We start from the raw sequence: 143830 nt of genomic DNA on the forward strand, positions 1-143830 counted from the left end.
ATTTCTACACATTTTAATCTTACTAGAAAAAGAATGTCAGGAATAATAGAATAATTTTATTTTTAATGTTGAACTTTTACTTTTAATGATGATCATAAGAATCCGCCTTAGATTCTGAATCGTCGTTCAGACTCTCCGGCAAAGATGTAAACATCTCGTATGGAATGCATAACAGTTCACCATTGCCGTAGTCATCGATCCAGAATATCATCAAGCTACAATACGGATCTTTGATGCGATTTCAGCGTAAGCACGAGAAAATCTCGAATACCTGTTAGTTACCACAAACTTTATCGACTTACGAGAAGTTTTCGCCGTGGAACGGCAGCATAAAAGTGAGGCATCATCGTGCAAGGAACTTTAATAAAACCGAGCTTCCTCGCCTCGAGTTCTCTCTCTCTCTCTCTCTCTCTCTCTCTCTCTCTCTCTCTCTCTCTTTCTCTCTTGCTTTCTCTCACACGTTCTTTCTCTCTCTATCTCTCTATCTCACATTCTGGCGGTCTCCCACTCTATTCCACCGACCCACCTCTTTCTACCCCCTCCTCACCGTCTATGACACAAAAAGGATGAGTTTCGCGATATCACAGTGCAATTATCTCCGAGGAAATGAGCTTTGCATAGGCACCAGGAACGTGTGCAATACCGGCGAACTTATATATGAAAGAGGTCGCGCAGGCTAAAGCCTCGTATTTATACGTTCCACGAGGTAAAACGACGTCTTAGGGCCGTTCAAGCATTTATGGTGCACGTTCCAGTTTTGAAAAGGACGCGGGAATGCTCGGGTAAATCGCCCGGCTCTGGCCATGATTTTAAAATCCCCGGGAAATTAGTTGACAGACACGGTCGGCCGGCTGAAAAACCCTGGCGAAAAATCTCTTCGTTAGATTTAATAGGGATGCGACCTTCGTCCACGTCCCCCTTGATGGGCCGTGCATTTTTCATGGTATTTATGCGACGCCTGCGGGATCAACCCCGATCGACGAACGATTCCGAAAAAAAAACGGGATCGAATCGCGGGAATCGCACGTCCGGCTGAGCAACTTGTAAAATGGAAATTGAACGACTGGCACGGTGCTAAGCTCTTTTAGATTGTTACTGATATATAGACTGTGCGATTGTTTATGCAAAGGGTATATTTATAGGAAAGAAACGTGTTTATGGAACTTGAACAGTGATTTAAATCTTGTTCGTCGTTAGAAAATTACCAAAATGTAATATCTTCTTTGAGTATTTAAGCATATTGCAATTTTTTTGCGTACGTTTGTCTTATTTTTGCATATGTTGTATATATTCGATTAATTTTTACATTCTGCCACGTTGGGGAACGTAATTGGAGATGGCAATGTTTTATACAAGTCACGTGTATGATATCGAAGAAATAACATTTATATTACTTATATTTATAATACTTTCATGTTCTTTTCTTTTTGAATAATTAATGCTTTACTAACCAGTAGTCCGCCAATCAATTGTCATGGCAGCGAATAATTTGTTACCTATTATTGACATAAAAGTGTTAGATTGCGTTATCGAAATAAAATAATTAAAATGAAATAAATAAAATAATTAAAATGAGAATAAAATATAATAAAGAAAATAAAGAAAATAAATACTGTTTAATATTAATATTAAAATAATAGTAGATTTAATTATTCCATAATAACAAATAACGAATAATGTAGGAACGAAGGAAGCACTTACACAAAGTTTGATTTGTCATTTCTATAAACAAAAGAATATCATTTCTATTCTATAAACATAATTATTTCTATACCAGTTAATCAAGTTTTAATTTATATCTAGGGTATTAAAACTTTTACAGAAGAATATTTAATGTACAGTAAGTTCTCCGGAATTGTCTCTCAGCTTGGACACAAAAATGGACAATTTGGAAAAAGAACATAATTATTCCATTATATATTACTCCATTTTTGTTTCCAAGCTGACGAACAATTTGAAAAAATGTACTGTACAATAAAGCAACACAAAAGATTTTCAAATATAAAAATCTTACTGACGATATAACTTTTATATTAATAGTAGCAAGTACACTAACAGTAGTAGCAATAGTAAATAGTAGTAAATAGTGCAAACTATAAAACAATTTGGATATAGTTTTCATATTTTTTTTATATATGTTTATTTAATTTTCCTGAATATATACTTACTGTAGTTGCGCATATATTTCGTATATTTCGATAAATAAATTTTGCATAAACAATCGTCTATTGATAATAAGATCTATGGGATAAATGTAGTGTTTTTATAAATTATTTTAATAATTAAGTGATACTTGGATAATAAATCCCCCCATCGAAACATCGAATAAAACATATAATTAACACTGAAACGAGCTAACGGGATTGTTTTATGACGCTGAAAAGTCTATATTTATTTAGACCATTCGTCATTTGTATTACAACGCACGCTTTGATTACGAAACCTAACCATCATCTTCCGTGAAAGTCTTTATAATTTCAAGAATTTTAGAACGACCATTTTGAGTGGCACGATAGATATAGTGTTAACTATATTAATTTAATTAAAGAACAATTATTAGATTGTTCCAAAAGTAATCTTGTTTTTTAATCTATTAAAAGAAATTCATATTTTATAGTCCATTTTTAAAAAAGTTACACCATTTCAAAGGATGTCCACATATACATGATATAATGTAACTAAAGGTAAAACCGAATAGTGGCTAATTCTACATTAAAAAATAAGTCGGAGAAAAAGAATCCTATTTTCTTGTTTAACCTCCTAGTAGTATTGACTGTTTTAACATCACTTGTTATAACGTGACGTCAAATTAACTTCGTCTCAATAGTAAATAAACATAACTTAATATATAGACGTCTTATAGCAGAACTTATAAATATAATCATAAATAAATAATAAATAACTTGACTCCAAATTGACTCCATACCAATAGAGATACCATTAGCGATACAGATTGAATTTCCGCCAAACCACCATGAATTGATACGACGTCGAATTAACCTCGTCACAGCTATTGATACAGAGTTAATTTGACTTCAATTCGCCATTATTGATACCGAGTCAATTTGCTGTCAAGTAACTACTATTACAGTAATACGGAATTTCGCATTAGAAGTCAATTTGACGTACGTCACCGCATGGATTGTAATATGACGAGAAGTAGAATTGGTACGCTATAGTCAGACGAACCACTTCATTCCTATTCTATAGTATGTATTGGGTTGGGGAATAAGTTCGTAGCATTTTTACATTTTCTCTTATTATGCAACGATTTGTTGCTGTTTGACAAAGTGTCTCATATCCATTCGATAGAACTGTTTCTGCTCTACAAAACTGTGCTAATCATGTTTTTTTAGTCATTTAATTTTTGATTATTGTCGAGGTTGTAGCGGCACACGATCGGCGACCGTAATAACAATTCAAGCAGTCCGCTGGCAGATGCCAAGATTTTGGCGAAAAAAACATTCCTCAACGTTTGCTAGTACAGAAATTACTTTATCATTTTGTCAACGTAAGTCTTCTCGAAAACAAAGCCTCCACTTTTATGTCCGACTTATTTTTTATATGGAATCGGCGCCTATCCGATTGTACCACTAGTTAGATAACAACCTTGTCCCCCAATGTAAGCATCGCACGGTGTGTGTCGCGCGTTGTCGTCGTCGTCGTCGTCGCAGATTCAACATTGACGCACACGGTTCTCGGACTCGAGTGTCGCGGCGGATTACTCCCAGGCGTCCTGCGCTGGACAAATAAAAAAAAAACAGTTTTTGATAGCGATTAAGCGGGGTGGAGCGATACAGTGGCGGGCGAGGAGGGTTAAAAGTGGCGGTGAGCGAGGGCGGAGAACGCAGAAACGCAGCTAGTCGGAGGAGGTCGGGTCTCCGTGTACAGGTCTAGGGGGGATGTTTGCTGCGCCTGTATGTATTCCGGGCTGCAGTAAGAGCCTGTTGGCGTACGTACACGGTCGGGCAGCGTAGGAACCGTGAAATGTGTACGTGTTGCCCCATACAAACGAGAGCCAACGGAGCCAAGCAGCTATCCATCAGGGTGCTTTTGTCGCCCTAATGAGACCCTGAATTATTCAGCTTACGGAACACCCCTCTCGCTCTCTCTCTCTCCCCCTTTCTCTCACTCTTCCTCTCCGAACGACCCCCCACACACCCACCACCACTCCCCGGGGAACCTGGTTGCACTCGTTGGAAAACTTAAGAGTCGGTCGGCCATTCCGGTGCGTAGGTTGACACCGCGTTCCCGATTGCCGATTTCGCGAAGCTCGCGCGAAACTTCATGCAACCAGCCGACGATCACATAGGTGGAGAAGGAAACGACTCGCAGTGGTATGGACAGTTTATTTCGTAAGTGATGTGAGACCATTTTGTTTAAATAAGATGTCACATAATTTGCCATTAATTCAGTGTAAACTTTTTATTTAGAAAAAGTTAATATTTAATATCTTGAAAAATGCCAATGCTTTGTTTAATTTAAAATTGGCCAGCGAAGGAAATTGCGTAGCGATTGAGTTTAAAAGTGGGATAAGTTCAATTTCCACAGATATAAGTGACGGGAATTGCGAGAGAAGAATTTCTTATACACCGCACAGGATTATTATGATGTTGTAAAACAATATAGAAAAAATTTATTCATTTCGACAAATGACAATTTCATTTTGACAAAAAATCTGCAAAACACACTTTAAAAACATGTAAAAGATACTAACGGAGGAGAGGTAAACTGGTTACAAATATGTTGGATGAGGTTTTGCAAAAGTGCACCTATACTATATTATATAAAATACCGATGAAGGACATAGAATTTAGAACCTTTCTCACTTACATGTCGGCGAAGACCGTCAAAATTTAAAAGAATCGCTTCGGCGCATTTGTATATCGATACCAGACTTATTACATACGAAGTATATAAGGATATTGCTCCTTATATACATATATAATTGGCTTAGATATCTTCTGTGCATCAGGAATATTTCAAAACATTGCCACATAAAGAGCATAAATAAATAATAGCAATATCTTATGTTAAGTTCGACAATGCATAAATATACTTGTCCTTCAAAATAAAGAATACTACTATACTAATACTACAATGCAATTGGCTAACTATGAAAGTGATGTAAGTCCATTTACAGCCCGTAAATATATATTATTTTAGTTAAATTCGTCTAAAATAAATTTATATAATTAAATTACACATTGATAAATGAATAGAAACATTGCCAGATTTAACATAATTAATTTATATTATTGAATTGAGTAATATACTAATCTTTAAATTCTTTCTCTCATTGATAATTACATAATATAAACTTTTATCATATTATATAAAAAAGTCGAAATCACGGCGAAAAAACGGCTTCGCGAAGAAAACCGCAAACGAAGGTAAGTCGATGATCTCGCGACATCCGGTAATGTCGGTAAGGACGGCAACTTCCAGATTTAAAGTTCCCAGATGATAAAACTAGATCAGGTCTGATTAAAAAATAGATTTTTCAACTAGTTTGCATCTTCTCGTATAATATAGAATTCGTCAAATAGACTATCCTTAGAATAATATAATAGTTTCATATGGAAAAAGCATTTCTAAATACATTTAATTACGAAATATTCACATGTAATTACTATTTCAAAACGAGTTTATTTGCCGTTTTGTATTATATCGGAAGATTCAAATATTTATAGTGAACTTACTATTTCAAAAATCTATTTTTCCCCAGCCTTGAACTGGGCGGCCGAGCGACCCCCCTCTCCTTTTTCCGCATACTGGTACACCCCCCACCTCCCACCCCCTCCCCCGCCGTCACAGAGCCAGTTCCCGTTTATATTCTCTACCGAAGTGAATACCTTTGAGTGTCCTCTGAAATTCTAGAAAGAAGCGAAATCTGAAAAGGCCAAAATTAAACGGCTAGGCTAAACAAGTTGCTTGAATATTGTTGACTTAGCGTTCATGTTGAAGGCATGCGCAATCCGCACCAGTTATCTTCTTCAGAGCCGTGCTATTTTGGAAATCCGGTTGGACGTGGCGTCTGCAATCTCTCTTTTTAAATATTGTTAATTTCATCTTTTCTTCATTTTATTCCTTGTGCAATTACCAATGATAATATTCGCGTTTAACTCTTTGGTCTATAATATCGTGTCAGACACGTTATGAAGATTTTTAACATAATTTATTAAATATGTATGTTATTCGCTTCTCTTAAATCGAAATTAAATTTTACCTAGCTACTATTAATGTTTAAACGTTGAAATAAAAGTTGCCATGTAATAAATATAAATTTTCTGTCTGGTGTAGGAATTTATTACTAACAAACAAATGCTAATCGACGTAGATGTGAAATAAGTTGAAGTACAAGGGGTTAATACAATTCCATTTTGATATTATTGAATTATTAATTTTATAGATATTATTAGTTTAATACGCGATGAATAACTCGTTCACAACAGGTATCTTCATAAACAGGAGGTGAAATTATAAACAAACTGTTCATGCAAAGCTGCATATGAGAACCATGATTATCCTAATCTCTCATGTTGCAATATCCTAAAAATAAGCCAAGTAAATCAGATTATCAGTACAAGCAGTATTAAGAGTAACTGTTTTGTTATCCAAATTATCAGAAAATCGAGATTCAATTGCATTTTTTATTTCAAGCAGTTGTTGCACATACAATTAAAGCGCTAGAATACATCCGACTTTCAAATAGTGAAAGTGTTCAATAAAAACTGTGCTTAATAAGACAATGTTTTTTAACGAAACGTGTTGCTTGTAGCTTTAATATTAAAAGATACTTAAATAAAATTTTGTTATTCATACTGGTCATCACAAGGACGCCGAATATATCCGGCACTCGTACCCAAAAGTGTTAACCTCTTCAGGGATTCTACCACGTATATGAACGTTTAGTTTTCCTAAAATTATGATTATTCTAAGTGTAAAGAAAATGAGAATCAGTTGAAAAATTATTCGCTACAGAAATCCTCAGCAATGCCGAAAAAACCTCATCGAATTAAATGAAACGGATGATAAATAAAAGGAGAACAATTAAATAAATTGTTCCCTACAATAAAAATTCATCTCTGATGAGGTTAAATAGTTCCACCGTGCCGCTTGGATTCATGAATGGTACACATGTAACACATTCCTTTTTCAAAGAAAACCAAAACTTTCGCTCGCAACATTTGATGAATCTGTAGCGACACGTTGAAGCTTGCCAATAAAAGGGAACACATTTATGACATTCATTGATGGTATTACCAACTGCTTTACGTAAGGACGAAATATAAATCTGTGCGCATGCAGCTATTGCAAGGTTATGTTAATAATGTAATATAATTACAAGGTGGGTCTAAAAATGTCCCATCATGCACTATCGTACATCAAAAAGGTGGGACATTTTTATCCCCACCGTGCCCCAAAGAGTTAAAGGTGTACGAACACTATTGTCGATCACTGTACGTATCAGTCACTTTATATAAAATAAGCGCTTAGCTCTTCTGCACATAGAAACCACGAAGAGAATTCTCGCCAATGACGATTAATGTTAATGCGACTATGAACTATCAAAAAGAAGACATTTCCTAACTGACCGACTTCTCCGTATTCCACAGAAAAAAAGAAAGTAAGCCGTGAAAGTATACAAACCTCCTTCGTTTTTCAAACGGAGCATAGAAAAAGCGGGGGGAGGAGGAGGAGGAAGGATGACCAGAGGAAGGTGTTGGTGTTCGGTGACAAAAGCTGCAGCCGGCATAAACTCGGAGCCGGGAACGACAACCGTTTTGCAAGCCGCAACGAACGATCCAGGCCGGCAGCAGTCCCGCTAAATAATCATAACTCAGAGAGACATTTGTAACGCCAGCCTCTCGCTCGTATTTATCGCTGTTGTTGGACGGTTTGTTGCAGCAATAACGGTAATGGGCCGGGCCCGCCTGGCCACTCCACCCCCTCGTGCCACACCGGCGACCCTCGAATCCGCCGCCACCGGCGGCTACCCCTTGCCGAGCGATTTATCCTCGGGTAATTAGCACGGGTAATAATTAATGCCGCCGCGCATTGTGCTAATTATCACCGGAGAACCTTTTAAGAAATGAAAGAACATTCGAAATAAAACAAAGAGGACCGACCGTAGGAGCGGCGGACGAGCAAAGGGCCGACGCAGCGACGAGCAGAGTTTCGCGGAGATAAATAGCTTGATGGAAAGATATTTACAAACCCGGGAGCCGGACTGCGGAGGTAATAGGTAATAATGCGATAGGCACGGGGGCGCGATAAACTTCTATGGGCGCGTAGGCGATCGTAATTGAACATTCGTGTTCTTTGAATTGACGTGATTTCTGCAAGGGCGACGATCTCCAGCAAGAAAGTTCGAAAATCAATTGAACCTCTTTGCACACGAACAACCTTTTTAAGCTTGATTGACGTTTTTAATCATTTCCTTACCTGAAGGTAACCATTTCTGTTTTTTGTATGACCTTGACGTTTTATCCTATTTCCAGATTTTGATAACAGAAGAATCAAATTCTATTTCGAGATGCAAGAAACGAATTTAGAAGATTTTGTATGAAATCTCTGTCACGAGTTTGATTTACTACATATAGTGCAGAAGTATAGTATAATAACTATATTGGGATGTATAATAATCTATACAGTATGTCCCAAAAACAGTATGGAAATGAAGGATACCTGTGATTATTTCAAGCAATTTTTTTATTTACAAAAATTTACTTCAAGGCTTCGTTAACGAGTTATTAACGAGAAACGTTGACCAATGAGCGATGAGTATCGTTGATATGAGACGACTGAGCCAATTAGCGAAACTAGGTTTAGTTCGCTCGTTGGCTCGACCGCCTCTCGCCCGCGAAGATCGCTTGTCATTGGTTGATGTTATTCGTTAGTAACTCGTTAACGGTGCCTCCGAGAACATTTTTGTAAAGAAGACAGCTGCTTGAAATGATCTCAGGTATCTCCCATTACTGGATTGCTAAACATTTGTGGGACACCCTGTATAGTGCGTAGTATAGTATATGTATTGTACAGTATGCCCTATTTAAGTTGAGATTGTAAAAATCTCGTAAACACGTGATTTAAAATAACAAACTGACACCTGTCTTTTAGCATTTCGCGTGGGTTGTCAAATGGCATTACTAATTTTTTATCGTAAACCTATATTTTTTATTTCGAAATCATATTTTGCGCAAGAAAATGCCCAACCTTTGTTTGAAACTTGTTTCTGTAATATGACGTTCCTAAATGACATAATATATCTTCTTCAAAAGAACATACCGTTGTTACATCAATGGAGAAACAAAATTGTCGTTGACATAAACGTGAAAAATCAGTTAAATATCTTAAAAGATATTGAAAAAAAAACATAAAAATTAGTATTGTCTAATAACATTTTTTCTTTCTTACAATGGATCGTTCTTATAGTTGACGAAGGAAACTATTTTTAATTTTAATTTTTGTAAAATGTATGTAAGTGAGAATTCGCATAAAAACGGTAACATGCTAGATATAAATTATAGTTTATTACAATAGAAGTTTTAATCATTAGAATATTATAATTATATTAATAATACATCAAATTTTATTAATTTAGTATAATAATAATCTTTGAGATAGCAAAAGTTGTATGTTTATAAATATTATTGATTGGAGCGTCTAAAAAATTCTACATTCAGTTATTTGTTATGTAAAATATAGAATAGTCATCGTATTTTATTATAGAATATTCACCATTTTTTTCATCGAAAAACAATTATGTTTTTGAACTTTCAATCTATCATGTTGCCTTATCATTCAAACTCATCTAGCTCTACATTTTATAATAAAATTGTAAATGAACTCTACGTAATATTATGAAAAATATTGAAGAAAAATTTTCGGAAACTAATAGTTACAGATTTTTGGCACAATGAATAAATCTTACACGAATGGATAGATAAAATGCACAATTTTAATGCTTATCACTATTAAACACGATTGTATATTTTTATATACTATTCAGTTTTAGATAATTTTCAATAGTTAACAACTATTTTCCCTTACAAGACTAACATATCATTGCGTCGACATCTAGCCACTTTGCGCAGAACTATAAAAGCAAACTGCATGATCGTGAAATGATAATTTACCGACTTCTTAGCATGAACACATCTGCCATCTACAGATCTCATATTAAATTAATTAAATGACGACGCTCATCGCTAGATAAATTAGTATTTTATTATTTACTAATAGTAATCAATTTAAAATACAATGAAAATGTAAAAGTATCGAAATTATCACAGCACTTTTACCATCGATAATTATGTCAATCATTTAAATATTTCCAAATAATAAATACCATAGTTTTCAATGTAAAACATATACGTAGAAGTCAATGAAAATCGCATTGATAAGATAAAAAACAACTGTTTCAGTAATTATTATTCAAGTATTGGTCTAGAAACGTAATGGTTATGGTGGATATGGTTGTTTTAGCGTGACCAACGAATGGGTCTTCTTCCCTAATGACGAAATCGGGTATTATTTATCGGATGCGGCTGCTCCAAAAAAAAAGAAGGAAAAACAGAAACGCGGAAAAAGCATGGTGGAGAAGAAATTCGGTGAGGTCAGCTACAGAGCATAGGTCAAATCACATGATAAAGGGGCTTTCACGGTCGCTTCGTGATAGAATTTACGATGCTCGACGGACTCCTTTGACATACTTTGTTTGCCTAGACTGCGATCAGTGCATTTCTTGCCTTCGGCGAACAACGTGCATTACGTGTTCGGGTTTCAGTGACGTTTCGAACCTCTTCTGTGACTCCAATTCCGCGAAATTCAACTCTTACCGTAGTGCTTCGACTTTCTTTTCCTTCCGCAAGCCAGGAGAACTCTGTGTCATTGTTAAAACTTCGTTACCACAGGAGAATGCATTTGTTACTCTAATTTCAGGTAAAACGCTCCAAAATGCTTACATCTTATTTTTAAGCTTTTTGTCATTTTGTCTACCACTCGTCTAGACGAAAACATTTGGAAAATTTGTGTTACAATAGCAGCTTGCAATAATAATCCCACTGAATTAATATCTATAATAGTAATTGTTTCAATACGATGCTATTCGGTGAAATGTTACTGATTCATAAAAAGTTGATATATAAAATTAAAAGAGTATTTTCTTCGTAATCTTCTGAGTTGGACGAACGAGTTCCTTGGAGAAAGATTTAATTTAATTTGACTTGAAATGAAAATAAGAAATAACTGTTTGAAATAATTCATTTCGAGTCGTTGTTTTTAATGCTGTCGTTTGAAAGTAAGAATAACATCGATACATTTGAAAACAATGGTTACCTCAAATTAAGAATAATTTTGATATTTTTTATTTCGTATATTGTTTTAAATTAATAAATCATTTTTTTTTTGAGCTCATCCAATATTGTCACGAAAGAAAATGATCATTCGACCGGTGCGAAAGATGAAAAGGGGGTGTTGTTCTTCAACAAAATGTTTTTTACTTTTGGATAATCATTTAACAATATTTCAAAAGAGGTCACAAGCGTGGAAATAATTACGCAATGAATTAACACGTTATTGGAAATATAATAATATTCCAAATAATGTAATTATTTTATACTTTTATAGTTTTTGAAAGCGGTATTACAAAAGTATACATCCTTCTTTTAAGATAAAATAAATTTCTTAATCTTTTGCACTCGGATATCTTATCAAGATAACATATCTGCTGCAGGTTATAGTAAAAAATTATTAATACTTAAAATCTATTTAAATAGAGCAATTATTTATTATTTTATATTTGTCTAAATTTATTTAGTATTAAGCTTAAAAGTTAGAGGAACCAGTTTACTAAACAATATCTAAACAAAATTTTGCAAAAAATTGGAATTGATTGTAGTGGAAAAGAATATTAAAAAATAATATTTTTTCAACTTTTTAATCTAAATTTCTGACGAGAATTAAAACAGATTGTCTTATACATATGTCTCGTACATATGAAATCGACTAACACAAATACGAGTATAAGATTTCGTTTATTAAATATTTATTTATCATATAATCTAATGATGTGGGAGAAGTGAAAGTCAAATGACCAGTTACATGTGTGAAATTAATGTAAAAGTGTTCATATAATAATTTATATAATTTATACACGACGTTAATAACAATTCAACAGTTCAACTCATTTAGTTTTTTCTTTAATCTACAAAATTACTCAGCCTGAAACTTCACTCAGCCAGAAATTCGTCAACGATACTGCGTATTTCGTTGACATTTATTGTAGCGCATACATCGGAATATTTAAGAACAAATTTTCATATTGCATGATGTAACAAAATAAACGTTCTTTCAGTTAGAGCACAAAATAATTAGGAAAATATATCACAGTTACCGATCAAGTGTAACTCATGTTTTTAAAAGTTAAAATCAAACGAATACCGTTATTAATACCTTTTCATTACAATGGTTTTAAAATGATCTACGGAACAGAAAATAAAGCATACATAATCATTTGAAACAAAATCTGGACAAATATAATTTCTAGTTTTCATTCCTTTGTATCTGGACGACACTTTCGTCGAAGTTTAAGGACATGATGAATCAGAATCTTGTCACTTGGAATTATCAGTTACTGTTATTATCAACGTTTGGTTAACCGAAAGGTAACGGTTGCTGATTGATTGAAATCTAACGGTTAGCGGTTTCAGTATAATTCATGACTCCATTTCGGACCCCGTCCTTGAAATTAATCGAAAAAGGAAACATAAATTTCCCATTAATGATGTAGAGTTGTCAGAACCAAATACAATATTACTCGAAATTGTGAATCGTTTAACACAATACGACAACGTTTTGTTAACATATGATTGATTGTTTATAGATTTTACGAAGCAAATAAAAATAATTCTGCAAACATTATATAAAAAAGAATTTATTCGTATGAGTAACGTTTGGACAATACACATCGGTAAAAAATATAATGGTAGTTAATAAAAAAAATAATAGGAATCTAATAAAAAGGTAGAAAAATATTAAGATATTTGCAATAATTTCAAGTTCTTTCAAATAGACAAACAATCATAAAATGACGATTCACTAATTTTTTAATCTACGATCGTTAATGTAATTCGTTAATAAATTGTTAACGATGCCTTGGAGAAAATTTTTGTAAAGGAAAAAGCTGCTCGAAATGATTTTAGGTATCTCTCATTTCTGGATTTTAGACATTTTTGTGACACCCTGTATACTGCGTACTACAATATATTGTCCACTATATAAATAAATATAATAAATATAAAATTTATGAGTTATCTATTCAATATATGCGTTACTTGCAGAAAATATTACAATAACACTCGTCAAAAATCGGAATAAATGTCTTATTGTTACTTTCATAAATTAATATAAAACAAATGCTTTTAAAGCTCGGTGGTGTAAAAAGTGCATACTCAATAACGTCACATACTGGCATAATACACAGCAGGTATAAATTATTGTAAATTGTAACAAATCATTTTTCATAAGCTGTAACGAGTCAATAACTCACAATTAGTAACGCGCCACATTATCTGCAAAACAGATAGAGAACGGGTTTGTAAAATAGAAAATTACGTAAGCAGTACATACTTCGCGTGTATATATTTTTATTACGCGTCGAATCCCGCGTAAAAGATGCAACTCTTGAACCACTGCCAGAAACGCACGTCGGTTTATAAGACGCTTTTCAATGCAGAATAAAATTTGCAATAGTTTAGGATAACCGCGAATATGAAACAATATTGAGTCCTTATTCAATATCATTATTAAGATAATAATATAAACTTTATTATAACAATTTAACAAAACAAACATAACTCCACGCGTTATAATAAAAACTAAACTGTAGATATTGGTGTAAAATAAAAATGGCTTTCATTGATTTAAAAAACTAGAAACCATATTTCCCTTTTGTCTTAAATAATTTAAATTAACTCAGTGTAATATATCCATTTTATTTTTTATTTATATTTATTTTTTTTTGTAGTATCATTCTCATGGCAGCCAGAAGAATAAACTCATACCGCTAGCAAAAGTGTACTATAAAATTAAATAAATAAATAGTTTTCCATAATCGGTATAATATCATCGCCTTCGTAGTTCAGAAATACATGTAATTTACACTCGTTATACCTCCCACTCCACAGTACGGAAGTTCCGGGGCGTCACGTGATCTACCCCTGCTCATTCGATTTTAAATCCAGCTTATTCTTCTAACTACCACGATCATATTCACTAATTTTCAGTCCGAATTAATGCTTTTGTAGATCGTATTCACTTTATGCTACATCAGTGTCATATATAAACAATTTAATTCCTTCCTATGAACACAACATAATCTACATTATTGCTAGGTTTGGATACTAGATTTAAGCTATGGGGAATGGGGATAGGTGCCATGATGCTATTATAGCCACTGTCGCGTCCCGTGCATAATTTTAATTAAAATTAAAAAGGAACATTATTGTTTGTAAACATTTCAGGTTAGATTTTTATTAGATTAAATACAGACAGTTTTTGAATAGGTTATAGTAATTTATACTTATTAAATTTATAATTAAACTATAATAGATAATATTAAGCAGTACTTATACTTCCGATGATTCGCATCTTACATGGCTGTTTGTATAAACAGGTTACAGGTTATGCTCTTTTTAAGTGATAGGTTCATACTTTTTTATTAACCTCTCTTAACGCGCTTATATAATAGTTTACAAAAATATAATATTATTCGCGGTCTTTGTCAATTTTTCGTTCCTTATTGCTAGATTCCAGTCTTATTTTCTTTTATATCATGTTGTGGTTACAATATATTTTGTTGTATGTATAGTATAGCTGTAGATATAGCTTCAAAATAGTTTTTCTAAAACAAATCAAATCATTTATATGACATCACAATGAATTCGGTTTATAAGCTATGTTAGTACGATATGTGTGCAATTTCGATACTGTGTTGAACTGCTTTAACATTTGACATTAATGAATATACGAAAAGGTTTAATTTTTAGAAAGCAAATTTAATTAATCGTAAAATAAAAGTACAAAATATTATATTTAGGTAATATCTAGATTAAGAATATTGAAATAATTATTGTTGAAAATTTATGTTCCTAACACTATTTTGATTCTTTTTGCAATTTTTTTAAACAATACGTACGTCAATTGTCAATACACGACTCTATTGTCAAGCATCTAAGGCTTGAATTTTAAGTCTAATTGACCTAATCGAATGACCATCTTAGCCATTTTGTATAATTATGTTTTTACATGTACATTTCGCATCATGTTACAGCGAATTATCTATGGACCTGGAGGATTGTATAACTGTGTGTGGGTGTTTAAGCGAGCGCGGCGATGAGGAAAATTTCGGCCATATTGTGGGAAGCATCTAGTACTGCCATCTGTTGTCAAATTGTAGAATAATTGTTTGTTAACGTAGAAAAATGGTAAAACTACAAAACGCAAACGAGCATAATAGCGTCACTAAGCGTTCTTGCACCAAACATAGTTACAACGCAATTACAATCACAATTTGACGACAGATAAAGCTCTATTTATTCTTATCGATATGGCTGACATATTGACCTCTGCCTTCGCGTTCGCTTCGCATCCCGTGTTTAAATGTCCAATTTCTGCACAATCCTTTAGACTCATGGAACTTATCTTTTATGTCTCATCTTTTGTTTACTGAGCTTTTTAATTTTTTAAAATGTTATCTTATTATCTAATTATTAATATTATCTATTTATTCAATCTCTCCAATCCTTGTAAACAGAGCTAAAACTGTGCAATGTGAACTATAGAACAGTACAAATTAATAAGCCATTCATATTTTAAGCAGGAAACATATAGTAAAAAATTGTTTGGGGTGACGACCACCGCAATATATTTCAAGATCATTGAAATCAGTGTTGAGGATCACATTCCGAATTACCTATATTTACATAATTCTATTTTCTATTATCTCTAATATAAAATTATACAAATATACTATTTTGTTAAGTTGTTTTTTAAATACACAGGTTATCTCAACTAAAGGAGTTCACCCACACTGCTTATAAAGCTAAAGTAATCTTGACATTTTTACCGATACTTAAACAAAAACCAAACAGTAACCTATATTTGTATATTTCTATACTCTATCGATTCTAATATAGAAAATTGTATACAGTTTTCGCTTAAATATCGTTAAAAATATAAAAGTTACTTCGTGTCTATAATTATTCGAAACGCCGCATCCGCGATTAAACATGCAATGGAATTCACAGAATTGAGAGGTCACTGTTGCACAAAAATTACGTGTTTACATTCGGTTAATCGTGAACAGCAGTTATCGAGAAGGGGTCGTTGTTACGATTAATTTATCACGCTGTATACGTAGTGGCAAAAAGATCACAAGCATTTTTACAACCGAACGCGCCGGTCTTTAGTCTGTGCATGTGCATTCCAAACTGCGAACGCCGCAAACACAATTACCGTGTTCGTTGGATGGAAAGCAATTAGTAGAACGTTAACCAGCAGTTTCATAAATTACAAATAATTCACGACAACGCGCAACGACCAAACGATTAACTCTCCTGCAACCAGAGGGTTATCATGCTTCTGAAAATTTTATGCATGATTTTCGCTCGGAACATGCGTGTAATGGCAATTTGGCTACGGATCAAAATGATCCCACTGTTTGCTCCGAATTAACGTGCTTTAATTAGCGTATTCCTAATCTTTAACCTTACATTAATTTGCAACTGGCGGATCTTTGCGCAAAATAAAAATTGTCAGCACTAATTGTAAGAAACAGTAACCAGTTGGAGGTTCTTTCCTTTTTCTAATAATTTTAACATGTTGAGAATGATGTATCGATATTTTAGGTTCCTTGAAAATATATAAAATCCGCAGTTTACTAATTATTTACCGATCTCCGTCGCTGTGCATCTATTAATTGTTTTAATACGTTTTCGTATGGTTACGATATTTTGCGAATAATATCTTCGTGTTTCTGAGTTATAACGTTAAAATGATGTAACTCATCAATCAGCTGTTCTTTATTAGTAATTATATACACATTTTTGGTATAATTATCTACCAAATTTTTACTAAGGTATAACAGTTATATTATACTAATCAGATTAGAAGTATTGGAAATAATATTTTATATAACGTTAACACAAATCTCACGAAGAACATTTTCACATACATAGATTAACAATCTCGATCGCCTCCTATTTCTTATTTATCATTTCAATTGTTCACTAAATTTACTGTTACTTCTGGCAGATTGTTCAATTATTCTGACTAAAAATAACTCCACAAAAGCCAGAAACAAAGCAACAATATCCCAAAATTCACGGAATGTCTTCACAGTTGGGCATTTCACTGATTCTATTTTACTATAACCGCACGAGAGCTGTAATCTAATGATCATTATCATTTTGATAGTCACTGTCCAGAGCACCAAACGATAGAGTACGAGAAAACCAGAGATTTCTGTAAAGAGTTCCACGTCCCCGTTCTACAAATCTACGTCTGTAAACGCAGGCTAGGAACCTGCTAACGCATTGATTACGGTACTCGACTCTATTGGCGGTTTTGCGCACGACGCCCACTTGCTCTCATTTTTGCTTCATTGTTATTCATACTCGTACTTACGCGAAACCTGTATTTGCTTCCTCGCAGTAATACCACTGCTTGTGAACAAATACAAAATCATCGAAATAACCAGGAAAGTACTTGCTGTTTACAATGCGAAAAATTCAAACTATACTTTCTTTTTATAAAATTCTAGTCTCTTTCATCATGAAAGGCTCAATAAGTGATACAGTCAAGCGAAAATTAGTTTTACATAATTTTGAGAGACTTTATACTATGAAAATAAAATAAAAATACAGCTTACATATTGTATTTTAAAACAATGTACTTACAATTAATAAGATTATTTATATTATTAATACTATAAGACTATTTATATTATTTTTTATAATCTCACATTAATTTGTTTGTATTATGTGAACATCGTTCAGATGATGTTTCGTTACTAACTTACGTTAGTCGATCAAATATCGTTAATTAAACATACTTTTCATAATGTTATAAAACAAAAATAAAAGATAACGTTACAGAATATGTTCGCAATAATGTCCACTAATTAATAGACAGGATCTTTCGTTTCGAAAATGAAAAATTTCTCGATGATAACATTAGGCACTAATGAATTTGTATCGAGAATTTGCATAAAGATGCACAGTCTATTAATTATTATAACACATAGTTGGTATGCTGTTCACGCTTCTTAATTATATGTATGAAAGTAATTTCACGTTTCCTATCATTAACTTTTTTAAATAACTCCGTACCATAATAAACTTCCTGAAATGTTATACCGTAAACTACTTCGTTAATGTTTCCCTTAGCTAGTACTAACCTATAATTGGAGCGCTCTTAGGACTGTTCTTCCTGAATTGTTTGCTTTTTCACTATTAACCCAATTCTACGCTATTGACGACAAGTCAATCAATTTACTGCAGTAGGATTACTATAATAGGTTAATAACGATCAGTATTTCAATAACTAACACACATTATTAACAACAAATATTATTCTTATGTCTGCCAATATTCTTTATTTCAAAAAGCCATTCTAAATGCATTCAGACATAATCAAGTGTTATTAATATTATTTAAAAAGAAAAAACAAAAGTTATATATTTCAGAGATCGGTAGTATTGGGGCTGAGCATATAATAATTAATTGTTTAAATAATACCTAAGTATATCATCTCATTTTGCTCAATATTACCTTGAAATAGTTGTTTATTAATTTATTAGATGATCCAAATACTTTCTTCAAACTGAATCGAGGGTGTAGGAACAGATTATGATGGTTGCAACATATAATTTTGTAACAGCCTGTACATAGTGTAAAGACAATAGATTTTTAGTGTCTAGATGAATAGAGGTAATAATAAAAACGATTTGACTAGTAATGCGTTTTAAATTGCATACATTAACCTATGGTTCAAGAACAATCAGGGTCACCTTAGGTTAATTACGAAGGAAAATCATTTTTGACCTGGAAGCGATCGTAAAATTTAATGTCTTCTTTGGTGAATGAATCTTCAATTATATTGTTTGTTTTATGTTGATTGAATAATTTATCTGTGAGTACAATTACCAATTGGTAATGTTCTATTCTACAATTATTTAGTATGTAATCGTTACGTACTTGTTTCTTTTGGCATTAGGTTGTTCCTTGTGAATATGTTTTTATTCATTGTCGAAAATATTACCAAATTATAAAATAAACATCCGATATGTATTATTTTACAAAAATGTTATAAAAGGTTTAACATAACCTTGATCTGCAATGACTTTCTGCGTTCTTGAATAAGTCAATAGACGAAATTTAAAAAATTTTGTCAGAAACATGAATATTAAAGCAGTTCATTATGTCATTTGCATTATCGACTAATAATACTATATCTACCAATGACATTCTATTTCACAGCTGTTGGTATTTAACTAAAGTAGTCCATGTAACTAATTTCTCAAGAGCAATACAAGGAAATATTGAAGTAATCGAAAGTTTGCTTCACTTTTCTTTCTCATAAAGGAAACAATTTTTTCAAAACACATTTGTTGAGATCTCAAGGTCATTAATACTTTTTTTAAAGCTAAATAGTATGTTTATATTATTGTCACTTGATAAACAATATCAGGACGAGTCCAACAACCTATAGTACCATGATCTACATGCAAACTCGAACAGAAAATATTGATAATAATATATGTGATGCATAAAAAAGAAAGAAAATTCATTTCAGCAGATGCTCAGAACGATGTTCAATAAATTCTATAAGTTGCTGTTAACGATGCACGACCTGCTATCAAATTCTTCTTATAATTTTGTAAATGTAGTGAAACGAATAACACGTAATTATTTTTTATATCCAAAAACTAGCATCTAACCTTAAATTACACTTCAAATGATTTCAGAGTTGTCCTTCAAAACGTACAAATGGGTAAAAATACTTTAATTGTCATTTAATGTTCTAAAAATGCACTTATCGATTTTTCAGGCATTTCTGTCTTGTTGCTCGAACATTTATGGAAGTCATTATACTACCATTAATGTGTAAACAACTTTTAAAACACAATAACTTTTTTAAAACTACACTAAAATATTACATTTTTTTACATGATAGAGGAACTATTTTACTAGGCCACAACTAGAATGCTTTCTTAAAATTTTGTTATTGTTTAAAATGAAAAAAGAAATAAGAAATTCATGGTTGAAACAAAGTCCCAAATATAACAAATCTACTCTATACTTTTTTAAGTTTTTTCATAAAAAATCACCTGGTTCCCGCTTGTACATCCCTTTCAGGGACACCATGTACAACATGCGTTTTGTACAACGTAAATCGCATTAATAATAAATTTATACGAAAATCTTAAGCAAGCATTTCTTTCGATTTTTAACCAATCATACTACTTAGACTCGACAGAAATGCTGCAGCATCGATTGAAAAATATTTACCACATCTTAACGCGTGAAAAATGTAATACTTCTCTCTAGATCCTACACGTTGATAGGTAAACATAATAAAGAAAATATAAATCATCAATTTGTACGTAATACGTTTTTAATCCAAAGTCACAGATATTGGGAGATTCGCTCTAGTCACCACTATACTTTTTATTGCATTTCACCATCGAAACATTAAAAGCAAAGAACGTTCTCCGAATAAAAGAAGCCGTCGAACGATCCGATACGAGGACTCGTACTTATCGTGCAACCCGATACGAAGCTACGGAGATCACTTTATTCACTGGATACTCACACGACCACAGAAGTTAATAAAGTTATCCCAATTAGCGGATCAAAGCTGTCCCGGTAGCTACGATCTAACCTCGACTAAAACAACGCTCGTAGGAGCGCGGCCCACTTCCTATCGCTAACGATCATGCAGGCCAGCACAGCTTCGAGTCTCGCGCGAAAAAAAAAAGAGCAAACTCGATGCGGCCGGAAGCCCGTTCGCCGTCCGTCGGCTTCGCGGAGGTGTCACTACGGGTACGATACACTGGCCCGGGAGGAGTCGACGTCTCCAGCAGTCAGCCTCTAGCAAGAATGCGGCAGGGATCACGGAAAAAGCCAGTGAACCAGACACCGTGGCGAGCTCGTCTCGTTTTAGAACGAACCGCGCACGCGGTGGAACACGGCGTATAGCGCGAAGACCGAGACCGAGATACTTGCTGCGCTGCGCGTTCAGTCCCTTCCAGCTCTCGGAACAGGTTTCATGGTAGGGGGCGAGTACAGTACCGGACAAACGTATTCGGACATATTTTAGAACAAAATAATCTTTTGCAAACTTGACCGAACTACTTGAATTTGTTTTGTCATGTCAAAAGGTTTAGTTTACTGAGAAATACCTTTCATAAATTTTTGTATTTCTAGGAATAATAAGGAAAAAGAAAACTTGTATTTTTCAACCCTTCGCACTTGAGAGGTGGCTCTAAAGTCGCCGCTAAGGATTGTTTCAGTATGTATCGAAATCATTTTTGGATTAACAAAATTGTTTATATTTCAGAAGCTGTCGAAAGTGTTGCATGTGTCAGAAGATTCGATGTCTTCTGCATAAAATTATAAATCATAGAAAATGGAAATAATATGGTTCAAGAAAGCTTGGATTTAAAAAGTTTCCGAGAGCAAAGGATTAACTTTTTTATTTGAACCTGGAATGAAAATTGAAGAAATACGCTTCGTACTGCCATTGAAATATTTAAAAACAACTGCAGATTTCTAACAGTTATTGGTCGAAAATATCAAAAATCTGGAGAAAACTGCGATTTTCGCGATCATTAATTGTTTGTTAATACTCCATCAATTTGGCGATTTTTATTTAATATACAACAGTAATCTTGTTTATTAGTTTAGTATTAGTAATTTTATTAATACTAGTTTAGTATTTAATTTATCAGTAATAATTTTATTGATTAGTAATAACTATGATTCAGTGATAATTTTATAATAATTCATTTATGAGTTTAGTAATAATTGAAACATCGGGGCAATTTATGTTATTTTTTACATTTGTATATATTATATTACGCCGCTTAAGAAAATATTAATTAAGTCGTTGACAAAAGGGTGGTGGTGGAGTTATGATTTTGACTGAATTTGGATACCACGGAGAAACGAAAGTGAAATTTATTAATTGAAAAATTAATAGCAGAAAGTATATAGGATTTCATTAAGGACCAAATAAGTTTTCATGCCACAAAAATTGCTGACAATAACTTCATATTCCAGAATGAAAACGCGTCTATTTATATGGCGAAAATGGTAAAAATGTTTTTTGTAATTTATAAATTTTCAATTATTGATTCGCTAACGAGATATGCAGATCTCAACACGTGTAATAAAAAATTGTTGGGTCTTTCAAGAGCTGATTTTATCAACGGTCGATAATTTGAAACTCTAATGACTTAAAAAATGCATCTGGTAAGAATGATACAAAATGAGTCAAAAGAGGTTTAAACACTGAAAATTTTACCAAGGCCAATAACTGACGTCATAAAAGATAAAAGCGGTTAATAAAAACTACTACTAATAAAAACTGGTAAATTTATGTTGTAAATTTAATTTTATCCACGTATGTTTCATCATTTTTTCTTACCAATTGTATTCAATTTTTTAAGTTATTCCAGATAAAATGAATGTTACCATTTTTATTTTTCCAACCATAACTTATCAACAAACATGACATTTAATAAACTCATTAACATTATAAAGAATGTTTCAAGATTGAACCTACAAGCTATAGATAAAAATGGACCATGAAATAAACTCTCCTTTAGAAGTATGCTATCAAATTCTTCCTTCAAGAGATATTTATTGTTAAAATTGCAGGATTTAATAATGTATTCTGTAAAAATAATTAAACTGATTTAGTAAAAAAATTAAATTAATCATGTATATTACTGAAGATAATTGTTGTATTTATTATTAAAAATAACTGTAACTATTACATATGTCGATCAAAATCACTTCATTTTCTATAGATTTATCAGCATTTAACTACAAAAATTGTAATTGAAGAAGTTTCATAATTAAACAAATTCTCCGTTTCATTAAATATCCTTGTTAAATAACATCTTATCAAAAATGTTTCATACATAGGTTTATTGGTTTTTCAAATCGCGTAATTTTCGTTTCTAATATTTTTCTAGAAAATAAGTTATTTTCGAGATATTTAGACTCAAAACGTGCATATGAACATGCTGTGTATGTTATCTATAAGGTTAAATACAAACTTAAAATCAAAATATCTAGAAACGAAATCTCATTTCGCAAAAACCTGTGAGGTTGTTTTAATAGTAGGTAAGTGCTATAACTTTGTATATTGTAACTATAACCTAAACTCGTTTCAAACGCGATTTGTACGATCGTAAGTTCCCTTGTAAATTTTACAACCTCCGTAACAAATATCTCTTTATAAAAATATTTGCAAGTATTCTCCCGAAGTCAAATTTGTCAGTTTTATAATCCTAAATTCATATCTAAAGTTTTTCGATTTAATTCTGAAACACATTTTAACTATAAGTCTAAAATAATTTTTCTTACTTGTAGTATTTTCATTTTATATGACAAAGTGTATTTTGTACATATGAAATTGATTCTTGTGACTCATACCAACAGTTTCACTATTAACAATGTTTCAAATCTAAACTTTGTTACTATACAAATCATTTTGGAACGTGATGAAATAATTTTAGTGGTGTCTTAGGGTCACCATTCGAGTGCAAAGGGTTAAATGAAAATTGTCAAATTAATAGCCTGTCTTATCTCCTCGCCCTCAATTATAAGTAAGTTACCAAAATTTAGGAAACGAATTTTTTAAATTTTTATTACAGATTCAAAGACAAGAAAGTTAGCAAACCTGCATTTTGTATTTCTCTTTCCAATCCAAGTAATAATAAAATAGAAAATAGGAAGCCATTTTAGTCGTTGCCTGGAAGACTACTCCCGCTATCATCTAGAAAAAAAATTCAAGTCTTTTGTTTCAGTTTTGACGGAGTTGTAGCGTTCTAAAGGGTGTCGGAATACATTTGTCCGGTACTGTACGTCGTCCCCGTGTTATCGGCGGCCTGAATGGGAAGGGAGGAGAGGATCGACGCGAGTTGGAGGAAGGGAGGGATAGTAGAGATGGTAGCGGGATTCGATAGCGCAGGCCTGCCCCGTCTAATTACTCGTATTTACTCGCAGAAGGAGAAGAGGACGCGGCACGGAGCGACGTAAAACACGAAGAGTCCAGGGTAGTAGACACGAGGAAGGTCGTCCGAGAGGAACGAGCGAAAGATGGTCTGTCCGGAAAGGCCGGTCACGGCGCTCACCGTCTCCCTCGTCTACCTTCTGGCACTCTTCGGTGAGTTACTTACTTAGCTGTCCGTTGTTAGTCCTAACAACACACACACTCTCTCTCTCTCTGTTGGCCCGTCCGCCGCTTTGCTTTCTGTTCCTGTCCCTATCCCCCGTGCCATCCTGCCGACACACCATCCCCGCTACTTTCGAATCACATCGCGAAACTCATTCATTAAAAACGTATCAATCTGGTGGGGGTCGCTGCGTACGGTACCGCTCAGAGTTCACCATCGTTTGGATCGTTTCAAACAAAGATTTAGCTAAAATAATTATCGCTATGAATTTCTTGTAGTCGAATATCTTATTCGAGTAATTCTCGTAAATTATTCTATTTTTTTATTTTATAATTTGAAAAATTCGCAAAATTCTTTATTTCTATAATTCAAAGAATACGATTTCTGAATAATTTTTTATTTTATAATTGGAGAAATTTCGTATCGGAGCGTTTCGAAACAATAATGTGGCAGAAATAAGTTGTTAAATTATAAAGAAATGTTTTATCATTTTTATTCAAATCAGTTCATTTTTATACGTGTTCCTATACGAACATTGTTCCTATACGAATAAATTCATTCTTATTCGAATGAATTATCATTTGAATAAAATTTCATTCCGATAATAGATCCCATAAATGTGTCACATTGTGTCAACAGATCATTAATTTGCTACGATCTAATAGTACTAATATGGATTACTTCATGAAACAAGAATTTTTAGCAAAGTTGTAGAAGTTATCACAATTATTAGTAGTTTTATGAAGCCCTTCGTGTGGAACACGCGAGTCCAAAGGGTTAACAGAATGTTGCAACTACGAAGTCACAAATCAGATGGTAGAAGCAAACCTGTTAACCCTCATAAGCGCTTCGAATGTGTATTATAAAATACGCTATGGTTATTAGTTAATGTTCGTTCAGACCCACTTTACACCTCACTTCGATAAATGGTTTCCCTCGCAATCTTATACTTTATATAAACGGCTTGAATTACAACAAAGTATATGCAGAGGCATACGTACAGTATTTGAAACAGGTTTTAGTAATTTTGAAAGGATATGAATATTGCAGAGTCTTTTATACATACTTAATTTTTGAAACAAATTGGAAAAAAGTACGTGTATATATACATTTATACATTCATTATATACATGGGGGATGTAGCTTTATATTTCATTTAATTACAACACTTAACTGAAAACAAAACGTAACTTAATCACTTAGCTCTTTTGAAAAAGAAATATTTCTCAAGGTATGATTGTCATAAAAAAGTGACAACATTTAAAAGCAGTTAAATGACGACACGGCTGATTAAGTCGCCATTTGCACGAATGATTAGGGAGTTGCCAGAATGATAAGCATTAATGACTCGATCCTCAACCAATGGAAATAAAAATAAAATGTAAAAGACTGTTCAAAACGTTCCACTTACGTAGTTAAGCAATTTTCGGGACACACATTTACTCAGAAAAAAAATAACATTTTCCATTTACATGCAACTGACAATGTGGAACGTCTTTTTTATATTGTTTTATATTGCAATATTCAAGCATATATCATCACTTGTTGACACGTGAACTAATCTGTTACAAACATTTGGACGACGAGATTGTTTACGAAAATCCAAAAATTAATGTTTCCACATATACCTCTCGAATGTACCAATTTTGTTTATCATCTGTAAAATTCAGAAGATAAAAATGATGTGACATAACTTTGACATATTGCCATTTTATTCAACGTTTTCATTTCATCTGATATTTTTAGCTGAATCTTCTTTCGAAATCGAATCGATTAAAAAATTCAGTTAACATTTTTGCTGACATAATTGATTGTTTTATCCAAATCTTGACATAATTGATTGTTTTTTCCAAATCTACAAAGACGTAGAATGCTTTTAGAATTAATCATCAGCTTAAGATATCGACGAAAGAAAATTGGTTGCTAGACAAATTTGTTCCTCAATTGAAGATCAATTTACGCGGAATAAATGTTTCCGAAGTTAATTTTCAGAATTTGTAGCATCAAATATTCGTTTTCTAAGAATCCTGTACCTTTCCTGACTTCGCAAAGAAAAACTTGCCGCTCGCAGCTCCACTTGCTTATTCATGATGTCCGCTTTCTTCCTTTTTGGCTTGTATCAATGTCACAGCTGCCCTCGTTACCATTCTTCTTCTGTAACCAATCGTGACCGTATTTGTTAGCCGAGATTATAGTCTGCGGAAACAATTATTTGCCGGTGTTTCTGTGTTTGTATTGTATGTGAAAACGTAATCGCGTATAGTATACCCCTGGCAAGAGGTATTTGATGAAACCAGTTCAGATTAAACAGCTTTCGTTAATAGAACTATTCGTATCCTTGATGTAGAAAATGCTTCGGTTAATGATATAATTAATTGCAATGATAAAACTCGTTATACTTTGTGAGTTACGAAAAACAGGACACTTTAATTTCTCTGTCGGTGTAAAGACCGAAAGGAAAGTTGTAAAAGTGAAATGAAATCATTCAAAGAAATCAGTGCAATGTTGACAAATTGTTTATTTTACATTTTTTTTTTAATTATTTCAAGATAGTACTATTATTATTAAAAAAGATAGTACTATTATTATTAAAAAAGATAGTACTATTTATTATTAAAAAAGATAGTACTATTTATTTTGAATCTCATTATGGGATAGCTAGTTCAGTGACCTATGACACCATGACGTTCGAATGACTTGAAATCAAGAAATTCGTAACTCACCCTATATAAAAATGATTATTACTAAATTGTGTATGTTTATTCTTTTATAAGTAGACTACGGATTTTATGCATAGATGATACAAGTGACAAAAGTTGTTCACAAGTGATAAACAAAATCATTTGAAAAATTTGACGATTTTATTATTGTATTATATTACTATGAACTCATTAAAATAGTTAAGAAAAAGAAATAAGTGTCTATATAATATCTGCATGTTTTAATTAATGAAGACAATTTTTATTTTTTATAAAAAACCGCAGTTTATTTATACAATACAAAATGAGAAGACATATTGGATTGTGGAAGGTTTTAGCGACTTTCAAACGTTACAAAGCATTGTTAGATCATCTTTATCATCGTCTTCATTGTTTGAAATATTAACACTAAAACTTTCTAATATATTAATGTATTAAAATATTATAATTATTAATTACATGATTCTAAAATGAAATGATTCTGATTGAATATTTTCTGCTAAGAAAAATAGCTTTTGTAATGATTAGACAGGATCCTTATGCAAAATAAAAATTGTGTGCACCATTTACAAGTTGCATAGACGCTTCTTCTCTTTATTCTTGATTTTATTATCCTTTTATCTTTACACGAATGCATAGAATCTGTAATCTAGTAATAACCTAAATAACACGTAAGAAATATTAAGCATTGTTATGAATTATAATTTCATTGTTTTCTTGCAGGTTCCTACTGTCAAATGGCACCAGGTAATTTTTTTAAAGCTTTATAAAACCGTACAAATATTGAAAAGCGTGTAGAAAGAGATTAGGTCGGGTTTTGTAAAATTGACCTCACTCTATCAAGAATGTTCACCATGATTGTCGCTCCATAAAATAACATAGAGAAACACGACAAGAATCCAAGCCAGTTTGACGACATAACTGATCCGAAGCAACCGGCAGGAATTAGATATTTATGATTGAGCGTCACTGTATACAGTGTCGATATCTATCGTGCAAAAAAGATCGAAATTACTTGTTAATCGAGTGGAGACACTGATATTAATTATTAATTATTAACTCTTTTAGTGCCGACAAAAGGAGTCTCGTGTACCTGAGTGAAATATATCAAATCTTTTGATAAATAATAATGTGGCAAAGTTTCGGATAGGAATTATAAAAATATTGCAAAACCTGATAATTAGAAAATTCAAAACGGAACAAATATTATGAAATCAACTCGTTATTAAACTATGCAAACGAACTTTTTCTTTCCTTAATATTTTCATATTAATTACTATATTCTTTTGTCTATAAGCTTGAAAAAACTTTTTTAGTCGCATCTATGTGATCCGAACGCCATTACTGTAGGTTTTTTTAACAAACATCCAATTAAATAGTAGAATATAAGACAATAGTTAAAGTCGATAAACAAGAATACAGGATAAAAAACAAAAATTTTTAAATAATTTTCATTCGAATAAAAATTCTCGTGAACGGTGCACATCTAAAATGTGACAAAATAATTATAATAACGAAAACAATAATAACAAAAGAAACAATAATAATGAAAGTAAAACAATATTTTCACACAAAAGATCAATCTGTATAAAGTTGAAAAAGAAAGTTGTCTTAGTTTCATAGAGTTAAACACCATCAAAGATACGTGACTTTCCAGCATGACATGTGCGATGTACATGATTCGCTGTCGCTTTGTATCTTCACAGAATTGATACCCTGAATTATTTGTAGTTAAGCAAAGATATTATCTCGAAAGGCGGACCGGAAATAAATGATTACGCGCACGGACAAGTTTCTTATTCTATGGGCCCAGCGTACGTAGGGTCAATCCCTGGGAGTTACAATTAAAATAGTTGTTCTCTTTGAAGGGAACAGACCTGGGTCAATTTTATTTGATATAAAAATAAAAGATAAATATATGAAGTAATTCATTTGGAACCATTTTTTTTTTTTAATAGTATTTTACGTCGTATTTTTTTTTAAATAGTATTTCAAGTACAAAAAACGAAGTAATCCTCGAAATAATATGCAACAAAATGATTTTATTTTAAGAAACTCTTACGTAAAGTTTGCTTTCAGCAAAATTTTTTCTTTAAAATGACAAAGAATTGATAATTTCCAAGGAAAATGTCACAATTATCTAATACTTACTTCAAATAATTATGAAATATAACACGTTATTTAAAATGATATTTCAATATTACTTCAAAAAGATTTTATATAAAATAATATTGCAGGAAATGCTAATTCGAAAGCGATCATTGTTAATAATTAAAAGAAATAAAATAACGTGTTGTTCGAAATAATATTTCGGAAGTGATTATAATTATAAGATAAAAATAATCATAAGACGTGGGAATAATTATAAGATAAGATAGCATGTTATTCGAAATAATATTTCAAACAATATTATCTGAAATGTGATCGGATCTGAACGAGGGCATATTATTTCCTAGCTGCGGAATGCGCCGGCATTTTCATATTATTTTGTTTAATTGCTGGGGAGTATCCCGTTTCCCGTATCTCCGTCGTGTAACAGGGACTGGGCGAATTAACGGTGTCTGTCGTTGGATCGTGTAGGTGTGCGTAAACGCATGCGTACGTGTACGCAAAAGGATGCCGGCACGCATGTATCTCGTAGTCTCTTTTAGAAGACCGATCCAGACTACGATGATTCCATGGGCACGTATGTGTGTTCACGCTTGCACATAGGGTGCTACGAAAGTACGAGGTCAAAATATGGTAGCAATATTCGGAACTAAAGATGTGCAGATTTTATTTAAAATAGGATAACAAATGATCATTCCGGAGAATTAATTGTAGCAGAAATATAGCAAATTATTTGGTCCTTCGATGTTAGAATTCTCGATTATCCAAATATGTTTCACACGTGACCAGCTTAATCTATGTCAACTTATAAGCAAAATGTGTAAATCTATAAAAACTAAGTATTGCTATTAAGTTTAACTTAGATAAGCTTAGTAACTTGGATAAGCTTAGATCAAAGTTCTATCTTATTTCAAATACTTTATTATCTTTATTTCACTTTTACAAATAAGAAATTGATTCAATTTTTTGTTGACTTGAAACGAACAATTTTCAAGTAAAACTCCGAACGACGCTGATCAGACGTAATGCGAAGTAATCGTGTATTAATTTATTTGAACGTACGAATAATTCTTACATATATATTACACTATTTTCAGAAATTATTCCATATTATTTGGTTATTTTGAACATGTATTTAGGTTGACTTTTTTTTTTATTTTTCATGCGATCAAATACTTTATCAAATAAATTTTCCTAAATATTTTAACTCCATATCATGACTATCGTAACCAAAAAAAGCAAGCTAAATTTCAAACCAAAAAAGTGATAGTATATTCGCACAGTGCAGAGGAGGACGGGGGAGGCGGTCAATATTCATCCAAAATGACATTGAATAAAATTTCTCTCAGTATTACTTTGCCGTATATTTTTTCCATTTTTTTTCGTCAGACAATTTCGAGACACCCTGTATATATAACCGTGTGAACGTACGTTAGATCGCGGGCATACGCACGTATATCTGCTGACATAAGTACTTACCTACTCGCCCAAGTCCGCAATTCCGTGCTGGTCTGGTTTTTTTTTTTTGCAAACTGTTCGTTTTCTTGCGGTAGCATCGCGACTTAAGAAAGTAAGATCAACGCGAACCGTGAAATTGATTTGACACGTCGAACACGTGTTAATTTTCCGATTTAAAAAGCGGTCTCACCACGCTGGCCATAATTAAATTTACAGTTCGAGCTTAATGTCAACAAGAAGAACTCGTCACGTAAAAGTCAATTGGTCTATAGGATTATTCCCAGTCGGGATGTTGAAAAATATGATTTGTAGCTACATACTTCTTTCTCGACAGGTTGTAGAACATCTTCTTCACATTTTGTAGACAATATTCATCTTTTCCTACTCTAATGTGATGCTTAATTCCTTCGTAACTTCTTGGGCTGCTTAACGCATGCTACATTTTTCAATAATTTGAAAATAATTGAAATTCTGATTATTCGTAATTATTATTGTGCGCGGAAAACGCGAACAGTGATATTAAATATTAAATATTAAAAAATACGTTTTTAGAATCACTTAACCGTGTCATAAATTTCTGTCTATGTCTTACTGAATTTTTTATAAAAGTACAGGATGGCCTAGAATGAATTAGCACTCGAATATTTGCTGTATTTTCTAAAATATGAAGAAACTTTGTTGACAATACTATTTCAGTATATACTTATATAATATTCAATATAATACGACGGTAATTATATTTTATAGCTGACGAAATTTCAGAGATTTCAAGGTCATCTTCAACTTTCAAATAAAATTACACGTTTTTTAAACATTTGTTGATGCTGTTAAATATTTTCTATAAAACAGTATTTTTTGAACATGGAAATTCACATAAACGAATTAGATTACCAGAGATACTATTAATAAGAGATGAAGATTAAATGTCATCACTATTTTATAAAACAAACTTTTTGAACGGCACCAGCGCGCATTAATTAACGAGAAAGATTTAATGAAATGGAAGAACACAGATTACTTTTTATAATTAATTTATTGTAGCAAACCGTTAAATATTTAACACCTGCCTGAAATAATAAAATAGAATAGTATTATTAATAGACATTAATAATTCATACTCCGCTAATATGTTCTTAGGATTCACTGAGTAATACTTATTATAATACAATGAAATTTTTATACGGTCGATGAAGAGGTCATTTACCTTAACTAAAGGCGCGTTTCCACTGCGATGGCATTTGCAGATCGGCCCTGCACGTCGCACCGTGATAGCTTCCGTTTCGACTAGGGTCGACGCTGAACAGCGCGAAAAGTCAAACAGCAATAATTCTCAACCAACCTGTCGCCTTCGTCGCTCCTCCCCTTTCCACAAGACGGCTCTGCATCGTCTATGTACCGTACAGTTTAGGCAAATTTTATTTGAAATAAAAATACAAAGTATTGTAATAATTTGAAATAATTTATTCGACTCCGTTATTTTCAGTGTCATTATTTGAAAATAAAGGCGATAAAGATAAAGAAAAACTAAAACGATTTCAAAAAATAAATTATTTCGTTATTTCTTTGTTACAAATTGAACAGAAGAAATAATCCAGAAAATAATATTGAACAAAAATATTTTGTTTTATGAAATCTTCGCAATAATTTACTTAAAGGAAAGAGGTTATATCCAGCTATTAAGTTTAACTTTATAATTATTTCAAATGATCCTGAAATAATATAACATGTTATTTAAATTGATATTTTAAACGATGTCATTTCTAATGTGGTCAGATATGAATACCCACATTTGTCTTCGTAAGTAGAGATGAGTAATTGTAGACAGTATTGATCTATCCACAGTAAGCAATATTTTCGAGAAGCCTTTAGTTCCTCTTATTTATTTTACAAAATTATAGCCCACAGCTGTATGCCAGAAGTCGCAGGCTTTTTATCGTGTCCTTCATTTCCGCACAGTGTTTACTTTGTGCAAAATTCAAGATTATCTAAACTTTTTTTTATAAAACTGTACTTATGTGTGTTTGTTTTTTATCAATTACTAGATCATCGCATGAGGTAGTAACGTTTTTATAAGAAAGTTTAGGATATATTAATAATAAGGTGTGAGATAGGTGACACATACATCCCGCACAGCAGCGTAGCGCGTCTACCGGGTGAAAATTATAATTTTTAACTACAATCCCGACGAAAACGCCACTGTCTGATCATAGTTTAGAAATATAACATTCACGCAGTAGACACTACTACTATGCGTCGCCTACTCCCGCGCTTTGCGTCGTCTTCCCCCACTCCTTGTGTAACTTATTTTCGTGTGTACACTGCAGAGAACTTAGCAGAAGTTTTTCCTCTACTCCTGGCACGGTTTCCTTTGATATTTACCGACATCAAATGGAAAACGAGTCGTTGTAGCGCCCGGCTTCTCAAACGGGATTATACTCTTCTTAAACAATAGATACTAAACATTGAACACTTCAAACTTGTTTATGTTTACTTACTTCCCTTCTCGATTGACCTATGCCAACGCAATCGAAACACGAATTTTCTCAGGATTGACTTAGTCGATCAGCGAAGCCACGCGGCAGTGCCGATTAAAATCTGACGCAATGGAAATGCGTCTTTAACTCGGCGGAAGGTACACCCCGTATTATAGCACTGGCAATATTAAAAACCGTTGCTTTATATTCAGGTGCAATCTTTTAAAATGTGAATAAAATATAAGGTATATCTTAGAATCTTTATTACATAATAAAATACGTAAAGCCGCGCGGCAGTGCCTATTAGTAAAATGCGACACGGTGGAAACGCGCCTTTAACTAAGCAGAAAATGCACTCCATATTGTAGCACAGGTTTTAGAAATATTAAAAACCGTTGCTTTATATTCAGGTGCAATCTTTTAAAATGTGAATAAAATATGAGGTATATCTTAAAATCTGTATTAAATCTCTTTAAAAAATCGTAACAGAACCGCAAACAGTTTTCTTCGTTTTACTTGGTTATTTCTAAGGTAAATTTTACCCAGTAGCAGCACCTACCGAGTTAAGTGCATTCCGGATGTAAACGATTAAAATATAAGGCGACTCGTTTTCTTTTCTTTCATCGAATAGTATTCATATTTACTACAAATAATAATATAATAATAATATGATGTCTAATAGTCATCGATCAATGTGCAATTATTTGTAGATATTAATGCAGTAAATAAAGAAATTAGTGGAGTACAATAAAAAAATCGGTACAATTTGAGAATTAAAATTAATTCCGTTGCTTTCTTTTCTTTTCAATAAAAGCCTTACAAATTGTTCTTTTTTTAGTTCTGCTAAAAAGGATATGTACACTACGTTCCTTTGAGAAGTTATTAAACAGTTTGCAATAACCTTGGGTAATAAACGCAACCTGTGTAAACAGATTAGATAAACATTATTCGTTTGCTACTACTTGGCTATTTCCGTGCCAGTTTTCTAACGTTTTCATTGGTCAATAAAAAGAAGGGACGAAGGAGGTGAAAAAAATTGGTACGATTATTTTAATGTCCTCCTTAAACCAACTTATTTTAGCTCAAAGAATTTCCAATCGAACAACGAAATATATTAAGCTGATTAAATGAGGCAATATTAAACTATAAAATTTTTTTGGATAGTTTTTAACTGTTTTTGTTTTTTTTTTGTCATTTCCTGTATCATTAATACATCGCAATAATTTCTAATACATTATAATTGTTTACAATACTTTTTAATAATTTCACAGTTTTCATGATCTTTACGTCGTATTCGATTATTTTCACTTTTTTTTACATGTTTTTTCATAATAATATTTGTCTTTCAATGCTTAAAATCGTTCCCGATATATTAAAGTACCATGAATAGATAAATAGGTATGTTTTAAATTAATTGAATAATACAAATAATGTTTAGAATTTTTTATTAATAAATCTTATTTCTTTCTACATAATTAATTTTTCTAAGTAAACTTCGGGGCTCGAAAATTGTTATAATATAGATTGTAATTCTTGAAACAGTTATGTAGAACTTTTATTCTGAATAATTGTTATGGAGTACCTAAAAGTCGGACTGTATCAATTTCAGATAAGGTTCTTGTATAAAGGTAATATACATAGTATATGCATTGTGCACATTACATTATACATAACCGCTATTCTTTAGATTCTCTATAGATTTTGAAACGGTTTCTAATCTACAATAATTAAATACAATTTTTCAATGCCCTTTGATGTCGACTGATATAATTCAATGTTTAGGTTCTACGTAACAGTTATTCAGAATAAAAGTCAATGCTAACCGTTTCCAGTAAAACGGCTACATTCCGAATTAAAACAGTTATTTTCGAAACATTTTCAAGGCCCGATTAGAATACTATATTACAATACGTTACTAAACACATTTTAAACACGTTACTAGGAAAAGAATTTTGGCCAGCAAAATCGGACACATAATCAACTGTATACAATATACGTATATTGTATACAGTCATCTTTGTATATTGTATTGTATACAATATACGTTCCTCAAAAGATACCGGAACAGTTCCGTTACTAGTACTACCTCTTTGCAGTCGGCACCATTTTGATTCGAAATCCAAAATTGTGTTTCTGAGATATAGTACTTCCATTTAATATGAACTGCTGCATTTTATACATATGAAATTGAATTTCCTAGCTCATGCAACAGATTTTTAAAAATAAACAAATTTGGTAATGTTGAAATTATTCTAATAGGTAATATAACAATATCTAATGGCGCCATAGAGACGTCATTCAATTGCAATAATTTAATATTATAACTACTGAGCCTTAAATGCAACTAATGTACATTCGCTTATAACAATCACAAGGTTATAATATACATATAATGCATAGTTAATTAACACGTTCATCGCTCAGCGTGAATCGACCGAATTACTTACTGAGCCCAAATCTGACAATCGGAACGTGTAGGATAATGTCATAATTTACATATTAAATGTAAATTAATGTATACTAAATATAAAAGTTTATGAATTTTTAATATTTCTATTTTATATATGTTATATTTGCCAGTGCTTATTCCATTAAATTCCTGTGCTATAAATGAGATTCTCATAAATTAAATGAATAAGATAAATAGAATAAATAAAATCCTATTTAATTTGAACAAGAAGAGCGTCACCTATGTATGAATGATAAAAATATCAAAAGTCATTTTTAGTGTTTTAATAGTTTCCGTTGTTAATACATTATATACCATTTCGATCAAGAATGTTCTTACACAGATCTAGCAGACAGCATATCAATTTTCCTACACCGATACAAAAAGTTTCGGACATACAAAGTCAACGCATTAATTTTAACAACAATAGAAAACCGACTGTTTCTTGAAGGGTAAGAATTGAGATAAATGAGTATAAACTGGAAAAATTGTCACTAGTTCATCACAAACAGACTTTTTATGGAAACTACTGACTGATATACACGATGGATAGAAAATCTGTATCCGGATGTGTGAGCATCTAGACGTTGACTGTTTCGTTTTGATGCCTACTGGAGCAGGCAAATCTTTATGTTATCAATAACCAGCACTTTTAGTATCTGGCGTAACAATTGTAGTTTCTCCATTAAAAAGTCTCAAGTGAGAAACGAAATAAGTAACATCTGTTTATACCCATTTATCCCAGTTCTAACCCTTCAAGAAACACCTACTGTGCCGAACTTTCTCGATCCACTATACAACTTGACCCGACCGATATGGGGGAGGTCAAACCGGCCGGCGAAAAAAAAAGATCTCTGGCACCCAATCACTGCACGATCGAGCAACCTATGGCCAGACAGGCGTATCGCACGCAATCGCGTTGGGAACACAGCAGCGACCGACGTGTCCGTGGACGCACCAACACACGGGAACCACGGTATCCTGCGTGTCTCATCGGTTTAGATGGGGGATTCCGTGGTAACAATGTTTGTCAGTCGACGCGTGACTCTCGCCGGGTCGCATTCCAAAATTGCTGTTGGTATCGCGCGCGCGCGTGCGCACGTTGTCTACGTAGACCGGTATCGTAGCTAGAAGTTAGTCAATCAGTTAATCGGTGATCGAGGTGCTCCGTGTCGTCATTTCATCTTCCGGCCCATTTCCGATTTGGATTTATAATTTTGCGGTTTTCGTCGATCCTCCGAGACCTCGCGGCGTGGCCATGCACTGGAGACTGTTCGTTGTTCTAGCAGCCATGGCCGGGGCTGCCAGGGCCTGGGACGTGGTGAGCGGTCTCAAGTACAAGCTGACGACGACCTTGCTCTTCAACGAAGCTGCCCCACCGAAGACCAGCGGGGACGTCGGCTTACGATTGACCGGCGAGCTGAACGTGACCGCCGTTTGGCAACAGCCCACCGATCACGATACCTTCTTGCTCAGGATACAGGTAGGAGAACATTTCTTGCTAGACTTTCTTTATGCAGGCGCGAGTCATTGTTGTGATCGCGCCGAGCCGGTTGCGATAGAGTACGTGGAACCGAGGAGGTTCTTGCGGACAGAGATAGGCATCGTTTAAGTAGATGTTCAGTGGAATGATTGTTTAAATAAAACGTTCTTTGTTATTTGGATGTTTAAATGAAAGACAAAAGAAGTTACTTATTATTTATATTGATCTGAACGAATTATATAAAATAGTAATATTTTTATCTCATTTATAATATAAGATATAATTTAAATTGATGATATTATAATATCATATTAATTGTTTATTATTTATTGTATGAAAATAATGTTCTCTAATCGGTCTAAGTCCTCATTTCCAAAATTAATGCATAAAATATCTATTGACTTAAATAAATCAATTGATAATTTACTACAAAAGAGTATCTCTTTGAAACATCGCTAATTGCAAATACAAATACAAATAGTTATCCAATTGCAAATATAATTTAGTGTAAAGTTGGATTGGTACCAGTAGACAAATCAAAAATATTTTTATGTCAAGATCATCCTCTTGTACAATTTAAAAAATTCTCCATGTTTTTACTTATACGATAAGTGATCAAACAATTATAATCATTTGAGTAAATTGGTGATTTTATATTAATGTAATTCATTTTTTAATTATTAAATTCTCTTAAAGTAAATGTAAACTGGAAGAATGTCTATATATAATATGAAATAATATGTACTTACACATGGTATATTTAATACTATAGTAATAATATATAATATTAATAAATATAATAATATATAATTAATATATAATGCTATATACATATAATATACATAATATTGTAGTTATCAATCAATTCCAACTTACATCTCAACCTATATCTCAGTGACGCATGAACGTCAATTATCGAATGTAAATATTAGTTCATTGCTACGCATATAATATCATGTAATATTCTGTATTTCACTTAGTCACTACCGAACACTCTGTACCTTGCTTATTAGTCATTCTAGACTTTGACATTTCACCCTAACCCCTAAATTATTATCTATTTTTCATCTACCTACACGTCATTCCCGAAAAATTTAAGCATTCTTCCAGTGATCTGATTAAATGATTACTTAAACAAAAAAGATAGTTTGTCGTTTGGAAGTCTAAATAAAAGACAGAAATAATTACTTATTATTTATAAAGATCAAAATAAATTATTTCGAATAATTAAATTCATTTTTTATTTATAAATCCAATATCAATTGTTACTTGTTAATTATTATTTAATTGCTTATTATTTTTTATTTATTCGTCGCAACGCGTCGAGCACACGTCATAGTAAGGCTATAGTGATGTTCAGTTACTTATGTATACTTTATACTTTTATATAGAATAACGAACGATTTTTCACGTTAAATGCCTTAGTATCTTTATGAAGTGAATGACGAGCTATATCAACTAGTATAATTAATGAATATAGTATCTTTAAAAAAAGTAGTTGACGTTATTGTTAGATTATGCATCCATAAAACTATTAAGTTTAAATTTAACAATTAACAAAAATGATTAACAATTAAAAATAAGACGATCCTAATTGGCTCTTGTGTTTAACGTTAGTGGCAAACTTAGAAAGATAGTTTCATTAGACATAATTATACTATAGTACGATTGTCTAAACTATCTATCAACTCATCGCATAAATTGAAGCTAGTTCTGTTGATTAAATCGTGTATATGGCAACATAAGATTAGATACGAAGTCTATTTATTTGATGCAACACACGATAAATATTTCATTTAAAATTAATAAAATAGCATTTTCTAATTTAAAATATTCCGTTCGGATTACGATTTCACTCTGGTATCTGCGAAACAGCGTTTGATTTGCTTCTACTTAGGAAGGAAAGGTTATCAGTTCAGCACAGAGAATCGCGTATATACATTCTCAGTGTTTATCGCATCTTCTTTGATAATTGGGTAATTTATAGTAACAGAATTGTGCATGGAATTTTAAATAAACTGTGAAAGAAGCAGCAGATTCTACGAAATTATTGCAAAGAAATTTAATCGCTAATTTCATCTGTAATATGAAATTCTTCCTCTAATAATTACAACATTAAACTATTATAGACGTCTATAAAGTATTATTATAGTCATCCATAATGTTATAGTTAATGTGTTATAAGGTATTCCTATGGATATCCTTATGGTATCATTATGTGTATCTTATACACACAGGTATGAAAAACAGAATTTATCCAGTTAACTGCTTTTGGCGAGTATGCTCGTCATAAAGAAATGACAACATTTTATGTTATGACGAGTGTACTCGTTACAAACAGCCAATTGTTTAAGCTAAGTGAAGAAATACAATTTAATAATAAAATTATAAAATGAAATATTAATTGGATTGCAACTTAATTCTATGTTATAACAACCACTTGTATGCTTTTCAAAGAAAGATTGCAATAGTTAACTGGTTACAAATTAACTTGATGTCATGAAAAACTAAATTTCATTACTGTTTGAAATTCAAAGTATTCTCGGTTGCCAATCGTAATAAGAATAAAAACTGTATTTCAGTAAAACTGAAATTATTTTTTGCGAACCCCATAAATGGAAAACCTAAACACCATTTTTTTGTTTTCTGCACTTCTTTCATATTTCTTAAAAGATTTCTATTCTATTGTAAGATTTTTCTAGTGATTAAACATACGTTTCAAGGAAAAGGAGCCAAATGAATTTGACATATTAATCGAAGTAAAATATAAGTGTGTGAGTTAGTCAATATGCTTTGATCATAAGTTATACTAAGTCAGTGAGCCTCGTTTATACTCCTCGCCTAACAAGAAGGCCTTTGTGTTTGCTTTTCCCCTCTTATTAAGTGCTCCACTGTCTCAACTATCGGTTACCGTTGAAAAGTAGCAATCTTCATCTGCATTCTTGGCTAATTGCTTCCATAATTGCGGCAGTGGGTCAGCTAATAAGAGGGAGAATGTAAACACAAAAGTGCCTTCTTGTCGTGCGGGTGCTATACTGTGCCCTACATATAATTAATGCGTTATAAATAGCGTAATATGAACTACAGGCGGCCCTCGACTTTCGCATATTCTACTTTCGCACAATTCATTATTTCTCACATGTTAAAACATTCAACTTTGTAAGCCTTTGAGGTCGAGCAGACTATATAGAAATTGAATGCCCCCTTTCAGGAGACATCAGACTTAAGCCATTACATTACAATATTATTCCTATTGGAATATTACGTATTACCCACAATACGATATTTGTGCATGGACAAAAACAAATCAATGTTCTTAGAAGCGATGGAAATTAAGATAGGAAAATATACACCTCGTATAAGTGCTTGGCCTTGTGAGGCACAAGCATAACAGTTTCGAATTACGAGGGGACCCGAGTTTTCTTTTCGGGGTTCCGGAAAGGCCACGGTCAGTCGTGGAAAAACATCTGCATAGAAAAGAGCTTCCTCACGCACCGTAAAATAAAGTTTCTTTTATTTAAAACTACACATTAGTTTAAATGTATTTAAACACCCATTTCCAATAGTTCCGATCAAGAGGTTAATACTTAGATAATTAAAAATATGAATGAAGCCTTCATGCATCTAGGCAAATTTTTAACTATTATGGAAGAATGCGATTCCAATGCAGAACGTATTTCTCAAGTATGTAGGTCAATAAAAAAAAGAACACTGCATATTATAAAAATCTTTATCACGAAAAGAAAAAAAAGGAGGTACTCTGCTGACACTTTACAATTTTATAAAGAAAACACTCGAAAGCTAAATAAATAAATACTTTAGATCACCGTTTTTGGTGCATATTTTTTTATATCCCTCTACTTTCGAACATTCGCACACACTTTCAGGAACCAATTGTGTGCGAAAGTCGAGGGCCCATTGTATACCGAATGCTATTGTCGAAATACCCTAACAATTCTTGTACGATCTGTTAAATAGGGTGTTCATACTGACATTGGCAAACATTTTTCTTAAATTAGAAGAAATGAAAAATTAAAGCTTATACTGGTTTCTCTTTTAGTAATAGAATGATGTCTCCATATTTTTTTCATTCGCATTGTTTCTTTCTAAAATTTTCCAAATAGAATGCTATTTATTTTTGTATATTAAATAAAAGCATGTGCCAGAAATAATTCGTTCGTACTTTCACAGATCGACTTTCAATCGCACTAATTTTTACCATTTTTCCGCAGCTTCTGTCGCCGCAGTTATGGATCAAGTCTCGCAGAGCACCAGAACCGGAAGGCTTCGTCGAGCACTCGTCGAGGGTGGACACCGTCGGCGACAAGCCAGTGTTGCTCTTATGGCGACACGGCGAGATAAAGTCGATCTACATGGACCCATCAGAAACCGTTTCTTCAGCGAATTTGAAACGTGGCCTGGCCAGTTTCTTTCAATATAGAGTTTTCGACGGCGACGTCCAAGAGCGAGACGCTTCCGGCCTCTGCAACGCTACTTACCACTCCCTGGGTCCGAAGACAATCATGAAAGAGAAGACCTTCTGCGAGCAGACTACTCTTCCAATGAGGAAGCGCCATCCAAATCCGCTGTTCGACGTGAAGGTCGTCAGCGAGCACAGAACGAATTACGAGCTGTCGCATTATCTTCTGCCGAACATGGTCCACGTCAAGGAGAGCCATAAAATGACACTGCCAGCGAGACCGGAAGTCGGTACCATTGTTACGTCGGAAGGAATCCTTGAAGAGATCACCGGGGTTTTGACCCCGAACCGCGTCCAAGCCAATACCGTGAAGGAAGCTATCATTGCTTTAAACCCAGGATTCGTGCAGACTAGCATAGAACTTCAAGTGGAGCCGGCCACGTGCCCCAGCGGCGGATGTCAAACGGTTAGTTTGAAACAGGTTTTAATATTGTAGTACAGTCTCTACAACTTTCATAATGTTTGGTCTGCTTAGTGACAGTTATGGTCGTGGTGTCGTCTTTTCTTCATAGCTGACACACACAATTTTAATTCCATCGAATGATACTTATGGTAGAGATACAGTATTCTCTCCATATCTGTTACAATTGTGACAATTATGATAGAGAATAGTATTTTCTCCATAACCATTATGGAACCATGATCCTCTTCGTAACCATTAACTGAAACTATATACAAGCATTTATGTATTTGTGATTGATTCATTTATTTGGTTCAATATCTTATGTTCAATTATTTGTTACTATATTTGAGTCTAATACTCGAAACAAAGATTTATTAAGGTAATACAAAACACTACATTTCATATATTAGTCGTAAAATGGATAGAATAAGTATTTGAAATAATCTATTACTTTTAATATTTATGTATTATCTTCTTTCAGTGAAATATGATCTGCTCTTTAATATCAAGACATGCACCGAAGTTCTCGAATAAAATCTATTAAAGAAATGCCGGCATAAAGTTGACAAAGATTTCACATTTCTCTTGGAAAATAGAGAATATTTGGCCACTAAGGGCATGGAAAAATTTTGTTCGTTAATTTAATTATAAATTACAAATTTCAACGCTAAAAGCTAGCACATATAGCCAGTCGTTATTTACTTTTGTTCGCGTAAGGTTAAATTAATACGCAGCAAAGTGAACAATCTGGGGGTATAATTATAGACTTCCTGGTTTTTGTAGCTTCATATGTTATTATTTTGTCGCGATAAAGAAATATATCTGTGAAGGCCATCCCTGAAACGAGTTACATAATGTGCTGAAAGAAATTGTATAGTCACTCGCGAAAATATTCGAACACCTTTCAAAACGGACTAACTTTTGAAAAATTAAAGAACCAGTTGCATAGATAATGTCTAAACAAATTCTCCAATTATAAAATAAGTAATTTCATGATTTTTAACCGTTCCTATTAAATAGCACCGTCAACCAAGTTTTTCATTCTAATAAAACAATTTAAAATCATCAGTTTTCTATCTTTCTTGTCGCTGCAAGCAAGTGCAATTTTTGCAGACATGTGTTTAAATATTGTCTAAAATATGGCGAAAAAGTGGATTGATTTCGCAATGTAAAGGGAGCTCTGGGACCATCTGTATAATCGCATGGCACTTCTGATACTAGATAAATAACCTTGAAATTCCATTTTCAGCTCGAGCAAGCCCTCGACGAACACCGCAACGCCCTTGAGAACACCGCTCTGGGCACCGGGAAGTCCGCCGTAGCGTTCAACAAGCTGCTGCCCCTAGTCAAATCCGCGTCGTCGGAAGAGTTGTTGAAGATACTGAAGAGTCCGCGATACCGTCACCTGAAGACGCAGCTATTGGACGTGATCGGGTCCGTCTCGACGATGCCGGCGCACCAGGCCGCGATGAAGGCCTTGAGACAGGACGAAGTGGGCGACGACACCGAAAGATACCTGTGGGCGTTGTCTCTGTCGCCGACGCCGGACGCGGACGTCGCGAAGGACGTGTTGAGACGATCCGAGGAGACGATGCAGAACGACAAGGTGTCCGAGACGTTAGCTTTAACCGCGGCAGCGATGGCTCGTCACCTGGGTACGTCGAGCGCGGTCGAGAGGGCTAGAGTCAGCTTGGAGATCGGTTTGGAGAGTTGCACCGGCGAAGAGTGCAAACTGAAGTTCCTAAGGGCTCTCAGGAATCTGAGAAGCAAGGCTTCCATTCCGACTTTGCTGAAGTTCGCAACCGGCGACGATAGAGCCATCAGCGTGGCAGCTTGGAGGGCGTTGTCTGCCCTACCGAAGGACTCCATAACGGAGGAAGCGAAGATTGCAGCCAGAAGAGTCTTCTACCAAATCGGTGGTCCCAGGAGAGACAGCAGCGCTAGAACCATCGCGTTAGATATCATTCTCGAGAACAATCCTTCGAAGGACACCATCAGGGGTTTGGTGGAATACTTAGCCGGCTCTGACTCAGCCTACGAGATCCGGAAATACTTGAGCCAACGTTTAGAGCAGGTCTCTAAGAAGGATGCTGTATTAGCTACGAACTTGAACGAAATAATGAATGAGTATGGGAGGAGCGTGGTTAATTATAACGTTCTGGCTCAACGTGGTTTGAGCACCGCGTTTACCAGACGCTTTTTGACGTCGGCGGATAGCAACGGGTCGCTGGTAACTATTCAAGAAATCAGCTCAGGGATATTGAAAAGGGGAACAGTCGACGTGGTGTTGGAAGTGGACGAGCATAAGGAAGCTTTGTTCTCTCTGGGACTCTTCGCCGGCGGCCTCGGAGGCTTCGTATCGACCTCGGGCCAAGAAGACGTTCAGGACGACGAACCAGCCACCGCTGGCATGGAGATTGACTTCATGGGCGTGGGCATCAGACCTTTCATCTTCTTCTCTGGTCAAGGAGAATTGATGGGTCACGTTTGGTCCGGCACTGCTTCCGAGCGGACCCCGGCGTTCCAGGCTCTGTCTTCAGTTCACAGCTACAGCGAGCACGTCCCGTTGACCTCCGGCATGGTCGCAGAAATCGACGTTCAGGGTGCGGTGAGCTTCGACCTAGCCGGTCAGATTCAACTGAGTCTGTGGTCTAGGAATGCTCAATCGATGGTCGACTTGAAGGCTGGCGTCGTTATCCAAGGCGGCAGCAAAGTACGGACAAACTTTGTGCAAAGCATGGCTGAATTTTCCATGACGATGGAGCCGAAACTGGAGCTGGCCACGGACGTGGACTTCTCTGGACCGGTGTCCCTCTGCATGAGGCTAAGCCAACCGTCGAACCTTGTTAAATACCAGGTGTACAAGGTGGAAAGAATAGCAGGCAGCAGGCACAAGCTGAGGAAAACCAGGAGGATGAAGCTTCACAATTCCGGCAGGTCTTATCAATTGAATAGCAAGAACAACGAGATGTGCTCGAAGGTGATAGACTCTCAGTGATCGTTGCGGTGGAACTTGACTAGTGTTTAAAAAGTTTACTATGACAATTTTAATCGAATGCGTTAGCTCTTGTCGTCCTCGCGTAGTGCGCGACGTGTTCGACGTGGCATCGCGTGCCTCACGATGGACCTGTGTTGTATACACATTGGTGGAATATATTTTTATATTGTAAGCAATTAATACCGAATTGGTGTTCCGATGATGCAAGTCGCTTGAAGTCATTCCAGTTAGCAGTAGGTCTGTTTACAATCGTGGACAGAGTTTAGTGGACAAGAAATAAAAATAGGAGTCAATCATGTTTCTTCAAATTAATGTTACTATTACACTGATGATATTACTGTTTGATATATACATATTATGTAAAACTTAAGAATGTAACAGTAATGTTAATTTTATGAAACTTCATTGGTATCTATTTTGCCACCTGTTCACTTCATTTTGTCGTCATCTGTATTTTTGACCACGATTACTCTGATATCAATCCTGATGCATTTTTATATAGTAATTTATACTCTATACGAGACTTTTTGATACCTTGGAAAATATACAACGACGAAGATTATGTTGCACGTCAAATGAAAAATTATATGACGTATGAACGATTTTTGGTCGAAAGAATTTTATGAAGTCAATCCAACATTTTTATACTGTAAATTTTTATTACATTGTTAAGCGTCAAAATGTTTATAAAAAGCTGTTGTCATTGTTCCAACTGTCAGAATTCCAATATTCTTAAAATAAGTGCTCGAGTAATAGTTTAAACAATTGCATTCCGTATAGGGGAGAGTAAGGAGGATCGAAACATTGTCGAACGAAAGATCCTGTAGACGAAACTAATTAAAATTTTAATAATCTCTTTGTACATTTATAGTCAATATGATATACTTGAACGTAAACGAATATATCCCTTTGCACTCCATCGGCGACTTTGAGACGACTAAAAATGATCATACTGTTATTTTAACACGCTTAGTGCCGACCAAAAGAGTCACGTGTACCTAAGTAAAATATATCAAATCTATTTGATATAGTTTAGTAAAATTTTGTCGAGGTTATGTTAAAGTAGGATATATCGTTGTTCGGCACTAAAATGATTAAATAACTTTCGCATTAGTATGGTGGTTCTGAATTGTTTAAGTTTCCGAATTCAAATCGTATCGAGAACGAAGGGTTAAATTTGTTTAATTAAAATGAACAACATGTAAGAAGAATGTGATTTTTTGCGAAACATAAATTGTCCCAGACTTTCACCATATATGGGAATATCGATACGTGATGATGATGGGTGTCGTGAGATGTAAAAATAAAGTTTGTTTTGCATAAATCTCGCAATTAAATAGTTCTGCTCCTTGGTTTACACCAATGCGTTTTGTATAGCGCAATCTTCTTTTAACATGTCCCTTCTTCAACATGTAGTTTCCTTTTTGTACAGTATTTACCGCAATTCCTCAAGTTTATATAAAAAAGCTACATCTTTAACAATTATCCTTAAATTGATAACAGCAGAAGTTGATATTATATATCTACGTGATATGAGACAATGAGAATTCCATACAAAACAATCAATACACAACAATACAAATTTTAAAGAAGTCAAACACCATAATACCCAAACTCGGATAACAGAATTTCAGTTCAACGAACATCGTTAAAACAATTTTGACGATCTTTTGTTGATAAGGTAGAAAATAGAAACTTACGTCAAACCTCCTTATACAGAGTGTTCCATATAAAACGGACTATTCAATTATCTTCGTTAACAGTAACGTTACGACAGAAGTTCTTGAAACCTGAAATCTTGTTGAAAGATTGTAACAATAAAATTCTAATTGCAAATATCTAAAAAAACTATTAAACGTCTGACCCTATAATACTATATTAGGAGGACCGGAAAATAATATCTTTTTTTTTACAATAAATTCAAACAGATGGATTTTTAACAAGTTTTTATTTTTACGTGTCATATTAATATAATATTTATTAACATGCCATTCATTGTCTAACATTGTTGATATTCCTGGCCGATAGGAATCGCAAAGATCAAAATTACCCGATTTGAACCTAGAAAACCACCTGTGGCATTTGCGAACATCTAATGCATTTAGATAAACATTGCAAATGTTATTGGTAGCAACTGTTGCGTTACTCCCCTTGCGAAACTCAGAAAGCATACAAAAAAGTACATGCAATGAATTAGAAAAAAGTATCTGAGATTGGATTATTTATATTAAAACAAGTCACTCTAACCATGAAGTCTCATCCGCGCGACGTGAAGTACACAATGAGCTGACAAATGACAAACGAATATCGACATACGCAGAAACAACATTACTTTCCAGTCTCCCTAATACTAGATTTACAATCAGAAGAGCGCAATCTATTTTACAAAGTCTCAACAAAATCGGTGACCCTAAGATCTTGTGCTCCGCTTGTTACACTGTACGAAAGTACAGTAAAAATACTGTACGTCCAGGATAACGGTGCCCTCGGCAGCCCCGAGAAGTTGGGACAGTTATCTCTAGATCACTGCATTCAGCTCAGTACACCACAACAGTTTTCAGTCCCTAGTTTACCGGCAACCGCACTCGGCGACGACCATGTCCTCGTATCCGTACTGATAAGTCAACGTCCCACTGGCATCTAGGTAGAGGAGACTGGTGGGTGCCAGTCTAGTTGGTACGCAGCAAGCCCTGCCGACAGGCTTGTTAGCACCTTCGGCGGCTTGGAGAGCACCGTGCACCAGGGTCTGGACGATCGCATGCTTCGTGGGGTTCAGATGGTCCCCGAACGGATAGAAACACTTACCGGCGCATTGATACGCTTCGTAGCCCGGCGGGGCAACGACCCACTCGTCGTACGCGATCAGCGCGAAGTCCACGTACAAAGAGCGACGCCTGCAGGAGTTCCTGCGTCGTCTCCGGGGACCCTCTTCCTCTTCCTGCTGTTCCTCTTGGATGGACCGACGCGACCTCCTCTTCTTGATTTTGCTATAGCTCAGCAACAAGATGGGCCCGTTTCCGCAGGGCTGGTAACCGACCTTGCCGTAGACGCGAAGTTTGATCGTGCTGCCGTCCCCGACAGCTACGGCGGATGTCACGTTGAACGCCCTCCAGTTGTCCTCGTGTCGCGACTTGCAGCTCTCCGACGCGTTCATCCGGTCCAGACGCACTCGCAGGATCGTACCAGCGGGGCTCAGCAATTCGGCGACGTCTAAGGTCTCTTCGGGCCCAACCACGGGCACCGTGAACATCAAAACCCTCGCTCCATCAATCGTTGGACCTGTTGGCAATTGGTGACTTTAGGGAAAATCCCGCTATTCCAGTACAAGGATGCAATCTGTCCCACAAGATCGTGACAAAGTCTCCGGTATTATACCCGCACACCACAGTTTCAATAATAGTTTCTAGGTTACGAATCAACAATATTTGTTTAATTCAGACATCTTAGAAGTTAATTGTGACGATCGGCAGTCAAAGTTTCTACGTAAAAGGGTTTCAGAAACAGCGAATAACTTCGTTGTCTTGTATGATTTTTATTTTCAAGAAATTGAAAAGGCAAGTTGAAGTTTATCTTTATACTCTCTTAGGAAGATTAAAACTTTTATTTAGTAATTACTTGTAAGAAACATTCTCCAACTATAATTATTTATTAGCGCCTCGGGGTGGCATCCACCCTTCAAGGAAGAACTTGGCTTATGAGGCTGAAATGATAGTGATTTTTAAGAATTTTTTCTCGACATGTATAAGTTCAACATTACTAAATATTTGGAGGGATTTTATTGAACATTTTGACGGTGCAAGAAAGTTTTTGTATTAAAAATAAAGTTACTTAACATCGGTAAAACTGCTCCGTTAGAATTGTTAGTTTAATGTAGCAGACTCAATTTTTGTCTGAATCATGAAAACAAAGATTTTTCTTATTGTAAGAAGTGAAAACTTGAAAAAATATAGATTTTGAGAAATATTTACGATTTTTAAGGTAGAAGATCGACTAAGTTATGGAAAAAAACTTGTATCCATTAAAATTAACTAACTTATGGTCGATAAAATTGAAAATTTTAACTTCATGAACCAGGTGGCCACTTTAACCCCTTGCCGTACCATTTTCTTCATAGTTACAATGGTAAGTACCTTTTTGGTTATAATAATTTCTTAGGAGAAAAAGAAAATTTATATTTATTGTGTGTCTACATTTACTAGAGTGATCAAATATTGATTGCAAGAGAACATAATTTTAATCCGATTTAAAAGGAAGGTATAACAGTCATACTTAACAGGATATTAATATAAATCTCCGTCACAAGTCTGACTCGTTAATCCCTTGCCGTACTGTGACGAGTCTGACTCGTGATTATGATTTCTACCAATAACCTATTAAGTATAAATATTATTTCATCTTTTTAAGTCGAAATAAAATTCTGTCTTTTTGCCACTAATATTTAAGCGCTGAAGTAATTTCAAACACACTGGAAATATTAATTTTATTTCTGTTCTAAGAAATTATTCCAATCGAAAATTATTTAATCATTGTAACTGCGAAGATAAAAGTACTGCAAGGGGTTAAGAGCCTACCGTAAATAATGACTGACCTGTCACATGTACTGGCTGCAGAGCTCTGACTATGTCCACGTCCGATCTTCGATGGTATAGTTCCAGCATGTACTTGGATACCGCGCCCCGATACCTTCTATGGATCCTATCGCTGGTTCTTCGGCTCGTCCTATTGTAGAATCGATGGACCACGGATGGTGACGATGCTGGGATAGACAGATCGAACTGTATCGACGCTTTCGCGTGCACGGTAGACGTTTGCCAGGAGAGCGAGCTCGTCCTCCACAAACCGTACATGCAGAACGATCCAAAGACAAACAGCAAGAAATACTGTGAGGAGCTCATCGCGCGGCACGCTGACTGCGACGATCGACGGGTGGATTCTGGTTGTTCGGATGAGTAGAAAATCGCATGATTTTCACCCGATGTCGATCAGATTCCGCATCGAACTGCAAACGAATCCTTGGCTGAGTGGCCGAGGCTGAAGGACTGCGTTTAAATAGCCGCCAATCGAGAGCAACGATCGGATGTTGGCCCTGGAATGTCCTTATCGTCGACAGACCACCACTCGACTTCCAGCTACCCCATTTTTCTTTCGTTCAACATTTTGTTTCTGTTCATTGTATTTTTCTCTCTGTAAGTTACGTGTACGCGTGTTACTGTACAGGGTACATGTGACAGTCAAAGTGGCCCAAAACTAACCTTACGCAAGTTTCGTTATACAGGGTGTACCTTATCTAACAGTGTTGGAGAAAATTTTAGTCAGATGGTATAAAAAAGCAAAGATTAACATATACAAGTTACTATTGAATCAAAATTTATCTGAATCAATTTTTGTAATAGGAAAGGTTACTTATTATTCGTTATAAATTGTTCTATCTATTTATTCAAATAACTTTTGCTTGTATAATACTTGATTCGTTTGTGTCATTCGAACAGAGAATGTGAAATTATTTAATTAATAACGTCGACTGTTTTCCTGTTTATGAAATTTTATAAGAATATATTTATACGAATATATTCATAATCAGTTCAATTTCAACTGCTTGTGGATTTATGAAACTGTCGATACCTTCTCCGCATCTGTAAAAAGATTCAACAAAGTTTCGGATTCAACGTTTGGAAGTAAAAATACGTTCGAAATAAATCGATGAACTATGAAAAAAAAACACTCTTTGTACCATCAGTTTCATTCAGAACGATTATCTTCCGTAGGAATTCTTATTAAAAAAAAGTCGTATTCGAATAAATTTGTATGCAGATAAATAACTATTCCGTTGAATATTTATTCAATAGTGTTTAACAATATATTGTTCGTTAATCTTTATCTCATATCCGTAAACTGAATAACATTTTACCAGACTCTGATAGGCACATAAACGACTGCAGTGCCAACTCGAGCAAAAATCAATTTTTCGTGCTGAAATTTTTACCGCAGTTCGCGTAGATTATATTGAAGAAAATTGGACGCAGATGTTTCAATATAATTTTTCTTCGAACGAATTTATTCACTATAAGAAAAACTTAGCTGGAAAAATCATTTGCCCAGAATTCGAACCAGCGTAAAAAATGCTCCAAAAATGCGGGCTTTTGAATTTTATATGGAAAGCTACCGATAAATGAATTTCTTATAACTAAAGTATATTATCATTTATTTTGTTAATGCTTCTCGCTTTTCAGCGCGTGATTTTGTAAATAAGACTGAAGAATTGAAACAACGCAGTTTGTGTACTGCCTTATTATTGCGTCAATTTGACGTATTCGTAGAGACAGGTATACCACATAGAAACTTTCGAAATTCGCAGGCGTAGAGGAAAATCAATTGTGACAAATATTTATCTCGCTAAATATATAATTGTAAGTGTGTGTAACAAGAAATAAATCTAACCGATTTCCAAATTTTTCTATGTGAAATTGAAAATGCGTCAAAATGACGCGGTTCGTAAACCTAGTGTTAAACGTTCTATCTGCCTATATTCGCGAACATCCGCAGTCCGGTGACGATCTAACCGAGACAGCTGGTATGATCGATGAATCGCGGAGAGATAGGATCACGAGTTGGAGAAGCATGCGTGCCGAAAGGCCTGGCTGCACTTTCACTGCTCGGTCGTTTTCGATCACGCCTGCGTGTCTGCGGCCAAGGGAAAGCACCGGGGTGGCTAGCAAGGGTCGTTGCAGTGGGCGACATCGATTCGGTGGCTTACGTCACGGCTCTGCACGGCGCCAGTAAAAAGCCGCAGCGCGTGCTACCGGTACCGTCCTCGTCATGCCGCGGATCTGACCCTAGTTCCTCGCTGGCACGGGCCGGCCACGACGATTTTTTTTCCGTTTCGAACAAGTGCTGGAACCCATCAGTCAAGCCCGGGAAGGTGTTCGCTAGGAACGGGAGTGAAAATTAGTTTAACAGTAAGTACCTGAGACGCGCCACGGTATGCAGACGCCACGGCTCGGGGTTTCACGTGCGCTTTAATTTGATAGAACGCGCCGCGGTGCTCGGCAGTCTGACGCATGATTCGCGCAGGCCGCTTTTCTCGCACTAACGGGTTTTCTCCGTCGACGAGACATTCGCTTTTCATTTTATTCTCGCCCCTGGCTTTCATCGCTACCCAATGTCGCGATCAGTTTCGCGAAATCAGGGATAACAGCTCCGTGATTTTAATCGATTTGCGAATGGAGTAGACCGACGACGATCGTAACACAAGGGCTGTTATAACGCGTTAAACATATGAAAATGTATGACAGATGTTATTACGCGTTCAGATGTGCGGTTACTTTTAAGAGTATTCGGATGCTAGTATAACTTCAACTTCTACGTTGTATATTTAAATGAATATACATTGAAAGATAAGATTCCTTTACGGTATATTAACCCTTACAGGGCCATTAGGATGTTAAGAGTAAAATCAGTATGTAACTGTATATTTTAGTTTCTTATAGACGTTAACATTAACCTTAACATACATAAAAGTTTGGTTGGAATTTTATGGGAAATATTTTTCTCAATATACTATAAAGGTAACAAAACTATAATTAAGTTAGGCATTTGTTTTCATTTGTTCATATATACTTTAATGTTACGCAAAATTATACCTGTCGAATAACGTAAAATATGTGAGAAAACAAAGTAACATATTGTTACACGACGACACAGTAACAGAATACAACCCGCGTATGATTTATCATTGGCGCCAATCGGTTCGGCAGACCTTCTTTTTAACGTTTCCCTTCACATAATTGCGTTCGGGATACATTCTATTTTGGTATGCTGCATAAAAAATACAGATCAGATTATAATTAACTACAACAATCATAAATTTTAAAACAGAGAAGAATGTCTTCTTTAACCGTGAAAGAGCTAAAATAGAATATATAAATGTCAAAATACAACAAACTTTTGATTTACTACAAAACGTTACCTGTATAATTGAAAAGATATAAACCAGCATTGAATTAGACGCCACTAAGCATTCGAATAATTTATAAATATAAGTTTAAAGGTTATAGAAATAAATTGTTTTACAATTACTATTACCAGTTTTATACCTTTACTGTTCCACAGTATCTTTTGAGAATTCTGAAATTATTTAAATTATTATTTATTTGCAATCGATGTCGTTCTATATTCCTATAAGAACACGATTTTATGATTTGTTTATAATATGTATTTTTGTTTCTTACAACTTGTATGACCGACTTTACTTTATGGGGATGAACTCTATAAGATACTTGTAAATATAATTTGTTATCTTAATTTGTTCATGTATCTACAGAAATTTTTAGAATTTGGTTGTATTTTTGTTTGATTTTTCTCGCATTACATCAATATTAGCATCTAAACTGACCAAAAATATATTCTATTGTAAATATATATAGAATGTAACTATAAACATTTGAACAAGACATTTTGAACACACTTACCCATCATATTTAGGTATATACAAAATATACATCTACATAAAGAAGAAAATAACTTTTTGGTATCGGAAAGCTAACCATCCTTGCTGCTTTAAAATTGCGATAATTCTTCCTCGTTTTAAATCTCTAACTTCATATATCCGAAGGAAATACTGATAATTACTTTGCACTAATAAGCACGTTATAAATAACAATTTATAATTAAAGTTCGAAAGTACGTTCGGGAACAATTGTAACGCTAATAATCGGGGTCGATTGTAAAACATTTCTACGTTTGATTTCCTTCATCCTATAATTTAAATAAATACCCACACTTATTAAGTTAACTAATAAATTTAAACTTTCTATGATTTGATACCGTAATGATACTTCTGAAATGCCTTGTACGAAAATTAGAAAAACGAATATAAAGGAACCGTGGTTATAAAAGCATACCAAGATGGCTAGGAACTTTATAGCACAAGCAAAAATGGAAATTGGATCCCGTATTTCATTAATAACTTGGATATTCCTTGATGAATAAAAGTAACTGAGTAATCTCAAATAAGTAGATAATTATAGTATATAATTATTATATTTAATAACATAATTTAATAATATAATATATTATTGTAGTATATTTACTATAGTATAATTATAGTATACAATAATAGTAATTTATGTATAATCGTATTCTAAAATCAGAGTGTTACAATCGTTCTCCGCCTCCCGTTCGTTGACTACAGCACTCTACGGGCTTCTTTTCCTTGTCTTTGTCCACGTTGAATTACTATCTGTTATCAAGAGATTGCGTATTTTATCCGTTTACTATAAAAACGAGTAATTAGAGTTTAACACAGCGAAAAGCTTACGAGGCTTCCAGCATTTAAGGTTACAAAGCTCACAGTATGAAATAAGTGAAGTTTATTTGCAAAAAAATAAATATGTTTTTTACAAAGCTGAATATCATCTACAGATGGTTCAATTTAGAGTGCGAATACTGCAATTAGTATCATTGTGCATATTATTAAGTATGATTTAACTTAACATTTTATCAACCGATCATTCGTAAACATTTTTATATTTCCATAACATTAGTATTAGGTAATATTTATTTTTTCTATTTTATTTATTTTATTTTATTTATCTTACTCACCGCGAAAGTTATCTAATATTTCAAAGATTATATAATAATACCTCAATAATAGATAGAAAATTATTGAAAAAAACGATTTATAGACCACCGCTTGGTAAAGTATTTATTAATAATAGACTTTTGGAAAGTTATAAAATCGTCGTCGATAGATAATGTGTTAAGACAATTGTTGATTAAACAAATGAAATTTGGAAGATATTATAAGTGAAAAAACTAAATGACATCTGTAAGATATTTATACGTGTATGATTTATGCTGTATAAATTGTAATGTGGAAAAGGTATGATAGACGTTGCATTTTTTTCGTATAATACGAGATATGCTCATCCACTCGGAGGTGCTTATTCATTGGACATATTACTCAACATGCCCGTGTCAGCCTGCGGTGGTGTTGTATTGTTTAGCTTTACCAGATGACATGACTATTTTCTCAATGTGAAGGATATACAGTTATATTTAATCTTTCATGCTCCAAATTAATATTTTTGTATATCATACTCATCTTTCTGTTAGTATAATTAACCGTTTTGCAAATAAAATTCACTTATTTATAATTATTTCTAATAAAATCCATTTTAAGTTTATACGTTGAGTTATATATACATAAGCTATGTATAATATAGGTTATAAGGTTATAGGTTATAACGTTATATATGTATATTTCTGTAAATAACATTTCGATATTAAATTTACAAATTCATATTCTATTTAAAAGATAAATAAAATATGACAATTTCGATCTGCGGAGGGGGTTACTTTTATTTTATCTTATGTTGTCTTTATCGTCTTCTACGTTATTTTATTTGCTACGTTGAACAACATTTCTGGAAGTTTAAACCTGGTTCACATTGAAAATTATATCATTAAATCTGAAACATGTACGTATAATAATGTTTATATATTTGGTGCATGCAAAGTTAGTGTGACCTCGTTACAGTTTTATTACAAGCTTGCGTGTTTGTACTACCGCTTGAATATTTTGTTACCAGATGCAATTGTAACATTTTAGGTGGCTTTGATTTTTTAATTAAGCCTTCCCAAAAACTATGACACAACAATTGTTTCACATAAAGAGTTTATGTTTATACCTATTCGAACAATAGGAATTACCAAAGTTATTATTAGACTGCGGATTTCTTGCATTTATGACAAAAATATGTAGTTAATATTTGAAATTGTAAGACAATGAACTTAATAATATTGTGACATTGTTTTCGATTTATTAAGATTACTAAAAGAAACAATTTACTTTTATTCATTTTATATTTCTTGCAACCATATTGGAAAATGTTTATTTTGCATAAAGATTCGTAGTCTATTTATCACAAATAAATCAATTGATTATTTGAAAAGAATACGAATGATCTTATTATATTTCGCCACAGTTTTTCGTTTTTAGTACAAGAGTTTACGTATTTAATCTTTCATCATGCTGCCATATCGATTATTCACGAAATGATGTCAATCCAATGCCAAGGGACAAATTAAATTGGTGAAATGAAGGACGGATTCCATGTCAATGAATTCTCTTGAGATTATTATTTAAGAGAGAATGATTAAGCTTCTCCTGAATATAGCACAGTCATTGAAGATCCCGTTAATTGGCCCACGGTAGCTGAAATGCTGAGACTAGAATTTTGTTCATCCCTTTCCACTCAACTTCGAGGGCCTAAACAAATTAAAATGTTTACTTTCAAGCTCGGACTTACATTTTGACTTTTGATTTTTTCTAGATTTTTGACTCCCTAAACTGTGACATTTAATAACAATATGATACGTGCAAGAAAGCAACGGGTCAACGGCAAACCCATTGCCATTAAATACGCATACTTATTTTATCATAAAAATATGGAAAATTAGTTAACTTTAACATTCTGGCATCACAACATTTGCAATATCAAAATTTATAAAAAAAATGAAACACCATTAAGCATAATCTAAGTTCAGATAAAAAAGTTAGAATACACGAATTTATTTTTTGTTGTCATTCCAAGTAATGGAAAAATTAAAAAAAGGCATTTCGGATATTGTTTAGTAGATTGATCTCTCTATGATTTCAAAATGAAATTCAAGTCATTTAATCCAGTTTTAAAAGGGTTATACCGTATTAAATGAAGTCCATATTTATTGGTCCCCGTCTCTGCTTCGCAAGATACACTCATCTTCTCATTGAGCTAGTTCATAGTAACGCTTTGTTTGAAAGAGTCTAGAAGAAATGTAGCACATAACTGCCTCGTATAATATAGTCCGCGTATACTTTGATCATCTCGTCGAAAGGTGGATAAAGCGTGAAACTCTAAAGCTATTTTTAAAATTAGACCGCAGGCAAGAAAGATTTCCCGATATCACTCAACAGAAACAGTAATTACAACTTGCCTTGTCTCTGTTCGAAATGAATGACCACAAGAATAATAAACAAAAAATAAACATTAACATTCAGACCAATATAAATCAAATATAATTTTTCTTTATTGTATATATAAATATGAGAACATTCGTAAATTGCGTCAAATGTTTCTATATTTTTACTTATTATTATATTTTGTATTTATTTATATTATACTTGCTTGTCATCGATAATCTTATTTCTTATTTGCAATAAGTATTCGATATCGAATCTCTGTTCATATAGACAAATTAAATTTATTCAATTTGATTGAATTTTTTAAGGATCGCAGTTCAGTATAAAAATATAATTAATCTCTTGAACAAATATTGTTTTCTTAATATTTTTACTAAATAACGATTTCTTTTATTATTTCTCCTCTCTTTTTGAATTTGGTAATTATCAGGTTTTACAAAATTCTTGCCATTTCATACCATTTCAAACATGACTCTTTAAGTTGGCATTAAAAGGGTTAAAGCCCAATAAGGTTCAAATAATTCAACTTCATCTTTGCGTGTGACACTTTGCGAATTCGTATCTGTCAAACTGAATACTGAAGTACGATAACTTAATTAAATAACAGTAGTTCCAACGGGCTTCGTTAAAATTGATGTTTCATCGATTTACCTTCCCGTTCGTATCTCGATTTGCATCTAGGATGCAATAACTATATCAATGTAATAATAGATACAGAATATACATATTTCATTACAATTGCTTACAATGATAATGCATAATGTAATGGGATAAATAACCATTTCCTTGAAGTGGATGTCCTTTTGCATTTTTTACATTGGTATAGATTTATCACTATGACTTCTCTGCTTTTTATACCCGACGTAATGCAATATGATTTATGTGTTTTATTGGTATTGTTATTATTATCATTATTATTACATTATTATGTTGCTTTATTGTAGCACGGAATTATTGTACTGCCATTTGTGCTTTCTTTATCTGAACATCTTCAATTTACATATGTCAACTTTTATTTAAAAACTACTTATAATGTATGTCATGTTGATGTTATTTCTTTACAGTAATGTTAATATCGTTTTCATTTTTAGTTTAAAGAGAACCTTAAACAAATATGTATTTAAAAAATTAAAAACATACGATTGTTTTGGTAGCTTTATTGTTATTACTCAAAGAACGCAATAAATGTTTCCAGGGTTGTATGAATTTGGTAATAACAAGGCTAAGTAATGAAAAGGAACACTGTTTAAATAGAAATGTGTAAAATAGAAATCAGCATTTTAAAGTTACCGGAATTTTTTAAAAATCTATTGTGCGACAAAAAATTCCGAATTTTGTGCTCCATGAGGTGGGAGATTCAATGACTCTTTTCAAAATTTTTCATTGAGTAGAACAGAAGAAATAGAGAATAATCTGTTGATCCGATTTCATCCTTTAACTATATTTGTGGCGAAGGTAAGTACTTAAAAATTGACTGAGACATGACCATTTCAGTTTGTTCATTTCAACTGACTCTTTTGTTGTTCAATCCTGTGATTATATGTTTCGTAATAATATGTTTATATGTTTGGTAAATTGATTAAGTATGCATTAAAACTCTGAAATTTTTTAAATTCAATCTATTTGTATTTAATACTATACATATAATTTTATCCCCAATCTAAAATTATATTTTCATTAATTTAATATATTAAATTGATGTGTCCTTATTTTCAAAGCAAGTAAATACAAATATATAGATATACAGATACAATCTTCTCTGTACCCCGTAAATTATACATTAATGTATTCACTACACCTTCCCCCATTACCTTTACGTTTCAACTAACCACATGTCTCTTTCGGAAATATAGTTAATGTAAAATGTTAGTGTAAATATAACAGTACTAATCATAATGATGATAATAATATCAGTAACAATAATAACAAAAATAAAAATAATAATAACAATAATAATTATAAAAATAACAACAATGATGATAATAATTATTATAATTATAAAAAACTGCTCGTATGAAGTGTTTCAGTCGCAGTTCGAAGACTACTTGCCTTACCTAAGCGGCGCTGCAGGTGTTCTCGTGGTGACCGGAATTGCGGCTTACTTCGCATCCAGACCAAAACCAGAGAAACCGCTGTGGCCTCTCGATGCTCAGTCCATGTTACTTCCGGTGAGCGAACACCCTAACTCTTGCAGCGTTAATTATGGCTTTAGCGTTTATCGAGCTTCATAAGAAAATATGTGAATCCGATGTACAAGTTACCTCGTAAGAATAACGCATTCTTTTAGACACATAATTTAGATAAAAGTCGTGAAATACGGAATAATGTATTCTGTTCCTCATACCATTCATACAAATCGATCACAATGGACGATTTTTATAGGCGATAAAATTTACAGTTCAGTGTACAACATTTTTAGTAATATTACTTGATACTGCAAGAAATAGAAATTAAGTAAATGCAAATAAAATTGCTATAAAAATAAATAAAACAAATAACATATACATTATACTAATTTTACGTTTACTAGATATAGCTAAATATATAAAATATGTGCAAATATTATATAAGTAGACAGCGGACATTATGCAATTATTATAAAAATTGGTAAGAGAAATTATATGATAATAAAAATATTGTAAGTATTTAAGAACACTGTTAGGTTATATTCAATTAATTAAAGCTATTAGAGACTTAATACATTTTTATTTAGCTCCAATTTTATATAATACCTAAACAAAATGTTTATTTTGCATAAAGATATCCGTTGCCTAGTTATAAGGAACAAACATTTATACATATAACTAGAGATGTTATTACAATTTACATCTATGTAATTCATTATATGTATAAATGAATTAATTTATTATACTAATATATTATTAATTAATTATATATATATATATCATAATCGGATTTTTTAAAAATGTAATAAGCGTGCAATGGTTGTACAAAGATTGCAATGGATTTTCAAGCTCTTACAAAATAAATAATTGTAAATAGTTATAAATAATCGTCAATATTCAAGTAATTTCAAAAAGTGGAAAGTGCCTCAAACATGCTACTAGCACCTAAATGTAACTCTCAAAAATTTTTTTTTTTAACATGAGAAAATATTTTTTCTTCTATGAATTAAATTCTTTTGTTGTAATATTACATTCGAAACGACTTTAAATGGAAAATAGATGTTTACAATAGCCACGTATATTCGCGTATCAAACTCCGAGTACGCTCAACACGAACCAACCCTTCAAGTCACCTATTTCCCTTTCACTCGCCATTTTTATGGCTTCAGTCGCTTTTGCATCGTCCCATATATTTCCCTGACACTTTAGCGTATCGAAAGAGGAAACTTAAAATTTTGAAATAATATATTTATAATGATGATCTTTTTACGTGACGAGTATATCGCGAATATATTCGTCACATGCAAAAATGAAAGAGACCAGTCAGTTTTTGTAAAAGTATAACATTTCTGTAAAAGTATAGCAAAATCGCTTCGACTTCAAACCGCGCCACATCTTGTGACGTCAGCTGAAATGTGGAAAGATAAAAGCTTGTTTAAACAACTTCAAACATATCTTTTCGCATTCGAAAATAGGATTCGCATACCTACCCCGTCCATTTGTTCTAAAGTGCAGCGTATAAAAACAAATTGTCAATCCGTTTAATCCTCGGACACACTGTCAAACAACCTCGTGTACTGATTCTGGTAGCCTCAAGGTTATTTATACATTTTATTTAGTCACGCGGGAGGTACCTCAAGAGTAGTCGTTTCCGTACCTTGGCAAAATTTGAAAAAGCGTCAAATTCGCATCAATTTATTTGTTTTAAGATTTGATTAGAATATAAATGCATTTTATTAATTGTATTATGGCGCATTCAGCTTAAGATATCGTTGATTCTGCTGATATAACTTGGGATTTCGTTGAAAACAACTATTTCATGTTATAAAACAGATGATTCGGATGATTTTCTTTCATTCTAACTCTAAGCATGAAATTAATACAAATAAGTTTAAATATTGAAATATACGTAGTATGAAAATAAGCTTATTAGATATCTAATAATAGGAGAAATTATTTCTGTACAAAATCATTAAATTCTTAAATTATTTATGTCTTTCCTATGTCAAGGCTCGGATTTACCCAGCACGCAATAGTGGTCGCCTTTTTCAGCTCGGATCACCTCAAGAAGGCGTGCCCTCGATTTAGGCGTAGCCCTCGCGATTTGAATGTTGCGTGCTGGTTAATTCCGAACCCTGACCTAAATCATAAAGGAACTACGAATCTTCATGCAATATTATATTTTCACACCTCATCTTTTAATCATTTAGTTCACAGATAATTTCCTTTTTGTGATTATAAAATCAAAACAAGTAAAACTAAACCAAAAGTATTAAATTTTTATAACATGAATGATTCCTTGTATATTACAATAGAGAGTACATTTTTTAAATTTTCGTTATGATCTTGGATAAAAAAATTGAGAAAACGTCACATTAAAATTTTCTTATCAATTCAGCCAATTGCGAGTTACGTTTTTGTATTATTTGTTGCCCAGCAAACTAATTGATCTGACAACTGAATAACTATTTTCGGTCATTTGGTCCTATTTCAAAGTCGTTATTCTATTTGGGCAGTTGTCAACAGACTTTCTGCAAGCGACTATACGCTGCATTCAGAATCAGAAACGCTTCGATTTCCACTACTCTGCCGATGATGCTGTATGCGCGTTTGCTTCTTGTTTTTGTTTACAATGCGATGACAGGAACCAAACAAACGCACGTGCTGTGAACATACGAATCGTCGACTATACGATGCTTCCCTCTCTGTCCGTAAAAAGATTAGTTACGTAACAATGATTAATCTACCCAGGAGCAACAAATTTGCTGATGCAACATTCAAAAACAATTTATAAATCGTAAAACTAAATCTGGAAGAAATGAATAAGTAAATTACGAGAAAAATAATTTGTATTCCATCATTTCGATACGAATCTATTTAAATAAATATTTATTCCGATAAATGGTTACATAGATAAATTTTTAGCCAAAATTATTTTTTATGAATTATTATGTAAATCAATTGTTTTTCTTTATTTATTTTCTGTCAAATAAAGTTGTGCCAAGCTCTTTGTTTTACCACGAAACCTACCGAGTTATAAAAACGACTAACAAAAATTGCCATACAATCGCAAGATAAAATTCATCGAAATTGTTCAGAATTTTTATAGTAGCGTGTACCCGAATAAGAATATATATTCGACAATCCTCGGAACGTTAAAATAGCAACAATTTATTCCCAAAACAACGGCATTCCAACTATCCCTGAAACCATTAAAAATCGGCCTTGGCTCGCGCAAAGATCTACGCTCAAGATCCCAAGAACGTCCGGCGACTTGTTCTCACACAATCGATCGCTCCGAAGCGTGTCCCAAGTAACATCAAGCAAACAACGATCGAAGGTAACACTTTCTGTGTTAATCGACCGCGTAACGACTGTTTCCATTCATCGCGTGGCAGACATAACGAGCTCGATCGTGCGTGTCCCGGCCGATGTCAAAGTCCGATGTTGATCGATTTTTTTCGCGACTGGCGATCGTCCAACGAGTTCGGTAGCTGCCGAGGACGACGCTCGCACCACCAGAGCTCGGTCCACTATATTTAAATATAGTCGAAGATCGTCGTAGAGGATGGACGAGAGCAGCTAGTCTTATGCGTGAGCTACTGATAGCAGCCGCTCCTCTCGGTGGAGCAGCAGCAGCAGCAGCAGAGCAGCGTTAGCAAGCGGTGGCAGTACCATTAGTAGCACTTCTGACAGGCAAAGTAATTCGGAGGCGAATAGAAGTGAGCCTCCGCGGGCGTGCGGGCCCCGTCTCGTTCGAAGTGATCGTGTTCCCGTGTTCGGTATCGTTCAGGTGATCGGATCAGTCGGTCCGTGGACCGGTCGACCCGAGATTATGTCGTCGAGTTGCTTCGCCCCGGAACCCATTCGACCACCGATCGACCTCAGCGAGCAGTCTGATACAGTCAAGGTGCGGAGTGTGTGCATGGTTCGCCGTTGACCATCCGAGCGAGCTCGGTCCCTAGAAGCGAGCTAACCGTCCCGCGTCATCATCGACGACGTTATCATACCCTATCGGCGGTGCCGAGCGTCGTGGTTCCGGTGATCGCGAGCGTTAAGGGGTGCACACCGACATCGTAGCATTCTGACGAAATCCACGAACCGCTCGGTGGGTTCGCTGGGAGGTGTGTGGGTGGCTAGACTAGTTGCACAAGCGACTTGGCATCGGCGAAGAGATTGAAACGTCGTCGTTGATAGGAGCAGCTGGGAAACCAGGAAGCGATCGGTTCCCTTTTCTACCCCGAGGACGGTCCCTCGGGACAACTCCGATCCCCTAAGCGTCCACCATCCCGCTCCACGCGCTCGCTATACTTAGACCCTGCACTTGGCATTCCGTTACGTAACCGGCGGAGGAAAACCGAGTGGATCTCACGTGTGATAAACGTTTTGCAGGGCACCGACCTAATCAGAGTGTCGAGGTTCTACAAGGACAGCAAGGAGGGGAAGTTCGTCAGCTACATTCACGACGACACGAGGACCCTGTACGATGCCTTCCGCAGGGGCGCCAAAGAGTCCAGTAAGTCCGAGCTGGTGTCGCTTTATGGCCGCGGAATAGCGCGCCCGCGTTTTAAATAAACGAGCAGAGCCTCGGGACCGACCGCGTAATGGACCGTTTGGCAAGTGGCTGCTCTGCTACGGTCGCGTTCGCATGACAAACACGCGACGCGAACGCTGTCGACTAATAAGACCGAGGATCCTCTCGCTAACGCCTGCCGCCGCGTCCCGTCACGCGGCGGGCCAGGAATCCGGTTCTCGTGGCGATCATTATTTCAGCGTTACGGTAGTGCACGGTGACATTTACAGTAGCGCTCGTAAATTTCGGACGATAAATTCTCATTTTGGTAGTACGCGTATCGTGTAACTATTACTTATTTATTTGGATCTTGCTACTACCTTTTGGGTCGACACTCGCGCGACGAGTCGAAAAGATCGGTTTTTGTCTCCTTGTATAAATTAATGCTTTCGCGTTGCACGAATGTTGTGTAAAACGTCCTCGAGTAGTTCTTTTTCTGACAGAAACCACGATACTTTCAAGCCATTTTTCTCGAAACTACATTGCTCGAATTTCTCAACAATAATTAACCGATTGAGTTAGGTCCTTCATAATAATTATTATTTGAACTATGTTTATTGCATAATTAATCCATTAACTGCCAAATTTTTTTGGATTTTTTGACGGGAAAAATTATGTATATGCAGAGAAAATCGTTCCTCTAAATCAAAATAAAATTGAATTCTTCCGTCATCAAAGTCTAGAAACGGAAGTAAACAAAGACGAAATAAGAGTAAAAAATGATCTGGTCCTATTACAAAAAGTATCAAGAGCAAATAAGTGCTAATAAACGCAGCGTGAAAGGAATTGTATGCAAGTGTTCAGAATATTTTATTTCTTTAAAACGTTCCGAATGGGTATTCTGGCAGGTTGCATGAATAAAAACTAATAGGATTACATATGTTTTTATTGTATGAATCATTTTATATATTCTAAATTACATACTTATGTGTGACATTTAAGTATAATGTAGAAAACAAAGCAAAAATAACATGCTCCAAATATGATGATTTTGTTGTGTTCAACTTAGAGATGATTTCTAAAGTTCGCTTGCTGAAAAGAAACGGAACACAAAATATACATTGTCTACTATAAACAATATTCACTGATATGTGGAAAATGACATTAAACTGTCATTAAACGCACAAAATCCTCAAATGGGAATCGTGGCAGTTCATGGGTTAAGTTCGAGATTTATTTCGTTCAAAGCCGCGTATTTCCGACAATTTTGCATCTTTTGAGGAAAAGTTTCGTTCATGGAACGGATGATACTATTAAGAAGAGAATATCCTTTGATTTTTCATTCTAAATTAAGGGAAAACAATTTTAGACTGCACAGCATCGACGGGGAGGTTTATAAGGAATAACACGCTCTATTTCATTAAAAGTTGATAAAATGCAACAAAAAAAAATATTTTCGATCTTAAAATGATAAAGAACATATTGTGCAAAGTTGCGATAAATTTCATCGAGGTCTTATGTTAAAAAAAAATTAATCTCTTCTCTAATTAGTCATTTCGGTGACATAACGAGACAGTTTTTGTGTTTTGAATTTCGGAGTCTAAAATTGTTTTTATTTAGTTTCTGTTTTTTGCAGTAGATTTAGCAAATTTCATTGTTCATAAAGATTCGCAATCTACTGTTTAGAAAGAAATTGAATTTTGTGCTGATCTAGGAGAAACGAATAGTATCTACACAGGGTGTCCCAAAAATCACTCGTAATCAAGAAATAATAAGGCCATTTGAAATAACTTTATTCTTTACAATAATTTCCTCTGGGGCATCGTTTACGAGTTATTAACGAAAAACACTGGCCAGTGAAAGTCGAGCTCGGCTGGCGCGAAGCGGTCGAGCCAAAGAGCGCACGAAGCTCAGTTGCGTCGCGCTAGCTGATCTCGCCTTTCATTGGCCACTGTTTCTCGTCAATAACTCGTAAACAAAGCTGCGGATTGCATTTTCGCCAAGGGAAAAGTTGCTTTAAATGTCCACAGGAACCTCTCATTTCCCGAATGCAAGAAACTTTTAGGACATCCTGTATTTAGAAACTTACATGTATAGTAGTGATCACAAGACGATGAAACCTAAATTTCAGTTTTACAAATATTGTATAACTGTTGTTTACTTATTTAGATTGCTTCGAGTTGAGATTTATCTACTTAAACGATGATCTTTTTCACAGTTATGTTGATTAGTATTTTTTTTGTTCGTAACAATGAACCTACCGAGGTGGTAAAAATAATCAAGTTCACATTATTCGCTTTAAAATTGTTGAAATTGTAAGAGGTTTTTCACAGGAAATGCTGCAATAATATCATTTAAGTATAAATTAAAATAAAATTAGGAGAAGTATAAATAAATACAGTATTGTAATTCTTATCAAGCAACGTCAATTTTATAGTATTAATGCTCGGTAGGTTTAATGTTAATAATTTCTTCAATAGAACGAGACAATTTTTCTTTCTTTTATATCTGAATTTACTCGTGTCAATTTCGAAGAGATGAATGAAATCCATATTTAGAAGTTTATGTAGATATAGTAACAATCAGAGACTTGAGAGACGATGAACTATAATTTTGAGCTATACGCGTGTTGTATATTACTTATTTATTTAAATTTAAGTTTATTTATTAAAACTTTAAACCAGATCTTTTACTTAACAAATACAGGATTATTACATATATAGTTCTTGCGCGACAAGAAGGCACCTTTGTGTTTACATTCCCCCACTTACTGCGCTCTTTGCCGCAGCTATGCGTCGTTATTGGTCGACGATGATCTCCGTCACCGTTTTTAGCTAATAGCAGATAAACAGCAACACCGATAGCAGATAAGAGGGGGAATGTAAACACAAAGATGTCTTCTCGTCGCGTGGGAACTATACGTGTGTTTGATATTATTCATTATTATTTAGATGGTTTCATTTTAAAATTTGCAGGAGTTATCTTTGCTTTCTTAATTTTAAATACAAGAATCTGAAATTGAAGCAAGACATAGTTATCTTTATGTTTATGATCTTCTGGCTTTTATGAATGGCGGACAACGATTTACAATAATATGTTTAATTTGGAACATCTACGAATTCCTTTATTATTTTAGGATACCGATATAAAAAGGTACATGATAATATGCCTTTAATTAATTTAGCATCAAACATACTGTTAAGATCAATTTCCCCTTTTTTTTATAGAAAATGTTTGAATAGATTTGTTGATCCAAGCATACGGTGGAATAAAAATAGCTAAATTTCTAAAAAAATCCAATTCCATCGTTCTGATAGAATAACAGATCACTACACTGTGGATTATTATGGAAGATAAAAAATGTCTGCATGAATTACAAGACATAGAGACTAAATAGCAAGTTCATTCTCCCGTTTATCATTTCCATAAATTAAAAGTGATAGATTTAAACGATAATATAATATAGCATTAAAAACTGCATTTTTTAAATTTCAAACTAGGCTAAGACAGAATAGTTTAAAAAATATTACTTCCTAATTTGTTTATCACTGTCACGAATAGCAATTTCTGGAAATAATTTTTAGGCTATTGTCTAGTAAATTGAACCCTCTAACACCGCATAAAAATTTAAATCGCTTCATTTAATTATAAAAAAGTTATTTTGTTTTGAATAATGCACAAATACTTTTTACACTGACTGTATGCAATCCGTGACTTTGTTTACAAGGTATTGACGAAAAACACTGACGAATGGATGGCGAGCCACCTCGCAGCAGCTGATCTTGTCTCTCATTGGACAACGTTTTCTGTTAATAACTCGTAAACAAAGCCGCAAATTGCGTTTCCTTTAAGGATAACGTTATATACTAAAATTGCATCTTGTCGTTTTTTACAAAGGTGACTATCACGTGGTTCACATAAATTAAGTAACACAAATCTCTTTCCGGCAAGAATATGATACTGATAATAAAGAATAAAACACAGCAGGCAAGAAATCTGATTTATAATTATAGACTTGAAGTAACTTTTACATTGTTTCAATGTAAAAATTGTTCATTGTTATACAATTTTACAAATTTTTAAATTGTCAAATTTAAAGAAAATACTAAAAATATTGATATTAATTATATCTGTGTAAAATTATTTAACAGAGATGAAAAATTGCGGTTGGCTCCTACGTTTTGCAATCGATGCAGACAATTTGTATTTCGCGTTAAGATCGGCGTTCTAGTTATTGTTGTATATCTGCGTCCAGTAACTCAGTGGTAAATGAACTTCTGTACATGCGAGAACAGCCGTAATTTCCTTTAAATCCTTTAAACTATCTATACGCCGATTCAGAAATTCGCGCGTACTTTTCGCGGCGACGACGTTGTTGGTCCGCGCGACGCGGTTTTTATTTTTAACCGTACAGGATACCCACGCTCGGACACTGCGACGCGAGACACCTGTCGTCCCCAGGGACGGTAACAGTTCTAAGCGTTCGATGTGCTGCATTCGAACCTCTCGCCACAATTTTTTATTTGAATCCGTTCGACGACGGAAAATAGAACCGAACACGCAGAGCCCAAAAAACTCCGCTTCGGAATTAAATCCTACTTCTTTCATTCCGTTAGTGATAAAAACATGAAACAAAGGGCATTTTTATTGTTTTAAATAGACTACGGATTTTTGTGCAGAATAACATTTTCTGTATCATTTGCAATAAATAGAAACTAAATAAAAATTCCATTCTTTTCTTAATAATTTTATTAGATTGATAAAATGTAATGATATTTTCAAATTCATTCAACGTCGCTCCTATATTACATTAGAATTATTCATTTTTGACGTAAATTCGAAAATCTGCAATACAGTTATGAATATACCACGATTTCCGTCACTAACATTAAATTATTGTCCATCACCCGAGCTTAGAAAATAGCTTATTTAGAATAAAAGTAAGGTTAACACTGGATAATACTCGAGAACGCCTGTCGTCCATAAAACTGTACATTTGCGGTAAAATTATAGTAAATTAACAAAAAGATGTGAAAAGGGTATATGTGTAATTAAAAAAGAAAAGAGTTTACACGTAATCTAAATGCAACGTAATATATATTTAATATATATCATAATAATTAATATTATTTAATATAAATATATATATTTACTGTTATCCATTATCTATATGTAAATTGTCTACACTAGAAACAATAATTACCAAATATTAATACATTATATATATTGATCAATTAAAGTGCTCGTTTCCACCCTTACTGGCATAATAATCTACAAGCTTCATAATCATAGTAAAATATATGATCGACCCTTCTGTTTGTAACGATTTGGTCGACCATACTAAATTGTTCCTTTGTAAGTAAGCAATAACTTTCATTACGAAGCTATACATTACGGGCTATACATTTTGGTAAAAATTGTCTTCGTTTGTATGTCGTAAATGCATGAAATTCGCAGCCTAATACTATGCAATCGAATGCAACGCGGTGTTGCCAGATCTCTCCAAGCTCCTGCATCATCTGTTTGGAAAGAAAGAACATAATCAAAACGAGCATTTATGAAGGGTCGCGACTCCGAGTTCCAGGTTCAAAGAGTAGAAACGGATTTTGAAATATTAACAGTTTGGGGAGCGGTTGCTTTTATGCAGAACGCGGCGTGGTGCTGCATCCGCAACGTAGCAACGCTGCAGATTTCCAAGCCATGAATAAATAAAACTTTAGGCGACGTAACGTAGCATATTAGGTCATAATCCGTCAGTCTCATTTTTTGGCGCTAACTTTAGGCGTAGAATAACAATGCGTTGTGCAATAATCAAATTGCGGGTCTTCGTGCAAATTCTCATTTTCATTCATTTCAAAAACTTAAAAGCTTTGCACCCAAAATTCATCCCTTTGCAGATCGTAGTCTCTATTTTGCATTCCATATGAATATTTTCGTAGATCATACGCCCCTTTTTGCAAATAAAATTCACCCTTTTGCTAGTCTTCATCACTTTCCTGCAAATAAACTTCACACTTTTGCAGGTCTTGTTCACTTCCCTGCAAATAAAATTCGCTCATTTGTAAATTAAATTCGCTTATTTGCAGATTAAATTCGTTTATTTACAGATTAAATTCGCTTATTTGTAGATTAAATTCGTTAATTTGCAAATTAAATTCACTCATTCGTAATAAGTTTCATAATAAAGATTTCACTCATTTTTGCTATGAAAGAGTTGATTTTGAATAAAAAAAAAGGGCGAATTTAATTTGTGAAACGATGAATTTAATTTGCCAAAGAGTTAATTTAACCCTTTTAGTGCCGAACAACGATATATTATTGCTGGCTACACTTGAGGAAATATTGTTTTCTTAATAATTTTACTAAATAACAATTAGACTGCATATTTTTTCTCCCTTTTTGAATTTGATAATTGTCAGGTTTTAATCTAAGAGAGTTAATTTTAAAAATGTCGAACACGATTTACAAAATGATCCATTTTAAGCGCAAAAAGACAAACAAGATCTACAAAAAAGTTAATTTTTAGTGTAAAACTTGCATTAAATAATGCAAATGATTTTCATCTGTATATGCGTTTTCTTGCATTTCACAAAGTTGCATGTTTCCGAGTAAACCTTTCTTTATAATGAACATCTTTCGTTTGAAACATAATTTTTTGAAACGTTGAGATGAAAGTTAAATGGCTCAATCTGTATACATTCTATTTTTATTGGCTAGCAGATTTCGCTTCCTTTAATAATATCTAACTAAAACTAATATTTACTTTAAGTCATCGACGCGTCGATGATATTTTTCAATGACGTTCTCCTATTTATTAATATTTCTAGTAGGAATATTTTGATCATTACCGTGGCCGTGAAAGAACATACTTTGCGTTAAGAAAATATGATAAAATAATTACATTGTCCGATCGCTTGAGAATAGAGGCTGACGCATATAAATTTAGAAAACGTTGTCACGGTGTCCATTTTCGGCAGTAGGGGGAAGTGGCCAATCTCTCTCTCTCTCTCTCTCTCTCTCTCTCTCTCTCTCTCTCTCTCCCTCTCGTACCAGAATCTTAAATCGTGTTCTATTTAACCCATTTACATCACATAGAAAAGTGGAAAATTCGTTTTGAACACCAAATGTTTTGTTTGACTCTATTTAAATGAAAATGCTTCAAAATATGAAAAATAAAAATAATATTGATTAAATAAAGAATTTTAAAGAATTTCTATGTCATTGCAGATTAACAATAATAAAAGAAATGGAATCTAATTATTTTGCAAGAGCATGATAAGACTTGAAATGGTCAATGCATATTGTCACATGGCAATTATCTCATTGGTAAAATGTATTTTTTCTTTTTCTCTGCTAAACAAACTATACAACGTTTGCGAACTTTCTTCGATGAAGTCGTTTCGATAAGGGTTGGAAGCTATTGACTGGTAAATCTTCGTGGTAATAATGAACATGGTGTAAATGTTCTCTTCTTTCGTGGCGTCTTTATTTTTGGTATTCACTGCCCAAAAGTTCACTGCTGTCGGAAACAGAACCGTTCATTTTTTCTATTTGTTCGTGTTGTTTTACCCTGAAACTATTTTCGATCATCACTTCTCATTGACTGCGCGCACATATGCGCTCTGGTGACAGCGGTCAGACAAAATGCATGCATATTATTTATGATGCAAATGGTTTAAAATTCGTTCCCTTAAAAGCTCGGACAATCATAATAGTTGTTAACATTTTACGATACGCAAGAACGAGTTTCAGTGCTGTCCCTGTCAATTTCTATAAAATAGATAAGACTAATGTAAAATTTTAGAAACGTTAAATACGCATTATCTATTTTACTGATTAGGAAAATTCTAAAAGTATGTTACAATTTATCTTGAGATTAGATAACCGCGTTTTTCAATGCAACCAGCAAATTGCCTAAATCGTATTTTTATGAAGTTTTCTAAATCGTACTGGTATTGGTCAATAAAGAAGACTGGTTTTGCAATTTATGTGAACAAATTCGTCTCAAGAATATGATACAATGTTTGAAATTCTCGATTTAGATATACGAAGAATGTGTAAGCGTATTAAAAAAAGACCAAACTGTATTATCATCCTCAATGCATTTAATCTTTGATAAGTATTAATTTCTTGAATAAATAAAAATATAAATTAAATTGAAATTATTCTATAAATGCGCATATTCCACTTTTCACCATCAACAGTAATTGTTTTGAATACGTTTTCTAAGCCGTGTAATTAAGTATTATAACAGTTATAACTTATTTATAAAAATTAAAATTCAAGGTAATAATATGACTTTTTACACGTTTATAAAGATTAAACGCGTTTAAATAACACGTTATTGTCTTACTTTAAACAATAACTTTTATAAATACGATTACCAGTTTTACATGTTTTTTTTTAAATTTGTTTAAGTAATACGATTATGGCGACTCTCTCCTAACTTACTCGAAACTGATTAATAGAAAATAGTTGAATTGGCAAGAATAGGCTATAACACTAGGCCAGAGAGAAAGCGAAAGCGATAGAGAGAGAGAAAGAGAGAGAGAGAATTGTAGTTGCGGTAAATAGCAGTAAAGCACGATAATAAACTCGTAGTAAGTATTAGGTTCACGCCGTATATCCAACGTTATAGTATATTCAACGCCGATTTTCTGCTAAATGAACACACGCGTGATAAAGTTTCATTTGCGTGCATATCTCTTGTCTATTTATGTTTAGACTTTATGTTCACTGGAACTCGTTACATAGATACAGTAACTGTCATTACGTGTAACAAATGCTACAGCATACAACTACGTTCTTCCTTTAAATGTTATGTTCTATAAACTTTTACTATTCTTGTACAATCGATCTATAAACGGCAACATTCCCTCGCTTATATTGTCGAAAATAAATTTCAGGGTGAATCTTACGTCGAATTGTTTTATCATTAAAAATATGCATTCTAGAATCAAAGTAACTTTTCCTTTTTTTGTGATATTTAAAATTGAAAAAACAGCATATTTGAATATTCTTTCATTAAAAAATAATAGAAAATGGAGACATAGTTTTCTTTTTGGATTTTGTTTAAGTATAAATGAAAATATTCAAGTACTGTAGGTGGTTTCCTTTAACTGAAACACCCTGTATGTATGAAAAAAATATTTAACAGAATATTATATTTGTATATTTCTATATTAAAAATAATAGAAAATAGAAATATACAAATAGGGTTTTTTGTTAAGTTTTCGTTTAAATATTAGTAACAATGTAAAACTTACCTTGAGTCTGTGATTATGCAAATTATGCACACTACTTTAGTTCAATACATTATTTATAATGATATGAATAATTATATTGCGAAAAGTCTTAGCTTCAAATTGTAATACCACTGTCTCGTATAAAATATTTCACATAATCAATAACAATAATAAAGCAATTACAAACATTACAAATAAATAGAATGCGTAAACAACACAAACAATGACATAGGCAACTTAAATATCATTCCTATTTATTCTACGACGTATCAATTATTGTTTGACATTAAATTTTCTTGCTAATCGAAAAATTTCAGTAATTTTGCAATGTAAGTGACCGGACACTTCTCGTAAATGCGAACGAAGTATGTCTAATTACAGAGTTACGGAAAAATTCATTTGAAACGTGCATTTTAAAAACAATCATCCTAAACCTAATCATAAAAATTGTACTCCGCTGCGGCTTAAAAAGTTATTCGATTATCTGTTACATTAATTAGAAACCCGGCAGATATTTCTACATATTCCATCTGATTCCTGACGTAATAAAAGCGTTATATCATACCGAAGCGATGCGACAGATCAATCAGCGTCGTTTGAAGATGAAGATCACAACCCTCGGGGGCTCGGCATGGCCACATTAATAAAGTTCAATCCTCGAGACCGCATAAAATTAGACCACCCAAATCCACGGACGCGTCTATTCAAAACAGCATAAATTACGATTTCAAACAAACTGTCACTTAAAGGCAACGAATGATTAACATTTCCGAAGAAGATGTTACTTAGCCGGTCGACGCGCGGCCGCAGCCTTTAATCATCAAACGATTACGCCCGTCGCGATCATAAATATCATATATTCCGGCGATTGCTCGCATCGCGTCCTCCTGCCGCGTTTCGAAGACCACCAGTGTTGGGGATCCGTTGCCGTTACGCGTCGGTCGATTTCCCGTGTCATCCACGACCGCGAGTTGGCAGATCCCGCGGTTCTCGACAATTAACATTCCTGGACACCCGCGAATCGCGGTCCGCGGACGCGTATTCTCCCCTCGAACCGTCCAAAAATCATTGGCTACGCTACCACGATCCAGGTATAGTCAGGATATTATTTTAACCGGGATTCGTCGAAATCAAGTTCGATCGGCCGCGGCATCGCATTGAGGCATTACTGGTTGACGTTTATTGCAATTGGAAGCCAACGTGGCACTTGCCAGTCAAATTCGGGTCACAAAAATCAATATTATTGCAGCATTTTGATTAATATTCAATATATTATCTTATAATATTACATAAAGATGTAATAATAATAATAACAATAATAATGATATATAAAATCAATAAAATTTGCCTGCATCGATTGCAAGACTTAGCTGTCTAGTATACAATTTCTCTCGCTTATACATATAATTTCAATAAACAGAAATTCATACGTAAACATTCTGAGTTTCTTTTCATCTTCACGCTATTTTATGTTTACCCATTTGTGCCACTAATACAAAAATTCTACATTCTAGTTATTATATATTTTATATTATATTTTATATAATTGATATTAAAGTGTTATTAATATTATTATTATATATATAAATATTAGAATAGAAAGAGAGAGCCTTATTAAGGCAAAGCAACAATTAACGCAATTGTGAACAGAAATCGTAGTACAACGAATGAAATATACGTAGATAATTTGAAATTAATTTCTTCTTATTTCTAGTATTCTGGTTCTATTATAAAGATTGTTAAGGCAAAACATTAATCAACGCAATTATAAACAGAAATCGCAATGCAAGGAATGCAATATACATAGATAATATTAAATTTATTTCTTCCTAATTCTAACTAAATATGCTTGAGAGGTTTATGCATAATCTAATCTAACTTTGAATATGAAACATATAAAGTTCGATAACCTTATATATAGTAGAATGTATAGTCTTTAAAAATTAGTCTTTAAAATTAATATAGTAGAATGTATAGTCTTCACGCGACAAGAAGACATCGTTGTATTTACATTTGCTCCTCTTACTAGTTTTGGCAGTGGAGCAATTAATTGGGTGGGGGTTGCTGTGAACACCAAGGTGCCATCTTGTCACGTGAGGAGTATAGGACGTACAACCTCATCTTTTGGTTATAAAACGCAGAAAATATAACAAATACAGATAAAGTGAACAGTTAAATTTATAATTTCGAATATAAAATGTATAAAATATGATAACCATAGATAAACTAAATATAGGATATAGGAAAATCTGCTACTTAATCTAAGTATGGATATAATATATATAAAATATAATAAACAAAGGATCGAAAAACTAAATTGCAATTATAAAAATAAAAATTAGAACATCTTTTATGTTATTGTGAAAAGTAGTTTGTAACCGGTTCAGATTAATTATTTCTCCTACAACTTTAATCTGATAAATAATTATGAAGAATTAAAATATTTAAATAATCGTGCTTCTTAAAATGCTTTAAGAATGGTTATTTAATAAACAAAGTCGCATTTGATTAAAATGATTCAATAATTGTTTAATACCGCTTAAAATAAATAATTATGGAGAACTAAAATCTAAAAGCAGAGAAATTTAAGTTTCATTCCACATAATGTATAATAAAACAGTCTTCCTTTATGTATACAACAGTAGTGAAAGTGTTAAAAGCTCGTTTGGCTTTTCTAGACACAAGTAATTATATCCTCGACTGTGTTGTTTCGCTAAATGGATTATCCAAAGCGGGACTTGCCCGTAAAGCTAAGAGCATTAACCGACATACATATACTTGCGTAAAACATGTCGATATTGTTGGTGACATGAACAAGTCGTTGGTCGTAAAACAAAAAGTGTATTCGAAATTTTTATTATGCATTTTTAGGTAGCTGCTTATAAATATTTTAATAACATCATGCAATTTCTGGTTTTATTACAAATTATCAATAGAGTTATGTTTTTTCAATATAAAATAATCTTAAGTTGGAATTGCTTATTTATTGATACCATACCTGAAGGGTCAGGAACATCCCAGAGTCAACTTTACTTACTTGAAGCAAACTTGACTTTGCTTACTTGAACTTACTTACTTTACAAAACCATAATGAAGCCAGGATCTATGAACATAGAATAGAGAAATGCGTGCAAAATAAACATTTTTTAATCAGGCCTTAAATAAATATGTATCATTCTCGCGCGATAATAAGGCACTTTTGTTTTTACATCCCCTCTGCTACTAGCTAAGGCAGTGGAGGAACTAGGACTAGTGTAGGATATACTAATGTGGGACTTACTAGTGTAGGACATGCGTACTTTCTACTGATCTTTTTGTATTTTTTGTGTATTTAAAAAATATTTGTTCAACATACAAAACATAAAAAAGTTATTACTTTACTTTGGCCCCCAATTCAAGTGTTGAAAAATCCTATTTTTTAATTCACAGCTACTCTGAAACTATAATTAGAGTAAGGCAGAAAGTTCGCATAATCTATTTAACATTTAATGATCCATACACAAGGGTCGCGTTTTATTATAAATTTACAGAAAAATCATTTTTACGCTCTTGTTCTATTTTGGGGGAAGTAGAAAGTAACGCAATTATGCCGGAAAACAAACAAAAGACCCAATTGGTCACCCCATAGCAATTAACTCCACTACCCTGTTACGCGGACCGTGGTTTTTTCTACCCCATCGAAATAAAGCTGATAATGTAATTGTTATTTTCATTGTGTAGACAATGGGCCTTGCCTTGGCTGGCGGGACGGCCTCAGCAAACCGTACCAGTGGATGCACTACAACGAAACTCTGCTTCGAGCGAAGAATTTCGGTTCGGGACTGGTGTCTCACGGTCTTGCGCCCGGCTCTCACACCCTCGTAGGCCTCTACAGCCAAAACTGCCCCGAGTGGATTCTCACCGAGCAAGCGTGTTACACGTACTCCCTCGTGATCGTTCCTCTCTACGACACGCTGGGTCCAGACGCATGTGCCTTCATCATCAACCAAGCCGAGATCAACCTAGTGGTCTGCGAGAACGATAAAAAGTGCAATTTGCTACTTGACAAAGCGCCAAGGTATGTCCGTTTTCATCTTATCCGAGGAAGTTCCTTTAGTACCGGACGTTGAATCTATTTTCGAAAATTGAAAGGCCATCAAGCTGTCAGAACAAAGTCAAGGAAGACGCAAGGACATATCTTTGGAGCAAAGTGGACAATAATTCGTTTTCCAAATTAAGTTTGTCCTTTTGCAAGTCATAGTCACTTATTTTGTAATTAAATTCGCAAGTCGTATTGATCTATTTTGTAACTGAATTCATCCCCTCGTAGGTCATATTCACCATCATCCTGCTGACGATCATGTACATTTTTGCTCGAAACTAATTCAGTGTTTTGCAAGCTGTGTTCATTTTATGGCAAATCATATTCAGCCTTCTGTCATGGTTATGATCACCTTTTGCAAATCTAATTGATTTTGTAACTACCTCGAGACTGAAATAGCGTAAATATAATTTCAATTACTTCTCGCTAATTGTTCGGAAGATTACTGTAAAAGAGTGTTGTTGATATATAATAAATGATAAGGGATCGCTGATGGATCAGATGGTTGCGAGGAAAACATCCAGGCAGTAGCCAGCTAGCAGCGAACGTAAAAAGTAGTCGCTAAATTAGGCTCCACATGATCCAGGAATTATGTGACCTTGCTCATCAGACAAGGCTCACTTTAATATATTCATTATCTGCAATGATGACCGGTTAAATACTTTTTTCAGAACTTGACTCTCTGCATTACTTAATTTGTGAGTATTTTATTACGATAGTTTAAGAAAACAAAGTTGAAAGACTTGATACGCGAAAGCGTGATTATAAATTGCAAAAGGATGAATTTGGTGTGTAAAAGAGTGAATTGAATTCGAAAAAATCAACATCATTTGCAAAAGAAAGAATTTGTCATGCAGATACATTTATTATTTCGATTGAAAGGAAACGCAACGAATCGTATCAGTATAAGGAAGACTTTAATTGTCCGATACTAGGGAACTCTGCCTAATCAATACTTAAGATACTTATTGCTTCATAAACAATAGATTCGCCAACAAAAATTAATGTCAGTGTCCTGTACTATGAGTACATTCCTCATACCTATTCATATTGCTCGAAAGCAATAATAGCAGTAGTACTTTTGATTATAGAAAAACAAACGACTAAAGTAGTATTATATAAATACACATACATAAATTGTGGATATCTATACATTTGTTGTATTTGCATGTTTGTTCCTAAATACAAATGTAGACATCTAAAATACAAGAAAAAGAGCTTATTAACAAACATTGATGAGAGTTCCATTCTATTTCCATCATGAGATATTTTCTAATAAACAAAATTGAATTTGGTCACCATCTTGAGTCTTATTAGACAATATATAAGAATTGGTTTTTTTCACGAAAGCTATGTTTTAACAATTTTTTATTACTGATGGCACCATTAAATGTTGGAACTATGAATTTAAGGGAAATTAGGAAATTTAGGATATAATTTTAAATCCATAGTTCAAAAATTTTGTTATAACATATTTTACATTCATTTCATGGCTTGTAAACATTTTTGAAACGTTTCTAGTTGATTTAATGTTTATCCATCGTATCCATCGTATGGATTTATAACAAAAATTATGAAATAAACTGTAGTGAAAAAGTTAAAAATTGAAACGGACGAAATTCTAACATTTTTTATTGTTTAACAATGCGAGTATATTACCATTGTAGTGGTAAACTTTTAATATTTAATTGTGTAAATTTGCACAAGCGATCGCAGTCTACAGAATAATAATAACCTCAGAACGAAGATCAGCAGAGTTTTAATTCTGTAACGATTGGTGTATTGCGACACCTTAATAAAGATTTAGTCATTGCATTTTCCACAATTTATTAATATCATAAATAAATAACCTGGTAGTGTATTGCATTAAATTCGTATTCTATCACTTTGACAAATCTTTAACCTAAATGATAGCAATTTTATCTTAAATAATGAAACGTTAATGTATTTAAGATGAATACATTACTTATTAAAAATAATAATAATAATAATAATGGCTTTTACAATTACAATATAATATAACAAACTCCAGTGTAGCTTTAATTTCTCTAACACATTAGAGTAATTTTATTATTCTTTGTTGTCATTAACAATCCTCGACAAGATAAAATTTATATTTATCTAATCCACTAAATATTGATAACAAAATATTGTATTTTTAAAAATATTCTTTAATTATTACACTATTTTTAATGTCGCCACAAATCCATAGTCCACAGTCAAGTAATGAAGAATACTGTGAATTTTACTTATTCATGGCAGAAATAATTAACCATAACAACAAAAGTATTAAAAAAATTAATAACAACATTGTACCATCATCAACTTATCAAAATGATTTCAAACACTGTTTTATTAGCTTTTGGTTTTTGCAATAAAAGGAAAATATTTTTATTCTTCGTAAAGCTTCGCAGTTTAACAAGAATTAATTGAAGATTGAATAAAAGTTTATTCCCCAAGGTCACACGATTCCTACATCGCGATAAAATCGCATAACAAAGTATTCTAAATCGACATTGTCTCGAACGGGTGGAAGTCATTGTAAATAAGAATCCTAATCATCTGGTATCGTGATTTCTGGTATGTCGGTGTGGCAATGTGCCACGAACGCGTGCGTATGTATACGCCTAACCGTATGCATGTATGTACTACGTCACGTATACAACTTACAAATCTCACGTGGTATTCGAGTCAAATTTAAATACTCCCGTGCAATGTCCTGAAGCGTTTCAACCAAAATAACTTGACTTTTTATTGTGAACGTAACGTAGACGGCGCGCAATGTCTGATCAAATTGTGAACAAAACGACGTATACCGGCAATAACATTGTCGTTCGATGGATCAACAAAATTGAAGTACTAAAATCATCGGCTAAACTTAACGCGCGCGCATACGCTCGAAGGAATCTAGAAATTATATTTAACCTTTAACTGGTACTATGATCTTTACAAAAGTGGCCAGCATACCTGGGTCATGGCAGACCCCATATATCATATCGGCATATCGGATAAGGTATATAGTAATTTAGGAGTTATACATAGTTATTTGTGATACTCATTTGACACAGCAGGTGTATTTAACATATATCTTAATTTCTTTTATTAAAAATCTTCTTTATAATTTAGCTGCGGATAAATTTTGATATTTATATTTATGCATTATACAGTGACTTGAAGAATATAAAGTATTAGTTGTAATAATTTTGTCTCATGTATCCGAAAATTCGATGAATAATTTCCTAGATCAAATAATTACTATAATAATTATATAGTATTATAATTATTACGTGATAATTAGTAGTATATATTAATAATATAATATAGCAAATATAGAAAATATAACTATATTATTCCCGATTGCAAGTGAACAACTCTATAACAGATTCGAATTTTTTTACTTATATATACAGTATTGCAAAAACCGTTGTACAATAACCAGTCAACTGTTTTGACGAGTATACCATCATAACACAAAACGTCATGTCATTTTTTCATGACGAGTATACTCGTCCAAAACAGCTGACTGGTTAAGAAGAATAACACAATTTGATGTTCTTTATTAAATTCTATATTTTATATAAATGTTGTATTTAAACAAAATACGAAAAAAATCTTTATCCAAGTATGTATTTTCATACGTCATTATACTATATTTATCATTATATTATCACGTCATTATATATTTATAAAAGATAGAATTAGAGAAAGTTCTTCACGAATTAAAAGATTGCTAATTGTAAAAATAAGATTAGAACGCTAAAAGACGTTGTTAATTTATACATTTTCGTCTATTTTTGAAATATGCACAAACCGTAAATGCATAAAGATTTACGGTCCAATAGTTACAGTAGCTCGCACAGCTTTCGAAGAGATGACATCAGCTAACTGGTTAAGAATTAAACGCGACGAAGAATTTGGAGAATCAAAGAGACAACTAAGTACGTGTAATGATCCGCGTTGCATGTTCCCCGTCGGAATCTGTATCGTGCATAACGTTTTATGTTCGCAATGCTTGTTAAACGGGTTTAACATGTCGAAACATTAATCTCCTCGTGATTTTCACTACACTGTCGTTGAGCGACGTCGTCGAATTTATTTCTCTAGAACTTAAAAATAAATAATCCGTCAGACGACGGATAAAAATAAGCTGTCTATATTTATGCGTCGGGCGAATTTGTACGTTAACCCGTTCCGGTGTTTGTATATCGCCGAATGTTGACGTGAGCTTACAAAAATTTCTACGTCACTTCGTTCCTTCAACGATTTTCCTAAAAAGACGATTTCATATATTTTACACGTCTTCTAGGCGAAATGAAATTTTATATTGAATATTTGAATATGTGAAGGTGTACATTTTTCAAATTCTAAACTGACTGAAAGATAACACAATATTTATTGTTACAAGTCAATGCGGATATGTATTTTATCGAATAAAACTAAATGACGTCAGCTGTGGTTCGATTACAAACAATTAATACATCTTTTTTACAAAGAGACTATTATAAACATTTTCTACACCTTCAGATTGTTGGAGATTTGATAAAAAAGATTTTTGATTTGGACTTTTTATTTAGATAAAAAAGATTCAGGTAAAAGAGTTAAACGACCCAACCTGTATAGTATATAGAATTTATAACTTATTATTTATTTTCTAAAATAAAATATCATATAATTTGTGATTAATTTAGTGTAAACTTTTTATTTATAACTAGTTAATATTAAATATCTTAAAAAATACCAATACTTTGTTCAATGTCCATAGACATAGGTAGCGTAGAACACGAAACAATATAGAAAACGTAATAAATTTACTTTACACGAAATGAAATGAAATGAAAGAATTTCGTTTGAACAAAAAATCTACAAAACACAATTCGAAAACGGGAAAGAAAAAATACTAACGTAGAAAAGGTTAATTGGTTGAAAATATGTTGTATAAAAGGGATTTTGTATAAAACACCGATGGAGGACAGAATTTAAGACGTTAGATTTATCACCTATATCATCACATACTTTTCATAGCTCCCGCGCACTATGAATATTTCAAAACACTGTCATTTAAAGAACATAAATATATAAATATAATTAACGTTCAAAATAAAAAAATACTATACCTATTTAATTTCTTGTTATTACTTATAAAGAAAGTTGGATTGAAAAAAAATATATTTCATTTTTCATAATTAAAATTAAATGATTTTGACAATTATGACTAATTATGAAAACGTTGTAAGTCCCTTTACAGCCCATAAATATATCTTGTTAAATTCGCCCAAAAGGAATTTATATAATCAAACCACACATTGATAAATTAGTAGAAACATTGCCAGACTTGACATAATTCATTTATATCTTTGAATTGACTGATATGCTACCTATAATTTCCTGGGGACGACAGAGAATGGACTTGCAGCGCTTTCAAAATAAACGGTGTCCAATTGTTACACAACGATTTCTATCATACTGATCACAACGGTTATGGTTCTCGCTTCTAATCGCTCGAACAATCAATTAGCATAGGGTAACGAAATCCGACATTTGACGTGCCACGACCAAACAGTATTTCTTGATCGAAACACTCGACAACATTGGCATTAGAAAATTGGAACGACCTCATGGTACACGGACAGACCGCGACCGAACAACGATGCAAATGCTTCTTTGATTCATTATAATCTCTGTCCTCTGTATCAGATGCCTGAGGAAACTGGTAGTGATAAAAGAAGCACGTCAAGCGACGAACCAGAGGGCGAAGAACCGCGGCATCGAGCTGCTGAGGTTCGAGGACGTAGAGAGATTAGGCGCGCAAAAGAACCACATCGAGGTGCCGCCGAACGTGAACGATATCTGCACGATATGCTACACTTCCGGCACCACCGGAAACCCTAAAGGAGTGATGCTGACGCACCAGAACGTGATGGCCGGTGTATGCGCGGTCCTGCTGCAGCTGGGCGAGCACAAGCCCTCGAACAAGGACACGATGATCAGCTTCTTGCCTCTGGCACACATGTTGGAACGGTGCTGCGAAAACGGCATGTACATGGTGGGCGGGTCCGTGGGCTTTTACAGCGGTGACATCAAAACATTAGCCGAAGATATGAAAGCCTTGAGGCCTACCGTCATGCCAGCGGTCCCGAGGCTCTTGAATCGAATGTACGACAAGGTGAGTGCGACTCTTGCGACATCCAACAGCCTTCCCGAACCGCTTTGCTGCCCTCCCTCGCTCTCTGTCACCGAACTGTCCGACCACCTGGTGTGCGAATATTCTCGCAGGGGTATCGGACTACTTCCTCTAGCCACGGTCGCTAGAGAAATAAACACGGTCCGATGCTGTTAGGCTGGTTACCGAATTTCCGTGAGGAATTTTTAAGCAGAATACAAATTTTGTTGTTAATACAAATTCGTCCGGTAATTATTTGTACGATCATTCACAATCTCGGGCATTTTTTCACATTATCTGTAGAAATGATATTGATGAAAACAATACAAAGAAAAACTATTTCTTTTGGAGACATTTTGATTTTACGTAATATTCAATGACACGTAGCATTTTTGTGTTCAGGATGAACAGGATAATGATATAATTGCAATAATTTATATTTTGCGACATTTTATTTTAAAAAATTAAAATGCTCCAAGAACAGATTATATGACTCATTTTGTATAGTTAACTTGAAAACAGTTTATTAGCTTGTTCGAAAAGATCATTTCACATTTCAGAGTTGGTTTCATTGAATTCGTATAAAAGATTTGCAGCAAATTTCCCGGAGAACCTGACATATTCTAATAAACTAAAGTTTATTCAAAATGCAAATAGTTAAAATATCATCCATTCACAATTGTTACTTCCTACTTTAAATTTCATTCTTTAAATTACTTGAATTTCTATGATTTATTGAGGTTCATTTTATATACAACTATTATCTACGATACAATTACCTATTATATATAATACAATTTTATCTACGATTGACACATAACGATTTTAATTTGTATAAAGATTCGCAAACTATATATTACTAATACACTGCGGATTTTATACATTTATGAAGAAAATGGTAATTAAATCCTGGTAATTTGCATAGATGAATAGAGAAATAATTTACATAGAAATACATTAGATAATTTACAATAAATATATTTATGAATCTAAAAATACTATTACCTTGTTTTTAACCCAATATAATAGTTAAAGAAAGAAAGAAATGTCTACGTAGCCTTTGTAACTTGTAAATAATGCAGATAATTTTTATTTTGCATAAAAATCTGCAACGTAATTATTAGATCGTACTGTAAAGGTTTCCTGAGCTCGTTAGAAATAATTTGTCTTCAGCACAAATGCATTCCGCGACTTTGTTTACGAGTTATTAATGAAAAACAATGACCAATCGAGATCAGCTGACGCGAAGCGGCCGAGCCAATAAGCAGAACTAGGCTTCGTCTTCTTATTGGCTCAGCCGCCTTACGCCAGTCGAATATATATATAAACGTTGACCAATGAGAGGTAAATTCGACTGGCGTAAGGCGGCTGAGCCAATAAGAAGACGAAGAAAAGAAAATGTAAGAAATGTAAAGAAAATGGTACAGTAAGTGGTTAAAATGTTTACGTGTTTCATGAAAGTTAAAATTGATAAACAAAATTGCAAACGATCCTAAGCAACAGTTGTATGTTTATAAAAAATGTTTCAGTAGTAAAAGAAACCCTTCCGAAGAAAAAACTGTATGCCTCTCATAAAGATCCTTATTCTAATTATAGTAAACCCTTAATCTCTTCCTGACCAATGTTATTAGTATCATTCTATTCAGTCGATTTTCATGTATAGTTCAGTACGTGGAGTTCAGCCAATTACTCCACACGATCAGATTAAAAACAGGAGAAATATTTCGATAATATGAATAATTCAGTTGGAATCTCACATATAACGCACTGGCAATACGTTTTGCGAAAAGTCTTAGCTTGAAATTGTAAAACCATTGTCCCGTATAAAATAGTAATAAAATAATAGTAATACAACACTAATAAAACAATTTCGAACATTACAAATAAACAGATAATTTAGTTTCATTATACGTATATATCACAAAATAAGACATGGACAGCTTAGACATTATTACTCCTAATTATTCTCCGATGAATCAGTTATTATTTGACATTAAATTTTCTTGCTGATTGAAAAATAAATTTCAGTCATTTGGCAACATAAGTGGACCGGTCGCTTACCGTAAATACGAACGAAGTATGTATAATTACAAAGTTACGGAAAAAATTCGTTTGAAACGATTCATTGAATGTTAGATTTCGCAAAAATCCGACCGTCGTACATTGTGAATTTTCTGTCGAAGGCGTCGCCGAGCAGCGAGATATTTTTGCGCTCGTACGACGTGACAAAGTGCAAGGTTAGAGGGTGTTAAGTAATTTACGGCGAGCAATCTATTATGAATTGAATTTCTTGAAAATCGGCGAAACGTCCGAACGCGTCGTTACGCTTCGTTTGTCAAAATTAATTTGATGGACCCTCTGCTGTCACGGATGACGCTGTTGACGGACAGCTGCATTAGCCAAATCAACAGATTTGTATACATAGGGTGCATTCAGAAACGTTTGCGAGTCTTCAGAACGTGTTCCTGAGGTTCTCCTGCGCCCGCAGATGCAGGAAATTTTTGTGTTTATACAGAATTATTATACACAATTATTATATATATTACATATTATACTATGTGTTATTTTATATACTATGTAATAGTATACTATGTGCATATTATAGTATGTACTACTTTACATTATTCTATGTACTATACATATACTATACTATGTTTTATAACATATATTATTCTACATACTACTAATTATACTATACTTATGCGACATATATTTATTGAACTATTATATTCTTAAATAATTAATTCAACCGTATTATTATACTACTTAAAGATATATAATTTTGCTAATTTGAAAATATTGTTATTATGAAATACTATAGCGTCTAGATTCTAGATAAAATATCAAAGTCTGTCAAACATGTCATTCAATAGTGCCATTAAGTAATTATCATTAAAAAGCATTATTATTATATAATATACTAAAATCATCATTCTTGAACAACCATCTAGATTTTAGATATTCTAAAATCTTCTAATAGTCTTGAAACTAAATAATTCTATAGTGTTATTACCATTATTATTATTATTATTATTATTATTATTATTATTATTATTGGTATAATGTATGTTGTCCAAAATTCAGTACTGTTATTATTACTATTATTATGATTATTCTATTCTTTAGAATCATAATTTTTAAATGATCTGCCAGGAAGATAAGTGGTTTTTAATTGTTGAATTAATCGATAAAACAGAGTTTTTATAATACATTTTTAAGAAATAATTCTGGCAGTGCATGAGTTGCGAGTTTATGCATCAAAGGAGGTCTATAAATGAAATCAGTAGAATGCAATGTGGTGTCTGGCAATCGTTAATTGGGGATGCAGAACAAACACGACGAAACAGGTGGATGCGGAATGCCTGCCGTCGTAACCCTGAAATCTCGAATGAATGGAATGCATTGTGTGTATAGAGCTAATCCAAGCATCAAATTTATCACATTAACATGCGTACTTACATACGTCTGTATTCCCTTTATTTTCTTCCTGCACGTAATAAATTAGACTAATGAAGATCGCATGCTACAGAAACGATCGAAAAGTAATATTAAATCTATTACAATTAAACACACACATTGAATATAGTTCGCGTGATGTAATTGTTGAAATTATTTTAAAATAATATTGCATAAATATGATAATAAGATGAGTATTAATCGAATTTCGAGAAGTAATAAAACAAGCACAACAGAAATCACAAAAAATAATATGAATTTATTAGCAATTAAATGATAATCTATAGAATTTGTCTGATCACAATTCGTATGAAAAAATTATTCAAATTATTTAAGAAGAATAGTTATAGACAAGATCCATAGTTTTATTGTTTCTAACAGGATTCAAGTTTTATTTAAATTCTAAACGTTTACATTTATATTAGAATGAATTAGATATTTGAAATATAGATTGTATTTCAGTACAGCTCATCTCAAAACATGTTTCAGTGCATATTTTTAATTATGAATTTATGGTTCTAAATGGCGTAAACGACCGGCGAGTAAGAAATTCCCGTGGGAAAACGTGATTCAAGGATACTTACTTCCTGGACACGCCACACATAAATATCCGCTAAAATTACCTCATGGCGCGATTTTATCTGCAGCTATAAACGAATGTAACATCATTGAGACTTTAGAGCAACAGCCGACGATGACTCAACGTACTCTGACAATTTGATTCATAGGTACATCGCGATCGCTATAATCCAGTAATAAAATTCGATAATATTTGCGCGTATTTCATAAATTTGTATAGAAACTTGAACAGAGCTACGGACAAATTTAATATTTAGATGCTCCACGTATAAATAACTCCAACATAAATAAATATGTACGGATCGCGTAATTTCGTTTCAATCGAAAATTTTATCATAGCTTAATCCGTAAACAAATATTCCAAGGGGAACGTGAAACAAGAGAACACTGGGAATTGGTTAACAATTTGGCTGATTGTTTCTTATAAACGTAGGATATTATATATTATATCTAATAATGCCGAGACTGCGAGTTTTATGCTTTTATTACAAAAACGATTAGATGAAACAAAAAATAGCGTGGCCATTAGAAACATTTAGCAATTTGATCATACAGTAATGAGATAATATAAATATTATTCGTAACTGATTCAAATTATTCAAAACGCGAGTTAATGTTTATGCAGCTCCCGTTTCTAGCAATTGATAAAAACTGTATTCTATTATCAGAACTATTTAGGTAAAGATAAATGCTGTGTTATTTATAGGCAATAAAAACACTATAAAGTATTTACAAAACGTAAATGACAAAATGCCATAAGAAAGCTCCAATAAATATTAAACTTTCTTAGTGTGGACAAGGATCAAAAAGGTCCACAACTTCGTGAGGATTTTATCCAAAATCAAATATAAAATTACAAAGACATCAGAAAAATTAAATGATATTAATACATTATTCTCGACTTTCTTTTAATAATAATATTAACAAGTCGAAACAATATATTTCTGTTTCTTCCAATCGTCTTGGACAATTTTAATTTTACACGAAGTTCTACAATCTATTGATCGTCATTTAATCTCCTGGAACGCAACATTGATTCGGCGAAAGTATTAGAGAGATCCGTAATTGCCGGGCACGGACACCGGCAGGCTGTTCGTCTTCTTCAAGGAAGTCATTCCACAAAATCCATGAAGTTAATTTCAGTCCCGCACAATGCACGAGCGAAAATAGATCTCGGTCAAAACGGCGGTGGCACATGCGATACCAATTTTCCTCGTGACCGATCAGCAGACCAAAAGGAACAGTGCCGCGGCTCAAGGAAATTTCTCTGGTTACAAAACTGTCGGAGCCGATTTCGTCCAAAGACCGTATCATCCATTAGCTCCAGATGTGCGCGCGGTCGAGAGTGGGCTGGTACTTTACTTCCTTTCCGCGGGACCTGCTAAGCGTCCAACCAGCGCGACGTCGAGTCGATCCTTCATACGGATCGACAATTATACGCCGCTTTGCCAATCATCTCTTCTCTGCGAAAATATACAGTGACTCCGCGTGATGGAAGATCTGGACAGAGATTGAAAACAGTTGACATTGGTTTTCGTGCTTGAAACAATTTTGGAGATCTGAGTTAGAGATTCGAATCTCCGTGACACGGCATTGTACAGTTTTTAATGTCGAGGCATTCGGGTAGAAGCCGTGACCTGACGAAATTATTAACCTTTTGTACTCGTAGCCGTTTCAACTGCAAATCTAAAAATAATTTTTCTGTGTTTTCATTTTGTATAATTTATTTTATGCATATGAAATTGAGTCCCGTAACCCATATAACAGTTACAATTTCAACAATTTTTTAAATCTAAATCATGACGATATCTATACAAATAATTTTAGAACGTATTGCAACAATTTGAATTGCGCCGCAGAGTCGCCAGTCGAGTGCAAAGGGTTAACATTACTCTCTTTAATATTTTACCATCTTTAACATTTCACTCGACTGTAAACATTTCTGGTATTATGGAACGATTAAATCTACTAACACGTTTATATTTGCATAACATTAGCATTAGACAATATTTGTTCTATCTATTCTATTTATTTTATTTATTTTATTAATCGCGAGGGGTAACAAATATTTAAAAAATTATATAATAATATTATAGTTTACGAGTACATACCTTTCCATGAGGGGAGTGCATAAACTATAGCTAATGCGTGAACACTAATAAATAATCAAATATTCCTTGCTTTCCTAACATTCAATATAAACTAAAATGCAACCAAAACTTAAACATTACTTTTGTAGATCTATGATATTTATCCACCTATAGAAAGAGCAATATTGAGCTTTTACTTCATTAATTTTCAAATTTCTATACCATTCATTTCAAGATTATTTTTATTAATTTCCAAACTTAAATTCTTAAATCTTTCCAACTATTTCATGAATTTTTAAGCTTTTATTCCATTAATTTTCAAAATTAATTCATAAATTTTCGAGCTCCTGTTTCCTTTATTTTCAAGATTATTTCATAAATTTTCAACTTGTGTAATCAAACGTAGTTGTAACATAGTAATCAATCCATATTTCCAGGTCCAAGCCGAGCTTCAGAGCTCTTGTATGAAGAAGCTGGTGTTCAGCATGGGGATGCGAGCGAAAGAGTCGGAGATCAAGAAGGGCATCATCCGAAACAACAGTATTTGGGACAAGCTTGCCTTTGGGAAGATCAAAGAGACGACAGGCGGAAGGTTAAGACTGATGGTCGTGGGCTCTGCACCTCTCGCGGGAAATGTGCTCACGTTCGCAAGGTGCGCCCTTGGGTGCTTGATAGTTGAAGGATACGGTCAAACGGAGTGTTGCGCGCCAATCACTCTTACGATTCAGGTATGTACTGAAATTATCATTGATTAATCCTCTTAAGCATAGAGGTGTTAACATAACACTTACTTCAATAAATAAAATTATTAATAAAAATTAGATTCGATCTAAAAAATGAAATTTCGGCATAAAATTTCAAAGCTATTGGGAAAATATGAAAAACATTTTTTGAAAACATTTCTACAATAAATCGTAGATTAAATACTATTGGAATCGATATTTTTTATCGCAAATTATAATAAGATATAATAAAAACCTTTGTGTTTCTTATAATCGAAAAAGTATAATATAAATTGTTATAATGATTTATAATTTGCAAAAATGGCACAGAATTGTTTAAAAAGATTCGAAATGGAAACCTTTGTATTATCAAACATAAATCAGACGTATTCCGATTAAAAACCATTAATATATATATTTTTTAACCTAAATATTCCAATATTGCTTTTTAACTAACTAATATTTAATTTAATGATTATTAACTGCCCAGTTTTATGCAAATGATACTGATCCATACGCGTAGCCTTTACTCTGATTATTGCTTTTCATTATTTGTAGTTTTATAATTGTCTAATTTTAATTATTTGTTAATGTTTTTTCTGGAATTTTATCATTTACGTTTTGTAAGTGCTTTAAATTGTTTCTGTGGCCTGTATATAACATAACATTTATCTCTATCTAAATCGTTCTGATAATAGAAAACTGTTTTCATTCAAAAGTAAGAAGAATGTTAATTACTCTACTATAGTAAAATTATATAAAATTATAACATATTAAGTTGCATTCATTTAATATGAATTTGTATCCTACTTTACAAAGTATTATGAATTTATTTGTTAATGCTATAAAATTGGATAGTATAATTAGCAAACACAGTGATGTTATTTGTACACATATAATAATTGTGTACATATTGTTTCTGATTTATTTGTTACAAAACAAAATTATATTCATTTTGATTTAATATATTCATGAATCATGGAGTGTAAAATTTATATCGTTTAAATAGTTACAAATCATAATGAATCTTTTCTGCTATATTCGATTCTAGATAATTTTCGATCACCAGCCTCGAATAAAATTATACATTCAGATAAATAATTGAGAAATCGGTAGGCAAGAGAAAGACATGGTATTTCTTTTATTTTTATTCTATTTCTTTTCATTAGTTTTATTTTCTCAATTTACATTAAACTTTAAATAACTGTGCAGTGCAAGTATTCTTCTCTTGTTACGGACTTACATATGCAAACAAATTATTCTTTGATCAATTTGTGGAAATATTCTCGATAACAAATTACGTGATATCTATGTGATGATATGTAATATTAAAATATGTTATAATCAAACTGCGGATTTTTATGAAAAATAAAAATTTTTTTCGTCAATTCTATAGAACAAGTTAAATAAAGATATATTGCTTCTTACAACAGTTTCAATAAATGAAAACTGGTGCAACAAGATTCTTAAATACTTCTGATGTTTTCATAACGAAAAATATCATGAAAAATAACGTCAACCTTTCCAAGATATCTTATTTCTTTTCCTACAAAATGGCACCACCGTGGAAACTTATGATTCAGTTATGTTTGATTACAAAATAGAAACGTTTGATTCGAGTGTCATGATCTACGTTAATAAAATATTTCTTTCAATAAATAAAGACGATAAAGGACTATAATAGAATTAGCATGTGATATTTAATTACCATGTGATATCGGGTAATTCCCGAGAAGAACAGTTGAAGAAAGATTATACGGAAAGTACGCAATAACAATGATCGGCGGCTGAAACGCTTCAGTGAGATCATTCATCAGATGATTTCAATCGAGGACTGACTAACGATCAAGTGACACACATGGTCACTATTTTAGTCATATCTGCTGGGTATCGATGCACCTAGGCGACAAGAGCTAATATTTATAGGTAGTCGTAGGTATTTATGTCGGCTGGTCGAACAGAAAAACTCTCTGCAACCACGCGCCAAAAGCACGTGGCCAGCCACGTCAATTTTGCGATCAGCTGTGCGACTATATGTGCAACGCCTGTGCAACTGCTGTGAAATGTTGCACCGTTCTCGTATAGTCGCCAATGATCGTAACAATATACAGGACGAATCGCCCAAGACTAGAACCTAAAATATCTTCGTACATTTTAATGACACAAGAACACGAGAAAATGATATGCTCTAAGAAAATATGTATCGTGATCAGATTAAAAAGTTTTATAGTAAATAAACATTTCCTGTGTCGAGTGTACGAAGCAGATGCTAAGTACAAATGAAATTTTTGTTTGAAGCACGAACGACGGAAATTTTGAAAAAATGCTTTTGACATGATCAAATTGATTTATAATTTTATTTATCAACTTCTATTAATATATATTTTAAAGTATTTCTTCTGGACACGCTTATTCATTTTTAGACATTAGGGAAACGTGTGAAAATTTAAATTAATATCCATTTAACTTAATATCCATAGTGATTTTTAAACATTTTTTATTTTCTAAAATTCATTTAATGAAAGCTTTTTCTTTTTTTGATATGCGATTAAGTTTTTAATGAAGTAAAGAAACTTTCTTTGAATTCTGTTGTACAGATAAATTGTAATGCGTTAATTAATGCTGCTTGTAATGTTAGATGAAAAAAATTAGACCGTTTATAATAAAGAAGGAATGCATTAAAAGTGCATAAGTAAAATAAAAACTATGTAGATATTGTAAGAACTTGAGAATGTCGTTACATTACTACAGACTTATTAAAGTTATTTAAAAAAAGCACTACATTTTCATTTAACATCTCCTTCATACAATTAAAATATGCTAATAATACATTTCTTTTCTTAAACTTGGTTTCATCTGTAAAAAGTACATTCTTAAGTCTCAATGAAAATTTCAATGTCTGCTTCTTACACTAATCGTAATTGTCATTCTTATTCAATGTCAACAATTTATACATACTGAATATGATTTAATTCCAATAATGTTTACGGTCATGATAATTTAGTAAATGTTGAAAAACCATTTATTTCACACCAACGCTACATTCAAATACTTTATCCATTGAAACTTGTTCATGACACCAAAATTAACAGTAACATTTTGTTACGATTCTAGACGACACACCCTGTATATTCTAGTCGAGCGATTCGTCTTGGAATAGTTGCCAAAAATCTTAAGTAACTCCACTTCTGATAAATATTTTTAACATATTCAACGACAATAAATTAATATTTTAATATTTTAAATAATTCGTGTCTTAATCACAAACATTTTCGAACGTTCCTACACACAATTGTTTATAAAATATCGTCAACTACTCTACAAACGAAACGCTTCTATATGAAATTATAAATTAAAAAGAAATGATTCTTATTTCAAAATTTAGTTGAAGTATTTGTTTAAACTTACTTCATAATTAACTTCTGTAAACATAAATAATTAGATCATTTAATAGATAGGATCAGAATTATGCCGTATAATATCTGTTGTTAAAAATACATCGAGTCATAACTCAATACAAATAATAAATAAACAAGAATATTATCTATTTAAATGTTAATGCATTTTTTAATTTGTCCAAGAGAAAACAAATTTATTATGCTATATAATTGTATTAAGATACAACATGTTTTCTTCTTATTTCAACTAGTCGTGTACATTTAGTATCGGTATTGTGCACTAAATAATATTGATAGAACTTATTAAATTACTGTCTACTTTTTAATATTTTATTAAAACTTTACATTGCAACAAATAACATGATAAAAATAAATTTCTAAAAACTCATTTCAAAATGACTAGCGCTTGTGAACGAGTTAAACAAATATTTATTTAGTTTACGCTCTTATACACAAGTATGTTATATCTTTGGATACAGTATTTTAACGCATAGAATAATTTCTATAATAATTTTCGATATTGTTCAGAATCATACATGATATTTTTTATACAAGCAACTTTTAATTATAAATATATTTTTGTTACAACAGCATTATTTACGTATATATAGATTTTTAAAATTAATTTTTGTAATCCAAAAATAGCAAAATTATTTGCTTTATTAAGTAGTTTATAAGATTGCAAACGAAATAGAAACAGCTACTATTTTTTTAACGTTTTAACTATTCTGTATATTAAACAGTGGTATATATTAATCGTGTACACTATAAATGTATAAAATCTGCAGTTAGAATATAATTCTGCTACGAATTTTGCATCTTAAACCTCTTTGTTTGTTTATACTTGGCATTTTGCAACATTATAATACATTTGAGGATCTTAGGCTAACAGCACAAAACTAACGTATACTTTAAAATATGGTAATTTGTGTTTATTTAAAAATATAGAATGTATTAAAGTGTAGATTAATGTTGTCAGACTATAAAAGAGTGATTAAAAGAAATTGAGGTGATTGGAATTTTAAGAGGTTGTAAGTACATCACGAATGTTAACAAAGAGGAATTTTGATATACTTCCATCAACTAATCACACAATAAATGCTTGAGACTTCAATAGATACGTATAATTCAAATAATCAAAACGGAGCACAATATTAATAGTTGGATTTCAACTTTACTAGAAAGATCATTTATTTTCTCTGATACAGCTTCTCTCTTTTGAATTTGCTTTTGCAACTAACGTATTTTTATAATGAACGTTCTTAACTTTATTGAAACGAACAGTTATATTTTTAGTGTTCAGTATTATACGATAACTAGTGAACATGTTCCCGAAAGGAACATTTAATTTGCGTAACAATTCTTCTGTAACATTTTAATAGCATGCACAGTAAATATTCAACTTTGTATGCCCATAGTTGATTCAAAAACAATTAGCCACTTAAAACTGCTACAGAACTATCATCGACCTAATGATTTTGTGACTTTAGAGAGACGTTCCTCGACTCTTGAACAAAAAAATAAGCAGAACAGGCTTTAAGTGGACAATTGAATTTGATTCCACTTTACTACCTTTTACAAACAACATCTTATTCACGATTCTGAAATTATCACAGGGTGATTATGTACCGGAGCACGTAGGTCCACCGGTTGCTTGCTGCTGCGTTAAATTAGTAGATGTCCCGGAAATGGAATACTATGCCAGAAAGAGCAAAGGCGAAGTGTGCGTGAAGGGCACTAACGTGTTCGTGGGATATTTCAAAGATCCTGAAAAAACTGCAGAAGTTATCGACGAATTCGGATGGCATCATACGGGGGACATCGGCATGTGGCTGCCTGTAAGACAAGAAACATTCAATAACACTTTTCTTGCTTGACCCAAATATTGAGGATGTAGTACCATTTCCTTTTCTTTCTACCTTTCTTGTTCTGAACAAAGAACTATTTCGTTATACAGAGAACTATTTCGTTAATTGATAATCCTAATACTCTTTCAACAGAACGGAACGCTCAAAATAATCGACAGGAAGAAACACATCTTTAAACTGTCGCAAGGAGAATACATAGTTCCGGAGAAGATTGAAAATATTTATTTGCGCAGTCAATATGTACATCAAGTATTCGTCCACGGGGAATCCCTGAAATCTTGCGTTGTAGGAATAGTAGTACCGGATGTGGATGTTGTAAAATGTTGGGCGGTGGAGAATGGTATTTCGGGAACACTAAGCGTATTATGCAATAATCCACAAATCAAACAATTAATCATAGATGACATGCTTGCGTGGGGAAAAGAAGCTGGCCTCAAATCCTTTGAGCAGGTAAGAGAAACTATGTTTGAACAATTTAATCCCATATATAAATTCAAATAAGTTAAAGAAACAAACATATGTGAATTATAATAAGTTAGACAATCTTGTTATTCTCTTCAAAATAATTAAGAACATTTGGAAATATACAGAATGACAATTACGATTGGACATATTAAACATATTAATGCAATATTAAGTCAATTTTTAAATTAGGCATGTTATAAATAGCTTAAATCTTTTCCATAGGAAACAAGATATTTTAATTAAATCGTTATACGATTCAGTGAAAATAATATCATTGATCTTCAAATTTTTATGAAGACAATGAAAGAATCTTTTTGTCACATTTACTTCTTTAAAAGAAATATCTTTTTTCCATAAGAATCTTGTGATCCAAATAAAAATGAAATTCCAGTCTAGTTGTACAGCTCTTTATAATCTATATTCTAATTTTATTTCTGTCAATGTTAGGTCAAAGATATTTATTTACATCCGGATCCATTCTCTGTTCAAAACGGCCTCCTCACACCGACATTGAAAACAAAACGACCTCAGCTGAAAGACTACTTCACACCACAGATAGAGGATCTCTACCGACATTTGGACTGACCAGACTGAACATTCATCTCGATTTGTTTTCATTAGCATTGGGAGCAGCGAAGACAGGAAGGATTCAAAATGCCTTTGTGTCGCACCCACAGAAGTCACTTCCGTCATCGAATACGTTCGTTATTCCGCGCAACTTTTATTATGTCATTTTCACGATTGCATAAAAACGCAAGCGAAAAAGAAGCACCGTTTTAGGCTACTAAGGTAATTGACAATATTATAAGTAATAAAATGAGTTATTATTAGGCGCGTCTGATTTACTTTTAACTACAATCAACCCTTGATACTTTTCACATCTAGCTACAATCTTCTCCAACTCTTATCCTTGTATTTTGATACATATTATTGCCTAACTATAGATGTATATTTTTATTGATAACAATAATTCGTCGAATTCTGGATTTAGTACAAAGTAGGATACTTGAACGTTAATTGCAGAGGCGAACTCAATATTTTTCAATCTACGGAGTTCACGTAACAAATGGATAACTAGAAAATCGTGAATATGATTTTAAATTTTCGTAGACCTTCAAAGATTTGATTATAACATTGTAACTAGACAGGAGATGTTTTCCTTTTATTACTACTAATACATTATAATTGTTTCCTCCTGTTTGGCAACTGTATAATTATCAACTATATCAAGGATTTAAAGTGATTCTTAATAAAAAATGAATATAAAACACGGAACAAAAGTGATGCAACGAGTAAAAATGGTACAACATCCCTCCAAACTATAAGTTACTAACGACCACAGTACACTACATTCAATGTAATAATAACATTCGAAACTCACTGATAATAAATATGGTTCAAGAACCTCACTGCAACCAAGGTATCATTCTATTTGCAGCTTTAGCTTTTAGATTTAAAGCTATAATATACGACAACGCAACCAACGATTATTAGTGTCAACACAACAGCCGCTAAAATAAATCTTTGCTGAAGATTTCTGAATATCATTCCTGATAGTAACCGAGAACCTCGTCCCAATTCTGCATCTGTATCACGTAGCTAAAACAATAATTTATGTAATAATAATTAGTTACTTAATTACAATACACGTAATAATAATTTTATCATAAAAAAAAACATTTGATTTGTACAGTTAAGATGTAAATTGCAAATAATATCTTACCCTTCCTCTTCCTCTTTGAATCGATTCCCTTTGGCTGTGCAATTCCTTCAATACTTGAGAACCCATTTCTTCAGTTTCTAGTACCATTCGATAACCATTCTGCAATGTCCGCCCACTTCGTTCTATCCGCTCTGAAGCATCCAACAGTCTTTCTTTCTGATCCTCTGTAATACTATTATCCCATGAATCATCTCTGGTTAATTCAATGCTGTCTTCTTTTGGCATTTTAGCCGATTGGAATTCTTGAGTCAATCTTTTCAGTTCTACCCTGTGACTTTCAACTCGACCTCGTAAGCGGTCACGAGATGCGCCAGTCACCCCACGAACCTCCAACTCCATTTGCTCGAGCTGAAGTTGAACAAACAAAATTAAGTGTAAATCATAACAAATATAAAATGTCAAACATTATTGAACATTTTCTACATAAAGGTATGCATTGATTCGATCTTTTACATACTAAGTTAGTAAAACTTTTTTTAAAAGCTACACTTTAGAAATTTAACGAATCTAAGAAACTTTAATATAAATTTCACACATTAACATAGTTAAATAAATTTGGAGAATTATTGAAATTACGAACGCTATATACAAAATCAAAAGAACAGCTCAAGTAACTATAATCTATTGACTTTATTTTATTATATCAATTAACTATTAGATGTTACTAACTCTTATTTAAAACTTGTCACGACTTGAAAATTATATCTCCACAAATTAAAATTAAAATTATATTTCCATGGTACAACGGAAGCACTAAAACCCTAATACATACATTTCAGTTGTTATAGATTATTACATTTAAAGTATAATTTGAAATCAAGCATCATTATTCATATTACCGTTAAAATTTAAAGAGATATTAATGAGCACATAATTAACTTTCCATAAATGGAAAATAAAACAATTCTTGTCTAACCTAAATAAGTAACAGACAGGCTATGTATTTGCAATTTTCAATAAACTCAAATGTCTGTACATTAAAATTTCTAAACCAGCCAGAAAAATAAAATGTATTTTATCTTTTTACCAGCTCCTGAGCATCCTTAATTTGTCTGTCCACATCTTGAATGAATGTTCTCCTCTCATCTGAAATTACGTCACGTGTATCGATTATTGTTGTTTAATATTGCTGAAAGACTGACATTCACGTCAAAAATAAAAATCGAAGGTGCGAAACACAATCATTTTTACGATTCTGCTTTGTCTGTACTTACTGCCGTTCTGTGTCCTTATTCTACCGATTTTCGCAGTTATGTCAGCTGTCAAAACGGCGTATTCTTGCTCATAGTTGTCAATGAGCGACGCCATCTTAAACGTATTTCCATTGAAGATGTACAAATGGGAATGTAAACTAAACCATCCATGTAACACTGGATTTAGAACAGCTGCGTTCTGAAATCAGCTGAGAATAATGGTAGTCAACGTAGGCATAGAGTAATCTTATGGAAGATGTCCCAAAAACTGCTGTAAGCCCTTGAAAGCAGGAGATTTTTTAAGTGATTGGAAGTATAGTATAACTTCTTCCACAATGTAAATATTGGTTGTGACTTTATTAACAAATTATTAACGAAAAACACGGACCAATCAGAAAATGAGTACCATTTATGAATACTGGCGCCATGGCGCGCAATGCTCCGGATCGAGAAATTCAATGACACTGTCATGAAATTAACTTGTTTCATGGACTCCTCAAAAAAATAATTACTAAAAGTTGATAAATATTTCAGTTGTCAAAGTTAAGCGTTTTCAAGGTAGTATATTTTATCTGAAAAACTAAAAAATAAAATAGTAAGTATAATGAATGATACTTACTTTCATGTTAGTATCTTGTAAAAAGAATTTTTCGAAAGCAAAGGATATAATAAAAATGTATCAAAAAGAAAATAATATTTTTGCAAATACATAGCTATCTGAAAGCAGCCTTGGTCTAATCTTCAGACTCCAGCCGACTGCTAAAACAAGACGTAGAAAAGGGTAAAGGGCCCGACGAGTCTCGCATGTACGAAACTATAGTATACTATCTTACTATAATATTGTGCAGTTTTAGCAACATTTTTGGATGGCGTCTGGACTTCTTCAAAAATGATCTTTATACATTAAATTTTAGATTTTTAGCAAATATCTTTCAGAAAAGATATGAAGACACTATTCATTTGCAACATTTTTTTTTCGCGCTAGATTTCAGGGTAATGAAATAATTAGCTAGACTGTATCTGCTCAACTTGTCGAAATATCGTGCGCAAATTCGCTGGTTAAATGTGGTCCATAATTCTACAAGGCGAAAAATACCAAGTCAAATATCGCGCCGCGTGTTTCAGATGGAGCATCAAGCGTACGGATGTGCAAAAAGAGTGAGACCGCAAACATGGTAAAGGGAGACAAACTATATTAGTTGTCGATGTGACGACTGGCTTCGCTTGTGATTCTGCTAACATCATTCTCTCTTGCTCACTTGCCACTTTCTCTCTTTGTCTAAAATTGTAAGGTTAGCTGTGGAGCGTCAACCATTCAGAGAAAAGCAATTCATACCATACCTCAAATTTCTTAGTCCTTTACCCTTGGCATAGCTTAATATGGTGAGGTAGTATTGCAATAAAAATGCTCTATGATCAGAATTAGAAGAATTTAAAAGGCGGAGTTTCAAATAATTATTGTAATATCATGATATATAGTTTATTACATTTTCAAAAATATTATTTTAAATTCATTAAATAAACGAATATAAACGTGGAATGTATTTCGTCATAGGAAATTAATTAGTGATAAACATCGAATGCCATTGCTAGACTTGATAAGAAATGATATAATATACATATGTATGTACATAGCTTATTTCAATGATTTGAATGATAAGTATATTCTATCTTTTGAATCTTTTTATTTTTATCGGTAACAAGTGATAATTTCTTGCCGAATTTGAACATAGTTTAAGATCATACGAATTTCCGACAATTAAACTTATATTTAAGTAAATATTAGTTTGTTGAATTTTATGTCAGATACTAATTTAATCAGAATACTTATTATTATAGTCTCAGCTTCTTCAAATCTATTTAACTTAATCATGATAATATTTGTTTAGTTGACACTTGTACACATTGTACCGCCATTTCTTTAAACATTCAAATCATACGAAGAAGTTTTATTATTTAAAACTTGAATTTTAAGTGAATGAGAATATATAACAATATATCAAGTTAAATTAAGTAATATGATAACAATAAAAAACGCATTTAGTTTCTGCTTACCCACGAAATTATTGAATGTCTGCATATATAAGCAATACAATTGATAACTCGTAGATAGGTTATTAATCAGTCATAATATTTTCACTTGTTACATCTACACTGATACTTTATTCATGATAACGCCATATTCTTACATGACACGTCCACAAAAACTAACGAACGTTTACTTCGCAGTAGATGTTTATTCATATATAATTAATGAGACTTTTATTTTTTCAGTTGATTTCTCTCATGAATTAAATCTCATAAAGTAGTAGAATTAACAGAGAAGTGTGTAAACAAATTGCCGGTGAAAGAGAGAATCTTTGAAATGTGGCCACAAAATTGACACGTCATTGATAATACACCAATCACAAGAGGAAATCAAACAGTTCCACCAATCACTTTTACTGGTTGCAGGGTCGAACGTGGTCAATCTACTTTCGACTCAACAGTCGAAATGAAGATGGCCGCCGAGGTGAGGTGGCTTTTAATTTTTCATGTATTTTTGGTAATTAATACGGTACTCGGCGACATACCTCATCGGAAATTTGAATACAAGTACTCGTTCAAACCACCGTATCTCGCACAAAAAGATGGCAGCGTGCCTTTCTGGGAATACGGAGGAAGTGAGTACTGTTAAAACCTAACCAAGTATACACACGCTGTAAAATACTTCCGTATGTTATTTTCTCTCAGTCGGCATTTCGATTATTTAAATAAAGTGTATTCGTATTTCATTTCTAAACACGAACACTAATTGACTCCTCTTATTTTTATCACTTTGTTCAATAAAATGGACAATGTTTATTTGACAGAAGTCAGTAAAACTGTCACGACAAGTGTATATGTATTTATTTACATTGGAAACTATTTTAATTAATTTAAGTAATGAAAACACAAAGTTCATTTATTTCTATCGATTGATACAAATTGTTAAAAGTTTCTTTTTATTTAATGATTTTTTTTTTTGATAAATTGAAATCTATTATTATTAATTTTATTTATATCGTATATTGTAAATAATACATTTGTAGCAGATATTTGATACAACATCTATTTTTATTATAGATGCCATCGCGAGTGCAGAAAATGTGAGAGTAGCTCCATCATTGAGAAGTCAAAAAGGTAAGTGGAAATGTGAAAATATTAAAGATAATTTCTCCAATGCTAATTAGTTTGTATAAATTTAAACTGTTATGTGTAAAGGTGCTACTAGTTCTTTAATATATTAATTGGAAAAGATATTTTTTAATGTAAGTAAAGTACTTTGAGACACACATATGGTCTCTTGTATATAATATTTTATATTATTAAATTAGTTAAATTTTTAGCGTTATATGTTTTATTTCTTTCATTTTTATATCAAAGAATAAATGTTTGTTATATTGTTTATTTCTTTTCTGTAATAATACAACATTTTTAAATGATATTTAGGTGCAATATGGATCAAACAGCCAGTTAATTTTGACTGGTGGGAGGTAGAATTAATATTTAGAGTAGCAGGAAGGGGAAGAATTGGAGCAGATGGTTTAGCATTTTGGTATACTAGTTCAAAAGGGGCTTACAATGGTACTGTCTTCGGCAGTGTTGATCAGTGGAATGGTCTTGGACTCTTTTTTGATTCATTCGATAATGACAATAAACATAATAACCCTTACATCATGGCTGTTCTCAACGATGGCACGAAGATTTTTGATCATTCCAAGTGAATTACATTTCTTACTGTTTTAATGTTTTAAATCTTACAATACAAGTTAAATATTAATACTTAATTTCATTAATTTTTCTACAGTGATGCTTCATCACAATTATCTGCTGGTTGCCTGCGAGACTTCCGTAACAAACCATTTGCAACAAGAGCAAAAATTGAATACTATCAGAACATTTTAACGGTAAGACCATTCATATATTGTCTTTTGTAAGTATCCATTTATCATACTTAAACCTTTATTGTTTATGAAAGGTACTATTCCACAATGGAATGACCAATGACGAACAAGGCTATGAAGTATGTTTCCGCGTTGAAAATGTTGTTTTACCAAAAGGTGGATACTTTGGAGTTTCTGCTGCTACGGGTATGTATCGCAAAACTAAGAATTACTTTAACTTGGACACTAATTTATGGTGTTATGATCCATTTAAGGTGGTTTGGCTGATGATCATGATGTGTCTCATTTCTTGACACATTCTTTGTACCCTCCTGGGCAAGTGCAATATGATGCGCAAAAAGTTTCTATGGAGGAACAGCAAAAGCTTAGTCAAGAATATATGGATTACCAGAAAAAATTAGATCAACAGAAAGAGGATTATCGCAGGTAAGAAAGTTACTTGTAATTTTATAATTGTACTGAAAATAAATGTTTCTTGAATGCTATCATTGCATAGGGAACATCCTGAAGCGCGCCGTGAAAAAGAATTTGAGGAGTACTTTGAAACTGACAATCAAAGGGAACTGTTACAAATCTTTACTGGCCTGAGTCAAGTATTTGATTCTTTACGCGAACTCAATAAAAAATCAGATGAAATAATTGGAAGACAAGAACGGTCACTCAGTTTGATATCTCAGATTCAAGTAGGAGGTAATTTTCAATTTAAGGATCACGTGTAATTTAACACAAATCTTTCATTGTAAATGTTGAAATTTACATATAAATAATTTACTTGTAGGTATACAGGCAACAGGTGGACAACCAGGCCAACAGGTTCAATTAATTGACACAATACGACGGCAAGAAGTTGACACCTTAATTGCTAATCAAAATGCTATACTTAATACAGCCAGAGAAACTAAATCTTTTGCAAGTGACATATACACCAAGACTGATACCATTCTTAATAACCAAGTTCGTGCTCCGACTGCTCAAGTATGTATTTATCATTTATTATTATATTTTGTCAATGTCTTCTTTGATATGTTTTGAGAAAAAATGTGATTTTAGGTGCAACCAATGGGATATGATTATCATTCACTCATTTCTGAAATACAAGAGGGGCTCAAAACGTTAAAGAGAGAAGTTGGACAAGTGAACACTAAACTAAATAGTGGCGGTGGAGATTGTCCTACAACAAATTGTTTAACAACAACAATGTTTTTATTATTTGTGGCACTTCAAATGGTGATTTTGTTAGCATACAGCTTGTACCGGTAAGTATGAATTTTTGGATTTTTACATGAGGAAACATGTTAAGGAAACATTGTCTTATTCTTTGTTTATCCTTCTATAGGGACAATAAAGAAGCACAGGCGAAAAAGTTATACTAATAATTGGTTTTCGAACGTACAGTAAAAGAAGCAAAAATACAGATAACAAGTTCTGTCTTTGCATATTGACTCAATGTTTATATCCATGAAATATGCATTTTGTTGAACATTTGTATAATAAATGCATTCTTCATCCAAGTTAGACCTAACGAAATAGCAGGGAGCGATAAATACTGTCTGGGCGCGATGAAATTAATCACTTCACTTAGCTTGTTATAATTCAGTCGAGTCAACAAATTTTTTCTGTATGATTTTTTTGTAAATGCGAATCATAGACATATAGAGACGAAGATGACAAAATGTGAACGTTAGATTTAAAAAAAAAGAAGAAAACACTGGAGATACAATTTTGAAAATTGAAAATAAGATATGCTTTGTCGTGTAGTTGTTTAGGGGATTGTTGTGTATAATATATATTTTTTTATTGTCTTTCATCAAGAATATTTCGCGTAATGCGCACATGCTTTTTTTGCGCATTTCGTTTACTAACATCTATCACCACTTTCTTTTTTTGACATGAAGATTTTTTTGTAGCGTCACATGGGATATATTGTATAAATGTTTATGTGATTTTTCTCTCTCTTTTTTTTAATCGGGAATCAGCATATTGAGAATTGAAATCTACAATTTTCGTATGGAGGAATTTGATAATCCTCGCCAGTTATACATTCTTGTATAAGATAATATTTATTGATCTGGTATTACATTCCCTTAGATGAGTGATGGTATAGGTAAGTTTTGCATTTTTAATGTGAGAAATATTTCGGAGTAAAGAACATAAGAGATGAACGTGGCTCTATCGAATTCAAAAGATAAGTGACTTTATACTTCGCATATTATCCGTGATGTCGAACAATCATAACGTTCTCAAACCTGTAATAAAAAAGAAAGATCGAAATGATTTTGTTAAGGTAACATGTACTTTGTAAGTGTATACGGTATATCGAGTAGCAAGCATAGGAAGAACTAAAATTATTCGCAAACTCGGTATTCCTATCAATCTTATTGCATTTGTAAAAGTTTATGAAAGAATGTAAATGTATAATGAAATATATCTGATAATAAAAACATTAATGGAAAAAACAGAAACTGGGACTCAGTAAATGGTAAATTATACACAATGTGTCACTAATATTTATTGTTCAAGTATGAAAAAAAATATGAATGCAAAAATCAGTGAAGTTGCATACAATATTCATACTAAAACAGTTAAATATTTGCTGTGGTATTATTTATGGTAGTTGAAATAGGAATACTTTACGACGTAAGTGTTTAAATTAAAATGTTTTTCTATTTGTCTTAATCCAAATATCTATTTCTATTTAATTTTGATTGAAATATAGCAATATGATAATATTACATATAACTTATATAATATCGTGCAATCGCGTTCATTTAAACGATTTCTTGATTTTATACAAGTGAATAGATTTTAATAGATTTTGTTTCCCTAATTGAATATTTGTTGTTGAATCTTTACAAAATTTGTGGGCCACATAATTGTGTGATAGTTTCAATACTGCTAACATTCACGTGTAGTGAATTCTGTAATTTCATTAATTATTTATACGATATTATAACTCATACAATTTCAACGTCCCTATTACTTAATGAATTAATAATCAACGAATGAGATTTTATTTTAAAGTTCCGTATTTTCATTTATCAAGCATGAAATTTTATGAAAATAATAATGAAAGAACAAACAATAATACTACTACGATTTGTGCATTGGACATCAAAATTTTGTGCAGTTGACATTTGTGATTCATCTTAACTAGTTAAAAAGAATGAAATACCGACGTATATACATAATTAAGTCTTATAGCTTTCACACACATAGAATATCAAACAGCAAGGCACTATGTCTATAAATAAAAGTGATGACTAATTAGAAACTGCATATGTAGATCATGTTACGTTTATCGGCAAGAAATATTTACAATTTCCTCAATGGAGCTTACAGCTCTATTTGTATCACAATCTGCATCATTCATTTATTAAATATTACAATAATAAATGTATTTTTATTATAGCATTGTTCATTGTAAGTTATAAAATAAATTGTCCAATGTTCGTCTGCCTTGAATCTTTCAATTGTTAATGACAAATAAAATTTCAATATCTTGATTCTTAGGCAAAAATATGTTAACATTACCCATTCAATTAAATATTAATTATAAGTAATTTTATAAGTACTTACAATATGTAAATTCAAATTTACAGATTTTTAATAAAGCTTATGGTATCGAATATTACTATCTTTTATTACAATTAGATGGTACTTCAATTTTGAAATACTTTTATCTACGACACTTATCTAATAATTTTTTTTATAAATGTAAATTCAAAGTTGATTCGTTAAAAAGTTGTTCAAAAGCGACAATAATTTCATCCATAATCATATATTGAACAATAATTAATAAATAGTTTTTATTTATTTATAAAGTGAAAAATTCATTAGAAGGGTGTCCCGGAAATCGTAGTACAATTATCAAATGGTTTACAATTTGAACGAACTTTGAAGTCAATTATCACGAAAACGGAGCACCGAATGAAAAAAATGTTATACCAAAATATTTTCTTCTTTTTTTATGTAGAATCACCCCCAGCCCGGTTGTACTACGATTTCCGGGACACCCTGCATAAATACTAATATAGAATAAATGTATTAAAAATTAACGTAGTCATTTTTCAATAGACAGGTTCCGACAGTAACGTGTTGTTCACATTTTCTTTTAAAGCTCTGTTTTCGAACAGGATGTCCGATATTCTATTTAATTTTGGTGTACTCGTAATTGTTGCTAATGAAAATATTCGCTCGACGGAAGCAGACGATGGTAAAGCCGTATTAAAAGTTTTCAATCAGAATTTCTCAAGAAGAACGTAGTAAGCAAGATATTTTCTTTTGACATCAATTCGACGCTAAAAATGACACAATAGATTAGCCTCGATTGGATTTGTCTCATCGATAAATAATAAATATAAAGTAAGCAAATAATAATTAATTTCATTACTTAAATAATTTAGACCTGTTCAATTAACAAATAATTTATTTCTGTTCGTCATTCTAATACGCAAGTATCAAATAAAATTGTATTTATATATATTACTCAAATCGAAATTTTATTAAATTATGTACAACACTTTCTTGAAAATATTTCTCGCAAACCTATTATTTTTTATATTATTCGTAGTATAGGTGATTATTAGGTGATTATTAGCGCATAATTAGGTGAAAATTTAAACACTTTGAGTGCAAATATATCCGGAAATTACGGTACGAGGGATAACATAACCGTGAAAAAATTCGTTGTGCAAGGATTAAATGAGCTTTCGGTAAATAAACTGAACAGTTAAGCGATTGTAATGTAGCTCTGTAAATCATTTGGTAGAATATAGGGAGAACTCATAGTTCTATGACGTAGCGGTCGAAAAACATTAATTTCAAGCCACGGGAATGAAGATTTATGAGGTCGTACCTCTTGTCTCTTAGATATTTGTGGATGTTAGTGCACTTTGTAACAATCAGAGTTAAACGAGGTGAGTGAGAGAAAACGGGTCGCGGTTAAATCTTGCGAATAATTCAATAAGGGTTGAAGTGGCGCTTCCGTAAAATGAAAGGAACCAGGGCACGTCTGCAATGCGGCAAACGCATTGGCCTCGTCCATTGTTTGACATTCATATATGCACATCATACTACGCGGCAACTATATTTTTGTTAATAAAACTAGTTTAAGAAAATCTAACAATAATCCTATACAAATTCAATTAATATTTATTTTGATAAATTTTTCTTTCATTTTATGTTACATACTTTAATTGTATATAGAAATAATATTGTACGCTATTTGTATATACAATTTGCATATTTATAAATAAATATGTATGTATGTAATTATTTGTACGATTGTATGACTGTATATATAAATATTGTGTGCACTCTTTCTACAATATATAATTAGAGAAAGACAATAAATGCTTAAACCATACAAACATCATGTTTGTGCTTTATAATTTATTTTTAACTATTTTCTTCCTTCTTCGTTATTTTATTTTTTCAATCATTCAGGAATTAAGCAAAGTATGATTTGGATATATATAGTAATAACAATACTACAATATAAAAAATATACATGCAATCGTCGATAATAATTTTTGTACAGATATGTGTAAATGTGTAAATGTGCTGTGGTTTATAATAAATGTCGATTTCATGAAAGAATTGATGTCACCATTAGTCGTTCCATCTGCTCATTAGATGGAAAAGTAAATAATTTTTTGTTAAATGTGCTTCTTTATGTTTTAACACTAAACCTATTGAACAATAAAATCGATTGGTGTACTATGGCTGATAAAAGTGAAAAGATCCAATTTACTTAGCTTTTCTACAGTTTTTGTTATAACAGTAGTTCAAATAATTTATGCAATAATTTTGCATGAATGTATCTTAATTGTTATTATAATTTTAAAATAAGAAACTGGTCATTGACTATGATATTTATTGCGTTGTTTAAGTTTGTAACGCATTAAAATCTACAATCTGTAATTCTAGAATAATATGTTTAAAATTTGTTGATTTAATAACCTAATTTTCTTTTGTTAATCTTTAACATTTAAAATATTTAATAGGTTCAAAATGTTCGTGTTAACTGACATGGAGAAAGTATATTCGAGTATTTCTGCGTAATCGAGGGATTTCTGCGTAATTATCATAAATCTGAAGACAATAATTTTAATGACGGATATTGAGAAAGAAAGGAATTCATGATACAGCTAAAATTTTTTAATTCCTATTTTTAGTTGAAGTATCTATCACTTGTCGTTTCGTAATCTATTCGAAATGGACGGAGAAATGTTGTGATTAGATAAGTACTTTAGAGTAATTATATGTAGTTGTCGTTCCGACATTATCGCGGTAGTTAACCCTTGAAATGCTCTTATATAATTTTTTATGACGTTATTAAGTATCAGATTTGCCGACAGAAGCTGACGTGTATTTTGAGCCAGAATATAATTATTGTTATTTAACTATGTAGTTTCTGAAAATTAATTCATGAATGCTTTTTGTGTTGTCATTACTTCTGTATTTCACTTATGTATTTTATCTTTACCTACTCATCAATATTTATAGGAAAATTATCGTAGCTTTTAGGAGTATCCTAAAAATATGAATAAATAACATTGTATTATAAAAGAGCCTAAACACTTTCAGCTATATCTTTATCAAGTTCGAGGATATTAATATTTATATACTCGAGCATTTTTATCCGTGAATTCAATTAGAGAACATATAAAATTTTGAAATCGTAATATAACATGTATAAACAAACAATATTATCTTCACACATTGAGTATACGATTATTTTAAACAATTTGCTGTATAAAAGGTCAACAATTTCTTTTTTACTAAAACTACTTGATATGTTTTGCTAATATTGAGTTGAAAAATGAATTGAATAAAATGTTAAAAAAACAAGCAGGTTTTGTATTATCTAAGTAATTACTACTTCGAATAATCTATCATTAATCTCTAATTATAAAATATTGGAAATTAACAATGGAATGAAACGTAAGGGATGCAGAGAATATAAACAATAATAATGCGACTTAAGTTATTTGTAATTAAGACTTTCATTTTCGAATAATCTATTTTATACATACTATGTACGACACCTTTTCCAAGTTTATTTCAATTTGTTTTTCAAGTAACACTCAATTTAATTGTTCACCGAATAGAATAGGATACACAATTGGTAAATTACAATTGTAACCAACAATTTTACTATTATATGGGTCATAAAGAATTTGTAACGTAAAGTGTGAATAGATTAACACGTTTTAAAGTATTTCAAGCAAAGAAGAAACTTGACTCAATTCACTTGCAAATCGGGTGGCCATTTTCTGAACACGGTCGTGCAACTAATAATATATAATGTTCAACGACTCACGTATATTAAAGGTAATGTTTTCTAAAATTTATAAACCAGCACCGTACATTTTTTTCTGAATAATAGTTTATTCTTTATTTTTTATTAATGTCTTCGAAGTTATACCTCATCACAGCCGACAGTATTTTCTATTTATTTCCGATAGTTTTGTTCTATACATAATATTGTTAAGGTCATCCTTTTAAGTAAGCCCTAGAAGGGTTTAATTAGTCGTCGCTCGACGAATCTTGAGAATCGGGTAATGCAGTTAAGATTGCAACCTGATCTACAATTCTATTGTTTCACGTAACTATTTCACATATTTTAAAAACCGCAAATATACATTCTCCAGTTTGATCATGGCATGAGCATAAGATCAAGCGTTAGGTGAAATTTATTTATTATTAAATATCACCATGATATTTAGTGTTTGGCTGAATATATTTCCTATAAATTTAAGAATATTAATATTGTTAAGTTCATTTGGGGTAAATGCACATACTGTAACAGCAATTGCAAGGAACATATATACAAATGTTTAAGAAATATTATGTTTTAATCCATTGAAATCAATTAAAAGTATTGTTGCTACATTGGGGATTTCCATGTAAATTCCAATTTCCATGTATGACTTAATTAAAAACTAAAATTAACAAATTTACTCACAAAAAAGTTTCTTAACATAGAAATGGAATAAAAATATCTTCAATGATTGTTAATATGCTAGTTTTCTTATATTTTAGAGATGTGTACATACCATAATTGCATGAAGATCCTCAATTTAATTGCTATAGTTATATTAGGTTCGTAAATCACTGAGATCCTCTTGTCATTATCTAATTTAAATTATTTGTATAACCAATTAAATGCGATCAATTGATGAATTGGCCTCGTCGACTCTATGCATTTTTATAGCAAAAGAACTCATCTTTCGAACATTTCGAACTACAATAAAACACATATGTACATTGTTTTTGTTACCTCGTGCTAAATAAAATTATCTTATTCATGGCAATGCTCTTATACGAAGTGGAAACCTTATATTTAATTGTGAATAGTAAGGGAGACCAAGGAGGATAGTAACTTTGATCACAGAACACGATTATACATGTGCGATCTTCTTACTTATTTATCTTAGATTATTGTCACAACAGTTTTGTTGTGCATCAAAGAATATCCAAATTATTAATAAAATGTTACCACCAATCCCGACCGCGAGTCGGATGTAACACAACATGGCATTTTTTATGCGCCCAACCATTGCAACCACAACATTCGGCCCATTTTTCATTAAATTTTCCTGTACTATAAGGTTCCTAGCCATCTTGGTATGCTTTTACATCCGTGGTTCCTTTACTAGTTTTTCTAATTTTGGGTACTTACGTATATTATAAGATGAAGAAAATTAGGTACAGATGTCGCTCATAATCGACCCCGATTGTCGGTGTTACAATTGTCCCTGAGCGTACTTTTAAACTTTAATTATAAATTCTCATTTACAACACGCTTATTAATTCAAGGTAGCTATTAATATTTCTTTAGAACAGACGGAATTAGAGATTTAAATCGAGAAGGAAGCATATATTCATTAAAACAATACTTGTACCGCAATTATCAAGCAGCAAGGAAAGTTAGCTTTTATTACATTTTCAGATGTATATACTTCGTATTTACCTAAGTACGATTGCCAAGTGTGTTCATTTCGCATTATATATGTATATAATAATACTTATATTATATTCTGTGATATTTATCGTACTACAATCGCCGCGGTGTTGCAACTCTATTTATCTTACCCTTCCGTATTTATTTTACAGCATCTCCTCAGGAGTTTTCTGTCCTAAAATTTACATAGTTCGCCATTTCAAAAGCAACGTATACTTTCTCGACATTTCCTCGACAAATGGCCGACTTTTCTTAAGACCAGAACGGTTCTTCAGCGATATCGTTGCATTTTTTGAAACGAAAAAACGCAAGAAAATGTTAAAGCACAATTCCAGCTATTTTATAATTAATAATCGTAATAGTGTTTGTGCTCTACTGGCAACATAAGAATAAACTGTATTTTATGTATGTTACGCCTTCAAGAGGTGTATGAAAAGTCAACGAAAGTGAGTTAAGGGCGTGTTTGCATACGAAAGCGCGATTTAAGGCAATCCTCTGAAATTTTCTTTCAAAGCACCATGAAAATCGTCGCTCCGAAATTTTCGAGGAATATTTTCTCACAGAAAATACATTTTCGCCATTTCAAAAGCAACGTATACTTCCTCGACATTTCCTCGACAAATGGCCGACTTTTCTTAAGACCAGAACGGTTCTTCAGCGATATCGTTGCATTGTTCGAAACGAAAAAACGCAAGAAATGCCGCGATCTTGAGTCGGCTCGCAAGCAGTTAATCCTATAATTCATTTGTTTTCGCGTGCACCGTAAAGTGCTTGCCGTACAGAGCCTCGACAGTCTCGAAGTTAGTCGCTCCCCTTTTTCGTTAGAAACGCGATAAAAAGAGGCTCTCCTTAAGGAAGAATCCGGCGATCTCATTGTCCGAGGGGGCGTTCTTGGATCGCGGGACAAAAAAACACTCCATTGAAGGCTTATTGCATTGTCGTCGGTGGATATTCTATGTTCAAAGGAACGCGATAAAGGGATATAATAAAAATTGGAAATTTCGGCGTATTTCAGCCGGGTCGTCCATTTCTGGAAGGTTCCGCAGCGACAGAGGGTTGCGCCAGCCCCTTCGGCGAAATTGCAACCAATAAGAACGCCCGTCCGCCGGCGCAGAATCCGCGAAATACCTCGGGACCGCGACCACCCGCGATTGGCGCATTCCGATCCAATCGGAGCCCTCTGATTATTGATCCCAGAGGGTGAATTGTTGAAACCTTTTTATTGGCGAAGTTGTAAAGTGTTTTATGGCGGACGCGGAACTACCGGCGCGCGGCGGTGTTACGTGATGACCGTGAGTTATTAAAATAGCGGGGTGGAATGCTTCCGCGAATTAATGGACACAATTCCCCGAAATGATTGCTGATATGGTTATTATCATTGCCTATCCGGCTTTCCGCGAATGTTCACGTTTTCTCTACCGAAGTTTTAGTAATTGGAGCCTGCACCTGGATAAAATATCTGTTTTTCCGTCCAATTAGAAATCATCCCTGTAATTCAGTCGAATATTTTACCAGGCTGATCGTTCCGTAAATTTCGGCTAGGCTACTGATGGTGATTACCATGCTGACTGATCAATCGCCGTGTCCTTTGCTTTCTTCTCGGGCATAATTAATTTTATATTTATCGAATAAGACAGATCACATCTTTGTAATCTTTTATTTAGTTTATGTTATTATTTTTTATCGTTTATTTTGTAATAATAGTGTTATAGTGATTATTTGTATGACTGTCTTTTTATAATTATAAATTGGCTTTACTGCCCTATATTTTGCGATCGAATTCGTAATTTTTTATACTTTCGAGAAAATACACCGTCGATTTCAATGTATTATATTGAATTTTAGTTAAGCATAATTCTGAGAAATACTTACTTGCTAATGACTCCATAGTTAGTGCGATCGTTTTTAAAGAAATTGCAGTTAAACGAATGAATGAGTAAACAGGATTTCCAGTAATTCGATTACTAATAAAACTTATATGTAGATATTCATGAATATATTTGAAGTGAATTAGATTTCCAGGTATTCCATTAGTAATAAAACATGTATGTACGTTGTATTCTGCAAATTGACTTCAACATTTATTTTCAATGTGCTTCGTTAATTTTCATCTCGCATAATACAAAATTGTTTTCATTAATTGTAAGATATGAAAACTACGTAAGAATTATCGTTAATTTTAGATTTTTTAATCGTTGTAAATGTATCAAATTCACAATCCAAATATAGTATATGCGTTTCACGATTATGACAAGGTACTTGTTAATACTTTGTTTTACTATTATTAAATTTTAAATTAGAAATTTTACTGTTAGGTCGAGTAATAAATAACTTTTGCCTTTATCTGTCATTTATTTCGTTTTTATTTTATTTATTTAGTTTAATTAATGCATCTGACTGCATCGGAAGTTATTTATGACTCGACTTAACATAAACTATTCCCCTAAAACAATGCCAAACCCGTTATGTTTGAATATTTTACCATCATAACCATTATTTTATCATTATATTATTTTATTATTACGGCACAGCATAATGTATTTTTTGTACTTTCTGAACATTGTATTATGACAATACTTTACTATAAAGTACTCATGTAGAACAACTTCGAATCGATGAACTTATATTAACGTTCTGTTAATGTTATTTTACGATTATGACAGAACAAAATATTTTAAATACTTTTTAAACATTCCACCGTAACAAAACATGTTCCTGTGGAAATGTTTTTAGCACCGTGGAATAATGTTTAACCACTTGCGAATCCAGCTCATGAGAGTCACGGGGTTTCGATTAACATACAACTTTAACCCCTTGCAGTACCATTTTTTTCACAGTTAGAATGATAAGCACCTTTTCGATTGTAATAATTTCTTAGGAGAAAAAGAAAATTTATATTGATTCTACGTCTGCACTTATTAGAATAATTAAATATTGATCACAAGAGTCAAAATTTTATTTCGACTTGAAAGAACGAAACTAACAGTTATATTTAACAGGATATTCTTAAAAATCTTCATCGTGATTCTAACTCGTTAAAGTACGGCAACGGGTTAAACTAATGGTATGTATGTTATGATATGTATTACAAACAATTTTTAAAATATTTATTATTAAAAGCAAATCATTTACTGCTAGATTCCACACATTTTACATGAGAAAATAACATAACTAGATCTATTAAGAGAACTAGGTAGACATTTTTTGAATCAATTACGTGAAATTTGCTATTCTAGCACGGGATAAACGATAAACTCCTCAACAGTCTGCTACTGCGAATATTTCATGTTTTCTCAGGCTGAGATTGTTGTCATAACGAAATGGATATTCATAGGAAGGGCCGAGGATGGAAAACAGTCTCCCTTGGAATAACCGTTTAGAAAAAAATTAGTAGCACTTTACTGTGCAAGCAGAAGTGGAAGTAACCCTCGCTGAGGTATAATGGCGTGTGCGACACCCATTAGCATGATAAACTCTGTAAAAAACTGTGTTAGGGAATCTGGAAGCATCTCGAGCATTCGGAAGAGTTATTCTTCCTTCGAATAATATACGGTTACTTGCCGAGATATTCTAACATTTATTAAAAAGAATTAACCCTTTGCACTTGAAACCACTTCAACTGCAAATCTAAAATAATTTCTCTTTCTGGCTTCTAGTATTTCCATTTTATATAACAAAAATCATTTTATGCATATGAAATTGAGTCTCGTGACTCATGACAATAATAATACTTTCAACAAATTTTTAAATCTTGCTTTGCCGATGTCTATAAAAGTAATTTTGGAACGTGATATAATAATTGTTAATGGCGCTGTAGAGTCGCCGCTCGAGTGAAAAGGGTTAACTTTTAAAAACTTGAACTGGACGACTTAGATTTTTCCGAGTTGGGATAGAAAATAATTTACCACACAATGGACACAAAAGATCTCGCGAAAGTTGCTATCGTTCGGAACATTAAAAAATAATAGAAACGTTGTAAAACAGAAATTTGTTATCCGAATCTATAATGAAAATTTGAACAACACGTTTCGTTGGTCTCCATAACTTAACTATTTGTATGAAAAATAAAAATTTCTCATGTTAATTAAAAATAATAATAAATTAATTGAAAATGTACTCGTCTTTTAAATAGTTTAACAATGTTCTTGATTTTCTTGAAATTTTTGTTATAAATACATGAAACCCAAGTTTAGTCATGAGCTAGAAACAATTAAAGATGACACAAATTGCTGTTGCTGTGTAAAAAAAGTTAAAGCACAATTCCCGCTATTTTATAATTAATAATCGTAATAGTGTTTGTGCTCTACTGGCAGAATAAGAATAAACTGTATTTGATGTATGTTACGCCTTCAATCTGCACCGTCGGCAGGAGATGTTATGTCAAGTAACTTCCAAGTGCATTAAAAAGGTGTATGAAAAGTCAACGAAAGTGAGTTAAGGGCGTGTTTGCATACGAAAGCGCGATTAAAGGCAATCCTCTGAAATTTTCTTTCAAAGCATCAGGAAAATCGTCGCCACCAAAATTTTCGAGGAATATTTTCTCACAGAAAACACATTCTTGCTTTTCTACAAGTGCAACCATTTATAACCAGACTTTGGATTTTATGAATTTATAGAAGAAGTGTATAGGTGAAATATACAATAGTGGAAAAGCTATTGTATATTTATTGTATATTATTGAGAATGGTTATCTATTAATTCCGACATATTTAAATTATTGAAGATAAGAAAAATGTTGCATTTGGCTCTTACGTATTGCAATCGATGCAGACAATTTTTATTTTGCATTATTATTATCACAAAATTATAATATATTGCTTGGAGTCTGTAAAATGCATAAAAGATATACCGTGCAAATAAAAGTATAACATAGTTTTTTATCACTTTTTTGTTCCAAAAAATTCTAAAACACTATTAAATGTACGAATAAACTTTGCCAATTTCACTGTAATAAGTATAATACTTTTTTTGCCAAAAATTCCCTAACAAAGTTAAAAATATGAGGTAAAAGTACCTATTATCAAACACCGTTCAATTGCGACCCTCGCTTGGAACAGTAGCACAAACGCTACAATAAAAAAATAGATAAAGTACATGAAAGTGGACTAACTTGTGGAAAAACTTCCCGAATTATGGGACACTGGAACACCCTCTTAAAAAGGGTGAACCACTTCGAAGAGGTTCTCGCATGCCACAGTCGCAATTAGAAAATCGGGCCCCGCCGTTTCACCGTGCCGAAACAACGCAGACAACAAAACATTCGTCTCATTTAAATTTCATTTTTCCCCGGTCCGGGGAAAGCGTGTCACGCGCCTCGCTCCGATAAATCAAACACTCGGTTCAGCGTGTCCAATCATCGATAGTGCGACTTGTTCGAGCGAATGCACCGGATACTGGCTGTGACAAATCGAAATACATTCTATCGCGTGTGCAGATCTGCAAGTCCGGGGGTCGTGGGGCACCGACGTGAGCGGTGCCGGAGAGGAGGGGGGCCCAGTTATCTTCTAATAGATTCATATAGATATATGGGGGCGCGGTGTAAATGTGGACCAATACCCGCTGCGAGCGATTTATGTAACCGGTCCCGTGGAAGTGGATGATTTAGGATCGGCGGGGACGTAATACCACGAGCGATTTGGCTGATCGAATTGCCGAAACGTGTACATCGATTCGATTGATTAAAAGCTCGCCACACTTTTCGGGGCGAGCCGATTCAAAGTCGTAGTCGCCGGGGTTCCTCTCAGCTGTCCTGCTGTCGTGCTGTAGCGTGACGGGTTGGTTGATCGTGTTCACGGTGTTCATGGCGAGATCAATCCCCCTGATCTTATTCAGAAGCCAGCTCGCCTCTCCTCGATATTAAATCGTGTCGGCAATTGCGCCACGATTAAACCACGATTTATTGGGTTATAGATACACTTATGCTAACAAGCATGCGCAGTGCGCCGTGGCGGATAAATTGAAGGCTATGAATTGTAATTTAACCTATCGTTACTTATTTATATCAGTGTACGAAAAAGTTCTGGAACTTTTTAACAAGTTCTGTTTGTAGCTACTTTTATTTAATATAATAATATAAAATATAAAATATTTAATATAAAAATTAAAGAAAAAACAAGCTTTTGGAAATAAACATTTCCAGTCGAGTAGAATTTAAAAGAAGTCAAAATAAGAAATTTGCCGTAAGGTAAAAGTACCTATTATGAAACACCGCTCGTTTGTGACCCTTGCTTGAAACAGTAGGACAAATAATATGTTAAAAAATAGACGGAGCAAATGGAAGTGAATGTAAAAATTTTATCCGCTTTCTTGAGCATTATTCTTTACAAATTCATTCGCATGAATACTGTTATTTAATGATCACAGCTGTAAGAAAAATGTCCCGTATTATGGGACATAAAGACGTGGTGTAAAGATGATGTTCCATGATAGATACATGTTTGTACTTTATTAATTTAATATCATTACTTTTTATTCATGTTAACCCCTCGCTGTACTTTTATCTTCGCAGTTACAATCATTAAATCATTTTCGATTGGAGTAATTTCTTAGAGGAGAAATAAAATTAATGTTTATAGTCTGCTTACAATTACTTCAGTGTTTAAATATTAGTGTCAAAGGGACAGAATTTTATTTCAACTTAAAAAGACGGAATAACATTCGTGTTTAAGATGTTATTGTTAGAAATCATAATCACGAGTCAGACTCGTCAAAATAGAGCAAGGGGTGAAATAAATACTTCTCTACTTACAGAAAATAATTGGTTCTTGTTCTTTCAATTCTTATTTTTACTAAACAGAGATAACTCTAACAAAGACAAATTTTATATAACATTTTCCAAAATTTCACTGAAAAATATATGATTTTAACAAGTTCCGTTGTTTTTATATAGACTACACTATTTCTACAGACAGTGTCAAAAAATGCCGGCATTTTGTGAATGGCGAAATAAAAAATCACCGGACAAATATGTATTAACTATAAACACTAATTGTTTAAAAAGACCCGAAAGAAATAGCAAGTAGAAAAGCAAAAACGAATGAAAAGTTCTCGTTGTGCGTACTCAATTGAAATTCATTAATACCAAGAGCTAAGTAACGATCAAGGAAACAGAAGGAAGATCCAAGAGTCCCCCTCGGTGACGAGGCGTAATTAATAATAATTAAAATCGAATTCAACGTCGGGAGCCGCCCCTGTAAGCCGAGCAAAAACATCGTTGATCTATGCTTCTCGTGAAAGATTATAAATGTCATCATCCGTGGCGTTCTTTTTTGCGTAATAAATTCTTATTGTTCCGCGAGCGGTGAACCATGACGAGTTCAATTCCGTCGGGTTTGCGATTCCGGGGGAGTTGAGAACGTTTCGCCTCGACCATCGAGGCATTTCTCAGCGGGGATACGAAGAAACTTGCGACATCATTGGTAATTATTAGACTGCGGAACTTTATGAGGAATAAAATGTGTCGATGTGAACTGTAGGATACGAATGGTAAATGAAAGTATAGTACGGTTTATTGTACTAGTTTCTTAAATCGTATTGGTATTGTATATTGTTATACTTAAGTCGAACTGGAATTGTATTAGGTCCACCGGAAACTTCTGTCCGCTAACGTCATTTCATTTTCGACATATACTTCTCAAAAATGATATTTATAAATCGCAGCAACAGGGTATAAGTTACGATTATATTAAATTATTATAATAATACAATAAATATTAGGTGCATACGAAATTTATTGTTTTCTTTCTTTTTAAAAACGGACAGAATTTTCCGGTGACCTAATATATTGTTATACTTCAATCGATCTGGTATTGTATATTGTTATACTTAAATCGTACTGGTATGTATATTGTTATAATTAAATTATAAATAGGGCGAAGTTGCCAATATTGTACCAGTTTCTTAAATCGTACTCCATTTAAAATACGTATAAAATTGAATTATGGCGACAATTAGCGACATCTCTTAAAAATTGAGACAATCATAAGGGTTCTTCATATTTTATGATGCGCAAGAACACGTTTCTATGCTGCCCCCGCCAATTTCTACAAAATAGGTGAAACTAATATAAAATTCTAACAATGTTAAGTGCGCCTTATCTATTTTAGTAATAGTTCAATCGTATTTATTTCTATGATAATATTAGCTTAGATTACGTATAATACTTACGAGGATTCTAAAAGCATATTAAAATTTATCTTGAGATTAAATTATCACGTTTTTCGAAGCAGCGAGCAAATTGCCTCAATCGTACTGTTACAAAGTTTCACAAATTGTAATGGTAAAAGTCAATAAAGAAGACCGGTTTTGCAATTTATGTGAACAAGTTCGCCTCGAGAATATGATACAATGTTTGAAATACTGGATTTGGGTACACGAAGCATGTGCAAGCCTGTCAAAAAACACCAAACTTTATTATTGTTTTCATTGTATTTGGTTTTTGATAAGTATTCATTTCTTGAATGAATAAAAATATAAATTAAACTGAAATTATACTATAAATAAGCATATTCCACTTTCCACCTTCAGCAGGTACGCTTTCTAAACCGTGTAATTAGGTATTATAAAAGTTAGAACAGGTTTAGGATACAGGTTGCCAAATCATACTTCTCAATTGGTTTGAAAATTGAAATTCAAGAGAATAATAAGTCTTTTCACATGTTTATAAAGATTAAAAGTGTTTAAATAACATGTTATCGTATTACTCTAAACAATTACTTTTATAAATAAGATTACCAGTTTTACATGGTTTTTAAATTTGCTTAAGTGGTACGATTATGACAGCTCTCTCCTATTTTTTTATTTAATCACGTCAAAATACCAAAAATAATGAGACAGTTTACTTAAATTTTTTCAATATTGTTGCAATGTTCATTTATTACGACAAGTATAACAAACGATACTGATGGTTTAAAGGATAAATAATAATATTAATATAGCATAATTTGTGATTAATTTAATGTGAACTTTTGATTTATAAGTAGTTAATATTGAATATCTTCAAAAATTACGGTGCATTGTTCCATTTAAAATTGACCAATATGTCTTGTACACATCATAGGATTATTAAGCTGTTATAAAACAATGTAGAAAGAATAATAATATAATAGTAAAATATATAATAGTAAAAAATAATAACTTAATTTTCCATAATTGAAATGAGAAAATATTTTCAATCGAATAATTATGAAATTAGTACAAGGCCAATTAGTACAAGCCATCCATAAATACATATTATTTTAAATATATGTTATTTTATTATTTAAATTCGTCTAAAAGAAAGTAATATAACCAAAATTAATTTATACTTTCGAATTGACTACTATGCTAACCTTTAATTTTCTCGAAACTACAGAAAATGGACTTGCACCATTATTAAAATAAATGATTCATAGACAACTTACACCGCTTTCAAAATCATCGTCGCGAACATGAGAAGATGCAAATTTAACCTTCGAACTCGACAGAGACGAGTTGCGGAAAAGCGGATGAACCACCGGAAATGCAGAGACAACGCTGTCGCATGCGAAAGAAACAGAAACAAAAACGGGAGGAGCAGCGACCACTTAAGGAGAGAGTATCGAGGCACTTAAGCAGTAATCTGTCGAGGAGTGTTCTCTTTATTTAGCTCTATCAGGGGTGGGCTGTGTGTACACTGGCGAACCGGAGCAGCCCTTGTGGGGCGTAGCCTCCGCAGCCGGCCGCAAGGGTAAGTAACTTTTGTCTCTGTTCGACCCGGGATTCGGCCGGGCCGACGCGCCACGGGGTGCTTTCCACGAGAATTTCGACGCACGTAGATGGACGCGGAGCACTCGGAATGGTCAGTTTATGTGGTTTCTGGGTATTTATGGGACGCGGGGTAGACCCGAGGGTCGGACGTCACCACCGACCGGCTATATATCGTACAAATTGGACGCGGAACTCGTGAAAATGCGAGGTAATGGCGTGATTGAATTTCCGCTATTCCGTCTGCCATCCTTTTCAATGCCTGCGCTTCATTCTGCGTGATATAATGGATTATACAGAGCCGCCTTCTTGTTTAAAGCTGGGCTGGATGTCTTTGGAATCAATGTCGCAGCAGCTGCGCTGCTGGAAATCGGTGCGCTTTTCGCGATACAGATGCAACGGGGCGTCTAATGCTTCGAGACTGGAATATCCTAGCAATAAATTCACTCGGTCATGCCATCACGTGTAAATACAATAAATTGTGCGTATTTTTTGAAATCAGTTTATGTATAGCTTCATCATTTTCAAAAATAAATAGGAATAAGGGTGCAAATATATTATTATAATTCCAATTAATGATCACAATTGTTGTAATCAAATATGAAATTCCTTTGGTTGCAGTACCACAACAGAATTGCATGTATGATTAGAAAGAAGTTTCTGTGCATTATTATCATTTTCATAATTGATTCGCAATAGCGGATATGCATGTGTATCTTTATAATTTCCGTCAGAGATTATAATTTACAGTTAATATGGAAAACGTCATTGCGTAACAATTACACTGTTTTGTTGAATGTTTTTAATTATAATGTGATAGTTATATGCTAGTTATATAACAGTTATGTGTGACAGAAATTCTTCTTCCGCTGGCTGTAATTATTATTGATGACGGAAAATTTGTTTGAATTAATTGTAAGAATTAACGTTGACAGAAATATTATTGTAGTAGTTTCTTATAAGAATTATCGGAGACAGAAAATCTATTTGAATTGCTCGTAACAATTGCTAATTATTAAAACTAATGTTAATAATTCAGGGGGGAAAATTGTATACGAAAACAAGTTAAAAATATCATTTGGATATAATACGTACGAACTAATTTTGTACTTTTCCAAATAGTTGACTTTTAATTATAATTGAGCACGTTAATGAAAATGCAATACAACGATTCAACTACTACAAAAATCATGAGAAGAATAAAAATTACGCTGTTCTCGGTAAAAATCAGACTTTAATTCAAAAATCTTCTCGAAGAAGACAGCTTACAAACAAGCTTATTCTTTTTAGATTGTTCAATAGTTATAATGGCTTAATTGATATTCTATCGTTATTGATACGTTTTAACCCTGAAATAAATCATCATTGAGCTGCGTTAATATAATTACTTAAAAATTCATGCAATCCTCTATTAATTCATCAAGTTTGCAATGTTTCAACGTGAAATCACTTGTACTTACTAATTACAAAATATGCAATATTACCTGAAACAATAACTGGTTAACAATCTTTAAATAAACAACCCTTAAGGATTGACGTCTAAGAGTTCAATGATCAAAATGTCCTGACATCGCTAAATTATTTTGTTACCAAAATCGTAAAACGAATTTCTGTTTCGCAAATTCAACGTTTCTGAAAGATTTTTGCAAAAATTTCGTTGCCTCGCATCACGGTAGGTACATTTTGCGTCACAGTGCACCGTTTCGAAGCACTTGTAATTTAATATTCGCACCCCGTGAACGCGTTCATTACTTAAGTCCACACCCGGCGCAGTGCATCCCTTTGGTCGTATATCCATGATCATTCTACCAGGACTAATGCACCGTGCGGCCAAATGTTCGACGCGATTTAAATGTCGGGGGGTATTTAAGTATCCCGACTACGGTAGTTAACACCCTCGATATGGCTCGCGCGAGAAACCCCCCCCTCGCCTCCAGGGGCTTGTTAACCGATGCTTTATTCGAAATCTACGACTGTCCAGACTCCGCCGTGTTTATTCTGTATTGCTTCTGTTGGACTGGGCCGACGGTTTTCTGCTCGCCGAAGAATCTTATAATGTTATCGTACAGGGTTGTACAGCTATAAGAAGTTCCTTCGAAATAAAAAATAAACTATTTCGACTTCTATTGGGTTTTTTATTTAATTATCAAGTATTATATATGACAATTATGTGTGAAAGATGACATTTGTCAAGTGACCACCACGACCATGTTTACAGACATTAATTCGAATATCAAAATTTTCGATGACTTTTGGCATAACCTTGGCTTATATGGTCGTTTAATTCATCAATCTCATATCTAATGTTGTTTTTAGGTCATAAATTGTTGCTGGTTTGTTGGCCTAAACTTTGATTTTAAATAATCGTAAAGAAGAATGTCCAAAAAGTCCGTGCTGTTGAAAATAAACATTGCTTATGTAGATTTCATTCTATTCCAGCAATAAATAATCAATAATTTATTATAACATGCACTCGTTCCATATAACTGCATATTCATCTTCGTGAAAGAGGATGGACCGATTACATCTCTCGATTAAAAAATCTACACCAAACAATGACTTATTTTTGGATAAAGTAATTTTGATTGTATGGCTCTTGAATTTTAACTCATTTACGCAAAATTCGCCACAGACTGTCGCAAGGATTGTTCAATTCTTGAGAACGAAGTGGAATTAATGTTGATAGCTCATTGGCAACACTTTTACGAATAGTAACAATGTTTTTATTCAAATGAACTGTTTTTGGTCTGCCAGACTTTGATTTATCATGAACAAAACCAGTTTCATTAAATCTTTCATTCAAATTTCGAATTATTTGCTCTAGTGGACGATTATGAATTCCGAAAAGATCACATAATTTACAATGGGTACTTTCTATTGAGCACTGATTTTTCAAATAAATTTGAATAATTTTAATACGTTCTACAATTGTATACGATTCGACTATTAAAATTGCCTATTATTATAGGTTAGAAGAAAAAGTAAGTGATATGAAACAAACATAGAGTTTGAAAGACATTCTTATTTAATATTTCAAAGTAAAATATTTTTCACTGTATAATTGATTTTTTTTATTCAGAATTTATTCATCGTATTATCGTTTGTAAGCTGTTATGTCAAGGTTATGTTATACCGTTCAATACAGTGGCGTTTTTCCATCGATTTAAACAATCGTAATTATTTCTAAGACAAATTTCGAAGACGAATATTCATTCTAACGCATTTCTGTTACAGTTTAATTATTTTTAACCCACGGTGGACGAACCTCGTGGAGACTGAAACTAGGATATCCTTGGATCATGTCAAAATCAAACGCAAACTTTCAAGGCGTAATTTTATTTATTTAATTATGTATAATATCGATACGAAAAATCACAACAGAGAGTTTTCTATAATGATAATGATTCCAGCAAACCTTTGACCGACGCGGTCGTGATTCGAATTCGTTTTCAAGGAATTAAGCCATGAAACATTTTATTTTCACGGTTGGCAGGGGGTTCCTCGTGTTAAAACGTTTAACACGATTTACTATACGAAGGGGGTTAATTTAACAAGCTAAATTACGAGAGACACGTGCGCCAATTCGAGTTGATAATTTTAATGGCGCGCGAAGAAACGGCGCAACAATTCTCGTTGATTTAATTAACCCCAGGGGTTCCATTTCGTGTAACGACACGGATCGCGCGTCCACAACGTATCAGCATAATAGCGTAAAACAATGAACTTACTCGCATCTAAATCAGAGCTATGGAGTTTCGAAGAATTATTATGATTCGTGTATGTTCAAAGTCTGTTTTATATATTTAAACTGAAGTACTCATTGTTTATATCGTATCATGATTAATAAGAAGAGAAAATAGGTAGAGAAATGAATATATTTTTCATTTTCATTATTATTTTGCGACAATCGCTTTTGTTTTGTTTTAAAGAGAGATACAGAGCATGTTTTTGTGTTTTACAAGCAGTAATTAATAAAGGACCTCTTTGTATATAAAACTATTTTAAACATATTAAAAACTATCTGATAAAAGAGGTGTCACTAGAAACTTTTTCGTTCTGGTTTATAACTTTATTTTATAATATTTATTGCTATGTAAATACTATGTTATCGAAACTGTAATTTTTCACTTGTGTATGTAATAGATTAGATGTAATAGTATGTAATATATATATATAAAATATGTTGCAGGTATACACCTTGTTAAATATACTTGCTGTTAAATAATAGAAAATTTTATTTAAACCAGATAAACAAAAATTTCACTGTGAAAGTACAACAGAATTTGTCAATCAGTTTAAGATCAGCTTAACATTTGTTATATGTTATAAATAAGTGAACGTTATGTTGCAGAATATTCTAATGTAACAATTACTCTTATGCGAGTCAATGACGAAACTCAGCCGTGGTTAGAGAGTTAATTTTATAATGTTAACATAACATTCATTGTAATATAGCATTTTCATACATGCAGATTTCATTATTGTATTAAAATAGAATCATTCAATTATTTCCATAGCAAAAAGTACAGTTGGTATTAGAACAATAATTTGAGTAACTGTATTCTAACTCCATCTAAATCATCGAAATGGATGATTTTATATTTTATCTCAATTTATTCATTATTATCTGCTGTGGTTGAGTACTATTTAGTTTAACGATTAACCTAATACACTGCAACAAGATGTTGAGAGTCACTTATCATGATTTCGAACATGATTTACTAAATATACATAGATGTTAAAGTTATGTTATACTCTTTTCAATGAGAAACATATTCATGTTTCAGCTTGGAATCGTTTCGAATTCCTCACATTATAAACAATTGTCAATGTTGGAGTAAATATAAAAAGCAATTTACAATATTTTTAGAGAAAACATACGAAAGATTTGTTTATAATTTTTTATTTGATACATAATGAAATGTTTTTTACACGTTTTGGATACATGTAAATGTTAATCCATTGCATTATGATTACTTTCACTGCTACATTAATTCGAATTTTTTCAATTTTAATAATCTTCCTATTCGACGAACAAATAACTCCGCAATCAAATGACAAACAAGTCTTTATTCGAATAAAAAATATTTTTATTCCAATAACGAATAACCCCATATTCGGATAAGAAATAAATTCTTATTCAAACAAAGAATAATTTTTTATTGGAATGAATTCTTATTCAATTGACTTCTTACTTGAACAAGGAATAAATTATCATTCCAATAACGAATAAATGGTTATTCGAATGGCTTTTTATTCGAACAAAGAATAAATTATAATTTGAACAATGAACAAATTATTATTCGAACAACGAATGACTTCTTATTGGTATAAAATCTTATTCCTATCGTTTCTTATTGAAATTGTTCTGACAAAGATTGAAGACAGAAATTGAATGACAAAGTTCTTCAACTGGACATTTATTCTATAATATCAAATTAAATTCGATACGTCAATCTTTAACCTTTATCCTTTATCCAATCCTTGAAATAGTGAAATCTTTAGGAAGTGTTCGAAATCATAATCTTTCTAGCTCATAACCGTGTGCATAGACCAGAACCGAAAATCGGGAAAAACGATTCCCGACGGATCCATTTGCCGCGAAACAATTAGTACAGAGATATCCGGCGGAGACAGCCGATCCGTGAATCCAGAATCCCGTCGGCCTTCGACTGGAAATGCCGGGTTCCGGCAAAACCCGTGCAGGCGTCACGCTCGTGTCCGGCTGACAAATGACACGTCGTGATTCCGGGTCCGTCAAAGCGGATGCGACGACGTATCGCCGCGTCGGCTCTTCCATCCCTCTGTTCGGGCAACAATAACTGTTTCTTCCCCCGGAGACCGGTTCTCTATCCTCTCCGCGTCCTCCCCCACCCATAGACGGCTGTTTTCGCTCGACTGACTTTTCAGATTCCGTGGAATCATCGCTCCCTGTGCCCTCGTACCCTCGACGGCCGCATAAAAATTGCCAGCGGAACCGGATACCGGAAGCGCGACGGGGTACTACTCCCACGAGCTACGAAACTCGGGGAACTGTAGACGTCGAGCAGCGAGTCCCCCTCGATCTTCTCTCTTCTACCTCTCTCTCTCTCTCGCTCTTTCTCTCTCCGCATGATCGCTTTCCCGGGACAGAGAAAAATTGCGCCGAAGTGTAATTAATTCGCGTAGCCTGCCTCCGCAGGCATTCCCTGGCAGAGAAAGGCCTCCGCCCACGTCGTAAAGATCCTCCTTCCGAATGATTCATTTTCATTAATTCCCACCGATAGCGGCACTCGATTAATTCACCGATTTTAGATTCGATTGAACCGTACTGGCTATTGTTTTACGGATACGATAGCGATCATTAAAAGGAGATGAATTTTAATTTCAGTTACGTTGTATAATTGTTACTTATTTGGTTAGGATATCTCGTTTTGTGATCTATAGATGCAGATTTCACTTCTCGTAACCGATTTGCATCGTAAGCACATACACTCATACATGAAAGTATTCGGGCACTTACATTTATAACATTCAAGTAATGAAATATATATGTTATACTAGCATATGAAGCATTTGAAATGATATTACAGATATAACGAGGGATGAATCTTAGGATTACATAAGTGAAAGCAGAAAATAATCCAACAGTATGTACCATTTTTATAATACATTTATCGTAAATATGTACTAGAAATGGCTGATAAAAGTATTTGAACGGAACATTTAATAGTTATTTAAATTGAACGATTAAAGGTTTAATAAGATTTGATCTACCGTTTGCTTTTATAAAAACCCTAAGTCTGTTTTTCATCACTTAGAAGAGTCATTTGCATCAATCGATTGCCATATTTCAATAATATTTCATTAACGATAATAACCGTATTTCTTAATCGTTTTTTGACTCGATTCCATAAGTGTTCAGTGGGGTTTAATGCTTTCTCCCAGAACAAATTATTATTATAAATCAATTTTTCGACGAATTTTAAACGTACAATTTTATTTTCAGTTGAATGCTGGAAGCGTAAGCGTTCGAATACTTTCTTGTATGAGTGTATATGTAAATCGCATGGCTCTATTATAGAAAAGATTCTTTTTCTTCAAAAGATGCGTGGAAACTTATTGCATCGACTGTATGTATTTCTCTGTTTCTCCTATTGTACCAACTCTGTATATATTACCTGATTCCATGTGAAACGTTCGCGCGATAAAGGTAAATGCAAGAAACCGCCCCGCGGAACACGGTCTTCCTTGCAGGAAACTTGACACGGCAGCCAATGATGATATTCCGGCTACAAAATGCATTCGTATTTAGATGTTTCTACCTCATATAGTTTACGATTCTCTCGCCGACGCGACGGAAGAAAGGGAACGGTAGATACATCATGAGCCCCTAAAAGAGCACAATGGGACGAGCCCTTGCGAGTGCAATCGAGGATGATTTGACAAATTCTCGATCGTATACATGGGGGAGATGCACACCGAGAGCAAGAGCGAAGCGTGCGCGGCCATCGAAATCACCATAAAAACTCACCCATGTCTAACCCGGGAACCGTGAATCGTAAATTTCAAAGGAATTAATGCGTCGATCTTCGCCGGAGTTCTGTACCGCCGGATGGAAGACTACTACGGTTCGCACCGCGATGACTCCAAATAATCATTCAGGCATTTCGCAAACGGTTTTTTCATAACCCGTAGATCTTCCTGCGTGATTATTAAACGAAGCTAATATTTCGACGGCGGATATCGTGCTTTTATCGTATGGAATTTAATCAGTTTCTTAGCTTGCTTTTAACGCGTTGCCTTAAAAATTACGTACAGAGTGAGTCACACAAGATTTCCGATAAAAATGAAGTCTGTGAATATTTTTCGTTACTATTGTATTTATTCTAGATTTTGAAAGAAATTTTGTTGACATTTATAGTAATCCGTCTAGTCAATGAACATTTAAGCTGTTATATCTGTTAAAATGATCGTTGTTTTAATTGTCTGAATAATATTACCGTAAACGAACTGTTTTATTAGTAATTTTAGGTTTATACATTCCTCAAGACAATTTTAGAATTTTTTCAAAGTGCAAGATTAAAAAAAAATAAAAATAAAAATACAGAATTAAATTAGAGTTATTGAGAAGTACAATTTAATTACTCAAAGAATTATATTACAAAGTGGTTTAATTAAATTATAATCAGATCATATCGTAATTTGCAACTTAAATATCTATTCTACTATCTAATATCTGTTCAATGTAATTTGTAATTGTAATTCATAATAGTATTAATATAACATTTTATCTTTTATTTTAATATAAATAATACTTCAAATAAGATATGAAATTTCAGTACATAAAATATTTTATTTTGATAATCCTCAGCTGAAATAAATATTTTATTTTTATAATTTAAACCATAAAGTAAACTAGTTTTTATTTTGATAACATGAAACATAATACAGAATACCTCCCACAATTCTTCATAAATTATAAAAATGGACAACGTAAGGTGAAGCGAAATGACATGAAAATTCATGATTGCAAATGAAACTTCTTGTCCTCTTAAATACATCTATTCGCATATAACAAGATGCATCTTTTATGTACATTTATAACGCAGGAGAAATTGAGTTCTTCGTTTTACATATATCACCAATTTAGGTTACCAATAATAAAATGATTTTATATACTGATAATAAATCAAATAAATAAAATATTTCAAAGTACAGTAAAAATATTTTCAGTACATTTTAAATAAAATATTATTTTAAACATTATCTTAAAAATGTGTTACAGCGTATAAAATATTGTATTATTAAAAGTACATTCTTTCGAACGAATAAAATATTTTATTTTGGGAAATATATGCATGATCTAAAATAAAATATTCATTTCCTATTTGTCATTCAAGATACTATTTCACTCTACTATGACTGTTATCAAAGCATTGTATCTGGGCTATTTCCGCGCGGGATATGTCGCTAAAATATTGCGCGAACCGGCCAAGATAAGAGAGTTTTTCGTGGAAAATGCTTTTCGGAAAGAGTATTTGTTCTCGGGCATGTATAATGCGGGCGTGTATCTTATCCGAATATCTAGAATAATAGTAGATGGCGGAGCAGCCATGCTTGGGGTTGGAAGAGATCGAAACCTTTCAGAAAAATGAATTTATTCGTGGATTTATGTCCGCAACTTACCGTCACCTCGTTCATAAATCATCCGAATCGAGGATAGAGATGAATCTACGGAGTGAAACGCGGAAGAACGCCCCCACGGACGATTTTGGCAGGGCCTTCCCTTGACTGCGTATCGGATTATTCGCGATCTCACCCCTTGCCAGCACTTAATCTTTTCGTGTAACTAGACCAGCGCGCGAGCCTTCGATTCGGGGGAAAGACTTATGGCTGTCTTCAATGAACAAACGTGACCACTTTTCGTGGAAGATACCGAGAAATTTTCGAATAGTTTATCGATTCGAAGAAGTGGGTGAATCGCTGTGGAGTTTAAATGTGAGAGATATCAATTGTTCTTAGTCTGCGCGTAAATAATGAAGAGTGCGAAGCCCGGTTATGTAGAAACAAGTGTATTCAAATCGTTACATTCTTTACAATTTTTCTTATACACGTGAATGCAAGTTATGAATAAGAATGAGTAAGTAATTAATTGGAGTCTCACGGATTGGCAATAGTAGTTAAGAGTTCACTATTTCATTTATTAAAACTTTCGTAACCACTGTTAGCGGTCCTGCAGACTGTAAATGTCCGTTGCGTTATTATTGACATCAACGTGGTAAATGAGTAATCAAAATCAATTGTTCTTATTTTTTATGTTAATAATGAAGGGTGCCGAGTTGGATTGAACAAAAGCTAGGTAGGAAAAGTAGAGAATAATCGAACTGTGAACACATAATGATTCTTCGAATCATATTGTACATATATTGATAAAATGTTGAACAAATTGAAAAATCTGTAATTTCTCATATATTTTGTACGAGTTTTAGACATTTTAATTGCGCCTAATCTCGTATTATACATACATAGAATTTTTAATTTGCTAGATTTTTCAATCCCATAAATATTCAGTAAACTGGAAACGATGACAAATAATATTTGTACTAATATAGTACAAATTAAAGTATATATTAAAATTATTTATTAAAAGCACTAAATGATTAAAAATTGTATTGATTTGTTGAATATAAGAGAATCTAGCTGAGATAAGAAAACTATTATCAAACGTAAAAAGATGATGACGAACGTCAAATTTCTAGGAAAACATAGTTACAAATCCGTGAAGACACCAGTCTTGGGTGCAAGATTTGTAATAAGTTGATAAATATAAAATATGACATAAAAGGTGCTCTAAACTTGTTTTGTTTATTACACCGTTAATTGTTATGGTATTTATCAAGATAATTTTTAAGATACTTTTATATAGAAATTTTTGTTAATTTCTTTCGGTTTCTTTATATCGAAAGGATTATTCCTCCTGATAAAATACTGAAATAAAATTTGATATTAACCGAAGATACAAAAAAAGATTTATTTAATATCTATATACATACATTTATGTCATATCTATATATTATGTAATTAAAAATCATTATTTAATATTATGTGTACTTACAATAAATAAGAAAAACAGTATGTACTTATAAGATTAATACCAAAATTACTTTATTATTTTACACCGCCCCATTCAATACAACTAATTGATGAATGGGACAAAATGGACTTCTTAAAAAAATTCAAAATGGAAGTAAACGTAAGAGAAACTCGTTGACACTATGTATTCTTATAGTAAAAGAACCAATCCTGCGGATGTTTCAAATTATAATTATATAGGTTGTTTGTATTTTTTGTTATATCACCCTAATCAAAAGTGTTTTAACATACAATCCAACGATAGACTAAGATATTAAAAGAGAAGAACAAGGAACATGTAGACACATGAATTAAATGTCGTTCAATTAATAGGACAATTTTGGAAACAATGAAAGTATTATAACAGCGAAAGATTTAGACTATTTAGATTATCAGAATAATTAGATTAATAGGTTTACCAGCAACTTCTATCAGATAATGCCATTTCAGGCATAGCCAATAAATATGTACATGGTCATTTGAGATATATATTTTTCAAAAATGGTACCTATAATAAATATTAAATATATGAGAAATTTATCATGTTTTTCACTTTACAAACGGACAGAACTTTCCGGTATGCTAGACTTTTTCGTCAACAAAAAGTTATTTTATTACGACAAATCGTATTACAATAGGTCATTAGAAAAACTTGAATAAATATCGTCCAATTACGAGGGTAATTACGAAAACGGTAAAAGCGCGACAACAGGGAAAGAGTTAGCGAGTGCAGCGAAATTCGGCGGCAGCTTTCGGGACGAATCCCCGGAATGGAAGTCAGACATTGGCTCCAGACCCCCTGGCGCCGTCGCGACGCTCCCCAGCTTTTGGCAAAACACATCCTATCCCGACGTATCCCGGAACGGGAGCCTAGTTTTTTTATAGCCACCGTCGTCGGCATGACTCCCCCCGGCCCCGGTCCCACCGTTCCAGGCTCCCGAAGATCCCACATAAAATCTCTTCTCCTCGTCGCGATGCCCCCTCGACTTCTCTACATCTTACCGTGTCCCCTTCCCTTGCCGCCCGCCCCCTCTTCCTACCGAACAATACTGCCGTCTTGATAGCGGAGACGCGATTCGCATCCTGGAATGGGAACTTCCACGTGGCCACCTAACAGATTAACTTTTAAGCGCGCAACATAGACCTCGTTAGAGGCTGGATAAAATCTTCTTAATTAAACTGCAACTGCGTTTACGCGTTCGTACTGTACGCGCTCCTCGAGAACTTGCATTAACGCTTTGCCATCCGCGCGTCTCGCAAAAAATTCTTCGCTCGGCGCCGGCAGCACTGATTCAGATCATTTCACTTGGGGCCTTTATCGGGAAATTATAAATTATCAAGTTTTACTAATCTCATTGATTTTAATCCTGTCCTATGACCTATTTTCATGATATCTCGAAGATATATTAGATCTACCGGAAAATTGTGTTCGATAATGTCATATCGTGTTTTAACCCCTTCCCGTACTTTAGCGAGTCTGACTCGCGATGAAGATTTTTTCCTAAACATGAATATCGCGAGTCAGACTCACGAACAGATACTTGGTCCAAACATAAATATCGCGAGTCAAACTCGCGACCAGATACTTGGGCCAAACATAAATATGGCGAGTCTGAGTCGCGAACAGATACTTGGGCCAAACGTAAACATAACAAGCCGAGCTCGCGGACTGATTTTTTGCCCGTTACGCTCGTGACTGAATGTTAGTTCCTCTCAGTACCTCAGAACAGTTAGTCACGAATCTTATCGTTGCTGTTACGAAGCAGTTCAATTATTAAAATTTAAGAAACCCCTTCAAAATGCAAGGTACAAAAGTGTTTAGTGAAGGCCGTGATAACGAATCTTCTGATAGTGACGTGTTTATGCCAGTTGCAAAGCGAATAAGGCATCTATAAACGTAAATAAATATCTATAAACGTAGAAGCATTAGAGTTTACTTCCTCAACTCCAGTATCGCGTAAAATTGACTATATCACAGGTATTGCGGGCATCTACATTTCGGATCGTATTGCGACTGTTTACAAACATCAGTCTGGTCTGTTTAGCGCCCGTTGATGCGGACCGCTCGGGCCTGAGTTTCGTCGAGCTAAATGGCACGGGAAGGGGTTAATAAAATGTCATTTACAAATTGCCGTCACGCTGGCTAGATGTCATAAGTAGCGAAATTAAACTGTATAATAAATATTATTAAATGCACGAAAAATTGATTATATTCTTTCACTTCATAGACAGAACTTTCCGGCAGACCTAATGCATTTGTAAATAAATGTAAAATTTGTTTGTCTTATTGTTGTGTCGTATCGTTCGCCTCGTTGACGACTTGGATTTACGACCGGTTAACGAAGAAAGGTTGTAAGTCTAACTCCGGAGAATTCGTTTATTTACACTTTGTACAGAAGTGATCTCGATATAATTGACGTCGCGATATATAATAGTGAATTGATTCCTTGATCTTGCTACCTCGGTGCAAGAACAATGCTAACTTGATTCTAACTTGATTCACTAGTTGCTAAAACGATTCTGCCTGACTGCACTCGATGCAAAAACGATTCTAAGTTGCTGCACTCGATGTAAAAACGATTCTATTATTTTCATGTCGTGCTAGCTTTTAGGAAAACTCGGTTGCAGGAGAAATTTGGTGGAAGTGGAAAAATGTTTAAAGTAGGGATGGGAAGGAACTCTGTGGTAGGGGATGTTTTAGCAACGTTTGACAGGGATTTCCTCCAGATCTGAATTTACCGTAAAAATAGCCGTCCGCGGAACGCTCGCGAGCCTGGCTTGGGCCTTCAGGCCTCTGTCCGCGGAGCCCTTTGGAAATCCCCGAGGTTTATGATGCCAGCGTTCGCTATTGAGACCGAGAACAAGAAATTGTAAACCGATTACCATGCGTCGCGCGAAATATTAAAATTACTTGATGGTTCGGTTCCTCAAAAATAGCTTTTTACCATTACTAGCATCATAAACTGTAAATTGGCCTTCCTCGTCTGAATGCCGTTCTTGGGGCCCTATGTCCAGGACGGAACACTTATATATTTGCGCGTTTCACCATGGTGACGCCGGACGACATAGTGTTAAGATCATTTTGGGCGACATTTACTGCAGTTTCCTCAAATGTTGTACTATAATATGTATTTTCTTTTTCTTCCGAATTTTATATCGCATCGACATCCAGGTCATTAACGTACATTACTGTTACTTTTGTACATTACTGTATTTATATTGTTGCTTATGTCATGACGATGAACTAGTAGATAACAAATTAATGTATCAAAAGGCCTTTTTCTTTAATATTATAGTCACAAGCATTTCAAACGAATGAAAATCTCTATTTTCTTGGTTGCATGACTTACGCCGCTCTCAAAAACATCGGCATATTTATGGACAGACCTAACAGAAATTTGTCGCAAAAGCCACCAGCATTTTCTGCTCGCGCGTCAGAGAGCCGAACGACTGATAGAGCGGTTTATTCGACGATTCCGCGTGAAAGATCTCCGTGAATGTCCTTGAACAGAAATTGCCGAATTTTATGCTTGTAGACATTCTGGTCCCGGCAACGAGCGTTATCCTACCAGAGAGCCGTTCGAGTGGGTTGATTCATCCGTTACGACTTCCATGTATCCACCTCGAGAGATATCAATCTGATTCGGTAGTCGATATCATTTCTCCCGGATATAATGGAGAAACTTTCCAGGGCGCGTGTACCGTTCGATGACAGGGCGGCGGCCGCCACGCGAACACCGGATCGGCCGAGGGGGACGATAAACTTTTGCCTAGAGAGAAAAGAGGGAAATTGCTGGAAGGAGGCATCGGGGGGCTGCTCCTAATATTTATCGTCCTGCAAGGGTGGAGACAACGTAGTATCTCTTCGTTTCGACCAGAAACGAGATCGCCCGGCGGCGAATGATCAACTGATTCATTCGTGGAGCTGCGAGAACTTTTGGCAAGTCGATCGAGACTTTGCGGTGCTGATCTTGATAACGAAAATGCAATGTGACGTCAGTCGAGACGGTAAGATAACAGCAATTGTAATTAATCGCTTCTCAGAGGGTATAGGATTGGCATCGTCTTTTTTTGCAAAGAGTTGAATATTTCAGCTGTTTATTTTGAAAGTGGCCTTAGACCATTTATTTTAAAATTCAGACATTGAAATTTGAAAATATTGCCTTTTTGCGTTTCTGAAGGTTATTGCATTCTAGAGATAATGTAGAAATTTAAATATTGAAATAGCTAGCTCGATGATTTTATATATGATATAATGAATTTCGAAATATTTATTTACTATGAATACAAAATAGTACGAATGTAATAGTGAATTGCGAGTATGCACCTATTATGGAACGCCGTTTTTGCTCGATGTCCCCGTGTTTTCTGAATCGTGACAATTGAAAGACTGAACTACATAAAATGAGCGGAATGAAAATATGGTAGCTTAAGTCACATATTCAAAAACGTTGACTTATATAAAATTACTATAGATTAACTATAATTCTAAATTATCTTGACAATAAGTTTGTTACTAAACAATACATATGTTAATGAACAGTGACACTTCTTATTTCTCACAATGAGGAAAATGTGATTCACATAAATATAATTTTAATCGACTCATATGGACACCTTCATTAAAGTAAACATTTTTTTACTGTTGACTGTTACATAATAATATTTGCGTGACTGAATTTACGAAGAATAATGTTAAAATATATGAGTAGATTTGTTATTATATTATTTGTGCTATTGTTTCAAAAAGTAGTCACAATTCAGCGATGTTTCATTTAGTTTATCCCTTATTTACTTTCGATCGTTATTTTAAAATTGAATAAAATGACTTGAATTTTTTGAAAATGTTGAAAGACAATGTCTAAAATACATTCCTTTTAATTATGCTATCACTTGGAATATCAAAAAAGAGACACCTGTTTTTACACTTTTTTAACTTAACCTAAAATAAAGATTTAAATAGGGCGTTTTGCAGATCTTTGTAATTTACATGTGTATACGTTGAGAATAGCGAAGGTCATGAACAACTGTAATGTCAATGTAAGCTAATTCATAAGAATTTTCTATCATTATTTTCATGTACTCATTGTTACTAAAGACGTTTGAAATATGGAGAATATGTATAAAACGTGTATAATTACATACATATTGTAATTACATTAGCAGACTGTTCATTTGCGTGGAAAATAAAAGTTGCCTGTCTCAATTGTAAGAATGGTGAGAATAAATTACATTCTACTTTAAATAATATTTAATAAGTGCAAAATAGTACACTGTTGTTCACAAATTCATTTAATCGTTCATAGTTCGAAATATTTGACTTAACGCTCATTTGTGTCATAAATACGTAAACCTCTAGTATATGTACATATATGTATAAATATAATATAAAATATATACATATATATTTATTATAATTAACATGTATATATAATTATATATTTTATATTATACTTGATATAAATATATCAGTTATCAATGAAATTGCGATCATGAACTTTCCAAAGCGACAGTATATTCTATCTCGTATCCCAAGTACAACAATTTCGCATGTAAATCTAATCGGACTTCTGGAATTCTTATCACGGCCGAAAGCAGTCCTGTTATCACCGGCATATAAGTGGTACTTGCTCCATCTTGGAGCTCCCAAAGGAAACGGATGATAAGGTAGCTCGGGGGTTGACGTTTCCCGCAGGCGGGTAAAGCGCGCTCCTCTCACGGTAAAAAAGTCACAATGAATAAAAATCGAATTACGACCGCTGGCCTGGCGGCTGTCCAGCCGAGAGACTCTTCTATTTTGACGGTGGAAACGCAAGAGATTTATCCCCGGACCGTAATACTTTGCCCCGGTTTCAAAAATGTTGAATACAAGCGAATTTATTCCCGCGTCAAAACGTTAGCCACGCGAGGAACGACGCGAATAATCTGTAATATTTCTCGTGCTATTAACGCACTATGTCATAAGAATTATAATGCAAACGCGCGACAAGACGGACGGACGAAGCTTATAATCCGCGTGTCGCAATGAGTCGTTAAAATCGTAGTGTAGCCAAGCTGACGGAAGACAACGACGTGGTTGTTGAAATTCTGGCAATGCTGTTGGCTTCTTACACATTTGGTTCACGGTTGGCGTTAACTGGACCATGGATACGTTTCTTCCATTTAATTATAGGTCTTTTTATGCTAGGAACATAGATAAATTCACTTCATTGTAATACCATGCGAATATAATAAAACCGCATGCATTTTTAGGGAGCAGTTTCTGTTCACAGGTTTTATAGTTAAAGGGAAATGCGGATACGGACGTATCTTTATCATTTTTTGTATCACTTTATTAGTTGGAAAAAAGCCGAGTTGCGATACATTTCTTCTGGACTAATGTCGCGTGTATATATTTTAATTACATGTATATTTATTTATTTTCTTTTGGTGTCTTTAAAATTCTTATGTATATTTATTAATTTATTAAGCATATTTATATTTATTTTTTTGCGATATATGTAATTATTTATCCACGTGAACATCATCCTATTCATTCTATTTGCCAAATGTTACTGTTTTACCAAATTCTCACTATTAACTATTTTTAATTGTATTTTCTCTTTTTTGCCAAGTTTGCTCCTTTCTGAACAAGTTTTTGTGTATTTTTACCATTTTTTAAATTACTTGATAATAAGGGTGCATATCTGTCTTTATTTGCACCCTTAACTCTTGAAATTCACTTCATTGTATTATTATATGTAAATAATAAAGTTTCATGTGTTTCTAAAAAGAAGTTTCTTTATAGTTTCATCATTTACATAATTGAATGGTACTAGCCAATAAGGGTGCAACTGACCTCTATAATTGCCATTAACGACCGCGACTGCTCTAATTAAGTACAAAATTCGCTTAACCATACGATTATAGATATCTCCGTGTGTCTTTACAATTTTCATAATTGAATGAAATTTTCATAATCACTATGAAAAATGTCATTGCATTACAATTAATATCAAACTTCAAATTTATGACATAAAATATTTCCGTATTTTTTTCACATAGAATTTGATCCCGAAATATAAGTATAGATTTATCACAAAAACAGTATAGATTTATCATAACAAAGTAAGATGACTTTGAAATAACCTCGAATACACCCACACATTTAAAAAGCTAACATAACCATTTGATACACCACTCGAAATATTAAAGAACATGTGTTAGTTCGTCTTTTTTAAAATCACGTGTCTACAAGATTTTTGCAAACTGAATTGTAATAGTACACTCTTATATTTACAATAAAACAATTTCGGACACAAGTCTTTGTGTACCTTCCTCACCTATTTGATCTCGATAACGTATGACACAAATTAGAGGTCCCAACCTTCCTCTACACCCCGTGTATAAATAAGACCTTAACAACATACTGCAAGATCATTCAGATCATTGTTAACCGCCCATAAACCGAATATTTACCAGTATTACCAGAATTCCGTCCTCCGAACGGGTTCGATTGTTCAGGCGAAGGCTTGGTTCGCGACGCGACGCCGGCAAATCTCGCCAGTTTTTCTAAATTCTGTCCGCGTCCGTTCGAATCGGAAAGCACCGCTCGCGCGGGAGTTGTCCTCGTCTCGTTGCAATGCGGGTCGTGCCCACCTATCGCGCCCGTTCTTGCCCGGTATATCGAGCATCGCCCACGTTTCCCGTATTATGCACAGGTGCATTCTCTCTGTCCAGCGGCAACACGGCAACGTGGAAAAAGTCGCCCACGTCCCGGACCCGCGATCAACGCCTTTCCTCCACCGACGCGCGCGGAACGCGAGGAACGCGTCCGCCGTTGTAGGCGGTTTCCAATTAAATAAACAATGTCGCGCGGCTCTAATCGACGTCGCCTCGGTTTACTGTTCACAGGTTCGTAGTCACGCGAGCCACCGATAATCATCGTCGTCGCCGAGGAAATTGATCACCACTTCCTTCGGGACTAGATAAATGCCGGAAGGACATACCGTGGCCTGGCCGTCGCTGTGCGTAATATTCCGCACAGATTCGCTGGTTATATAATTGTGTGCCGCTCGAACGTGGGATCAGTGGATTCGGGGAAATTGTACGCGAAATTGTGACTGTGTGCTTGCCTGGTTCTTGGAATATTTTTCCGATTGCCATATCTTCTCGTGTATCGAAGTGATCAGTGTTGAATGGTTGGGGCTAATTTCTAGAAAACAATGTAAGTGGCAAAAATGTGATTTGTCTAGGGGATGAAAAGACGCTGTTAAGGAAACTTGATTTACTTTACGTGTAACTAAGTATTTTAAAACATAGCAAAGCTTTTTTATTTCTTATATTAGTAATATATAAAATGAAGGAAAGAGTCGTCTTTAGAAAAAGGGGTGTGTGTTACATCTTTGCTGAAGGAACAACTGGAAGCACTTTAAATTTGAAAATACTATAATTGACAGAATATAGCTTTTTTACGAATATCAAAATTTTATATTAGAATAGAATATAGTAATTAATGTGAAGTATAAAAATAATTTTTTAGTAGGAGCTAATATATGATATTTCAAGTTAATTATTGTGAAAGCCAAGATATTTATTAACCGTATATTCCAACATAACTTGGAGGTCTTACCTTTTTGTGAAGTATACTCTAATAACGAAAGATCATGTTGTATGTCCTCCAAACCTATACATTTTCGCAGTACATCGCTCGTCCTCCACGCGACGCATCGATACATTACATTGTTTTCTACAAAAGCAACGCTGGACATATGAGCAATGTCATCCATTAGCATTATGTATAACTAGACTGCGGATTTTTATGCAAAATAAAAATCGTCTGCATTAATTTCTAGACATAGGAACCAATCACAAGCTTTTCCTCTTTCTTTAATAATTTCACAATAAGTTCACATTAATCATGCACATTGTTAATTTCTTTCAACTATTCACCGCTTCAAATTGCACCTGCCTATAAGTGCATAAAATCTGCAGTCTATTTATAACTATTTATAAAAAGATATTGTACTTAAATAGTATGTATATACCGTATTCCCATTAGTTCATAGAATATTTGAAGAAGAAACAAATGTCTTCAATCTTGCCACTTACATTCTTTTCCACGAATACTCCTCGATTATGTTCGCCGATGATTTTTTTGTGAAATTTTCGTTTTGTTGGAAGAACTAAGAATACGAATTATGGGAATTTGTCTGGCTAAAAAAGGTAAGTAGAGAAGCTTTGTTTATCGTTTCGGTAAATCGTTTCTGCTACGAGTGTGTGTTAAAGAACGTGATGTTGGATGGATACATAGACGTTTGTATAAAGTGAGAACAGATATTGGTATCTGTGGTATTGTAACTAGGTCACGTTTCGTGTATCGCGTTGACACAAAATGATTTTGGTGATCGCTATGGTTGGTGTGGTAGAAATTATGTTATCTCGAAACCTATAATCTATAATCTATTGCTTCCTCGAAAGGGAACGGACCTATTTCTGTTTTTTTGCAAGTTATTGCCAAACAATTAATTTTCTAGGATATACATCATTAAATAGTTTTGCATTAAATTATCTCCTAAACTATCGTTATAATATTTCAAGCGAAACTTGCCCTATTTCGACGGGAACACAATGATCGCAAATGTGGACCAGGTCGACGTGTTTCCAAGATTTCAAAGTGATCTATAGATGTATTTATGATAAACTGTGTCTTTTGTTTACGTAAACGGATAATGTATTTCAAGGTGAATTCGTTGACCTAAATACTTTGATCTTCGAAGGTCGTTGAAGGTCAAGATCTCTAGAAGCACCGTACCTTGAGATGTTTCGCTTGCCATGATATTGATCTCTTTGAATCGAGTAGCATATTGCTTCGGCAGTTGTTTTTGCTATCGAAAACAGGCGAGTCATTCGCGGTGATCAATTCATATCCTTGATCCTGTATAACGTGACTATAACAGTACAACCACTGAATTAGTCAAAATGACTGGCCCCTGATGAAAAACATTTTTATGAAAAATTTGTACATATACTTTTTATTCTAGCTTTCAAATGTATCTATGTAATTTTGAAGAAGATTTAAATAAATCTGGACAGAATTATAAAAGATTAAATAAAATATTATAACATAGTATCACAAAATATTAATATAAAATATTATTATAAAATATTATTACAAAATATTATTATAAAATATTACTATAAAACAATATTATAAACTAATGTTTCACTTATAACGAGATGACAACACAGTAAAATATTATGCAAAATTCTAGCGAAGCAATGTTACAAAGTTTAAAGAATCCGATTAATGATTCGCAGATTGTTATGCAAAATAAAAATTATTTTATTTAATGGAAATAATGCAACAGTATTTTTCAATTTCCTAAACGTTTTCACCGTATCGCATTCGATTCACCAATTCTTTTCTGATAAATGCATAAAAGCCACGATCTACTGATTAAGAAATGTGCGAATTAGTCGAATTTCCATAGAATTATAGGGGGTTGAAGTATCGACGGTAATGCTCGTGGAATCCGGTACGTGTCGTCTAAAAATGACTGAAGACTAACTGCCGCAAAAACGGACGCCTTTCCAACGACGCGTACATCTGACTAAACCTGTAACAAAAAATGTGATCTCATCGATGCGTTCACAGTGTTCGCGGTAACTCTTCCTCTGCCCGTCGAGCACCGTCGAGTTGCTCAACGTGTTACGGTAAGAGACGAAATTGAATATACATACCCTCATACACGGACGTATTCGAACGCTTACGCTTCTAACATTCAACTAAAAATAAAATTGTACGTTTAAAATTCGCCGAAAAATAGATTTATAAAAATAATTCATTCTGGGACAAAGTATTACTTTTTGAAAATTTAACATTTTTGGTAGGGATGAATGTAGAAGTGTCTGGAGGAAACAAACCACAGAATTAGAATCGCGAAATCTACGACCGACTATAAAACATAATGGTGGATCTATATTGGTTTGGGACTGCATGACATCTAGTGGAATGGGAATCTTTGTGTATCGATGATATAATGGACAAAAATAAGTACTTACAAATTTTGCAGGAAAATTAAAAATTGTCATAATTGAATTTTGCGAACAATTGTTGGTTTCAGTCGGACAATGATCCGGAGCGTACCGCTAAAATAGTCAAAGAATGGATATTGTATAATGTTCCACACGTGTTGCCACATCAACCGCAAAGTCCCGATTTAAACCCCATTGGAGGCTTATCGGATAAAGTCGAAAAACGACTAAGAAATACGGTTATTTCTTCGAAAGAAGCGTTAAAACGAAATATTAGTGAAATATGGCAATCGATAAATGCAAATGTTACTTCTAAGTTAGTCCACTGAATGAAAAACAGACTTAGTAGTAGTGAAAGTAAAATAAAAATTGTTTAAGTAAATTCTAAAAAAATCTAGGACTCATAAAAATGATTTTTCTCTTGTAGTCACTTTAATAAGTTGCACGTGGTATAAAAATATCCTCAAATTCTTTTAATGTCTTCACAGTTTTATATTTATCATTCCAATCATTCCTGTAAAAAGATGTATAAAATCTGCAGTCTAGTCTAATCACTTTTGCATCTGACTCGTTCACCGAAGATGAAAAACGCAATAACACGTGAACTACAACGAGAAGTAAAAGTATTTAAAGAATTAAAGAGGGTCGCTGTATTACTTGAGATTCTAGATTGCGAACTATCAGATTGTGAATCTGTAGGCACTTATGATATGAATTTTTTAAAATACTAGAAATCGTGTCTGTTAGAAACAGTGGGAAGTGTTATGTCTACCGGAAAGTTCAGTCATAAGTTTCAATACGTACGGACAAGTTTGTTTAAAACATATATTTAAAAAAAATGGTATTTATTTAATGACGGAGATTATATCGCACAATTAATATTATTAAATGCATGAAAAATTCACTATTTTCTTTCACTACACAAACGGATAGAACTTTCTGGTAGACCCAATATGTATTTTTTATTTTATCTT

General features: G+C 33.3%; 6 protein-coding genes across 9 annotated transcripts in view; 4 read left to right on the forward strand and 2 right to left on the reverse strand.

The window, feature by feature from the left end:
- Nucleotides 1–10841: 10841 nt before the first annotated feature.
- On the forward strand, nt 10842–46783 carry Mtp (microsomal triacylglycerol transfer protein). 2 transcript variants are annotated; one of them, XM_078176642.1, is made up of 6 exons: nt 10842–10947; nt 24107–24465; nt 27898–27921; nt 36951–37147; nt 41380–42033; nt 43280–46783. In XM_078176642.1, the coding sequence occupies exons 2-6, from the start codon at nt 24399–24401 to the stop codon at nt 45026–45028; spliced, it is 2691 nt and encodes an 896-aa protein (XP_078032768.1). In that variant the 5' UTR covers nt 10842–10947; nt 24107–24398; the 3' UTR covers nt 45029–46783. The 2 variants fall into 2 exon arrangements, with proteins under 2 accessions (XP_078032768.1, XP_078032769.1); XM_078176643.1 differs by having other exon boundaries at nt 36954–37147; nt 43280–46782.
- An 814-nt stretch (nt 46784–47597) lies between these two features.
- Nucleotides 47598–49923, reverse strand: LOC144478700 (uncharacterized). Its single transcript, XM_078196853.1, has 2 exons — nt 49617–49923; nt 47598–48307 (listed from the first exon to the last, which is right to left on the reverse strand). Exons 1-2 carry the CDS (start codon nt 49921–49923, stop codon nt 47598–47600), a joined length of 1017 nt encoding a protein of 338 aa, XP_078052979.1.
- A 1847-nt stretch (nt 49924–51770) lies between these two features.
- Nucleotides 51771–96523, forward strand: LOC144478698 (long-chain-fatty-acid--CoA ligase 1). Of its 2 annotated transcripts, XM_078196850.1 has the most exons (9): nt 51771–51984; nt 59010–59158; nt 63509–63632; nt 76595–76931; nt 82650–83118; nt 89678–89968; nt 94977–95198; nt 95361–95678; nt 96141–96523. In XM_078196850.1, coding segments are annotated over exons 1-9 (2049 nt in total). In that variant the 5' UTR covers nt 51771–51983; the 3' UTR covers nt 96279–96523. The 2 variants fall into 2 exon arrangements, with proteins under 2 accessions (XP_078052976.1, XP_078052977.1); XM_078196851.1 differs by lacking the exons at nt 51771–51984; nt 59010–59158 and adding an exon at nt 62783–63026.
- Nucleotides 95058–100783, reverse strand: Vti1a (Vesicle transport through interaction with t-SNAREs 1a). 2 transcript variants are annotated; one of them, XM_078196854.1, is made up of 6 exons: nt 100665–100783; nt 98631–98818; nt 98444–98502; nt 97417–97764; nt 97075–97292; nt 95058–95196 (listed from the first exon to the last, which is right to left on the reverse strand). In XM_078196854.1, the coding sequence occupies exons 2-5, from the start codon at nt 98722–98724 to the stop codon at nt 97134–97136; spliced, it is 660 nt and encodes a 219-aa protein (XP_078052980.1). In that variant the 5' UTR covers nt 98725–98818; nt 100665–100783; the 3' UTR covers nt 95058–95196; nt 97075–97133. The 2 variants fall into 2 exon arrangements, with proteins under 2 accessions (XP_078052980.1, XP_078052981.1); XM_078196855.1 differs by lacking the exon at nt 100665–100783 and having other exon boundaries at nt 98631–98839.
- Nucleotides 100784–101078: 295 nt separating this feature from the next.
- Ergic53 (lectin, mannose binding protein ergic53) lies at nt 101079–106048 on the forward strand. The gene is made up of 10 exons (XM_078196852.1): nt 101079–101272; nt 101715–101771; nt 102081–102351; nt 102439–102538; nt 102610–102721; nt 102790–102961; nt 103032–103225; nt 103314–103510; nt 103586–103791; nt 103872–106048. Exons 1-10 carry the CDS (start codon nt 101104–101106, stop codon nt 103906–103908), a joined length of 1515 nt encoding a protein of 504 aa, XP_078052978.1. The 5' UTR covers nt 101079–101103; the 3' UTR covers nt 103909–106048.
- A 34943-nt stretch (nt 106049–140991) lies between these two features.
- Nucleotides 140992–143830, forward strand: part of Rhea (Talin_middle and talin-RS domain-containing protein rhea) — a 112906-nt gene continuing 110067 nt past the window's right edge. Inside the window, exon 1 of the mRNA XM_078197483.1 lies at nt 140992–141044. The gene's annotated coding sequence lies outside the window, so the exon portion shown is untranslated. The remainder of the gene's footprint in view (nt 141045–143830) is intronic.

This window comes from Augochlora pura, chromosome 3 (assembly GCF_028453695.1).
Source record: "Augochlora pura isolate Apur16 chromosome 3, APUR_v2.2.1, whole genome shotgun sequence".
Taxonomy (NCBI): Eukaryota; Metazoa; Arthropoda; class Insecta; order Hymenoptera; family Halictidae; genus Augochlora; species Augochlora pura.

Bases quoted from the DNA above. Each gene is read 5' to 3' on its own strand.
- Mtp (XM_078176642.1), top strand. From the start codon at position 24,399: ATGGTCTGTCCGGAAAGGCCGGTCACGGCGCTCACCGTCTCCCTCGTC. The intron at 24,466-27,897 runs GTGAGTTACTTA...GTTTTCTTGCAG, and splicing joins CTACCTTCTGGCACTCTTCG to GTTCCTACTGTCAAATGGCA. The intron at 27,922-36,950 runs GTAATTTTTTTA...TCGTTGTTCTAG, and splicing joins CTACTGTCAAATGGCACCAG to CAGCCATGGCCGGGGCTGCC.
- LOC144478700 (XM_078196853.1), bottom strand. From the start codon at position 49,923: ATGAGCTCCTCACAGTATTTCTTGCTGTTTGTCTTTGGATCGTTCTGC. The intron at 48,308-49,616 runs GTCAGTCATTAT...AATTGCCAACAG, and splicing joins GCAGCCAGTACATGTGACAG to GTCCAACGATTGATGGAGCG.
- LOC144478698 (XM_078196850.1), top strand. The intron at 76,932-82,649 runs GTATGTCCGTTT...CCTCTGTATCAG, and splicing joins CTACTTGACAAAGCGCCAAG to ATGCCTGAGGAAACTGGTAG. The intron at 95,679-96,140 runs GTAAGAGAAACT...TGTCAATGTTAG, and splicing joins GCCTCAAATCCTTTGAGCAG to GTCAAAGATATTTATTTACA.
- Vti1a (XM_078196854.1), bottom strand. From the start codon at position 98,724: ATGGCGTCGCTCATTGACAACTATGAGCAAGAATACGCCGTTTTGACA. The intron at 98,503-98,630 runs GTAAGTACAGAC...ACGTAATTTCAG, and splicing joins AATAAGGACACAGAACGGCA to ATGAGAGGAGAACATTCATT. The intron at 97,765-98,443 runs GTAAAAAGATAA...GTTCAACTTCAG, and splicing joins TTAAGGATGCTCAGGAGCTG to CTCGAGCAAATGGAGTTGGA.
- Ergic53 (XM_078196852.1), top strand. From the start codon at position 101,104: ATGAAGATGGCCGCCGAGGTGAGGTGGCTTTTAATTTTTCATGTATTT. The intron at 101,772-102,080 runs GTAAGTGGAAAT...AATGATATTTAG, and splicing joins ATCATTGAGAAGTCAAAAAG to GTGCAATATGGATCAAACAG. The intron at 102,722-102,789 runs GTATGTATCGCA...GATCCATTTAAG, and splicing joins TGGAGTTTCTGCTGCTACGG to GTGGTTTGGCTGATGATCAT.